Source organism: Myotis yumanensis, unplaced genomic scaffold (genome assembly GCF_028538775.1).
Source record: "Myotis yumanensis isolate MYYU_CA2020_CCGP unplaced genomic scaffold, mMyoYum1.0.hap1 SCAF_18, whole genome shotgun sequence".
In the NCBI taxonomy this organism is placed as follows: domain Eukaryota; kingdom Metazoa; phylum Chordata; class Mammalia; order Chiroptera; family Vespertilionidae; genus Myotis; species Myotis yumanensis.
Window position 1 is genome coordinate 15,102,432 of NW_027223769.1, and position 142,294 is coordinate 15,244,725.

Here is a 142,294-nt window from a genome sequence, read left to right on the forward strand (position 1 = left end):
TTTCTATGGTTATGACATTCTGATTTTTCTCTCTACCTTGGTCCCTCCTCCTTCTGCAGAGAATCCTGCCAGCAATAAGGCAAGATGGGGAGCAGCGGAAGCCGCCAGGGGCAGAGTGTGTGTTCGCAGTTTCTTCCTGAGGAGCAGGCGGAGGTGGACCGGTTGTTTGATGCCCTGTCGTCGGAGAAGAGCAGCTCAGCCTCGCCCAGATCCTTTTCTCTGAAGGCACTCGAGGCAAGAGTCACAGCCATCAATGGGGCTTAGTCCAGAGCAGAGTCTGCAAACCATGGCCCCCGAGCCAAAATCCGCTCTGTTTTTGTAAGACTGAACTTTAACAAGTTTCTTTCCTGTCAGGGTCAGGCAGTACACATGCTCAGCGTTGTAGACTCCTGTGGTCTCTGTCGCAGCTACTCTGCTCTGCCTTCGTCTCACCTTTCTAATGAGACTGAACAAAGGGGCCAGCCCCGCTTCCCATCTCCGGACCTGTCGGGTTCATCGGTCCAGTAACTGCTCAGGGTTCCTTTTGCCGTTAGGGTTTGCTAAGGGTTTGATGTTCTTTTTGCCCTTAGGCTTTGTTAGGTGTGTGAAGTCCTAGGGACCTTATGGTTCGCCTAAAAAATAACGATGTTTCAGAGTCAAGGTTCATCGGACAAGGGGTTAAAATGCCTGTTTCCCCACCTTTTTGCCTTGTTCCCTGGGGGCTTTCACTGCCTGTCTGAGTGCTCAGACTGAGGGGAGACACCGGCAGAGACGACATGGGCTCCTGTGCCTGGGCCGTGGGAGGGAAGGCCCTGTGTGAGGCGCTCTGACAGCCTTCTCTTGTAGCGCATGCAGAACGGGAGCCGATGGGCATCGGGGATCCCCCCGCATACTCCCCTCACAGATGAGCAAACTGGCCAGGGAGGTGATGTGGGTCACAGCCGTGTGGGGTACTAGTATGTGTGTGCATCTGTGTGCACACGTGTGTGCACAAGTGTCTCCACTGGACCCAAATCGCCCCCATCTGCCTGGTCACCCACCATGCTGAAGCAGACAGAACCAGACTAGACTGGATGGTACAGTGGGTGGCAACATTCCTAAGTGTTTGTTGAGAGAAATACGGCTCGAGTTGATCGGAAAGCCTTGGTGACTATATAGTTTCCGTTGGGAAGGAATTGGAGGTTGCTTTTCCAGCAGACATCCAGAAACAGACGGAAGGAGATACACTCCTTTTGAGAGTCAGGGTGGGGACCAGCTTTACAGGAACTGCAGAGCATCGCTGTGCCACAAACGGTGTGGTAGTGTGAGTGGTTCCAGAAGGATCCGGGTGCAGATCCCACCAGGGTGGGAGTTCGTGATTGGCTTTCTCTCACCATTTATTTTGAATCCCTGGACCAAATCTGATCTGATGTCGGTCAAAAGGAAAGCAGTATTTACAGAATGTTATTGGCAAGACATTAACTAAGAACTAGGTTTTAAATTGAAATAAACATTAATGTAAAATGCATGATCAGCACACAGAATTTAAATAAGAAGTGAAAGCCAGCTACCATGTTTGGAAGTCCCTAAGATAGAGGAGACCAGATTAGCTACAAATAGACATGTGCACCATATGATAATAAATTCAGATGTGCAAATGGCAGCTGCCCGTGTAGGAGGAAGGAGATGTTCTAAGCAGAGTGAAGAGCAGACGATGGCCAGACGTAGGAATGACATGGCCAGCCATGGGGAGACTGGGAAGTTTGGAGAGAGGGGAACAGATTGTGGAAGAACCTGAGGGCCACGACGAGCCACAAGCCGGGGCACGTTATGCATGTGGGACCTTGGTGACGTGAGGCCCTTCGGTGGGGGAGCGATGGTGCGTGTGAGGATCTGGGACGGCTACATGCTGGTAGAAGCATCATGGCCCGGCAGTGGTAGGTCGTGGTCCCCTTGTTACCGTGTTTAACTTGGACCCTGTCTGGCCCTTTCTCCTCCTCGCCCTTCACAGAGCCACATCGGGGAGGCGCTTCCCCCAGAGATGGTCGCCCGACTGTATGACGGCATGCGGAGGGTGGACCTGAGGAGACCGGCGAAGGGGCCCAGCGAGAGCGTCTCCCAGGAGCAGTTCACAGTGTCCATGTCCCACCTGCTGAAAGGGAGCTCCAGGGAGAAGAGTTTCATGATCCTGAAGATGATTTCTGCCACAGATGGTCCCGTGAAAGCACGGGAAGTCCAAAAGGTAGGGAGGCCCCAGGACCATTGCAGCCCTCAGGTGGCCTCGGTGTCCGTCAGAGGGGGACTCGGGGGGAAGCCACTGGTGGAAGCATCAGAGATACCCACCTTTGGGGAAGCCTAGGTCACATAACCGGTGGACAAAGGCCTTGGCAAAACCAGACGGGCCGAGAGATCATTAGGAAAGTGAATAACTACCCAGGTTACATGATTTTTCCCCAGTGTGGCCATTGCAGTTGGCATTAAAGAGATAAAACACCCCCCCTTGCTGATAGGACGTAGGTCACCGGTCCTGGTAGAAATGTCATTCATGGTGAAATTGTAACCTTCAAGTTTACAGAGGATCTCGTCGGCTCCCTGGTGCACGTGCTGAGCCACAGGCAGGAGCTGAGAGGCTGGGCGCAGAAGAGCGCTCCCGGAGCCCCGTCCAGGGTGCAGGCTCTGGCTGAGCAGCTGCTCTCCGAGGTGAAGTTTGCAGGCAAGTGCCCTGCCCGTGCCCGCACTCCGAGGCCTCGGTGGCGGACAGTGGTACCATCTGTCTCGATACTGTAGGCTTGCAGTCAAGTTTTGGAATCAGAAAGTGTGAGGCTTCCACCTTGGGAAGACTGTGTGGATCAGCGGTTCTCAACCTTCTGGCCCTTTAAATACAGTTCCTCATGTTGTGACCCAACCATAAAATTATTTTCGTGGCTACTTCATAACTGTCATGTTGCTACTGTTGTGAATCATAATGTGAATATCTGATATGCAGGATGGTCTTAGGCGACCCCTGTGAAAGGGTCATTCGACCGCCAAAGGGGTCGCGACCCACAGGTTGAGAACCGCTGGTGTGGATTGTCTGATTGATTGGTTGGCATATCACTGTTCATAGTATTTCCCTGTAATCCTTATGCTGCAGGTTGAGGTGAGTAGCTATAAGGACACGTGATCGCCCACTAATACTGTCTCTTCTTCCCTAGACGGCGAGAAGCTGCTGGGGCCTGAGCAGCTGGACTATGACTGTGACCCCGCTGTGATCGAGGACTGGGTGTTCCGGGCCCACCTGGTGGCCACGTTCCTGAGTGTGGTCATCCACAGGGGCTTTGGCCTGCACTGGCCCCTCGATCTGTCCACGCTGGTCCCCGAGCGTCAGGTTGACCGGGGGCAGGAGTTTGAGAGCGTCCTGGACCTCCTGTCGATCATCTACGTCAACTCCCACCTGCCCAGGGAGCAGCAGCACCGCTGGCACCTGCTCTTCTCGTCCGAGCTCCACGGGCACAGCTTCGCCCAGCTCTGTGGGCGCATCCCACACCGGGGGCCCTGCCTGCTGCTCCTCGAGGACCTCGACGGCCACGTGTTCGGTGGGTTTGCCTCCTGCTCCTGGGAAATCAAGCCTCAGTTTCAAGGTGAGACGTGGCCACCGAAACCCAGCGGCAACAGGGTGCGCGTCAGGAGTTCTGGTCCGACGGCTGCGGCCTGGGGGCCCCTGAGCACCGGCAAAGGGTGTGGGTGTTCAAAGGGTGAGCCTTTCTTCCGGCTGCTCCTCCACGTGTTTGCCCAGCTGTGTCTGGGAGGAGAGGGAACCATGGTGCTGCTCTATGGTGGGTGAATGACTCATGGGTTTCCTTTGGTTCCGATGGCAGGGTCAGGTAAGCAGGCCGCGTATCCTCACTTGGATTTTAGGTTTTTTTAAATGGTGCCAGGTCCAGGTCGTGGGAGAGGCTGGGCTGTGGATGCCTCATGAGGGACCGGGAGGAGCCGGTTCTTTCCGATGGGGCCGTCTCCCTTTCCCGGAACCCCTGTGTGTCTGCTTGCTGCCGCCGCCATGGGTTGTTGGTTTTGTGACTTTGCTGGAGTTTGGAAGCTCTTGTGGGAACTCGAATGCAGCGAGATCTAAGTGGCTCTAGGGAATCTCCCCCTTCCTCAAAGAAAAGTGCTCTGATAAACGTTGTTAAAGGCCATTTTGAAAATGCTCATCTGCTGGCCGGACTTGGGGGCGAAACTGCCTTCTGAGGGTTTGGTGTCGCCGTGTGTCCCCTGGTGTGGGGCCCGCCTGCCCGAGTCTGTGTTCTCAGCAGGGCTCCTCTGGGCCAGTGGCCGTGGAGGGCTTTTCCTCGTGGCTCTGAGCGCAGGCACATTCCCGCTCTCACTCCCACGGGCAAAGTGAATTCTGGGCAGGGTCCCTCCCCGTGAGGGGCGAGGTTAACACCCTCCCTGGCTGTGTTAGTGGAAGGGAGGTTCCAGGGACCTGAGACGCGGGAGACGGAGGAGAGAGGCCTCTTGAACGGAGACTGCACATCCGAACCAGACGGTCACCAGTTTCCCTCCATTCTGCTGCGTCCCTCCCGCCTCTTCGTCTTCCTCTCGCTTTCAGCAGCGTGGTAGCTGCCTTCTCACGGGCCCTCTGCTTTTAGTCTCGTCCTCCAATCCATTTGCCATATCCCAGCTCTTCTCCTGGAAACTCTAACAGACCCACTGCCCTCGGGGCGGTGCGCCTTTCAGCTCCACTCTCCCGGCCCGCTCCTGCCCCTTGCGATCCGCGCTCAGTCCCACTGAACCTCCTGGGTTTCCAGAACAGGCCGTGGCACATGCTGCTTCCTCCCGCTTCCACCTGTTCGGGACTTAGCCAGGTCACCTCCTCCAGGAGGCCTTCCCAGCCACACGAGGGCCGTGTGCTCCCTGCGGTCCTCAGCTGTGCCGCAGGCCTCTGGGATTGTTCCTGTCTTCCCCGCTAGGCGGAGCTCCTGCGGCTGGGGAGCCACATCCAGCTGCAGAGGTTTTAGCAGCGACGGCCGGGCCGCCCGGTGCCTGGGATGGGGTGGAAGGAATCATGAGATGAAGGCTGGGTACCTCTATCCCAGCGATCCTGTTATTTCTAGGACTTTATTTTCTCTCGGTTTTAGAATGTTCTGGATCTTCAGTCCAGGTGATCTCCCAGCTCTTCCCCACTGTCTGGGGTCCCCAAGACCACCCACGCCTCATGATCCACTGGCAGCACTCATGGACTAGGCGTAGAGCTGTGCTCACGGCCACGGTTTATTACCGTGAGAGGACGCAGAACGAGATCAGCACAGGGAACAGGTTGGGGTGAAGTCTGGGGCACCAGGCACCAGCTCCCAGCATCCCCTCCCAGTGGAGCACCCCAGGACATGCTGCCCTCCCCCAGCAATGGGCCCTGCCAGCACGTGTGAAGTGCTGCCCACCAGGGAAGCTCAGTAGGGGCTCAGCGCCCAGGGTTATATTGGGGGCCGGCCATGTGGGCTCCCTCTGCCAGGCATGAAGCAAAATCCCAGACTCCCAGGAGGAAAGCAGGGGGTCAGCCCCAATCACCCTGTGTGTGCAACAGTTCAGGCCCAGGGAGCCACTCCTCCGATCAGTTCTGGGAGTGGGGGGACCCTCCCGACATCCACGTTCCCAGACGTCAGCCCAGGGCCAGCCTTGGAAGCTCTTCTGGGGCCGCAGTCTCAGGCCTGCAGCGGCCCCATTCTGCACAGCCACCCTTCCCTGTCAGTGTCACAGGCAGTGGAACCCCTCCCCCCCAATCCCCGTCTCCAGGCTCTGGGGAATGACGAGGTGCTCTGTCCTGTGGGTGGAGGCTGTGCTTTAGGACATGGAAAAAACGCACCCTGAGAACCATTAGAAATGAAAGATACGCTTCTTCCAGCTCCTTTAATATTAACGCCAGGTTAGCGCTGCTGGGTCTAATGCAGTGGTTCTCAACCTGTGGGTCGCGACCCCTTTGGGGGCGAACAACCCTTTCACAGGGGTCGCCTAAGACCATCAGAAAACACATATAATTACATATTGTTTTTGTGATTAATCACTATGCTTTAATTATGTTCAGTTTGTAACAATGAAAATAACATCCTGCATATCAGATATTTACATGACGATTCATAACAGTAGCAAAATTACAGTTATGAAGTAGCAACGAAAATAATGTTATGGTTGGGGGTCACCACAAATGAGGAGTTGTATTAAAGGGTCGTGGCATTAGGAAGGTTGAGAACCACTGGTCTAATGTTTTATTAACAAGCAGCGTTAACCTTCCTGAAGAACAGAGGAAATGCAATTACCAAGTTCTCCAACTGAACTCATTCTGTTCCTGAAATATGAGGGTGGAATTCCAGCAGAGGGCAGCCTTGCTCCAGAGCCCCTTCACGTTCAGAGAGAGCGTTCTTGTCCATTTGCAGTTGAAAGGCCCGTGGCTTTGGACTGGGCACAGAGCCTCGAGTCCGGCCCTGGTCCTGGGCAGGGTGCTCGATTTCTCTGGGCCTCGGTCCCCCAGAGTGTGGGACGTGGCGCAGTGGGACAGCGGCTTGTAAGTTGTGTCACGTGGGTGGTTGTCAAGTGTCGTCATTGTGCGAGTTACTAGTAGGTGGGAGCCTCACTGTTGGTGTGGTTTTTGCGGGTGTTACTGACTCCCCGGGTCCTTACCGCCACGTTCTAGGAAGAACCCTCCCCACGTGGCCTCCCTGCTGAGGGCAGCCCCCGATGGACCAGAGTGGGGTGCATTGCAGCCGAGGGGCCTCTGCTTTGTGGCCCCGTCGCTTTGCCCAGCAGCATCAGGCTGAGTAAATGTTGGTTGAAAGACAGTCCTAGGATTGCGGAGCAGAGTGATGCTGTGACCAGCATGGGGGCAGCAGGGTGGGACCAGGCAGCTCATCGCTTCCAAAACTGCCCCAACCTGCTGGGGCCACCCAAGCCCATGGACTCAAGCCTAGAGTCGGGTCCGCTGTCATCTGGCTCCCGTGACTGCTCCAGGCTCGTCTCCCTTGTTGCCCGCCCCAGCGCTCACATACCCTTCAGACAGGAAAAGGCCCCTGCTTTACCCACAGTCTTGTCCCTGGGTGGGGCGGGGGTGGGGGGGCTCCTCCAGGGAGTGGCTCTCCCCGCAGCCGTCTCCATCTCAGGGTGTCCTTCGAGAAGCTCGGCCTCCAGAAACTCCCTGTCCATCCTGACCGCACCCCGTGGATCTGTCTGGATTGAGGCCTGAGCATCGCTTGCCCAACTCTGCCCTTCCTGCTCCTTGAGGCCCCTGGGCTCGAAGCCCCCTTCGTGTCTGCCCTCCACGTTTTGCCCCATTAACTTCCCGGGACCTTCCTTCTGTCTCATGAATTGCCTGACCCCCGAGTACCATGAACTGCCTCTTGTGTGGGCTTGTATGGCTCGTTTTGGCACCAGGTGCCCTTCACACCGTCACGGTGGAGGGGCAGGCTTTCAGGCCAATCACACAACTGGGGGGGGGCATCTCTGGTTTGGCTGCCCCTGGGCTTGGGCTTCCTGGGGGCAAGGGGCGGCCTCCACCCCTCCCCTGGAATGTGCTGAAGGTGCTTCTGGAATGAATGAATCAAGATAAGGAGGGTTCTGAGACTCAGGATGTGTTCACACCCACAGTTTTGACTGGCACCTGCTCTGAGGCAGCGTGCCCAGGCCCAGGCCCTGCCCATGGACAGTGGGAGCCGGTCACCTTTCCCTGCCTGCCCCGTCCTTCCTGCGGGGCAGCGGGGCTGAGCCCAGTGTCCAGTGCCGACTGGAGGAGGCTGTGCCCACACCAAGTCAGGGCCTGGAGTGACCACCGGGCTCCTTCTCCGAGGTGAAAGGACACCCGCCCCTTTTGACTTGGTCGCATTCTTCCGATGAGCAGCGGGCAGAGTCCCCATGGCTGCTTCCCTGTCTTCTGCGGGGCCTGCATGATGGCTGAGCCCCTGTGCGTGAGCTCAGGGCACATGTGAAGACCCATGTGATGGCCTCGCTGCTTTGCCTCCGAGCGGTGGCTTGTTTGTGACCCCTGCTTCTCTCCGCTGGCTCAGATCAGTGATGCTGCGTATGTGTGCTCTGGTCACTTGCAGGGGACAACAGATGCTTCCTGTTCTCCATCTCCCCCAGCATGGCCGTGCACACCAGCACGGGCTACAACAACCACTACATGTACCTGAACCACGGGCAGCAGACCATCCCAAATGGACTGGTGAGGACTGGGGAAGGGCTGGGGATGTCCCACCTGAGTGTCCATCCCGGTGGAGTCAGTCCTGATACGCTGGGAGCTGTGTGCATTCACTCACACCCGCGTGCCCTGTTCCGCTCATTCTGCTCGGTGCCAGGGCCGCAGTGAGTGACAGGGAGGACAGAATGTACCTGGTGGAAGGACGGAGCCTCGGCTGGGGTGTTTTGGTGGCTTGTGGGCGATGGTGGATTTGGCCAATTTTCCTGGTAATCAGATGGCCCGTGGCCTTCGTGACTGGACATGGTGTCGGTGTCAGACCTGTCACTGGCCTTGCTGCCCTGCCACGTGCCTGGGGGATGAGCCGAGGGAGGGGGCCCAGCCAGGGCTGGCCTCCCTGGAGCCATGGGGAATTGTCAACAGTAACTCACCAAGCAGTGTATGGGGCTCCAGCTGGGGTGACCGCACCTCCTGTCTGCTCTGTGCTCCAGCCTGGAGACTCGGCTACGGGAAGGGGAGAGTGAGGGTGAAGGCCAAGGGCTGGGGTGGGTGAGGGGGCAGGCGCCCATGCACACAGCAGCCCAGCACCTGCGGGCCAGCTAAATGTGGGTGAGAAATGTGCCTCTTACCAGCACTCCTGCCAATTTTTTTTTCTCTGCTTAACAAAAAGCTCGTATTGGGAAACTCCAGCCCTGGGTTTGCAAAGCCAGGGTCCCGGAAGGCTCGTCCCCCTGTCAGGATGGAGAGCACCCCCATGCTCTTTCCCAGGCTTGCTGCATGCCTGCCACGGGGCCAGACCCCCGACACCTCCCAGAAAGGGCAGTTTGGTGACCACAAGGGCAAAGGCTTTGGTCTCAGGAGCAGCACCCAGTAGGTCCCCAGGAATCGCCAATCATCAGTCCGAGGGAGAGAAGCCACTGAGAATCGACTGCACTTTCTTGCTTTGGTCTCTTGCTCAAAAGTAGTTCCAGGCCACCGGGGCCACGAGACGAGGTGGAGGTGGCACCCAGACATGTGATCAGGGAGGTGGAGCAGCCGTTCTGTCCTCATTGCCAGGAGCTTAGAGCCAGCACTGTGGGGAGGGGCGGGGGGCGGTGGCAGAACAGCTCTAAGTCACTCCCTGGGCCTGTGTCACCCCCGGGCCTGCTTCCTGGTTTCCCTCCTTGTAGGTGGCACACGGAGTGAGGCACTTACACCCTCAGCGCAGTGCCCTGGTCTGTGGGGCACGAGCGTCCCTGCTGCAGGTTTTCCATGAAGTTCTCTGTGCCCTGACGTTGTGTTTCTGTCAGCCAGTGTAGCCCCAAGAGAAAGCCATGCGGGTGGGAGTCCCGACACCTCAGGGATTGTCCCAGTAACTTGTGCTGGGATATGTAAATTGCACCAGTCAGTATATTTCACTTCTCATCCCGCGTCTCAGCCAGGTGGCCGAGGCTGATGTGGGCTCGGAGTCTGACATGCAGGCTGGGGAGATGCTGACGGCCTTCCCTTCACAGGGCATGGGAGGGCAGCATCACTACTTCGGGCTGTGGATCGACGTCGACTTCGGGAAAGGACACAGCAAGGCCAAGCCCACGTGCACCACGTACAACAGCCCTCAGCTGTCCGCCCAGGAGGACTTCCGGTTTGAGAAGATGGAGGTGTGGGCGGTTGGAGACGCCTCCCATTCCAAGCTGGTGAGTGTGGGGCATTTCTCCACTTCCTCAGCTTCACCCCTTTTGCTAGATGGGAGCATCTAGAGACAGTTTCTTCCACGTTTGTTTCCCAAATTTGCTGGCCAGAGGGATGCCAGTGGGGGAACAGCAGAATCCTGTCGGGGTCCCTTGGCGGGGGGGGGGGGGGATTAGCAGAATGAACCACCGTGAAAGTGAGGCCTGCCCAAGGTGGGAACTGGGCTGTGTGAGGGGCCCCCATCTGCAAGATGAGGTGGGTTGGGGTGCCTTCTAGTCTGTGGTTCTGCAATGAGTCATGGTTGGGCCCTCTGCCCCTTGTCACCTCCCAGCGATGGCATGCCAGGACAGGGAGACCACAGTGAGGGAGCCACAGCCCCCTCCACATTTCCTGTGGCAACAGTAGGCTGTTGGCCCCTCTAATAAGCTTGAAACATCACCTCCGGCTCTGGGCTGCACATCATTGGTCACTGAACACACCCATTTCCCTTTTTCCCAAGGCCAAAAGCCACAAGAGCATTCTGGATGCGGACCCTGAGGCCCGGGCCCTGCTGGAGATCAGTGGGCGGGGTCGCCACAGCGAAGGGTTCCGGCAAGCCCCTGACCAGGAGTGAGGAGGACCCTGGACCGAGGGTGGCCCTGGAGCCGAGCGTGACCCCCTGGACAGAGCGCTCAGCCTGCAGACCTTCTCCCCATCCTGCGGGTGCTTAGCTTTAACCTAGAGCTGCCTGTTCGTATCCTGGATGTGCTGACTCAGGACACCATCCCCCCTCCGATGCCACACATTGATCAGGGGGTGTGTCTCCCAGAAATCCTGTGTGTCAAATTAGCAACTTCAGTCTTGCACTTGGTAAATTTTGTCTCACTGAAGTGCAAAGACACTGAGACACTTGAGACCTCTGTGGGCATGTGGGTTCTGTGTGTAGGGGATTTGGCCCGCTCAGGGGGTCACTTGGTCTCTGACCAGGCTGTCACAGTTAAAGTGCCTTGACGTTCCATTTCGACTGGTAAAGGAGGCATTTGCATGGGAATCGGGATGCTTTTTTATGTATTAATGGGGGAAATGGCGGAGGATTTCGGAGATAGCAGCAGCCTGGGTCTTCAGTAGGTGTCTGTGAGGGTCCACTTCTGCCTTCTCAGCTGTTTTTAAATGAGTCTGTGCCATGAGCAAGTGGGAAATGAGCGCGACAGAGAAGTTACGTTCTGTTACTAACCCAACGTGGGGGCATTTGGAGGCCCTGTGGCCTGTTTTATACATTTGTGGTACCTTGGCAGCACTGGCCTGGGTTGTGGACCTCCTGACACGCACCTGTCAGTCTCACCTCCCTGCCCAGTGCTGCGCCCACAGGGGGCGGCTGGCTCCCTTCAGACAAACCCCAGTGACCCTGAAATGCTAACGACCGCTTAGCTTAGGTGGTCTGGGCTTCTGAGCAGAGCTGCCGTCTCCCAGGCCTGAAAAAACTATAAACACCCCATGCAAATCCCCGCCTTCCCGGAGCTGTGGGTGCCCCTCTCAGACATGTCACTGTGTCCTCGAGTCTTTTGCTCTGAACTCTGACCTTTTAGAACAGCATTTGCCCTGATTATAAGCCATAGCAAACTGAGCTGTTTGCGTTTTGTAGGTTCTTCATTTTCTACCAGGAGGCTCATCAAACTTTGAGCAGAAGGCCCTGCAAATTAGCCTCCCAAAGAAAAGCACCCGCTCGGACGGTGTGCGGAGGGGCAGCGGCGTGACACGCACAGATGCAGTCACGCTTGATGTTCCTTATAAAAAGCCAGTTTCTAATAGCTTCTCCGGTACCTTATGTGACTTCCTCACAGATGGATTAGCAGTTGCAGGACCCTGGGACCCTCAGACATCCTCACCGTAAATCTGAAGAATTCGGTCTCAAATCTTCAGTTTGTTGTGGAATGTTCTTTTCTCTTTATTTTTTATAAAATGCAATGAAATACCTCATTAATAAAAGGTCCATTGGTGTCCGTACCTGGAGTACCATTTCCTGCTGCCTCTGTTTGTGGCTGTCGGGAGGCGGAGGTTTTGTCTGCCTGCGTGCTTCCCGCCTTGCGCTTGCTCTGATGAGAGGGCATGCAGGTCAAAGGGGGTTGTGCTTCCCAAGCTGCACACTTCCAGGAGGGAGGGAGGGTGCCAGACCGGGTGCGTGGTTACCTGGGGGACGCTGCCCTCACGGTGGGCCTGCGGCTGTGAGCACACCCTGATACAGTATCAGTCGTGGCCGGGCCACTGGCCGGACGCACCATGCTCTACCTGGGACCAGGAAGCCTGTGATACTAGTCTTAACAAATGTTCTTTTATGATCGGGAATAACAATTCAGGTTGTAAGGACCAGTGGTCTCTGTAAGTGCAGACTGACCAGCACCCAAAAAGGTGCCAGAAGGAAGAGGTGAAAAATGCAGTACCTGATACCAACATGCCTACTATTTTTCCCAAAATTACATATTTTTTAATTTAAAAAATTACCACATGTGTACATGGTAAAAAAAAAAAAAAAAAAAAAAAGCCAAAATAGAAAGGGAAGTCTTCCTCCGGCTCCCTTCCCAGCATTTCCTTCCCAAGAGGCAAAAGCAAGGCAGCTCCTTGCACACTCAGCTTGGCTGTTTTCCACGCTGGTGTGCCCCTCGCTTTTTATTGGGTGGAGGTGGCTCCACATTCACCATCTGTCGTCTTTGTTTTCATTGACTGTGTCATGTCCCATTGGACGGATGCGGCGTCACTTCTAGGGTTCAGCCATCCCGGCTGCAGCGGAACGTTCGGCTTGTAGCTCACTGTGGCTGCAGCGACCATCCTATGTGTCTTGGTGTGATTTCAGTCTGGAGGATAAACTCTTAGAAGCTGAATTGTTGGATCAAAAGGTACATGAATTTTTATTTAGATATTAACCCATTAACCTTTCGAGCTCAATTTATATCTTTAACATATCGGAGTGCTTGTTTGCTGTATTTTCATCAACATGGTATTAAGATTTAGTTTTTGTTTACTTGATACACGAAAACTAACTTTATTTTCTGTTTCTTTCATGTGTGACAGTGAGCAGCTCAATTTTTTAAAGCCATCTGTACGATGTCCTTTATCTGGTTTTCCAGGCTGTGGGTCTTCTCTGATTGATTTGCAAGAGTGCTCTTTTGAATGAGGCAAATTAGCATTTGAGATGTATGGCAAATATTTTTTTCCAGTTTGTTCAACTTTATTTTTCTTTACATAATTTTTGCATTTTGTGCCATCATATTTGCCAGCACTTCCTCTTAAGGCTTCTGAGATTTGAAGTTTTTCTCCACTTTTAAATTAAAAAAAAAACACCTGTTTTCTACTACTACTTTTGTGCTTTCTATTTTCATGTCTACATCTTTGAACCATTCAAAATGTATTTTAAAATAGACTTCTATCTTACCCCAAAGTAAATTCCAGTGCCTTTTATATTAAATGGTGTGCCTCTTTCCTAGTGACTTAAAATGCTACTTTCTTCTTAACTGAATTAATGAATGAACTTAGATTTTTGTCTCATGTTTTAATTATTGGAGTTTTATGATAAAAAGATGTAAGAGCTATTCCACTATGACTACTGTTTTCTTGGAATTTTCCTCCATATGCTTGCCTGCTTATTTTCCGCCGCTCTTGGGAACACTTTATTTCTAAAAAATCTGATAGCACATTTTCGAGGTAGCATCAAATATAGATTGCTGTAGGCGGAACTGACACTTGGCTAAAAATTTATGATTCTTGCTCTCCAAGAACAGGAATATCTAAGTTTTCTATATAAAGTTTTGTTGTCGTTGCTGGTACTGCGAGGGGATTTATTTTTTCTAAGATGATTATTGGAACATGGGAAAGTTCTTAATTTTCCCACATAGTTTGTACCCAGTTACCGTGCTTTTATCCAGTGGTTCTCAGTCCTGAGCCTGCAGCAGAATCATGGGGGCTTCTCCAAATGCAGATGGTGGAGCTCCACCCCTAGCGTTTGACTCAGCGGGTCTGGGAAGGAGGGTCCCAACGAATTTATATTTCTAATAAGATTCCCAGGTGATGCTGATGCTTCTGTTTCTGGGGCCTCCCATTGAGAAGCACTGCTGTTCACTGTTGTTTTTTTATCCTCATCCGAGGATATGTTTATTGATTTTTAGAGAGAGTGGAAGAGAGAGGGAAAGACACAGAGAGAAACATTGATGTGAGAGAAACACATCAATTGGTTGCCTCCTGGGTGTGCACCGACCAGGGGCCCGGGCCAGGGAGGAGCCTGCAACTGAGGTAAGTGCTCTTGACGAGACTCGAACCTGGGACCCTTCAGTCCGTCCGCGGGTCGACACTCTGTCCACCGAGCCAAATGGGCTAGGCCAGTGGTCGGCAAACTCATTAGTCAACAGAGCCAAATATCAACAGTACAACGATTGAAATTTCTTTTGAGAGCCAAATTTTTTAAACTTAAAACTATATAGGTAGGTTATATACCTATTAACTTAATTAGGGTACTCCTAAGGCTTAGGAAGAGCCACACTCAAGGGGCCAAAGAGCCGCATGTGGCTCGCGAGCCGCAGTTTGCCAACCACGGGGCTAAGGCATAAAACTTCTATTTTTCCCCCCAGCTTTACTGGGATATAATTTACACAGAACATTGTGAAGGTTTAAGGTATACATGTGTGATTGCAGGCATTATGATTGCATACCTGGAAATAAGGATAATTTCCCTACTCTTCTGTAATCTAGACCTTTTATTCCTTTCTCTTGATTAAATGTATCAGCAAATATTTTGAGAACTTTAAATGTAATGATACATCCTTCTCATTTCTGATTTTAATGGAAATACATCTAGTCTTCTGTCATTAAGCATGATGCTGGCTTTTTTGAGACATTTCATATAAAGGAAGTAATTATTTGTATTTATATTAGAGTTTTTATCAACAGATATTGAATTTTTTTCAGTTTTTTTTTTTTTAGCACCCATGGTTTTCTTTTTCAGAGTTATTAAAGAATAGGGTTTGAAATCTTGAGCTATCTTTGTATTTTAATTCACTTTTCCAATGTGTTAATTCAGTTATAAATTCAGTATGTGTTTTGTACTTTTGTAGCCATGTGTATAAATGAGTTGGTCTATAGTTTTTTGTTTTGTTTTGGTCAGATTTTATGTAAACCATGCTTTAGTTTTAAAGTTATGCTGGCTTTACAAAAATAATTTAGAACCTTTCCCTTTTCCAGGTTCTAGAAAATGCAAATGAAAGGAGTTTCTTAAAGTTAGGGTAAAATTCATCTGGTACATTTGATTTGGTGGGTGAGGGAGGACAGGGTTAACTCTTGATGACCTTATCTATTTTTTATCATCTGGGTTGTTTTAAATCTCTACCAGGATCAATTTTGATAATTTTTATATTTTCATTTTATTTAAATCTTCAAATTAATTTATATAGAATTGACTAAAATATTTGAAATCTTTTGTGGGTTTTGTCTCTTGTTTTCCTTTCATTTTTCCTAGATTGTTCTACCAATTTAAAAAACTAATTTTGCTTTCATATTATTTCCTCCTACTTAAAGTTTATTTTTGTCAGTTTTTTAGAGTTGACTTAAAATTACTAAAGAAGAATGAAAGTAAATGAATATATAGAGCTATTACTCTTTCTTTGAGTTCTGCTTATTTGGCAGTATTGCATAAACACAATTTCTGTGGAATTTTAGTACATGTCTAGGTTTGTATAACAACCACTACAATCACTCCCCTCCCCCAAACTCCTTCAAGTTTCCCCTATTCTCCTAATCTTTTTTATTTTTTTGGTTAATCCTCACCCAAGAATATGAAATGTTCTATAATTATAGAATATAGACATTATAGAAATATAATTTTTTAAAATATTAATTTCAGAGAGAGGAAGGGAGAAGAGAGAGATAGAAACAGTGATGAGAGAGAATCACCGATTGGCTGCCTCCTGCACACCCCCCCAGGCATGTGCCCTTAAACCTGGGACCGTTCAGTCCGCAGTCTGACGCTCTATCCATTGAACCAAACCAGCTAGGGCTATAATTTTTTTTTTTTTAAGAGATACTGGAAGGGGAGGAGGGAGGAATGGAGGGAGGGGGAACGACAAACATCAGTGTGTGTGTGAGAGACACATGGATTGGTTGCCTCAACCAGTGCTGGAGAGCGAACCTGCAACCCAGGTTCATGCCCTTGACTGGGAATCGAACCTGAGACTCTCTGGTGCACCAGCCAACGCTCTAACTGCTGAGCCACACTGGCCAGTGTGCACCCCTCCTAATCTTAATCACTGGCAACCTCTAATCCATTCTCCATCACGATAAATGTCACCTTGAGAATGTTATGTACATGGAACCACATAGTACATAACCTTGTAAGACTGCTGTCACTCAGCATATCTATGAGATCCATCTAAATTGTGATGTTTATGTTCCTTCTCTTTGTTGGGTAATACTTCATTGTATGGATAGGTCACAGTTTTTTTTTTAATTCATTCGCCCACTTAAGGACATTTGGGTTGTTTGTAAGAGTTGGCTCTTGCAGATAAAGCTGCCATTAACAGTCATGTACAGATTTCTGTATGAACAGAACTCTTCTCTAGGATCAGTAACTAGGAGTAAGATTGCTGAGTCATTGTAGAAAGTTTACATTTAACTTGACAGGACTTTGCCAAACTGTTCTCTAGAGTGGCTGTAGCATTGTCATCCTCACCAGCAATATTTAAGCTTCTAGCTGTCCTGTCTCCTTGTCACCACTCAGTATTGTGTTTTTCAGTTTAGCCACTGTCACAGGTGTATAGTGTATCTCATTGTGTGTCAAGGTTGCATTTTCCTACTGGCTAATGATGTTGAGCATCTTTTCATGTACTTACCACCTGTATGTCCTCTTTGGTGAAGACTCAGTTAAGACTTTTGTAAATTTTCCCAAAATTTTTAAGTGTTAAAATTTTGAGTTTTTAAAAATACTCTAGATCTCGTCTGTTGTTGGATATGTGATTTGAACATATTTTTCTTCTAGTCTGTGTTATTTGCTTAATAGTAACTTTCATGAGTAAAACTTTTTAATTTTGGTGAAATTCAATTTATCAATTTTTTTCATGAATGGTACTTTTGGGGTCATGTCTAAGAACTCTTTGCTTAACCCTAGATCCCAAAGATTTTCTCTTATGTTTTTTACTGTTTTGGTTTATAGCTCATTTTGATTTAATTTTTGTAGAAGGTATGAGTTTTAAGCCAAGGAATGCCCAGTTTCAATACTATTTGTTGCCCTTATCTTTTCTCCATTGTATTCCTTTTGGATTTTGTCAGAAATCAATTGGTTTTACTTGTGTGGGGCTATTTCTGGACTCTGTTATGTTCCATTGATCTATGTGTTTATCACTTTGCCAATATTACAGTGTCTTAATTACTGTAGCTATATAGTAAATCTTAAAATCAGGAAACATGTTTCTTCCAACTTTCTTCCTCTTTTTCAAAATTATTTTAGCTATTTTAGTGGGGTTTTTTTGTCTTTTCATATGAATTTTAGAATACGATTGTCTGTTTACAAAAAAGACTCTGCTGAGATTTTAATAGGAATTGTGTTAAGTCTATGGATCAATTTAGGGAGAACTGTCATTTTTACTATATAGAATCTTTCAATCCATGAACACAGTATGTCTCTCCATTTTTAAAAAAGGTTTTCTTTATTTTGTGGTTTTCATCATACAGATTCTATACATATTTTATTTATACCTATTAAATTTTTTAAAATTATAAATGGTGTTATATTTTAAATTTTTAAAATATATTTTTATTGATTTCAGAATGAAAGGGAAAAATAGAAACATCAGTGATGAGAGAATCATTGATCAGCTGCCTCCTGCACACCCCCTACTGGGGATCGAGCCCGCAACCTGGCATGTGCCCTCAACGGGAATCAAACCTGGGACCCTTCAGTGCGCAGGCCGATGCTCTATCCACTGAGCCAAACCCGATAGGGCTAAATTTTAATTTTCGATTGTTCATTGCTAGTGTACAGAAAATACAAGTGACTTTTTTGTTCATTCTGTACTTTATGGCTTTACTAGACTCACTTATTCATACTGAAAAGGGTTTTGTTTTAGACTCCTTGGGATTTTCTGCAATGTCATCTGTAAATAGGATCAGTTTTCTTTCCAATCCCTTTTCCATGTCTTTTAACTTCCTCTTCTTGCCGTGTTGCAGGAGCTAGGAATTTCAGTCCTATGTTGAGTAGGAGTGGTGAGGCTGGACATCTTTGTTCCTAATCTCATGGGGGAAGCATTCAGTCTTTCAGCATTAAGTATGATGTTAGCTATAGGTGTTTTCTTTTCCTTCCTTTCTTCCTTCCTTCCTTCCTTCCTTCCTTCCTTCCTCCCTCCCTCCCTCCCTCCCTCCCTCCTTCCTTCCTTCTTCCCTCCCTCCCTCCTTCCTTCCTTCCTTCCTTCCTTCCTTCCTTCCTTCCTTCCTTCCTTCCTTCCTTTCTTCTTTTGTAGATGGTCTTTATCAGGTTGAGGAAGTTCCCTTCTATGCCTACTTTGCTGAGTTTTTAATCATGAATGGAGTTAAATTTTATCAAATGCTTTCTCTGCTTCAGTTGATAGGACCTTGTGGTTTTCCTCCCTTAGACCATGAATATGGTGGATTACATTAATTTTTGAATAGTGAACTAGCCTTCCATTCTTGGATTGACCCTACTTGGTCATGGTCTTGTACTCTTTACATATGGCTGGATCCAATTTGCTAATATTTCATTGAGGATTCTTGAGGTCGTGTTCATGAGACATGTTGGTCTGTAGAACTGTTTTTATCTGGTTTTGGTATCGGAGTGCTGGCCTCATAAATTGAGTTAAGTGTTCCCTCCTATTTTATTTTTTGGAAGACATTGTGTAGAATTGTTGTTTTTAAATGTTTAGTAAAAGCTACCAGTGAAACCAGATTTCTTTTTGGGGGAAGAGTTTTAGATACAACTTCAGTGTCTTTACTACTTTTAGGACTACTCAGATGATCTATTTCATCTTCAGTGAGTTCTGGTAGTTTGTGGTTTTCAAGGAATTTGTTTATTTCCTCTAACTTGTTGAATTTATGTGCATAAAGTTGTTCTTAGACCCTTATTGTTGGAATACCTTAAGGAGTTTATAATGATACTAGTGGCCCGGTGCATGAAATTCATGCACAATAAAAGGGAATTAATTAGAGGAAATATTTTAAAATTGCTACTTGCCCTTTCTCTATAATAGAAGTGTCAGAGATAAAAGAAAATTAGTTAAATGTATATGAAAATCTTCCTCCTGTCAGAGTCTGGGGCACGCCATGGGACCCATAGTCAAGCCCCTGCCCACCCACATGCACCTTGAAATCATGTGAGATCCAGACCCAGCCGGCCCCACCCCCATTGGGCGAGATCCAGGCTCAGCTGGCCCCACCTCCGTCAAGCCCCGCCAGGCTGAGGGTGTAGCCTCAGGTCACCCGGCCCAGCACCAGGCAGGCGGAGCAGCCTCAGGTCCCATTAAGCCCCGCCGGGTGGGGGGGCGCAGTCTCAGGGCCCCCGTCAAGCCCCACGGGGCCGGGAGCGTGGCCTGAGGTCCCCCGTCAAGTCCCACCGGGCAAGGGGTGCAGTCCTAGGTCCCCCACTCCAGCACCATGTAGCCTTAGGTCAATGTTGATTGCTTGTTGTGGCTTGTTACGGGAACCCCGCCTCTACTGTGGGTGCAGCCATCTTGTGATGGCGTGATGAAGTGAGGATCAATTTGCATATTACCACTTTATTATATAGGATACCACCTTTCATTGCTAATACTGGTCATTTCTATCTTCTTTTTGATAAGCCTTTAGCCAGACTAACACATTTATTGATATTTTCAAAGAATTCACTTTTGACTTTTTTTCCTGTTTTGTCTTCAACTACACTGATTTCTGTTCTTTACTTTTTTTATTTTGGTGAATTCCCTCTGCACTTGATGGGTGGAGTGCTTTATAGATGTAAATCAAGCTAAGTTGCTTAATGGTGTTCCAGTCTACTGTATCCTTGATGAAAAGGTTCCATTTGAGTGTAGTTTGATTTATCCATCATACTTCATGGCTTGCATTGTGTTTTATTTAGTAAAATTTTACCCATCTCTGTTTTCTTCCAAAAGCTTTATTGGTTTCTTTTCCATTTATAATCTACCTTGGGTATTTTTGTATGGTATTAATAAGGGTTAAGAGTAATTTTTGTTATTGCAAGTATCAATCAACTTGGGTTTGTTTTTTTTATTGTTTTTAAAGGGGAAGCATATTTCTTGGGTCACTCTGCTGAAGGATCCGGCAAAGGGAGAGGGGCAGCAGGAAGTGCCCTGGCCTCAGCGAAGCCCCGTAGGAGGCTGTATGTGAGAAGGAATTCAGCCTTGACTGCTTAGCCGTTGCCGGGCAGATATCACCTCTGCCCAAAGGTTTCTGCAGCCAGTCCCCTCAATCTTTTTTTTTTTTTTTTTTTTTTGCAGGGATGGTACATGTGTCTCTCTCATCATTGACTTCTGGTGTCTCTTGGGGTCTGGGCAGAGGACCACGGGGACCCCCACCTCCCCAGCTGTGAATATTACTTTGGCGGGATCTGGACTCTGGGGTCTGCAGGGGTTCACTCTGACCTCTACCCTGTACTGGCCCAGGTGTCACCATCCCGGGCAGTCTGTCTGACAGCTGCTGTGGCTGGTGTGATGGTTACTTTCACGTGTCACCTTGAGCTAGGCCATGGTGCCCAGTTGTTTGGTCAAACACCAATCTAGGTGTTTCTGTGAGATGTTTAGATGGGATTAACCTTTAAATCAGTCGCCTGTGAATGAATCAGATTCCCTTCATAATGTGGGTGGGCCTCATCCAATCAGGTGAAGGCTTAAGAGAAAAGACTGAGATCCTCAGACTTGAGCTGCGATATCAACGCTTTCCTGAGTCTCTCCCGCCTGCCAGCCTGCCCTAAAGATATCGAACTCGCCAGCCCCGACGATCAGGTGAGCCAGTTCCTTAAAACAGCGGTCGCCAACCTTTCGGACATCACAGACCAACGGTGGTCTGCGGACCACTGGTTGGCGACCGCTGCCTTAAAACAAATCTCTCTCCCTCTCCATCCTATTGGTTCAGTTTCTCTAGAAAACCCTGGCTAACACCTGGGAGTAAGAGCTGCGGCCTCGTTTCTGGTTCTCCATGGTGGTTTTGCCCACCGCAGACAGAGGCATGGGGCAGAGACCACTCTGCTCTGCCATCTGTCAACGGGAAGGACAGGCACGTGTTAAAAGTCTTTGGGGCAGTGGGTGATAAGGCTCGCTGTCAGCCAGGCGGGCCATGTTCCAGCTCCTGGTTCTGAAGGGAAGGGCTGCTTACCATTCGTTTTAAAAGCTGAGCCTTCATGTAGGCCACTCAGGCTGAGACTGCTGCTCACACATACGTGGTAATGCCCACAGGCTGGGGGCTTCCAGCCTGGCCCCTTGTAGGAAAAACACTAATTCAGTCCATCAAAGTAATAACCAGGCTCCTGGCCTAGCGCTTAACAAACACCAAAGCCCCATCTGCTGGAGGAGATGGGCCTGGAAGGGCCATCAGCCAGCAGGGCAAGGACCAGAAGCCTGTCCTGTCCCAGCCCGCCCCTCTCGTCCCCAGCCTCTGCTCCCGCCCCCCACCCGCCCCCCGCAGGCACCCATGCATTCTTCACGCGAGGGCTGCATGCATTGAGCTCTCGCACAAGGACACAGGCAGACATGGTTTATAAAAATCATCGTGATTTAATAAATAGCGAGGTGTTTCTGTGCAGCCTCCTCACAGTCCGTCCCAGAGCCCGAGGGGCACGTGTGGATGCACCTGGGCCGAGCTTCCTGCTGGCCTCCCGGGAGAACTCGGTGAGTGACCGCATGCTGCGTGTCCTAGAAACACCCCTTCTCTGAAGAGGGCCCGGGGGAGGGGCGCAGTCACATAAAAATATAGCTTATCTGGGGCTTCTACATGGTCGGGCTCCACTACACGTCCTCCTGGTGGACCTGGGCTTTCCTGGCCGCGGAGCAGAATTTCTCACAGAGTTTGAGGAGCTCTGACAAGATGAACACGGATGAGGCCAACCCGGTTAAGAGCAACAAGTCTGTGAAAAGGTGAGAGAAAAGGGTCAGCTCTGCCCCCAGGGTTGGGCAGTGCCCAGCACTGAGGTGGCTGCGGGCCTCCCATGCAGCTCTCAGGACCCCTCACTGCGGAGCTGCTCCCTACACCTCGTTCTAATTAGACAGGCAAGGGGGCCAGGAGCCAGGGACAAGCCCTTCCATGTCCCTGAGCAGCTCCATCAGGGCCAGTAGCCTTTCCAGGGGGTTCAGGGCGAGGGGCAGAGGGGCGGGCGGGGCAGGTCACCCAGGGCAGCTGCCCCTTAACCATCGCTTCTGGCCCAGCCCACCCTGGCTTGTTCTGTGGGTTAATTCTTAAAGACACCCCAGACCCCACTGTATGTAATTGCTCAGAACCATCCCTGCTCCCTGTTGTTAACGATTTAGGACAAATGGTGCCTAGTCACGGTGTTACATTCAGAGCTGGTGAGCTGGCTTCATTCCCAGTGGATGAAAACATCCATGAACATTTGGGGGGCGGGGCGAGTGCCTTGTCTGTCCACGGGCATTCACAGGAGACCCAGGAGGACACTGCTTTTTAGATTTGGGGAAGAAAGCTGATTTCCCCAGTCTTGCCTCAGACCCCGTGCTCTGCCTGGGGGCTGCCTCACTTGCCTGCCCTGGGGTGGGTTGGCCAACAGAAATCTTGGGCGAGAAGAAAGGGTGGAGGTGGGAAGGGGTGGTATTTGCCCTGCTCCCTCCAAGTCCCTGGGTCACGGTCTCTCTCTCTCTAGGGACTTCCTCCCCTTCAGGACCCAGCCCTCCTCCCACTTCTGCTCAGTCATCACAGCTGCAGGCAAAGGAGGCTAGGCCACCCCCGACAGCTCCCCAAGAGAGAATGAGGGTCTGGGGAGGCCTAGTGAGGATGGGGAGCCCTGGGGCTCCGCACAGGGAATGTGTGCGCCGCTGCAGAGAGCGGGTCATGAAGTCCCGTCCCCTTCAGCAGTGCTGTCCCTACTGGTGGCCACTCCCTGTCTTCAGGTAAGTGGGTGTCCAGGTCACTCCGCTGGGGCACACAGCATGTCACAGCTGAGCCCAGGCTGTCATTGCACCTGCTATCTGCTCTGAGCCTCCTTGCACAGGGAGGGGACGAGATGCCAGTCCCCTTCTGCCCTGGGCGGTCCTCCTGCCAGAGGCACCTGCTCGCTGCAGTTCCCTGGGTTGTCCCTGTCCCCAGCAGTGGCCCTCCTACCCAGTGCAGGTACCTGTCTGGTCCTTTGGGACCCCGCTCCCCAGTTATGAGTACGTGGTGGCCATGGTCTCTGGTGATCCCGTCCTGAGGTCCCCTCCTACTCACCGAGCGCCCCCAGGTTCTCCGTCTGGAAGACCTTCTGCAGCGGGGGCACGTAAATCACGGCCAGCTGCCCTAGGACGGACCCGAGCACCGAGTACAGGAACATGTGGTTCCGGAGGAGGCCGATCTCGAATATCAGCTTGGTCTGCGGGGAAGGCACATGTGCCCGTCTCAGACAGGGATGCCCGAGCCCTAGAGCCCCCGAGGGAACCGGGCAGGGACCCGTCTCGCGGAGGACACGATTCAGTTCCTCAGGGAGGAAGCCGAGAGGCAGCAGGTCTCACCTGAGAGCGACAAGTCAGGGCATTGAAGAGGTCAAAGAACACAAAACAGGTGAAGGTCATGGTCGTGGTGCGCGGGGTGCTGGCCTTGTCCTCAGGGATCTGGAACACAAGTGCACGGGGGAGGTGATGCAGCCCCCGCCCTGAACTCAGCGTCCATCGCGAGCTGGGCCAGAGCACCTGCAACCGCCTCACAGTCCAGGCCACTGCACGTGAGCTGGACTAGACATGGATCGAAACCTCCCTTATCCTGGGTCAATGGTGCGGCCCAGAAGCGTGTCTCGGAGCCACCCCAGGGCCTGGCCCCGCTGCAGCACCTGGGAGGGACCATGAGCCTTCGCTCCAGAATTGCATGCTGGGAGGGACCTCTCATAAGTAAATGAAATGTCCCTTCCTCCAGCAGGTGACACTGCCACAGGTACATCCACTTCGCAGGAGGTCGCTTCCCACAAGCAAGGCAGAAGGCCCCCGACCCCATGGAGATCCATGGCCTGGAGGCTGGGTGAACAAAGCCACAGTCCCCTCCCTCCTCTGGCGCCGCTGGGACCCATCTCAGGTCCCCCCGGCTGACAGGGTGGGGGGGTCCAGGGTGAGAGGAGCTGGCCGCGCTCCGGAGCGTCCCTCTGCCTGACTCAGGTGGCCACAAACCCTCTGGCGCAGGCGCCCATCACCATTCCTGCCTGAGACCCTCCGTGGGACCAGAGGTTCACCCGCCTCCCCTGGGGGGACACTGTCTAAACAGGCAACCCGGGGGCCTGAGAATCTGCATCCCCCCCCCCCGCCCCCCCCGCCCCAGTCCTGGGTGCTGATGCCACAGCGGCGCCCCTGCTGAGAACCGCTGTGTTCCAACAGGAAGGTTTGTGTCTCTCCCTCCACCAGGCTCAGGACAGGGCGGTGGCAGCCCAGTGTCCCATCCCGCTTCCCGCACACGGGTGACGGGGGTTAAGGGTCTGCGTGGGCCACCTGCCTAGCTCCATCTAGCTCACTGGATGCCTGGGGAGGGCCTCCTGAACCTGCAGGCCATGACGAGACCCTGCAACAGTGACCTCAGGGAATAAACAGATTTCAGACTGTTTCCTGGTGACAACAGAAGGTAGAGGCATGTGTCCTGCCTAGAAACAAAGTCTGCATTCTTTCTCTGCCCCTGAGGCCTCACATCCCTCCTGCCTCTTCCCACCTCCTAGTCCCCCACCCTCCACCCCCCACAGCAGGGACTGTCCACCTGCTTCCCACACGCCCAGCCCCGCATCAGCCGCCAGACACCCGTGAGCACTGTCCGCACCTCTTTCCAGAAGATGAAGAGGGTCCCGCTGATGATGACAGAGGCCGACAGGAGGATCTTCAGGATGAGGGCTCTGCTGAGGATCATGTCTTTGACCTTCCTCGGCGGCTGCCGGAGGGTGTCTTTGTCCACCGGCTCTACGCCCAAGCTGCTCGGGACAAAACGTTGGAATAAACCACTGAAAAAGGAGCCCGAAGCAGAGATGTGCTCAAGCCACCATCAAAGGCTCAGCCAGGATGGGGAGGTGGCAAAGGCCTCCACGTTGTCCTGTGTGAGCCAGGGGTGTTTCCGGTCTCATGGGGCCCTCCATGTCCTCACTGGAAGCCTGCCCTTCCCATCTTCTGACCCCCACCCCCTAACCACCCAGTCCCTTAGCTCCATCTGGGGAGACCCCCAGAGCCTGGACTCAGGGCAGCTTGCCCACCTCCATCTATAACCCCCGCACCCGCACGCACACACACCTTGATCTTGGACCCACACGTAGTCATTTTTCTGCTCAGTTTCCACCACAAGGGGACCCACCCAGAGCTGGGCCTGGCCCCATCCCAGCTGGCCAGAGATACAGGATGCAGGCCCTGCCCACCACAGACTCCCATCGACTAAGGGACACCTGCACAGCCCATTCTGAAACAGTGGTAGGTGGTGTGGGGGCACCGAGGAGGGAACAAGCTGGGTGAGGCCCCACTGTGTGCAGATATGGCTGAGGTCCCAGCCCTGTGCTCAGGAAGAGTGTGTAGAAGGGGGAGCCTCTACTTTGGGGATGTGAGGTGAGGATAAAGTACAACCCTCTTTCCTCAGCAGCTGTCACTGGTGATGATTACATTAATTATAGTAACAGGAAATCAGCTACATCTGAAACAACACCCACTATGTGCTCAAGCACAGTGAAGTGCCTTGTTTGCTTTGGTCATCCCGATTCCAAAGCTCGTTCTTCCTCCTGCACCATTCGCTAGCCTCTCTTTTCTCATTCATCCAGCCACTAATTTACCCAGCTCCTGCTCTATGCCAAGCACCATTGCAGGAGCTGGGGATACTGCAGGGAATAAAAAAAATCTTGCCTCCATGAAGCTGACATTCTGCTGGGGACATGGGTTCTATATAATCAGGTAAGCAAGGAAATACATTTTCCTGTCCAGGGAAAAATAAAGCAGGGTAAGGTGGCTGAGAGGAGGATGCTGTAGAGTAATCAGGGAGGACTTCTTGAGGTGGTGACCTGAAGGAAAGGGACTGGGCCATGCAGCTAGGCCAGGGACAGCATTCCAGGCAGAATGTCTATCAGCCCCCGCCCTTCCTGCCCAGGCACTTCCCCCTGTGCCCAGTGCACCACACTTAAGTTTTCCGGGGTTTCCTATGGCCAGTGATCGTGTTTGTCCCTCCCCGCCCCTCAGCCCCTGCACAGAGTAAGGATGCAGTCCGTGGAGGCTGGCAGAAGGGTGTGGTGGTCCCGGCCAGCCCAGCGCCTCACCTCTGTGCTGGCGGCCCGTCCATGATGATGTTGATCCACAGGATCTGCATGGCGTTGAGGGGGTTGGGCAGGTTGCACATGGTGGACAGAGCGATGAGGCTCAAGGCCGCGATGCTCCTGCGGGGCACAAGCGGCAGAACAGGGCACGGTCAACAGAGCTAGCCACGCGGATGCAGCACTGGACGGCCCTGGGAGAGGCCGGCCTCGACTTACGTGCTCAGCTGAAATCGGACAAAGTTTTTGATGTTATGGAAAATCCCCTTGCCTTCCTCCACAGCACTCCTGCAAGAGAGGAGGAAGCACTGATTCACAAGGAGGGCCTGGTGGCAAGGTTCAGCCATGCTGTCAGCTGCTAAATGAAGTGATGGTGTCAGCCAGTGCTTGGAACCCCCTTCCCGTGTCCCCTGGCTGGCACTGCTGGAGACACACTGGTAGAGACTGATGATGTCCCAACAGGTACCATCAGCGGCTGGGGACAGGTTCCTGAGCCACGACCTCCCTCCTGTCTGAAGACTAAGTTACTCTGTCATGTGACCCCGGGGACCTCAGCCCTCAGCCCGGACTCCCGAAGGGCCTACTGCACCTCTGACTCACCCTGGCAAGGGGCACAGCGAAACCAATTAGATCCAATAGTTAGGTCCGGGGCACAGCAGGAAGAGAGAGCTGGGTTCCTCACCTGCTGTGTGTTAGAGGAGCTCTTTGCATGTGAAAGTCCTGGTCACTAATGTAGTAGAAAACTGTCCAATCCCTCCCTTTGTTACTAAAAAATCTGCCAAGGAATGCAAGCTGCAGAGCTATATATTAACCACATTTTCTCACCAAGAGGAACTGTTTTATGAATTCCTAAGGCGATTCCTTTTGTCAAGTCGGCAATCACATCAAACTCCAATATTTGAGATCAGGTTTAAGAAGAGTGTTTTCCCATCCCCATCGGTGTTAATGATCGGGCATTTCTGTCCAATCTCTTTTCAGTTCATGACATGCATGTATCAATGCAAACACACAATAGACTCAACCTGAACGTACTCATTTCTCTCACCCTGATGCCATTCATTTCACACCACAGTGTGAGCATGTCTCTGTCGTTAAAATGTTCTCCAAAGTGAGTTTTCCAATGGCCGCGTCGTATTCCCGCCTCTTGCTGTTGGCACTGAGGGGGACCCAGGAATTCCCTGCACATGTGCTGCAGCTCCCCCACCTGCCCCAGGCTTCCCCATCCGCTGCACTGTCTGCAACATTCCCCGGGTGCTGCCTGCGCCACCCCAGGTGGCCCCCATGACCCCGCTTTAAGTGGTGTTGGGCCTGAGGACACCTTATATCTATAGCACAGCGGATCCTAGGGGGCTGCTGGTTAACCCACTCATTTTTGCCACTAAAACAACACCTAAAGAGCAGCTTACATGATGGCTGAGAAGTCATCGTCCACCAGGATCATGTTGGCAGCCTCCTTGCTGACATCGGTCCCCGTCTGGCCCATGGCGATTCCAATGTCCGCAGCCTTCAGGGCCACCGCGTCGTTCACCCCATCCCCCGTCATGGCCACAATCGCCCCCGACTCCTGCAAAGCCTTTGGAAAGAGGAGGCGAGTGGAGGCATGCAGCCTGAGGCCCTTCCTTCTAGATCCTTCCTTCCCTCCTGACGCTCTGTCTCTCGCACTGTGGCTGACAGCAGAGACCCCTCTGAAGGGCACCGACATCAGCTGGCCTGAGTCTGAATCCCAGCTCCATCTGCAAGCCTACTATGTGCCAGGGTGTTCCAAGCATGGAGTCACCTCTGGCTGACCCTGGGAAGTGGGCAAGCCTTGAACTTCTCAATCTCAGTTTCTCCATCTGCACAATGGGAGCAACAGCCCTTCCTTCCCAGGGCTGGAGTTAACAAGAATATGCCAGAGACCACTCGACTAACCAAGGCTGCTAGCCTCTTTTTATATTTCCCTTTGCATCACCCAACTCCCACTCCCTGATTTTGGTGCAGGAGGTGAAGGGCTCCCCATCAGTTCTTCCCTCCCCAGACGCTGGAAAAAGGCAACCGCTGATGCAGCTGCCCTGGACCCAAGGGAGGAAGCCAGGCTTGAGGATCGCCGAGGCTCCCGCCAGCTCAGGCCCTGCGCCATCCTGGGGAGCAGAGCCACCGTGGCTGCCCTGGGCTGTGCCCCAAAGGACAAGCGAGGCAGGACCTGCCTCCTCACAGCGTACCTTTATGATTTTGAGTTTGTGCTTCGGGCTGGTCCTGAAGAAGACAGACACCTGAATATAGAGGCGTGAAAGGGCAGAGTCCGTGAATGGGAAGCTGGAAACACAGCCCCCTCCACGCTCCCAGCGAGCCCCTGGGGGCACCCTACCTTCCCCACGTGGTCAGCCAGCTTGCTCGGCTCCAAACTTTCCACCTCCTCCCCGGACATGGCACTCAGCTTCCCGTTGCACAGGCCGATGTTCTGTCCTGCGTGGTGGGGGGAATCCGCGCTCAGGGCCTGCTCCAGGCCTGCAGCCGTGGTCCCTGACCTCACCCCTCACTCCACCTACCTGACATCACTCCCTGCCTTGGCCACAGAAGAGCAAGAATAAAACCCACAATGGCTACCATTAGCTGAGCACCTGCTATGTGACAATGTCTAATTCTACCCACAGAATTAGCCCACAACGAAGGCCATCTTATCCCAGGGTCACGGAGCTGGCGGGTGGTAACTGGAACCTGGCAGGGTTCCGTCTGGCTCCACGGTGCCAGGCTGCCTCGAGACGGAGGGGCAAGAAAACTGAGGTGTGGCAACCCTCCGAGCAATAAGAAGAAGAGTAGGGGAACGGGGTGGCTAGCCAGCCCTCTGCTGACGAAGAGCCTGAGGGTCAGAGTGGGTCAGTGACTTGCCAAGGGTTCACAGCTGAGGGCAGAAGCCAGACGGAAACTATGCACTGGGTGGGATCGACGCTGCCTGTGAAGGTGAAGATCATGGATGAAAAGCCCTGGCACAAAGTAGGCTTTCATTACACATGAGGGCTTTCCCCCTTTTGGAGAACCTGCCAACATTTCAGAGACGACAGCCTTTGAAGGTGGGATGCTGGGACGTGCACGCTGAAAGCTCAGAATCTCTTCTCAGTCCCGAGCAGGCGGGCTCTCCGGACCCGGCTTGTGGAGGAGTAACCGATGGCAGGACCCCACCGTGAAGGATGGCAGGTCCTGCTTCCTCCCCCGCCGCCCCCTTACCTATCGCCAAGGCCGTCTCCAGGGCATCCCCCGTGATCATTTTCACGGACACGCCGGACTCGGAGAGGACCTGCACGGCTTCCTTCACGCCCGCCCGCGGAGGGTCGATGATTCCCACGAGGCCCAAGAAGGTCAGCTGCCCCAGTTCGGGCCCAGAAGCCAAGGCCAGCACTGCGGAGAGAGCAGACCACAGAGCTGTCACCGGGGGACCGGGGACCGGTTTAAGCCGCAGTCAGCCCTGGCCCCACTATGTCGCAGCTCCTCCTGGCAGTTGAGGGTCTTGGGCACCGAGTTCCCGGACTCTGCAAGGGGAGGCAGAGATCTGTGGGGTGGCCACAAGCCTGCACAGGGCAGCGCGCCTCACCCCAAACAGAGATGCTAGAGACCGCTTCCCTGGCCCCAAATAACCTCTGGACAGGGGTGCTGTAACCCCACCCCCCCAAACAAGAGTGCCGCGAGGAGGTCTGCCAGACGGCCTGCAATTCTATGGGTTCTCCTGGTCTGCCCCCAGCAGCAAAGCTTAGGGAAAATGTGCGGGCGGGGAACACGGGGGAGAGGACTCCTGTTTCAGTGGCGCAGAAGCCAGGCCCAGCTCCCGGGCGAGCGCTCCAGGGGGGTGGCCCCTGACTGATAACGGAGGGGGCTGTGGTCCGAAGCCTCTGGCTGCGCCTCCCTAGGACAGCTGCCCTGTGCCCGACGCAGGTGCTGTTCCTCCCCTCGCACCTGTCTGCTAGCAACGTACAATGTGTTCCTAAGGGGGAAACCAGTGTGGTGAGCCCCGCTGCCCATCCCCCAGGGATACACGTGTTCCGTGGTGTTTTCCAATACTTTCCCCGAAAGCCGACAGGCTGATGACGCGACAGGAAACGGGTTTTCAACACCCAGCCCATAGGGGAGGCCCCGGCCCTGGTGCAGAACACTGGGGATGGCCAAGGAGTGAAGCGTCTGCCTTGACTAACAAGAGCTCTAGGCTTTCCTGACAGTAAGCGCTGAGCGAGACTCAGCAGGACAGTTGCTGCTTCCGGGGCACCCCATTCACCTTAGGAAACTCAGGGACAGGGGCCGCCTCTCCTCATCCTGAGCTGCACCCGCATTAATGGGTGTCTTTGGTGGGGGGGCTCCCTATCCATTCCACACTTGCTCGACTCTCACTGGCAACTGCCTGCTGCCACTCTGACCACCAGCTCACGGACCGAGGACCCTGCATCAAGGGGCCTGAAGTCAGCGTGACATGCAAACGCCAAGCCCGGGGCTGGCCGCAGGCACTGACCCCGCAGGCCGAGCGACCCCATCCTCTTCTCCGCCTGTTGGCACAGGGACCTCTGCTGGGGCGTCAGCGGCAGGGGGATGCCCCCGTTGTTGTACATGGTACAGTAGCGAACCACCTCTTCGAAGGCCCCCTTCATGAAGTAGATGTCTTCCTGCCCCTTGAAAAGGACAAAAGGGAAAAAAATCTGTCGCCAGGCGCTTCTTGGTGATGTCACCTCACCCACAGAGATGTGCATGGCAGGTGGCTTACAGGGGGCTGTCAGCTTCTCCAGTGTAGGAGGATTAGGTAAGTTACAGGAAACCCATGCCATGGAATACTGCACAGCCCAGAAAAGGCACGGGCTGATCTTGGACCCCCTCCGCCCACCCTGCATTAAGTCGCCGTGTTAATGTCACGCAGCATGTTCCATGAATGTTCATATCTCAGCCAGTGTTATCTGTTAGGTCTGTGATTGATTTTGCTAAATGTCTATTTCAGAACAAGACTGTTAAGGGGAGTTACCTCAGGTGGGGGATGGGCAGGGAGAGAAGTGGGGAAAATTATAAAGAGCTTCTACTTTTAAAGTCACACTTCCATATTTTTTTAATCCTCACCCAAGAACTTGTTTATTGATTTTAGAGAGAGGGGGAGAAGGAGGGAGGGAGGGAGAGAGGGAGGGAGGGAGGGAGGGAAAGAGAAAGAGATACATGGATGTGAGAGAGAAACATCAATCGCTTGCCTCCTATAGGTGCTCCAACTGGGGATCAAACCTACAACTTTTTGGTGCCCTGGATGATACTCCAACCAACTGAGCCACCAGCCAGGGCCCATATTTTTTTTATGAGACTATATTACAACCACCTTCAGGGGGTTGATTTGAAGGTATTAAGACATTTTTTTACAAATCCATAACACCTTTCAAGCACCCAGAATTGACATGCCCATCCAAGACCTGGAATGAGCTGGTGGAGCTGCCCCCTGGCCTGAACGAGATGAGAAATCTCAGCATGGGCATAGATTCCAGAAAGAATGCGGGAGAGGGGGATGGTTGGAGGAAAAGGCAGGAGGCAATAAATAGCAGTTTAAAAAAAAAAGATTTTTTGTGCTAGCTGGTTTGGCTCAGTGGATAGAGCATTGGCCTACGGACTGAAGGGTCCAGGTTTGATTTCAGTCAAGGGCATATGCCTGGGCTGTGGGCTTCATTCCCAGTAGGGGGCGTGCAGGAGGCAGCCAATCAATGATTCTCTCTCATCATTGATGTTTCTATCTCTCTCCCTCTCCCTTGCTCTCTGAAATCAATAAATCTATATATATAAAAGCCTAAGCGACCCTCTGACTGGTAGCTATGATGCGCACTGACCACCAGGGGGCAGACGCTCAATGCAGGAGCTGCAGAGCTGCCGTGACTTGGCAGCTGCAGTTCTCGGGTGACACACCTGGAACCAGACAGGAGGGAGCCCAATTCAGGGGTGTGTCACCTGAGAACCGCCCTCTCACAGTCTGGGACCCTTGGGGGGATGTCAGAGAGCTGGTTTCGGCCCGATCCCCACAGGCCAGGCTGAGGGACCCCACCTGCCAGAGGGACCCCGCTCACTCCACAGCCCTTCAAGCCCTGGTGCTTCCCCAGATGCGGCTGGCCCAGGAGGGACCGTGGGAGGTTGGCTCCAAGGTATGTCTGGCCCATCTCGCTCAGTCCTGCCCTGCCAGCTACCTTCTAATTAATTCCCTTTCAATGTGCATGAATCCGTGCACTGGGCCTCTAATATAAATATAAATATAAATATAAATATAAATATAAATATAAATATAAATATAAATATAAATATAAATATATATATATGAAGATTATTGTAGAAAATATGTAAAGCTACAGAAAATGTAAAAAGAAAAAGAAAACAGCTGAATCCCAACCCAGGATTAGCCATGAATAGTTTGGTATATAGTCCTTTAATCACTTATAACATGCACACATGTGTGTCTATGCATGTGTGTATACGTGAGCTCACTGTTCACATCATTTGTGGGGGACCCCCTTCAGGAATGAAGAATTGGTCCTTCATTGTGACAGTTAAATAAGCTCACGTGTGTAAAAAACTTAGCACGGGAGGCGAAGGAAGGACCCAAGTTAGCAATGGGGTCAATTTATCAGAAGCCTAGGGTTGCTCTAGTACAGTGATGACGAACCTTTTGAGCTCGGCGTGTCAGCATTTTGAAAAACCCTAACTTAACTCTGGTGCCGTGTCACATATAGAAATTTTTTGATATTTGCAACCATAGTAAAACAAAGATTTATATTTTTGATATTTATTTTATATATTTAAATGCCATTTAACAAAGAAAAAGCAACCAAAAAAATGAGTTTGCGTGTCACCTCTGACACGCGTGTCATAGGTTCGCCATCACTGCTCTAGTAGTAATTACTCAGCAACTATATTACAGGCCAGCGACTCTCGCCTTGAGCGTGCATCTGAATCCCCAGCAAATACAGATTACTGGGCTCTACCCCTGGGTTTCAGGAGTTCAGGTGGAACCTGAGACTCTGCATTTCTTTTTGTTTGTTTGTTTTTGTTAATCCTCACCCGAGAATATTTTTCCATTGATTTTTAGAGAGAGAGTGGAAGGGAGACAAGGAGAAGGAGAGGGAGAGGGGGAGGGAAACAGTGAGAGAGAGAGAGAGAGAGAGAGAGAGAGAGAGAGAGAAAGAGAGAGAGAGAGAGAGAAAGAGAGAGAGAGAGAGAGAGAGACATCAATGTGAGAGAGACACATCGATTGGTTGCCTCCCAGACATGCCCCATAGGCAACCGAGGTATATACCCTTGACCAGAACCGAGCCCATGACCCTTCAGTCTGAGGGCCAACACCCTATCCACTGAGCAAACGGGCCAGGGTGAGAACCTGCATTTCTAACAACTTCCCAGTTGGTGCAATGATGGGCTGGTACAGGAACCTCATGTGGAAGACCAGTGACTCAGTTAAAAATCTCAGAAGATCCAAGATAGTCAAAGATTTGATTGCTATCAACTGTACTGTCATGTATTTGGAACCTCACAGAAGCAATGGAAGCTAACCTCTCTCCCTGATGTCTGCATTTGCTTGATTTGGGGGGTGGGGGTGGGGGGATGTGGTGGAAAGGGGCCGAGAAGCAAACTCACCTCATTCTTGGGGCTGCACTTTACTGCCATCCACTTCTGCTCTGAACTGAACGGGATCTCTTGTTTCCTCACGTAGGAATCTTTAACATCGCTTAAGTCCATCTAGGATAATAAAACAGAGTTTTCAGCGAGGCATTCTAAAGCAATTTCTATGCAAAGCTCAGTCCATTTACTAAGCAAATGACTCCCTAATGAAACCATCTCGGGCAGATGAGAAATCCAAGCGTTTAGCTCACAGAGAAAGGCCATTTGCTTTCAAATGTCCCAACCAGGAAAAAAAGCCTGTTTATCTCGTCCCAGGGCAGAACCACGTGTCCCCGAAATAGCTCCAGCTGAAACTTGCTCAGAAACAGGAGCCTGTGGGGTTCTTGTCAGAAGGAACCTCAAACTTGAGGACGGAGCCATTTCCCCAAAACGGCCCTGGGTTAGAGGGTGGCCTGTCGTCACAGCCTGGGGTCCTTGCCAGACCTGACATTTGTTGGCTCTTTGATGGTTTGCGGGCCACTTAGTTGACAGCTTTGAGCCTCAGTTTCCCCAGCTGACCACCAGTCCTAACCTGCGCATCCCGTTGCCTCACAAGGGGTGAAAAGCGGTCCCTAGGAGGGCAAAATATCCACTTTCTAAGTATTTAACGCGCAGGCATGCATGCAGTACACCAACAGGCATACAACGTATCTGTGGTGTTAAAATTCCCTGGGAGGAGTGACTGGGGACAGATGTCTAAAAAGCCTCCTCAAGGAGGGTATTATGGCCGCACTGTGTCCTTCCCCAGACGTGGTGAAGTGCTAACCCCAGTACCTGTGAATGGGATCTTATTTGGAAATAGGATCTTTGGAGATGCAACCATGGTAACATGAGGTCTTTAGGGCAGGCCTAATCCAATATGACTGGTTCCTGGTAAGACAGCGGTTCTCAACCTGTGGGTCGAGACCCCTTTGGCGGTCGAACGACCCTTTCCCAGGGGTCGCCTAAGACCATCCTGCATATCAGATATTTACATTACGATTCATAACAGTAGCAACATTACAGTTATGAAGTAGCAACGAAAATAATTTTGTGGTTGGGTCACAACATGAGGAACTGTATTTAAAGGGCCAGAAGGTTGAGAACCACTGTGGTAAGAGGAGGACATAGCCACGTGAAGATGGACATACAGGGAGGACACCATGTGAAGACTAGAGGGGTGTGTCTGCAAACCAAGGAGCACCAGGGATCACTGGGAGCAGCAGGGAGAGGAGCAGGGGGATCACTGGGAGGGGAGCACGAGGAGAGGAGCACGGGGATCACTGGCAGCAGCCAGGTAGCTGGATCGCCAGGCCAGCCTCCCTTCCCTGCAGAGCAGCGGGAGTTGTTGAGTGGGGCCGCCCTCACTGTGTTAAAGGGGTAATAAGTTCCATTTGAATTACTGACATTCTGGAGAGCATTTTCCTCTGTGAGTGAAAGGAATGTCTTAAAGCGCCTTGTTTACCTTCACACGGACGTACTGAAAGGGTAATCCTTCTCCCCCTCATTCCCACCCTGCACTGGCTCCTGCAACATGGGGGAGAGGCAGAAATGTGGGTGCCCTGGCCTCATGCTGGGGGAGGGACAGGTGGGCAGATGGACACAGGACAGTGCGATGAGTGACAGCTCAGAGTGCCCGGGTGAGCAGAGGCGTCTACAGAGGTGGAAATGGCAGTGAACTTGAAGAGAACATCTGAGGTGGCCGTGAGTCAGGAGCAGAGTGGCTGGGAAGGAGTGGAGGGTCCACTCCACAGGACAGGCACCCATGGGTGGGCTCCTACCTCGACAGAGGGGTCTGATCGGACCTCTCCTGTCATTTGTCCCCTGAGCACAAAGCAGAGAGGCACACCCATCAACCCACCACCTATCCCTTCAACACTCGGGAGCAGCCGCTCTGCGCCGGGCACTGGGCAGAGTGGGGGCACTTCTTCCCAGTCTCAGAGCTCAGGGGCTAACCACTGAGCCCTGGGACAAGTGAATGTATGAAAAGGAAATAAAACATCCCCCACCTTCATTGCCAGGGCGATCAAGGCACCTTCCGTGGGCTGTCCCATCACGGCGTTTTTCCTGATGACAGCATTGTTGGCGACACAGCCTGCCTGCAAGGGGGCATTTCTGAATCTTTAGTTAATATTCGGAGCCGGCCTGTCCAGGTCCTGGGCCCACTTGGGCTGGAGAGAATCCCCACCAGCCCCATTTTAAATGCGTATTTCTCTCACGGTGCTGCTGACACCTACCTCCACCAATTTCCCCACGGAGACGTTGGAAAACTCCTTAACGACTTCCCTTGACGGTAAAAGACAGACTGTCCCTTGGCCATTATACCCAACTCCGCTGACCTGCAGGGCAAAGGGACAGAAAGGATGTCATCAAGAGTCAGAAATACACTCCCCTGGTTGAGCCATAATATCTTTTCTGGGGATTCATTCCAAGGACAAAATCCTGGCCACACCCGCGGCTTCAAGCATGGGGACAGATGCTCCCTGCAGGACTGCATGTTAGCGGAACCGCTCACTAACCACCACGAGTCGGTAAACGGCAATAATTTTGCTCTGCAGCCAGGAAAAATCTGGGTAAGAAAACCAAGTAACAGCACCGGAGAGTGCTTATGTTCTAGCAAGAGCTAGGCAAACCTTTCCTTCTAGCGCCAGATAGCAACTAGTCTAGCCTTTGTGGCCCATGCACATCTCTGTTGCGAGGACTCAGCTTTGCTGTTTGGCGTGAAAGGAGACACCGACTACCTATGAACAAAAGCGGTGGCAGCGTGCCCACAAACTTTATTTGCAAAAGTAGGCCCTGGCCCCGGGCTGTCACGGCTGACCCCTTGGTGTGGAAGGTTTTGTGAAAAAAGCAGCAAGATACAAAATTGCACATTCTGGGAGCCTACGACTGTGCTGACACACAGGAGAGACTCAAAGCCCAAAAGGACTAATCGTTATGCGTTTACCCTGGGAGCTTATGGGTAAGAGTCTTCTAGCCTTTAAATTTTATACTGTGCTTATTATTAAAGATAATAAAGATGAAGATGACTATCTTAATCAGCCATGTTCCTTGCAGCTGTTGGTAACAAGGACTTTGCCCTATTTGTTTTCTCCATGTTTCCTAGAAGTCTCCCTGTGCTTTCTCCAGGAAGAAAAGGGTCTGGCAGGGCACACCCTTGTCTTGAACCTTGTAATTCACACAGCACTCACCTCGGCGTGGAGCCCATCAGACGTTACAAGTTGGCTGACAGTCATTTCGTTGGCGGTCAGGGTCCCCGTCTTATCAGAACAGATAACATTGCAGCAACCTGCCAGGAGAAACAGCAGAGTTTATAGAAAAAAGCAGTTCATCGCCACCAACTCTCAGGCCTATGAAATACCCACGCTGAATGAACATGGCACCAAAACATCCATTCAATCCAATTTTTAAGGATTCAATTAGCTGGACTCCCTCACCTAAAGTCTCCACGATCGGCAGCTTCTTCACAATGACCTGCTTCTTGGCCATCCGCAGGACTCCCAGCACCAGCGTAACCATGACAACGATGGGCAGACCCTCTGGAATGGCAGCCACAGCCAGGCTGGATCGAAAGGCCAAATGGGTCACTTTTAACATGGACTTAAGAATGATATGAGTTCCCACTGGGATTGGCAACACTTTCCCCTGGTGAAGCTCCTCTCTAGTGTCCCCAAAGTTCCTGTTCTATTCTCTGTTCCCCATTCCATGATGCACCTGCCTCCTCCTTCAACATCCATTGCGCTGAGCCCCAATCCGCCCCCCCCAAACACACACACACACACGCACACACACACACACACACACAGTCCTGCTTTTGGCGAGGGATCAGACACCCACATTTTAGTGTGAATTAGTCTGCCAGCTGTTTTGCCTCTTTAAGTGCTTCTGCATCTAAATTGTTCTCATTTATTAAAGAGAAAAGTTTCTGGGCCCTGGGAAAGGAATTTCCAGAATCAGGCAATTAGTAGGAAGTGGAATTTTTTGCTTCAGTGGGTCCTCCCTTAAATTTCACTTTTCATCATTGCTCTAATGGTTTAGACACTTCTGGTAGGGAAGCCAGACAGAAAATTAAAATTGAGGGAGGCACGGTGAGGTTGAAACGGCCCCCGTGAGGTAGAGACGACCCTGGTCAGGTCGAAACGGCCCCGGTGTGGTAGGGATGACCCCGGTCAGGTTGAAACGGCCCCCGTGAGGTAGGGACGACCCTGGTCAGGTCGAAACGGCCCCGGTGTGGTAGGGACAACCCCGGTCAGGTTGAAACGGCCCCCGTGAGGTAGGGACGACCCCGGTGAGGTTGAAACGGCCCCCATGAGGTAGGGACGACCCCGGTCAGGTCGAAACGGCCCCGGTGTGGTAGGGACAACCCCGGTCAGGTTGAAACGGCCCCCGTGAGGTAGGGACGACCCTGGTCAGGTCGAAACAGCCCCGGTGTGGTTGGGACAACCCCGGTCAGGTTGAAACAGCCCCGGTGTGGTAGGGACAACCCCGGTGAGGTTGAAACGGCCCCCGTGAGGTAGGGACGACCCCGGTCAGGTCGAAACGGCCCCGGTGTGGCAGGGACGACCCCGGTGAGGTTGAAACGGCCCCCATGAGGTAGGGACGACCCTGGTCAGGTCGAAATGGCCCCGGTGTGGTAGGGACAACCCCAGTCAGGTTGAAACGGCCCCCGTGAGGTAGGGACGACCCCGGTGAGGTTGAAACGGCCCCCGTGAGGTAGGGACGACCCTGGTCAGGTCGAAACGGCCCTGATGTGGTAGGGACAACCCCGGTCAGGTCGAAACGGCCCCGGTGTGGTAGGGACAACCCCGGTGAAGTTGAAACGGCCCTGGTGAAGTCGGGACAGCCCCGGTGAGGCTGAAACGGCCCCCGTGAGGTAGGAACGATCCCGGTGAGGTTGAAACACCCCCCGTGAGGTAGGGACGACCCCGGTGTGGTAGGGACAACCCCGGTCAGGTCGAAACGGCCCCGGTGTGGTAGGGACAACCCCGGTGAGGTTGAAACGGCCCCCGTGAGGTAGGGACGACCCCGGTGAGGTTGAAACAGCCCCCGTGAGGTAGGGGCGACCCCGGTGAGGTTGAAACGGCCCTGGTGAGGCTCAGACGGCCCTGGTGAGGCTGAGACTACTCCAGTGAGGTTGGGACAAATAAAGGGGACCAGTATGGACTGATGAACAGGGGTAGATACAGAAGCAGAGCATCATTGAACAGAATGTTAAAGTACAGTGGGAAGCCTGGGGAGGGTTGGGGGGGGGGGGGGGATTAAGAGACCAACTGAAGGACTTATATGCATGCATATAAGATTAACCAATGGACACAAGACACGGGGGGGGGGGTGGCGGGGGGTAGGGGCCGGGGGAATGTCAAGGGGGGGAAAAAAGGAGACATATGTAATACTCTTTGTAATACTTTAAGAAATAAAAATTATTAAAATATTAAAAAAAAAATAAAAAATAAAATTGAGGGAGGCAAAGTGACACAGCTATGCCTTTAGCAGATCTGTTTGGGGTACCTGCTCACTTCTTTATCATCCCTACCCCTTCAACTCCTTATTGTGGGACCTCGCTCTCCCATAGCCACAGTTGACTGGATTAGAGGAGACCATGTGTTCCAAGCTGAACCAATGAGCTTCTAGTATTTGGGAATCTGAACTGGGATTGCGAACATGGATCCCCTTCCTGTGGGCAGGATGTCAACATGTGGTAGGCTGTTAAGAAGGGGATCTTTCTGCCTCGATTTGGCTCCAGAGCATCGGGGCTGACTGCTCCCCCATCCCACATTCCTGGGCTGGCCTGACCGAGGGCAGAGGGCCGGATAATGACCAGCTAACCTCAGGCCGATGGGGGAGGCTGGAGATGAGCGAGTAAGAGGGTCCTTTTGTGCAGATCTATGCAGTAAGCGTCACCACACCACACCCACCAGGGTCACCCTCTGCATGGGAACCTCCAGCAGAACCCTGCAGGCCTTCAGTAAATATTTGCTGAATGAACGAACTCACAAGTGAATATATGGCAGGAGTCTCGACCCGCCCTGGCCTAGCACATAGCGAGCGTTCTATGTGGCTGGTTAATAATCAGAAAGCCTAGCTGAGGAGGCCCATTCAACCAAAGTCACACACAGCTAACGTATTTCACCCAATTTTAAGACAAGGCTGCTTGTGAAAAACACCATTATCTTGTGTATACTAAGAAAAAATACCGCCAATTCATCAGCCAATTCACGGTGCTTTATCGCAAGTCTGACTTCAGAGAAGTTAAGATGTGAAAAGGGATGTGCATCTTAGAATTAAAGAAATACGGTAATGATGGTGGCCTTTTACCCGGAGACAATGGAGCATTCAGCTATAGAAACCAAGATGACTGACTTTGGTCGAGGGACTGTGCCTGGTTTCCATGGGGATGGCAAGAAGGCTTGCTTGGTTTTATGGCACAGGCTGACAAGGCTAACTAAGCAAACATCTGCTTGGGTTAGGAGGGGGACTTTCCCCCAGTATGGCATGGGGAGGCTGGTTTTTGTACCAGGAAGCTTTTATAATAACAAAAAACGAATCCACAAACTGATAAAGATAAGGATGGAAAAGCAAATATACCGTGGGTCAGCTTGAGTGTCTCTCGAGGCAGAGAACAGGATAAAGTGTTTAAAAGAATGCCTCCCATTTATGTATTTTGAAGAGTCTCTTCCTCACGGGCTATCTTGCCATTTCTACATTCTAACCTGGTGGTTCCGAGTGACTTCAATTCTGCTAAAAACCTCCTTTCAAAGTCACAAGGGAAATGAACAGTCAGTTTTCTCTTAACGGTAAGTTACCCCCGATGCAGTAAAATGAATGAGAGGAAAGGGAATGTTAAGACAGGAAATCAGGAATGACCTTGGGGAGATAGGGTGGGATGGGCATGGAAGGCTTTTTTGTTATTTTCCTGGAAAGAGTTAACCGTCTTTGGCTCACAGGACTTCCCATGGTCTATAAGATGGGAATGGAAAGCTTCATTATTTCGGGGAGGTCTTTGGCACCATGGCACCTGGGAGCTCAGGCGCCCCAGTCCCCCTGCCATCACCCGCCTCTGACGGCGGCGTAGTCACCTGAGCACTCCCTCCAGGGGCTGACTTCTTCCCTGGCCCTGCTTCTTGCCGGACCCTGCCTGGGGCAGCTCCTCGTCCCTGCCTCGCTGCTCCGAGTGCTTCCTGAACCGGGAGCATCAGCACCCATCCTGTCGCTAATGGTCAGGTAACCGTGTCCCTTCATTCACACGCAGATAAGCTTGAGCATGTACCAGAGCCGCACCCAGCCCTTACAGCAAGGCTCTCCTGGGAAGCAGCACCTATGGCCTCCGGGTCCCAGCACAGACGGTGCCGGTCACTGCGAGGTGCGTCGCTGTAATTTACTGTAATGACAGCTTGACTTGTTATATGTGAACCAGAGAGGCTCGGGGACCCGATGAATAACCACATTCCTAATGGTCTGCTCCATGCTGTCCTTTGTTGTCTTTTGTGAGATACAATTCACATGCCCTAAAATTCACCCTTTTAAGGTATATAACTCAGTGGTTTCCAGTAGAGTCAGAGTTGTGCAACCATCACCAAAATCAAGCTCAGAACATTCTTAGCACCTCCGAGAGAATCCCTGCAACTGTTAGCAGTCACTCCTCGGCCCGGCCTGCAGACCACGCGTCTGGTTTCCGCCTCTATGGCGTTGCCCAATTCAGACATTTCACATGAACGACGTTACACAGAATGTGGCCTCTGTGTCTGGTTTCCTTCACTAGCATCGTGTTTTCTAGGGCCACCGACGTGGCGGACGTCGGTCTTTTTTCCTTTTTGTGGGTGAATAATATTCCAGGGATGGTTTTTATCCGTTCATTAGCTGATGTGCATCTAAGCTTGTTTACACCATGGGTTTGGTGGCCTAAGTGTCACGTTTGCTCACAGACATTAAAAGAATTTCCCCTGTATCACCTAAAGCAGTTTGCAGACACCAACAGCAGGGGAGCCACATTCTGGAATCCACGGGGCTTAACGTGAGCCCAGAAACGTGTTGGCTTTTGTGTGCCCCAGAAGGCTCACCAGCTGCCCTTCTGCTGGGACATATCCAGTTAGAGACCATCCCTAGCACTCTGCCTCCCTGGCCGTGGCGAGCAGCCGTGGAAAAGCTGGGGCAACTTCAGCCACTGAGCCTGCTCCCGCTCATCTCTGCATCGTCCACCGGGCCCGGGGGTGTGACTGTCGCTTGTTAGAGTCACCATGTGGAGGGAAGGCAGGTTCCTCGGGCCTAAAGCCAAGGGCCCTGGTTCCCAGCCCTGCCATCAGCTGTGGGCCTCAGTGACATGACCTTTACCGTCTCCTATAGAATCCTCTGTAAAAGAAAGACCTAGACCAGTGGTTCTCAACCTTCCTAATGCCACGACCCTTTAATAGAGTTCCTCATGTTGTGGTGACCCCCAACCATAAAATTACCCCCAACTACTTCATAACTGTAATTTTGCTACTGTTATGAATCGTAATGTAAATATCTGATATGCAGGATGTATTTTCATTGTTACAAATTGAACATAATTAAAGCATAGTGATTAATCACAAAAACAATATGTAGTTATAGATGTGTTTTCTGATGGTCTTAGGCGACCCCTGTGAAAGGGTCATTTGACCCCCAAAGGGGTCTCGACCCATAGGTTGAGAACCGCTGACCTAGACGGTGCTTCAAAGGAATACTAGGAGCAAACACACACTGTGCGCTAGGATTGTTGCAGGAACCTTCATGGGCTCTCATCTCATCCTCGCCATGACCACAGGAGGGGCTATCTCATCACTCCCATTTTACCGAAGAGAAAACTGAGGCACAGAAAGTGCAAAAGTCTGCCTAAGGTCACACAGCCAGCAGTGGTAAAGCCAGAATGTAACGCTAGGCAGGCAGGCAGGCTCTGGAGTCCACACCGTTAGCCAGAAAGATCCAAACCCACGGGCAAAAAAGTGATGGGAACGGGGGGTCCAAATCATACGCTTTCATTTGTTTCCCAAGCTTTCCCTGGGCACCCCCACCGGCCAGATAATGTGCTCTTGGGGGCTGTGCTTGGGGTGGGGAGGACGCATCTTCCCCACACTGTTCCCGCGCCCCAATCTTCCTGCCTTGTCTTGCTGCACTGACGAGGGAGGGAGGGAGGGCTCAGAGCCCTTACCTGACCCCAATCGTGAACATGCTGAGAAGGTGCTTCCCTTGCAGCCAGCCAGTGAGAATGATGATGCCTGGAGAAGAAACCAAAACAAGACAAAACATGTGTGTGTGTACACACACACACTCCAACACTTAAAGACATGACAGCATTTCAAGTGTTTACAGGAGAAGAGACACAGGGCAGTGATTAATAACCCCAAGGACCTGTAACCACTTTTTCCTCTTTAAGAAACCCTTGTATCTACAAAGAAGAGTGTTTTACTTGCTCTGGAAAAGATCCAGCCAGTTCAAGTCAAGAAAGAAACAACCAGATTGTTCTGGGCGGTTGTAGACAGCTACAGATTATTCCAACAACCTCCATGTGCCACGTGGCTCCAGGACTCCCCCCGAGGCGGCTGAGGTGGCAGGCGATGCCTCTTCCGTGATGGGCAGATGGGCCACAGTTTCCCGAGTGTTTTTATCTTGCCATGTTCACGATTAAATACATTCCCCTTTCCATGTTCTCCTTCATCAATCATTTACCCAATATTTACTAACCACCAGGCCCTGTGTTAGGCTCAGGATATATGGAGACTGTCAGGGGTGGACCCTTGAGGGCGAGAGGTGGCATGAGCCATGCTGGGACCCGTGAACGTTCACAAGAGGTCTGGCAATGGGGGAAAGTTCTGGGGCCTCTGTGGTGGCTTCAGTTTACTCATCTGTAAAGTGGGGATAATGACCATGCCTTCCTCAAGGAGTTGTTTCAGGATTTAAGAGATGACAACACACCTGAAGTGCTTAGCTCAGCCCCTGGCCCACAGCGAATGCCCAGTCATTAACTGTTGCTGCAGCTGTATGGGAAGTGCTGGGAAGGTGAGTGGGAAGGTGAGTGGCCTTCCTGTTGACACTGAGGGATGTGCTAAAGATCATCAGCTCTGTTTCGCAGGAACAGGGAGCAGGGCAAGTTATGAGCTGTGTGATGGTGGTGGTACTAGTGTGTGTGTGTGTGTGTGTGTGTGTGTGAGATCACAAGTTCTGATTTGTTATGTGGTTGCTGTTTCATTCATACTATAATTAGCTACAGAACTCAGTAGTCAAATGAAATCTTAGCAGGAATCCAAATAAACCCAGATGCAAAAGGTTGGAGGGCAGAAGCTGTTAGAAATAGGGGTGGGGCAGTGAGTCTGGAGCCCTCCCCATTAGGATCAGAACCACCCCCTCCCCAGGCCTCCCTGCAGAAGGCTGCAGCTTGCTGACAGGGGCTCACACAAGCCTATGTGCACATCTCACAAGTCATGTTCAATTACTTCTCATTGGCAGCTTGAAGCTGGCCATGCTGAGAGTATTGACACCACAGAAATTGGCAAATGCTACTCTGCCTTTGAAAGTTGTTAAACATGTATCAGGGCACCACTGCTGCCCTGCATCTCCCACTTGGGTCCTTAGCGATCCATGGAACCCAGTTTCAAAACTCCAGCTCCTCTAGAACAATTCTCGAAATATTTATGATGAAGTAAAAGGTCTGAGTGGTAGTGTGGGCTGGCCACACACGTGCCAATTTAAGCTTTAATTTAACTTGAGGAATAGTGGCTTCATGCAAGGCAATGGCCTTGGAGGACCCCTGACTTGGAACTTTTTATTTTTTATAAACGATTTCATCTATATAATAAAGAGCTAATATGCTAATTAGACTGAACAGCAGAAAGCCCTGTGAATACTACCTATTTGACAACTTAAAGCACATCTACTTGCTATTTGTTCTCGAGGCTACTGGGGTAGAGAAGCAGCGCCCACTACAGCACTATGTCCTGCAGATCACTGCAATCATTCAGAGCACGTGTCAGAAAACTTCTTCTGTAACCAGCCAGCGGGTAAATAGTTTCGGCTTCATGGGCCACATGTCTCTGCTGCAACTCAGCTTGGCCACTGTAGATAGCAGGTGAATGGGCGTGGCTATGCTCTAATTAAATGTTATAAACACCGAAATCTGAATTTGAACTGAAACTTGAATTTCATATACTTCTCATGTTATGAAATACCAGAGGCCCAATGCACGAAATTCATGTAAGGGGCTCGGCCCTCGCAGCCCCTCACAGCCCCGGCTTCGTCCCTAGGGTCGTTGGGATGGTCTTTCTGCTGTTTGGTCTAATTAGCATATTAGCTCTGTATTATATAGGATTATTCTTCTTTTGATTTTTTCAATCACTTAAAAATATAAAAGATATTCGTTGCTTGTGGTCCATTACAAAACTAGATGGTGAATCCAGTTTGGCCTGAGAGCCACAGATTCCAACCCCTGCTTTGGAATGTGAAATGCCTCTGGGCATTCTAGTCTGCCCTGAAGCCTGGGCAGCATGCAACCCCAAGGATGGCCAATAAGTGGCGCTCACAGCCACTTTCCCTTGTGTCCCTCATCCTCCCAGTCCTCTTGGCCACCACAGTCCCACAGTCCCCTCACAGCACAGAGCCCCACTGGCTGTCATCAGACCTGGCAGATTAAAACCCATTTTTCATCACAGCTCCAGGACAAAGGAGGGCAGAGAGGAGGGAAGAGGGCATAGAGCTACTTAAAAACAGTAAACCGAGTGAGTTAGCAAACTCTGAGCAGTTAATCCAAAGCGTGAATTTGGAAAGAAGACTAGACTGGAATGTTGGGGGAGGGGTGGCCAGGGAGGGAAGGAGACAGCCAGGGCGCATCCTCTTAACCACTTTGCTAAGTTCACCACCTCCTACAGGCAGTAAAGGACTGGGGATACCTTCCGTACTTCTGAACTTGTTTTTTCCCTGCCTGGAATGCCCAATCCCCTCTTTTGTCACCTGGCAAACTGCTACTCATCCTGCAAGACCTGGTTTAACGTCACCTCCTCCTTGGAGTCTTCCCAACCCTTCCACATCCGATTAATGGCTACATTCACATTTCATATTTGTTCAGGCATCTCTCCCCTATTTGCCTGGGGCCCTCCAGAGGGAAGAAGCTGCATTTTACTCATCTTGGCGGCCCCAGAACCGATCGTAGGGTCTAGTGCCTCATAAAACACTCACGTAATGAAATCATGCATCTGGGCGACCAGAGGGGCAACCGCGCCACTGCCAGAAGGGATGGCGGATCCTCCCAAGAACTGCCCCTGGCTCCAGACTTACCAGGACGTCCTCTTATCACTGCTTGTGCCATGGGCAGTGGTTCTGGCTTGTTCCTTTATTAGCTCATTAACTCAACTAATGCTTATTGAGAATCTACTAGGGGCAAAGCACTGGGTGGCCCTGAAGGCTGGGACAAAGGACACAGCCTCAAAGCCAGAGCCGGAGACAGCAGGAGGGAGCAGGGGAGGGGGCCAGGGCAGCTGCACAGTGATGTTCAGGAGTAAGACCTGAATTCAGGTCCTCAGCACCATGTGGATGCTGGTTTTGGTGTGTTGCCAAAAGCCATGAGGCATAAGACCAGGCACAGCCTACTTAGTGGCACAGAAATATGGCTGGGCACACAGCTAAACCACATCTTCCAGTCTCCCTTGCAGATAGGCAGGCTATGTGACTCCATCTGACCAAGTGAACAGGGACAAAAGTGATGACTTCACTTCCTGGTCCATGCCTTAAAGTTTTCCCACACAAGCCTCTGTGCTCTCTGGCTAAATAGAATTATGACCAGCTCCAAGGACCCAGAGGAAGGGAGAGCAAAGATACAGTGGGGGCTTGGGCCCCTGCACTGGTATTTGAAGGTGAGCTGTCCAGAAAAGCCAAGCGGTCGCCAACCTTTCAGACCTCTGCGGACCACTGGTTGGCGACCGCTGCTCCAAAGGTTTCCTTAAACCAGTGGTCGCCAACCTTTCGGACTTCACGGACCACCAATGGTCCGTGGACCACCGGTTGGTGACCGCTACACTAGACCAAGAACATGCCCGTGGACTATGATATGGGCAGGAAATAAACTTTGGTCATGTTAAGTCACTACAAGGCAGGGGCTGCTTGTTACCTCGTCTGACTAATACAGAAGCCTTTTGTCACTGTCAGAGTCTCTGACCCCAAACCCCCATCTTCACCCAGGTGGGCAGTAAGCTATTTGAGCAACAGCTGGGCTATTTGGGGCGCCTTCCCCAGTCCCCAGGACCGAGTGCAAAAGCTTCACTCACCAATTATGAAGAACGAGAAAAGTGTCAATTGTTTCCCCAGCTTGTCCATGCTTCTTTGTAGAGGAGTTTTAGGTGTCTGCAAGGATCGGAACAAAGGGTTTCTTAGATTACATCCCACAGCTTCTGCCTGGCTCATTTCTATCCTGAGCTGAGTGATAATTCCACAGGGGTACACATATATAAAAACTCACTGACCTCTACATGTAATGTCTGTGCACCTGACTGTCTGTAAGTTATATCTTGACAAAAACCCCAACACGTCTTAAAAATTTTTTTAAATTATACTCACATTAACCACATGATCCTCATTCCTAACAGGTGGGCAGGACTGGCATCATTAGTCAAGAAGATCTCAAACCCCAGCTCACAAGAAAACCAAAGCCCCCACGCGCCCTTACCTCTTCAGCCCGCATCATCTTAAACACTTCTCCGAACTGAGACCTCTCCCCTGTTCCGATCACGACTCCCTGGGTTCAGGAGAGAGAAGTGTAAGTTCTGAGGCTGGCAGCCTGCTGGTGACAGAAGCCACGGCCCCCAGGGCGCCTCAGGGCTCACCTGCCCCTTCCCGTACTGAACCAGGGTCCCCATGAAGACGATGTTTCTCAGGGCGGTGAGGTCCCCCTCGCCGGTCAACGGGGTGTCCGTCTTGCTGCATGGCTCAGCTTCTCCCGTGAAACTGGACTCATCTACCAGGAGGTCTGTGACCTGGGGGAGCAAAGGGAAAGGCCGTGGAACCTGCCCGCTCGCCCTGTGCACTGGTTTTCACGGCACAGAACGATGTCTAACACCTTCGTGTCCATCGCCAACAGACAACATAGAATTCCTCGAAATCAGGGGACAACAAGCAGAACGTGACCTGAGAGGCCTCAAGAATCAGAAAGCTTTGAACGTGTGGCTCCTCTCAAAAAACAGGAAAGTCTTGTATCTTCTTTTACATTATTTTAAGTTTTAATATAACATCTAAACAACACATAGGCGATGGCTAATTTAGAATATACCTTTCAAAGCACCTGTGCCTTTCACCTAACATTCCACATGCTGCCTCCTCTCCCCCTTGAAGGAGGCCATGAAATCGGTGAGGTTTGAGCATCACCGAGTCAGGTTATTCAGTGACAGCCCAAGGTCATATCAACACCAGAAACATGGACACTGACACACTCATATTCATTCATTCTCTCTCTCTCTCTCTCTCGCAGGAAGGTGCCAGCATTTCTTTTAACATCTACTGTGTACCAAGCCCTGCACTGAGCATGTCACACAGCTTATCTCTTAACCCTCACACCCACCATGAAAGATGCTATCATTTCCTCCGTTTTTCCTATGGGGAAACTGAGGCACAGTGATAATGTGCTCAAGGTTAGACAGCTACTCAGTGGCAGAGCAGAGGTGGAGCCAAGGCTCTGCTTCCAAAACTGCCCTCCCAACCATCTTCCAAACTGACCACAGACCCAGTAGGCATCGCTCAAGAGGTGAGTCTGCTGTGGCCAGAACTGTTAACAGGCACTTTTGAGGACATTAGGGGCCTAGGATGGCCCAACCCCTCAGGACCCTGTTATCTGAGCATGTAAGACCCACTTAGAGAGAGGAGCCATCTTCCTGCAAACTCACAAGAGAACTGTTAGGTCATCATTTCTCAAATAGGAGCCGGGGAGTCCTCCGATTTTAAAATTTTAAAATTCAATAACAATCTTTTAAAAATATTCCCAATGCCATGGGATCCCAGTCCCCAAGAAGGCAGGGACTACCACTTGCTATGAAATGCCCATCTCCCGTTCCTCCGTAACAGAGCTCCCAGGGTGTTGGGAGCGGTGAAGTGCTCCACCACACAATCCTACTTCCCAGCCTCCCTTGCAGCTAGCTCAGTGTCTCCAGAATAAGACAACAAGACGTAAGAAGTCACCATAGTACTGGGGAAGATCTTTGAAGGTGGCGGAACTGATGGGCCCCTTTTGCCCTTCTTACCTTCCTCATTCTCCTGCCTAGTGTTGCTATCCTGGAGTTCCAGAAGCCACCTTACATGCATCAAGGGGATGGCCACACCAGGGAAGGCAGAGTGGAGACTGGAGAGCCCATGTCCTTCATTCCATAGACACTCCACTTCCGGACACTCCGTGATGTGAGAGAGAAATAAATGGCCCTTTGGAGCCAATGTACATATTTATCTTCATCTCAAGGCATGTTCTGATTTTTGTCCCGATTTCAAGTCAAACACAGCCACCAACTGATCTAGAGTTTGCATCTGTGTCTTTTAATCCCCAGGGCATACAGGGAAAGCCAAAGAATCTCATGGGGCAGCTCCTGACCCACAATAAAATAAAAAATGGGAGAACTGAGCCAACCAGCACCACAGGCTCCTAACCCAGAGGCCTGGGCAGCAGAAATTGGCACCACATCCCAGTGGCTCAGAGATCTCATTCCCAAACACTGTCTAGTGAGAACTGACAATAATTTGGATATGTTGTACTTGATTTGAAAACTTGGCTTAGGTTCACAGTTGTATATAAGTTTGAAGCACATGGAATTTGTACGTCAAACTTATATACTTGTTCACATTTAAGTAACACTGTAATAAAAACACATCAACACTGAGAAGGAACCCCTCCACCGGCTGTGAGAGATGTAACTGGAACCATCTGATGTTCTAATTCCGTGGTCGGCAAACTGCGGCTAGAGAGCCACATGTGGCTCTTTGGCCCCTTGAGTGTGGCTCTTCCTAAGCCTTAGGAGTACCCTAATTAAGTTAATAACAATGTTTAAGTTTAAAGTTTATATAGTTTAAGTTTAAAAAATTTGGCTCTCAAAAGAAATTTCAATCATTGTACTGTTGATATTTGGCTCTGTTGACTAATGAGTTTGCCGACCACTGTTCTAATCGATCTAATCTGCAGCAGAAAGTTGGGGTGGGAAGTGGAGGGTGGAGGGGCTGGTGTGGGATGTGGGGGGACGAGCTGGGAGAGAAGGGCTTCCTGGGGGTTCTGGGATTGGATCAGACCTGCAGGATGAGCAGGCATTTGGTGAGTGAATCGGGCAGGCTCTCCAGGGAGGGAAAACAAGGCAATTTGGGCAATTGATGGTGGGAGAACATGGTAATCACACACTTGATCAGAGCAACTGAGATGGGGGAGACAAAAGACTTCTCCCAGCACGCACCAGCACTAAAAGGACAGGAGCCAGGAGCATTGGCACCAGTCCACCTTTTGGGGTACAGGTTCTTGGGAGTGGGCAGAGGCGGACGCTGTCCCGGTGCTGAAGCCACAGTGGGAAGGAGAGCTGCCCCTGCCCTCAGGGAGCACTGAATGGAAGATAGGGCTCTACCAAGATGAGAGGGCAAAGGCGGGAAGTTTGGTCCACGTATGGGGACTAGTTTGACTACAGCAGAGCACTTGTGAAAACTGTGGTTGGGACCCAACTGCACTTGGCATTGATTAAGAAATTTGGATACTGCCTGGCCAATGTGGCTCAGTTGGTTGAGCATGGTCCTATGCACCAAGAGGTCACCGGTTTGATTCCTGGTCAGGGCACATGCCTGGGTTTCAGGCTCGAACTCCAGGAAGGGGCGTGCAGGAGGCAGCCGATCGATGTTTCTCTCTCATTGATTTTTAGAGAGAGGAAGGGTGAGGGAGAGAGAGATAGGAACACCAATGATGAGGATTGAGGCTGCAACCCAGGCATGTGCCCTGACCAGGAATCGAACAGTGACCTCCTGGTTCATGGGTCGACACTCAACCAGTGAGCCACACTAGCCGGGCTGAAGAACTTTCTTGAACTTGCTGTTTCCTGGCCCTAAGTGGCTTCAAAATATATATAAACTCTCCTGGATCTCAGAGCTTACGAGCTGATAGAACTATTAACTGTGTCACAACTCTGTTGGTATGTTGTCCAACGAGGTTGCAACATACCAAAAAGGAAATCTGTAGAGTGTTCACAGGTGGTAGCTTGGATTAAACCCTTATAGTGTCAACAACCAGGGACAATTTGATTTGTATAAGCAGGGCAGGAGGAAATCCAGTTAAGTTGTAAAGATGTTGTTTGGATTTTAAAAAATTATTTTAAAGAACTATTGCAGAGACTGGTAATGATAAACAATAAAACCAGCAGCTAATTCTCGGTGATTGCTAATCCACATCAGGCATTGTGCCAAGTAGGCTGCAGGTCTTAGCTTGTTTCTTCTTCCTGATAACCCTGCAAGGTGGGAATGAATATTATCCCCTTTGATAGATGAGAAACTGAGGCTCAGAGAGGCCAATCCCTCCCTCAGAGTCACATGCTGGCAGGTGCTGGGTGGGGTTTTGAAACCCAGGGCCCCCTGACATCCAACACGTGCCCATCACTCACCGGTGCCAGGCACCATTCTGAGCACTTTGCATCTATGAAGTCAGGTGATCCTTATAAGCACCTTTTGGGGCATTATCACCCTCCTCATTTTACAGATAAGGAAACTGAGGCTCAGAGAGGTTAAGTAACTTGCTGCAGGTCACACAGCTTGTGAATGATGGGCATCAGGTTCAAACTCAGGTTAACACCCAGCCTCCACACACTAACCACTGAGGAGCACTGCCTCTCCATAGCACCTATGGTGGAGATGCCCAGTATCAGGACCAACCCTGTTCCCCTGGAATCCCCAAGTTGGGAGGCAGTGCCCCCTCTTGGTGGGGAAGTGGACAATGTCAGACTGGCTTCCCAGGCTTTCCGGGGGACAATGGTTTCTCTAATGGGATCCCAGTGCCCCAGACCTGCGTGCTGAATGTCAGCACAGGGAGGAGCGGAGGGCGAGGAATCCATTCTGGTGTAGGAAGGGGCACCAGCATGAGGTTGAGAGAGAATGCCTACACACACACACACACACACACACACACAACCACACACACACCACACACACACACACACCACACACACACCACACACACACACACAAACACACCACACCACACACACACCACACACCACACACACCACATACACACACACACACCACACACACACCACACACACCACACACACACACCACACACACAGACACCACACACCACATACACACACACACACACACACCACACACTCACACACACACACACACACACAACCACACACACACCACACACACACACACCACACACACATACACAAACACACCACACCACACACACACCACACACCACATACACACACACCACACACTCACACACAAACACACACACACACCACACACACACACACACACCCATACACCACACACACACACCACACACACACACACAGACACCACACACACCATACACACACACCACACACTCACACACATACACACACACCACACATACACAGCACACACACACAGCACACACTCACACACACATACACACACACACACACCACACACTCACACACACATACACACACACACCACACACACACACACACACACACACACACAACACACCCCACACACACACCCCCGCCTGGTCCCTGCCCTGCCTGGAGATCTGAAAGTCAGAACAGAGAGGCAGAGAAGCCTGAGTGGCCCTCTGGCCCTGCCTCAACTTCAGAGCCTGGCCAGCATGTTGTAAACGCAGGGCCCAGGAGTTGGCTCCTGGCCTCCTCACCTATCTCCGTCCCCCGCCCTTCACACCACCTTTTAACAGCATGCTATTAACCCTCCAATTCCTGAGAAAATAAATAAATCGGGCAGATAACCTGTGCTTAATCCTCTATCACTAAACGCTTTGAACAATTCTTAGGCATTATTGGAAAGAGTCATAAAACAGATTACTCCCATCAACAGACCCCTCTGAACTTGATTTAACCTTTGCTCTCAGAGCCTCAGGTATTGTTCTGTGAAGCTGTGGGACCCTGGCACCCACAAAGGTTAGGGAAATAGCTTGCCTACACCCCATGTCCCCAAACGGAGCAACCGTAAAAAGCTTGTGCTACTTTTTATGTCTGCATCGGTCTGGTTCCCTTCTCGTTCCTCAGCAGTTGCTATCATTCTTTCTGACATCAGTGTGGCTGTTTCTGGAAGGAACTCTTGCCTCATTCCTCAACCCCACCTTGATTCAATTTGCTGCTGCCGTCTGTATAAACTAGAATCACGCAACCACAATGTGTTAGGCTTATAGCTAAAATGAGGTACTTGATTTGTGAAATATAATTTGAGGAGCTTTGTGCTTAAAATTAGCTTGTTTGCTAACTCCCTGGCTTTTTTGGTGCATGTGTGCACGTGTGCGCGTACACGTGTGTGTGCACCGGTATGTGTGAGAATGCCCACCTCCGAGAAGCTAAGCGTCTGCATATCCCACCGACCAGGGCCTGGGACCCTCACCTCAGTGAGACGGATGTCTGCCGGGATCCGGTCTCCGATGGAGAGAGACACGATGTCCCCGGGAACCAGGTCTCGCGCCAGCAGGTGCTGGAGCTTTCCTTCTCTTATGCTGCATTTGAAACAGTAAAAAGCCAAAGCACGCATGTTAACATCCCCGTTTTATGCACTTTGATAAATGTGAGCAAAGATGATGGAAACACACTTTCCCTTTCAGGTATGGACAAACCTTTGCGGTGTTGTTATTTTTTAAACTCATGTATCCTAGGAGATGTTTGGGGAGCGTGTGTGGCTGCTGGGAGACCCTGGTCCTTGTCTGAAGTGTGGCGCTTCCCGTTTACCCGCCTGGACACCAGGCTGGGCCACACGGCCTCCAGCCCCTGCAGCTCTAGGTCAGCGGTGCTAAAGCTTCCTTAATGGAGGCAGTAGCTTGTGTCCTCAGAGGAGACACCACCCGGGTGTGCAGAGCCCGTCTTGAGAACTCAGGGATGGCAGAGCCTCGTCAGAGCCTGGAGGAGCATCTGAAGTGTCCGAGCAGCCCAGGTCCACCCTCCCACAGGGCCAGGCCATTGCTCAGGGCCATTCACCTCTAGACAATGGATGTACTTCTGTGCACAGGTTGCAACTGCAATCCCACCACACACTGCCCTCCTCCAGTGGCCTCCCAGCTGGACTCCTGCCTCCCCTCTGGCTTCCTCAACTCATCCTGCACACAGCAGAGAGCTCTTAGAGCACAAAATCAAACCCTCCAGTGGCTCTCTGATGACCTTGCAATCAAACCCAAAAGCCCTGCTAAGGCCCTCTCGATCCAGATTCATCTCCTCCTCACACCGGCCAGCCCCTGAACACACCCAGCTCTTTCTAGTCTCAAGGTCATTGGTGACCTTGAATGTTGGAGCAGGCATTCTCCTCCTCCTTAATAATAGAATTCAACCTTGTTCCGGTGTCTACCCTTCCCCCCACAACTGTGTGCTCCAGGGATGGGTCTTGACGGGCTGAGATCACCGGAGTGATCCCACCCCCTGCCCAGGATTGGCTTAGGCACAGGCATGTTTTGTAACACTGGCCTTTGAGACATGAGTGGACATTCTGATGGGGCTCATGCACCTGTAAACACACACACACACACACACACATACACATACACACACACACACAGCCTCGTCTCCTGTTTGATCCTTCATGTCTGGCTGTGATGCTGGAGCTGTTGCAGCATCTAGGACAGTGATGGCGAACCTATGACACACGTGTCAGAGGTGACATGCGAACTCATTTTTTTGGTTGATTTTTCTTTGTTAAATGGCATTTAAATATATAAAATAAATATCAAAAATATAAGTCTTTGTTTTACTATGGTTGCAAAGATAAAAAAAAATTTCTATATGTGACACGGCACCAGAGTTAAGTTAGGGTTTTTCAAAATGCTGACATGCTGAGCTCAAAAGGTTCGCCATCACTGCTCTAGGACCATGAGGGGAACCAGCCAGAGAACAGTCAACAAGCTGAGGATGGCAGAGTAAAGACATTAAGATGACCAGATCCTTGGTGCCAGTATCTTCAATTAATTAACCCCACTGCTCGCCCCCCTCAGGTCCCTTGCCATGAGACAACACAGTTTCCTTGTGGTTTGTGCAGTTGAGTTTTCTGTTCCTTGTAGCCAAGAGCACCTATCAGATACACGGCGGCTGTTCCCTCAGCTCTTCCTAGGGCTGGCTCCTTATCTTTCTCGGGCCTCAAATGTCGGATCGGGGGGCCTGGCCTCCAGCTATTTGAAGTTGTCCCCACTCCTCCACCAGCCACCACTGTACCTCTGTAGGGACTTTTGTTTGTTTGTTTTGGTTTTTGTGGGGCTTTGGGTGTTGAGGGGTCTTGTTGGTTCTAATGCACCTAATCATGTTAACCGTTATAACCCAGCACTATTTTTCCCAGCACACAGTAGGTGCTCAATAAATATTTAATGGCTGCACAAAGGGTGGAGGTAATGTAGGAAGGGTCTGCATGGCAGGTGTTTCTCCTAATTTGTAAAACAGGCCTTGGAGACCCAGAGAGTGAGGCTGCATATCTGCGATGCTCTTTCAACTCTGCCAGGCTGCCTGCCACCGCTGTTCCTGAGAATAAAATGTCTTTTAGGAGCAAAACTTCTGAGGACATCAATAATGTATCTATTCACCTAAAAGGTCAAGACTTGATATTTAAACTTAATATCACATCAAACCACATCAATCATTTACGCTTCCCTTTGCTCACGGGATTAGGCCACACATCACACACCTGGATTTCTGACAGCCTTATTCATCCCTCATTAAGCCCAGACATTTTTACTGCCCCAGTGACCCTTCCAGCATTGATTCACCCTCCCTCGTGCCTCCACATAGCCTTTTTGTCTCTATTTCGTTATTCATTATTCTCTGCCTATGTTACACACACACACACTCCTGATTCCTTGAGAGGTGGAACTCTATTTCACAAGATCTTGCTATCCGCCAGCTCTGTGGCTCAATGGTGCCATATGCACTCAATATATGCTAAGGTTCTTTCCCCAGAATTATCCTTCAGAAAATAGGTACTGTATGCTGAAGTCCTTCCAAAATACCTCAGGTCATGTAATACCTGCCCCTGCCACATTTCAAATCCTCAGTAACCATATTTGACTGGACATGTACTAGACAGCACAGATTACAGAACATTCCAGAAAGTTCTACTGTACAACACTGTGCTAAGCAGAAATGCCCACGAGGCACTGCCAGATATTTTTGTCTTTTTCCTTTTTAAATATCGTTGGTAAGGGCTGCGTGATCACAAGCAGCAACGTGGAAATGCCTGGACAGGAGAGAGGCTGGTGGGCTGCTAACCAACTCCCTGGAATTCATTCCCATGTCGTCCCACCCTTCAACCCATGTCCTGATGCCTCGGCTTGTTAAAGCCCCACATCTCAGCCTCCTGAGTCCACCCTTTGAGAATCCAATGAAACCTCTGAACGCTCTCTCTTGGGAAAACGCAGTTTTGCACAGTGTACGACGGGTTTCAGGGGCACCCTCTTCCCGAAGCCATTTCCATCGGTGGCCCCCAGGCCAGGCACCCTGACTAGATGCTAATGACAGGCTGGAAGCCCAGAGAAGTCGAATGACACGCCCAAGGACTCAGGTAACCCACTGGCAGGATGACCAGCCCAGAACCCCAGTACAACATGGTTTCCCATGTCACCCTACAAGGGATACAAAGTGTGCCAATCTCACCAGCCCACTGGCTCCCCTGATGAACCAAAAAGTCCCAGGGGTCTCTGACTTACCAGTTACATTCGGGAGGTACCAGCTTGGTCAGCTCTTCCAGAGATTTCTCCGACCTGTACTCCTGGCAGGAAGCACATCAAACATGCTTTTCAAAGGTGGGGATTCCACAGAGCTCCCGCCACGCCCGGTCACCCCAACCGGGGCCTCGGGAAATAAATACACACCTGGATGAAGGCGACAGTGACCACGATCAGCACGGCCTAAGGAGCAAACGGGAGGGGCGTTAACACCGGCTGCACAGCGCGTGAGTCCAGGGAGTGAGGGGAGGTCATCATCTTTCAAAATATAGTTCTTTTTTGTTTGCAAAATAAGTGTACTGTGCAGAAACGTAGAAAAGAGATAAGCCAGAAGAGAGCAGCCAAATCACCCCAAGTCCTACCATGAGAGGTTCACGTTGTGGGGTACCCCTTTAGATTTTTCTGCATAGACACACTTATCACACAGGGTCCTATAGTGTAGACATATTCTTTGACAAACTGCCTTTTCACTCAACAGCATCCTGTAAACACCATTCCACGTCAGAAGGTGTGGCTCTAACCCCAGCCTTTTAAACCGAAGCAGCAGATTTCACGGTGTGGAGTGAGTCCGTGTTTGTATTTTGGGAGTGCTTGATGGATAGAGAAAGCCGGAATGACATCCATCAAAAGGGTTTGGCAGAAGCCAGACATGACGTCACATATTGCATGGCTACATTCCCATAAAATATTCAGGATTGGGGACTCCACAGAGACACAAAGCAGACTGGTGGTTGCCAGGGGCTGAGGAGGGGAGATGGGGGGCGACTATAATGGGTATGGGGTTCCCTTTGAGGGCAATGAAAATATTTTAGAACATTTAGATAGAGATGGTGGCCATACAACATTGCGCATGTACTACATGCACTGCATTGTTCACTTTAAGATGGTTGATTTTTTTATTATGTGACTTTTCACCTAAATTAAAAAAAAATTTTAAGGCGCTCAGTGGTTCTCTCTAGGTAATAGATTACAAATAATTGCTCTTTTAAAAAATATATATTTTTTTTATTGACTTCAGAGAAGGAGGAAGAGGGAGAGAGAGATAGAAACATCAACGATGAGAGAGAATCATTGATTGGCTGCCTCTTGCATGCTCCTTACTGGGGATCGAGCCCACAAGCTGGGCATGTGCCCTTGACCGGAATCAAACCCAGGACCCTTCAGTCCTCAGGCCGATGCTCTTTCCACTGAGCCAAACTGGCTACGGCTGCACACGCAGCCAGGATCGAGCAATTCCATCCGGGTCATGGGAGAGGAACTCCTTGCCACAGTGTTCCAAACGGCAAAGAACAGAAGCACCTGGGCATCCAACAACGGAGCGATGGCCACATAAACCCTGACACCCCCATGTGGGCAGAGAAGGACATGGATTTGCTTCTGTTTCTTTCTGCGGCATTCTCTTTTTTTTCTCTACAGCCAACTCTGTTTTCCTTGCACAGTAAGTAAGCAAACCCTGGCAAGCCCCTGGGCAGCGAGCGGGTCTGGGGGCTGGTGCTGCCCGGGCGCCGTGCACTCACCACAGTGATACTGATGGCGTCCTCATAGTTCTTCGTGAGGATGCTCACCAAGGCCGAGGCCAGCAGCAGCAGGATCAGCGGGTTCTTAAACTGAAAGATGAAAGCAGGGCGGGTGGGTTCTTCGCTGGGCTTCTCACTGTGCAGCAGCGTGTGCGACCCGGATCCTTACCCAGAGCCAGGCTTCCAAGCCAACAGCTACAGTGACCCAGGGCTGGGGGAGAGAGACCCCCGCCATCCAACGGTCCCCCTCCTGTCATGCTCCCACTGCACTTTCATTGGCATTGGCTTCCGGGGGTCACACAGCAAACAGGTGAGAGAGCCAATGGGAAGCACAGCCCACACGCCACCAGTGCTGCCCTGGCCGTGGGTGACCAGACTCTGCCTGGCTCCTGGAGCCCCTTCTAAGCCCACACGTTCAGGGAGAGGCAGCGAGGGGCTTGTTGGAACCTCACTGTGCAGGGGAGCTGGTTACACACTGGACAAACAGCAACAATAAAAACAACCACCATTTATTGGGCACACGTACCTGTTATTACTCCTGCTTGATAAGCGAGCAACCGAGGCTCTGAGAGAAACTGAATTTCCCCAGGATCCATTTAGGTCAGACTGACTCCTTAACCTGTGCGCTTAACTGCTACGCTCCAATCAGGGCCAACTTATAGATACAGGACAACCTTTATTGAGCAACTCAGTATGTGCTAAGCTTCTTCTTATGGAAAACTCGGAACAGTGTTTATTAGTCCCATTTTTGAGATGGGGAAAATTGAGGCTCAAGGAAGGTCAAGAACTTGCTTAAAGTCACAAGGCTGGAAAGTGGGATTTGAACCCCGAGAGCCTGACTCTAGTACACCTTCGCCTCATGCTTCCAGGGCGGCATGTCTTGGGTCATGCTCAGGTGGAATTCCACATGGCGAGTCTCCTGAGTTGGAGCAGCAGGGCTGCCTTGTGAAGTGGTGAGTTCCCCGTTACTGGAGGAGACGGACAGGAGAAGCACAGCGTCTGGCACACGGCAGGTGCTCAGCGAGTGTGAAGAGTTACTCAGTGAGGCAGATGGGCTTTCTGTACTCAGCAAGGGGGTGGGGTGGAACAGGGCCTCAGGTGGGGATTAGGGTTAGGAGAGGCAGGTGTCAGGGATGGGAGAAGGGGTGCAAAAGGAACTGCCTTCCAGGATTCCCACCGATGGACCAGGGACAGACAAGGTTGAGATGAATAAACATATTCCCACTCTTAGAAAGTGAAGAGATTTTATTTCTGGAAAGGCCCTGGCTGGAGGCTGGAGGAGAACCTTTGGTATGAGGTTGACAGGGCAGAGACAGGAAGGAGGGTGGCTGGGGAACTACGGGGGGCGGGGCGGGGTGTCCTAGTGGAAGGGGCAGGCAGGGCAGAACTGAGGAGGCCCGACTGTAGGAGGAAAATGTGCCCCACAGCCAGTGTGTCCGCCTCCTTCCCTGAACCCCAACTTCCAGGAACCTCCACTACCTCCTTCCAACACCGGGGTTCCAGGAAGCTTCTGGGCAGCCAGAGCCACCTGCTCGCAGAAGACCATTTTGCTGCCAACATGCATCAGTGAATGGCATCCCAGTGCCCTGAGAACCAACCAATGAGCGGGGTGGGGACTGGAGGAGAGTGTGAGGATGCTGCAAGGAGTGCTCTGATTGGTCCCTGAACCAACCAATCAAGAAAGCTTTAAATGCTGAGCCAATAGAACACAGCTGAAGCCTGGCTGGGGGTGGGGCGGGGATTAGGGTTAGGAGAGGCAGGTGTCAGGGATGGGAGAAGGGGTGCAAAAGGCCAGGGAGAAGAAACCAAGGCAGCCTGAATGCCTTCAGGTATCTGGGAAAATCTGCCTGCTAACTGGGGCTTTCTGAGCTGGTACCGGGTGGGCGATGGGGATCTTAACTTCTAAACTGGAATTTGCAGCCATGTCCATTTCCAGTTTTTCTTTCCTCTTCCCAGTGGTTTCCAGGCATTTGATTTGTGCGCCCTCCATTCAGCACCCTGCCTGCACCAATGGCAGCGGCTAAGGGGGCAGGGGCCCTGCAGCTAGGTGCCTGGCTCAGGGCCCAGCATTGCACTTACTGCTGAGTGACTTTAGGCTCCAGTTGCCAGGTACACAATAGGGCACCCAGTAAGATTGGAATTTCAGATAAACAAAAAACTTTTTTTTTTTGTAGATGTAGGTCCCATGCACCATTTGGGATCTACTTATACTAAAATATTGTTTTTTGTTCCTCTGTCTAAAATTCAAATTTAACACGACATTCTGTGTCTCTATTTACTAAATCTGGCACCCTTACACAGTCTGGAGATATCTCCATTTCTTTGTATTCACCCTCCTCATCTCAAAATGGAGATTAGGAGGAAGATAAAGTAAGTTAATGTTTACTCACTCAGCTAGCATGGTGCCTGGCAGGTGGAAAACCCTCTGTGAATGTAGCAACTGCTGTTCCTGATCATGGCTGCCTGGGGAGTTAGTGAAGCCTCGTGGCTGTCCCTCCTGCTGGCTGAGAGCAGCCTGAGTGCAGGAGAGCCTTTTTTATTTTTGTCGTACAGATGCCCCACGCCCTGGGACTGGTCCAAGGACACCCTCAGTGAATATTTAAAGAAAGACTGCCCAGCCAGTGTTGCTCAGTGGTTGAGCACTGACCTATGAACCAGGAGTTTACCGGTTCAATTCCTGGTCAGGGCACATGCCCGGGGTTGCGGGCTCCATCCCCAGCGGGGGGCGTGCAGGAGGCAGCTGATAGATGTCTCTCTCTCATCAATGTTTCTCTCCATCCCTCTCCCTTCCTCTCTCTCTAAAATCAATAAAAAACCTATTTTAAAATGTTTTGTTTTGGGTTTTTTTTTTTAAAAAAGAAAGACTGCCCGCCCTCCCCATTAGACATGCAGAGAATGACGCCTATGGTCCTACCTGATCGAGATATTTCTTCCACACGGGTTCAGTGTTGTCAGCGACAAACTCGTTCCAGCCGTGGACCAGCCTGCGCTGGGTCACCGAGAACTCTGACAGCCCGTTCTGTAAGTCCACCTGCAGGGAGACGGTCAAGCCCACGCTCACTGGCGGGCCAGTAAGTGCCGAGGAGCCCACGCCACAGAGTCCCCGCCCTGCACCCAGCCACTTGCACCGTCAAAGACTGTAAGCACCTAAGGGCAGAGAGAGAAGGAAGCCCACAGCCCGATTCTTTTTCAATCAGACGGCACTCCTGCCCTACAATTACAGCGGAAAACAACAACTCTCGGCCTAAATTTGTCACAGGGAAATGCAGACACACATTTTCTTCTTGGGGAAAAAAAAAAGGAATTGGGGATGTAAAATGGTACAGCCACTGTAACAAAACAATATGGAGCTTCCTCAAAATATCAAAATAGAATACCACACGATCCAACAATTTCACTTCTGGGTGTGGATATACAAAAAGAGTTGGAAGAGGATCCTGAAGAGATATTTATGACGTGTGTTCATAGCAGCATTGTTGTCAATAGCCAAAAAGCGGAAGCGGCAAAAACAGGGAAAGACTGTCCAATGGGTGCAGGGTGTGCAAGGTGAATGAGCTCTGGAGATTGGTCGCACAGCCATGTGAACGTACTCATCACCACTGAGCTGTGCACTTGCAAATTCTTGTGATGGGAAGGTTTATGTTGTGCACTCACCACCGTTAAAAATAAAGTAAAATAACAGAAAGAAGGCCTGTCCCTAGACACAATACTAGCTAAAATTATTGTACCGTGCACGCATTGTGCCAGGCACAGCTTCAAGCTCTTTACACAAACATTAAAATAGTTCACTTGAGTTGGTAATTGCGTAAGGAAATGGCACTGTTCTGGCTGAAGCAAAGCTACCCTTGTTTTTAAAAAGTTGACAAGACAGCTCTCCCAGGTGGTAGAGGTGGCAGGGAACGCTGAATTGATTTCTGGATTCCTTTCAGTAAAGAAAAGCAAGCTCACTTTCTAGGTGGTGTAAAAAGTCTAGGCAAGGAAAACATATTTCCTCCCTCTCTCCAAATACTAACCAGCAGGACTGGAATTTAAACAGACTTTTGAATTCTTCTCCAGGAAAGCCTGGCATGAAGCACGATCATCCAACTTCCCTGAAATTGTGGCCCGTGCCCTTTATTAGTAACGTGTGGTTGTTGTTGTTTTTACCAAGTGTGGTGGGCCATGAGTGAACACTCAAACACAACGTTATATTTGCTCAGTTTTCTAGGTAAAGAAAATTAAACACGTGAAGCAAGCAACGTCCTTCAGCCTCAGGGAAGAGTTTTATAGAGTGGGGTGTTCCCTCCCCTCTCCTCTCCTCTCCTTTTCTTTCCTTTTCATTTTGCACTGCCCAGAATGCAAGAATTTGGTTTCAGGAATTGGCATCATCATAGATGATGAAAGATGAAGGGTGTGAAGAGGAGGTGGTTAAGAATTTGAGCTTTGGCCCCAGCCGATTTGGCTCAGGAGATAGAGCATCGGCCTGTGGACTGAAGGGTCCTGGGTTCGATTCTGGTCAAGGGCATATGCCCAGGTTGTGGGCTCGATTCCCAGTAGGGGGCCTGCAGATTCTCTCTCATCATTGATGTTTCTATCCGTCCCTTCCTCTCTGAAATTAATAAATATTTTTTTAAAAGAATTTGAACTTTGATGTCAAAACACGTGGATTCACCACTGGCTGTGCTACTGTATAGCTGTGTGTGTTATGACTTGTCTATGTCTGATCCAGAGAAACAAGTAATTGAGCATCTGGGAGAGGGGAGCCAGTCCTCTGGTAAGGGCCTCACAGGAAATCAGAACAGTTCAACTTAGAGAGAGGGAGGGAGGGAGACGGAGACGGAGGGAGGGAAAGAGAAACATAGATGTAAGAGAGAAACATCAATGGGTTTCTCCCACATGTGCACTAACTGGAAATCAAACCAGAAACCTAGGTGTGTGCCCTGACCAGGAACTGAACCCGAAACCCTGCGGTGCACGGGATGACGCTCCAACCAACTGAGCCACCCGGCCAGGGCAACAGCATTGTTTAAACAATGATAACAAAAGTGTCAGCACAGAATTCTAAAACAGCTTTCAGGACACTGTGTTCCTTTCTGCTTCATCTAAAACCTTTCCCACAACTGGCATCAGGTGCAAATCCAATTCTTACGTAAAGTGCTTCGGCCAAATCCTCTCTGCGGCATTTGCTCGCCTCCTTGGGTGGCAGGGCTACCACCGTCTTCTCCTTCTCGATGGCTTTCAACTCACATTGTTCATCAAACTGTGAACAAAGCAGATTGCTGTGTTAAGCAAGTTTAGGTTTTGTGCTTATGCATCTTTTGTTTGTGTTTTTGTTAATCCTCACCCGAGGATATTTTCCGTGGACTTTTAGAGAGAGTGGAAGAGAGAGGGAAAGACGGGGAGAAACATCGATGTGAGAGAAACAGATTGAGTGGTTGCCTCCTGCATGCGCTCTGCAACCGAGGTACGTGCCCTTGACCGGAATCGAACCTCGGACCTTTTGGTCCGCAGGCCGATGCTCTACCCATGGAGTCAAACCAGCTAGGGCCGGATGTGTCCTTTTACAGTATGACATACAATTAGAAAGTGGGCGTATCTTCACTGCACAGATCAAAGTGTCACAGACTGATCCATATAACCAGCCTCCAAATCACGAAACGGACAAGCCGGCCCCAGGAGCTCCTGCAGGCGACCTGACTCCGGGGAGGGGAATGGCCGTCATGGTCTTGCCGCCGTAGATTAGTTTTCCTGGGGTTTGAAGTTGATATAAATGGTTACGTGTGACACATACTCTCTTCATCTGGTTCCCTTCTATTCAGTGTTAGTGAGAGTCACCAAGGCCGTCTCATGCAGCAATGGTTTGCTAAGTCTCATGGTTGTATAATATTCCCTTGAGTAACCATAGCAGCCCCCCTCCCCATCCATGGTTTCAGTTACCCATAGTCAACTGTGGTCCGAAAACACTAAACAGGGAAGTCTAGAAATAAAAAATGTACAAGCTTCAAACTGCTCTCTGTTCCGAGTAGTGTGATGAAATCCTGCCCCCACCTACTCCATCCTGCCTGAGATGTGAATCATCCCTTTGTCCGTGTTCCCACGCTGTGTCCGCTCCTCACTCTCAGTCACAGCTGCCTTGGTTATCTGATGCACTGTCACTGTATGGCCGTGCTGTATTCAAGTAACCTTTATTTACCTGGGAATGGCCCCACTGCACGAGAGTAGTGATGCTGGCAACTCAGATATGCAATAAAAATTAAAATAAAAATAAAAAGTCAGGCCGGTGTGGCTCAGCGGTTGAGCATCAACCTATGAACTAGGAGGTCATGGTTCAATTCCCGGTTGGGACATATGCCGAGGTTGTGGGCTCGATCCCCTGTGTGGGGTGTGCAGGAGGCAGCCGATCAATGATTCTCTCTCATCATTGATGTTTCTATTACTCTCTCCATCTCCCTTCTTCTCTGAAATCAGTAAAAATATATATATATTTTTAAAAGAGTCATAAAGCGCTTTCTTTAAGTGCAAGGGTATATACGTACAGAACAAAACCCCATAGTATATATAGGGCTCAGTACTATCTGAGGTTTCAGGCACCCACTGGTGGTCTTGGAACATGTGCCCAGCAGATAAGGGGGACTACTGTACACCACGATGTATTCATCTGTTCTGCTGTTGGACATTCGGGTTGTTTCCGGTCGTTGGCTAATACTGACACATCTGTTTTTAAAGCAACCTTACTTAATAGAATCGGAACTCACAAGGCTGACAGAGCAGGGCAACAGTTTACATAGTTTGAGCCCTGAACCTTGAACTCCTGGGATCCTCAATCAGCTTGCAGCATGTTGTAGAGTGTCCCTGATGGAGACAGGGGTGTCACAGCCTCTGAACTAGCCCAAGGAAGGGGAGCCCCGCTGAGCTCTGGGTGTCTGACAGGCCTGGGAAGAAGCATAGGAAGCACCTCGAGGGCATGGGAGGACATAACACAGAAAAAAAAACAAAAAACAAAACACCTCAGAATCCAGAAAACATGCAGTGTTTTTGCAGAATTATTCTGAGAATTCCTATGCCCAGGACACGATAACCATCTGTTCCTTTTCCACCAGGTTGTTGGGCTCGGGAAGGAGGAAGGGCTAATTTCTCCCCTCTTCCTGCCGCTGGAGCAGAGGCCGCAAAGTCCTCTTCTCCTTCTCGCCAGCCCCTGACAGCTCCCACATGCCTGACTCGCTTAGAAATGTTCTACTAACCACCTCTGTCCCTGGGGGTGCTGCCCGCTAAGGCAGGGGCCAGGAAGCACACAGGGATGGCACAGGCCATTTGTCAGGCTGCTCGGCCGGCGTGAGCTTTCCTTAGGCCACCGTCACGGTCGCTGTACGAGACTCACTAAGAAAACTGTGCCTCACAACATGACACAGAATGCTGCTTCTGTCCTCAGGAGCTGGTTCCACATACCAGGTAAAGGGCTCCATTCTCACTCACACCACAGACAGAGGCGTGCTCCCCTCAAGGACCTGCTCCCCCGGCCGGGCTCAGTCTTGCCATTTCTTTGAGGCATGACCATACCCGATTCACTTCTTGTTCAGCACCCCGAGTGACCCTGGAAATGTAAATCCAGGCCTCTCTCTCCCTCCCCCCACCTCTCTGGCCTTCTCTCTCATACACACACACCATGCTTGAAACATGTGGGGAGATTCCAGTTGCTCTGAGGAGGAAAACCCAGCAGCCTTCAGTGGGCTTCAGCAGGCCCCACTTGCCCACCCACCATGTTCGCCCACAAGCCTGGTACGTTTGGGCAGCAGTGCACTAGTTCACAGCTTGCTTCCGGGGCCCCTGAGACACATGCTGTCCATGGAGGAGCCCTGTGCCCCCCGGGAAGGGGCCTTGCTAGTGGCCCTAAAGGAGTCCCATGCACATTCCGTGGCCGCCACACCAGACTCTAAGGCAGGATTCTCAGCCAGGAGCGGTTTGCCCCCAGGAGACTTGGGCAACATCTGGAGGCACATTTGGTTATCATAACTGGGGGGCGAGGGTGCTGCTGCATCTGGTGGGTAGACGCATACATGCTTCCAAGCACCCCCCAAAGCACAGGACAGCCCACCCTCCCACGAGGAATGATCTGGAACAAAAAGGTCAGCAGTACTGAGGGTGAGACACTGCTTTGAGATAGATGGATTATTCTGTCTTGACATCTTCCCAGATCAGATCAGTCAACCTGCTCTACCCTCAGCATCCTGACTTCTTCGTGATGCCACCGACACAATCACCAGCGAGTGGTCGTCATTAAACGCCTTTATCCGCTCACAATGCAGCCACTCCAGAAGGCGGGACCAATGTCTGGTACCCCGGCTGCTCCCCAAGCATTTGTCAATCAGAGCTCAGGACACCACTGGAAATGTGCATGCAGTTATTTCTGCTGGCCATGTGGAACGAATACAGGCTCTCAGCCACAAGCCTCAGTTTACCCAATTGTCATTTCCTCATCTGCCAAATGGGGTCGATGATGTCTTCCTGGTCATGCTTTCGCAGAATCAAGCAAGTGCATACATATCAATGGCTTAATGCAGCCCAGACCCACTGGGAGCTCCCAGTAAATGCCGGCTCAGGACCTGCTGTGGGGACCAGGCCTCAGCACTTGGCTGGAAACACGGTGATGGTGACATTGCTTGGGTGGCTCAGCTACGTTTAGGAAACTCAAGAACAGGAAGGAGCAGAGTGCAACAAAAGGAGCACAGAGGTTGGAACGGCACAGACCAGGTTCAAATCCTGCTCTGTCACGGACCAGCCCGGTAGGGATGAAACCAATTCATAGAGACAGGAAGGAGAATGGTGGCTGCCAGGGGCTGGGGAGGGGAAGGGCAGTGAATATTTAATGGGGACAGAGTTTCAGTCAGGGACAATGAAAAAGTTCTGGATGCCGATAGTGGTGATAGTTGCGCAACAATGTGAATGTACTTAATGCTGCTGAACTGTACATTTAAGCCCAGCCAGTATGGCTCGGTGGTTGAGTGTTGACCTATGAACCAAGAGGTCAGGGTTCAATTCCTGGTCGGGGCACATACCTGGGTTGTGGGCTCGATCCCCAGTGTGGGGCGTGCAGGAGGAGACTAATCAATGATGCTTTCTCATCATTGATGTTCTATTTCTCTCTCCCTCTCCTTTCCTCTCTGAAATCAATATTTTAAAAATAGGTATATTTTTAAATGGTTAAGATAGTAAATGTTGCCCTGACCGGTTTGGCTCAGTGGATAGAGTGTCGTTCTGCGGACTGAAGGGTCCCGGGTTTGATTCTGGTCAAGGGCATCTACTTGGTTGCGGGCACATCCCCAGTGGGAGGTGTGCAGGAGGCAGCTGATTGATGTTTCTCTCTCATCGATGTTTCCAACTCTCTATCCCTCTCCCTTCCTCCCTATAAAAAATCAATAAAATATATTTTTTAAAAAGATAATAAATGTTATATATATTTTACCATAATAAAAAATATCCAGAAAATCAACAAAACAACTCCCCTGCCTTTGTGGGTCAAGGTTAGCAGGAGTCACCCTAGCCGGTGCTGCTCAATGATTGGAGCATTGGCCTGCAAACCAAGGGGCTCAGGTTTGATTTCTGGTCAAGGGCATGTACCTGGGTTGCAGGTTTGATCCCCCGCCCCAAGGAGTGCATGGGGGAGGCAACCAACTCTGGCATCAAAGTTTCTCTCTCTCTCTCTGCTCCCTCCCTCCCTTCCTTCCTTCCTCTCTTCCCCTCCAACCCTCCCTTCCATTCTCTCTAAAAATCAATAGAAAAATTATACTTGGGTGAGGATTAAAAAAAGGCTATCAGGAGTGCACACCCTTTCTCAGGAATTGGTGGGCTCTGACAGGTGCAGGGCAGGGCTGCCCGAGCTCTGGGAGCCAGCCAAGTGGCTGAAAGAGGCCTGTGGGGCTAAGGGGGGAGGGGCAGGGACAGGCAGCCTGGAGGGGAGGTCTGGCTGAGGACACGCCTGCCTACCATGTGGGCAGAGTCTGAGACCAAGTGGGAGGGCCCCTGGCCTCCAAAGTAAAAGCCATCTACACACTCCCAGGTATGTGACCACGAGAACTGAAAGCAGGGACTCACATAAATGCATGTTCATGGGTGATCACAGCAGCACCATCCACAACAGCTAGTGCCCAACCATGAGTGGTGGACAAACACCATATGCTCCAGCCACACAGCGGAACATTATTCAGCCACAAAAAGGAATGGGGTGCTGATACCTGCTATGCTATGGGTTGAATTGTTTCCCCTCCAAAAAACATACCGTGAAGTCCTGACCCCAGGGGAGGGGAGTGGGAGTGACTGCTAATGGGGTGAGGTTTCCTTTAGGGGTGACACAAATGTTCTGGAACCCTCTTTTGAGGTTCCGCTAGAAGTAGTGGTCTCACAGTGCTGTGAATGTCCTAGATGCCACTGAATTGTTCACTTTAAAATGGTTAATTTTATGTTATGTGAATTTCACCTCAATAAAATAAAAAAAGATGAAGCCATTATAGGTCACAGATAGGAACTCCCTCCACAATCTTGAACCACTGGGAGGTCTCAGACCTCCGCCCCACCCTGCCACCCCCTCCGCCCTTCATCTCCTCTGTCCCCTCTCTCTCCCCAGAAGCATTTCAATATTCTTTCAGGTTTTCCACCTGAATCAGAGCCTCCTGCCTGGGCTCACAATGGAGACGTTCACACTTCCTTCTCTCATTTGCCACAATCAAGCTCGGTAACAAAGTTGTCCACACTCACTGTCTCCAATTTTTCACCTCCCATCCACTTCTCAACCCATTAGGGGGGTCTCCCAGGTCCCTCCTGTGGTCCGAGGCTGCTAGGATGTGGCCCGGGACCCGAAACGTCACCCGCGAAGGCTCACTCCGTCTAATTCTCAGGGAGCAGAGCCCTTGGGCTGGGACTGAGCACGTGGCCTCTGGCCCCTGCCCACATGGGGGTGCCTTCTGCATAGGGTGCTCACGTGTGGCCTTCTCGCTCCCTTAGGGCACACACTTTGTAGGCGTCTGTCCGGCTTGTGTCACGACAGGTTCCATTGGTAACGAGAGTGGCACGTCCTGATGGAGGTCAGGCGCCCTGTGGGGCACCCCTGACTCTCGCTTCCTGTCAAACCTGAGTCAGGGGGAGCCCCCCTCCCTTCTCCTTTGTGTCTTCTTTTTTTTTAAAAGTTCTTTTTTATTAAGGTGAGAGCCACATAGCATAAAATTAACCATTTTAGAGAGTTCAGTGACATTTAGCACATTCCCAATGTTGTCCAACCACCACCTCTATCTAGTTCTGAGACATTTCCATCACCCCAAAAGGAGACCGCATCCCATAATCAGTCACTCCCCATTCTCTCCCACCTCCCCACCCCCCACCCCCAGCTCCTGGCAACCACCAATCTGCTGTCTGTCTCTACGGACCGGCCTACTCTGCCTATTTCGTACAAATGGGATCACACAGTACGTGACCTTTTGTGCCTGCTTTGTGACCCCCAAAGTATTGTTTGCCCACAGCAAACAGACCCACGCTGGCATCCCAGGGCAGGCGACGGTGAGTGGGGCCTCCCTGAGCCCCGAGGAAATAGTCTGGAACGAGGATGTCTTAGAGTGTTTTCCCCAAGCTGACAGCTCAGCGCCAATATTTAACCGAGCAGAGGCTTCCGGAGGGAACCGCACAGAGCAAACATGACATTGCTGAGAGGCGAGCTGGCTGAGAGAGCGAGCACATGGCACCTGGGGGCGGGCCAGCCTCCTGCGCCAGAACTGAGCTCTCTCTGCCCTTCCTCCGGGCTCAGAGTCAGCTCATTTCAAGCACTGACTGGCCTAGACCCCAAGGATTCTTCCCTGTTCAATGACTGATGTGAACACTTATTTCTTCAACGTATTTGTCCAAATCCACCCGTTGGCTGCCTTAGTTTCCCCTCCAGAAAGTGGGGGTTGTCACAGCAGTGACTTCAAAGTTGGATCTTGTAAAAATATACCTGCCATGGCCTATCCTGATGGCTAGGTCAACAGAGTGGGGCCTGCTTTTCAGGATTCCTAAAAGCCCAGGTGATTCTAATATGCAGCCAGAGCTAAGCTGAGGATACCTGGCTGGAGGTGCATTTAAAGACCAACCCCATAGAATCCTGTTCTTAAGAGGCCACCACGTTGGAGGACAGAAAAGCCCATGGCTCGCAGGCCCAACACCAGGCAGGAAGTGCCTGGGCCCTGGAGAGCCGTGGGAGTCTAAGCAGGTGCCCCCAAGTCTTTCTAGAAGTTGGACCGTCAAGGGGAGGAGCTAGACAATAAAGGCGTGTCCAACTAACAGGTTACAGCTAACAGGCATAATGATGATCGGACAAAACAGCCAATCTTAGGTGTGCACCTGGGTGCCGTTCTGCACGTGTGCACCTGAGTAACCCCACCAGGATGCAGCCTGGAACCTCTCCAGCTCCCAGAAGTTTCCCTCATGACCTTTTCACCCTGCGAAAGCTGACCAACGTTTGGATTTCTATCAACATGGATGTGTTCTGCCTGTTTTGGGACCCCACATACAAAAAATCACATTACGTACTCTTATGTCTGGTTTCTCTCAATCAATGTCATTTTACCGAGATTCATCTGTGTTGTTCCATGAACATGGTTTCATAGCTGTGATTCATTCTCTTTCATTGCTGTGTAGTATTTCAAGTGTCCCACTGCGTGGATATGTCATAATTTATGTAACTACTAGAGGCCCGATGCACGAAATTCGTGCAAGAGTAGGCCTTCCTTCCCCCGGCTGCCGGCACTGGCTTCCCTCTGGCCACTGGCAGGCACCCGGGACCAGGGCTTCCCTCACAGCCTCAGCTTCATCTGGAGGGTTGTCCGGAAGGACATCGGGTCTAATTAGCATATTACGCTTTTATTATTATAGATTTGCATGTGATTGGGCACTTAGTCTAGTGTGGCCTATCATACACGACACTGCTATGAACAGTCTTTGAGCAGATATAAGCCCTCATTTCTCCTGGGCACATCCCCAGAAGTGGAACCGCTGGGCCACAGGTATCCACCCCTTTGGTTATAGTAGACACTGCCAACCAGTTTTCCCAGGAGTGGTACCAGTAGCAATAGATTGGGAAGAAAAAGATGTACAATATTGTACCACATTAGCCGATGTAACACAAAAAGGAGACTGCGTATTTGCTTGTTTCTAAGGCACACCTCACACCAGGCTGGAAGACAGAGGCAGTGAGAGGCTCCTACTGGACACCCTTTGGTACCTTTTTGAATCCTGCACCACAGTCAGAATTGATGATACAACGAGGGAAAACCCAGTCCTGACCATGTGTGGGGGCAGAGCCCGTGCAGGAGGGGGCTTCCTAGTACAGGAATGCTCAGAAAAGGAAAGACAGAGCAGGTGAGCAGATTAACTCAGGAAGCTGGGGGAAGAAGAGCCCCAGGCAGGGCACGGTGTGGGCAAAGCGGTGCACAGAGGAGCCACGAGGAGGCCGGCTCTCTGCGGAGCACAGGAAACAGGAGGCGGGATCCTCGGGCAAGAGCATCACAAATGAACTCAAAAGGACCTGCCCAACACCTTTCAATGTTAGGGGGGACCCCTAAATGTAGCAAGCCAGGGGGAGGGAGCATCACTAGGCCCACATCTCACTCATCTTGGCTTTAATTCTAGTTCCCCTGGCTACCAGCTGTGTGACCCTCAGCAAGTCCCCGAACTTCTATTGAAGCATCCATCTTATATAAAAACTGCAGTTTGAAATTTTAACCCTGCTATTTTGGCTTCTGTAAATACTTGCTAGCTTAAATAACAAGGAAAATAAGACTACTCCCATTCCAGAGAGGCCATAAACCTTCCCCAGACGAAGTTATCAGCGCTGGCGCCAGGCCTTTGGTTGAGGTCTCAAAGCCCCAGCACACAGGTCTCTTTAAGAACTTGCAAAAGGGACAGGAAAAACCCTAATCTGGGAGACAAAGAACTGGAAAAAAGTATAAATAGGGAAAGCTTCCTCCATGTTGTTTGCCCAGAATTTGAAAGGCATTTTTCTCTGGGCCTGCACTTCATAATCATAATCATAATCATAATCATAAAGTGTAACTCCAGTTCTCTAAGCATTGCTTGGTTTTTCTCCGGTCTTCTGCAACACTATGAGCCTCAGTTTTCTCCTCTGTCAAATGGGAATAAGGTGATCCATAAGGAGGATTGCTGAGGCAGGGCTTCTTCAACTCCAGTCAAGATGGGTTCAGAAGTGTTTCCAAGTCCTTGAAATTATATCTAGTACTGTGTGTGTGTGTGTGTGTGTGTAGTGGTGGTGTGGCCCCAGCAGCAAAGAGCTACAATAGGATGAAATGTGACATCCAGAGCACATATCTTGTTTACAGGCAGGCAGTGCAGTCAAGGCCCAAGTGAGGAGGTGGCCAAGCTAGGTGGTGGCCAGTTCGACCCTGAGCCAACAATTGGTTGGCAAGGTGAGGAGACTTCTTATACACAGGGAGGTTGTGCAATAAGTAAATATACTGAGGATAATGGGAGCTGCCCTTCTCACTGTTGGTGAAGGGAGTTACACATACAGAGAGCTGGCACTGACCTTGCAGAATTGATTGATTGAAATCTATGGTTTCACACATTCACACACACACACACACACACACACCCTCCTCTGAGAGGGCCTAGAAGCAGTGACACCCACCAGCATGCGCACACCTCGCCCCAGATCCGGTTCTCCATGCCACTCTTCCAGTAAAAAGAGCCGAGAATCCTAGGAGAATTGGCTGATCCGGGGCTGGGGCAGGGAAGGTACCAAACGAGGCTGGAATTTCTTCCTGTGCCAGAAAGTAGGAATGTGCTCAAAGAATGAAGAAAAAAAAAATGTCCAAGATTCAAGATGCCACCATGGAGAGGCTCCTGTTGGCCAAACCTGAGACAATGTGAACATCAAAATGAGAGATGCTAACAAAATGTACACCCTTAATAAAACAGGAATCCATGACTTGACAATGATACATGAATGAGTAAATAAATGACCAAATACGTAGAAGGGGAAGCTCTTCCTCATGCCAAAATGCCAAGTAACCAAGGAGGGAGGAATGACAGAATTAGAAAACGCCGTTTCGCAGACACTGTAAGAGTAATTGATTCGAGCAAAGATCATCAACGGATGCTAAAACTAAAGGTCTGAGAAACAGGCTACCGACAGCCTCCACATGGCTCTCCACAAAATACTTACTAATGACGGTCGGGAAAACAGCAACTCACAGAGAGAAACCAGGCCAGGAGAGAGAAAAGTCCAGCACAGAATCCAGGCAGCCCTGCGTTCCAACCCTGGACAGGCCACTGCACCCTCGAAGCCTCAGATTTCTGCGGGGACGTTTGTAAGGATTCAAAATAATGTGGAGCCTCCACAGATGTCCATTGGAACACTGTTCTAATCATTAAAACAGGAAACCATCTGAATGCCCATCCATAGGGGTGGGTTAAATAAAAACGCCTACACAGCAAGAAACTGCTCCTGAACTGTACTAGTATATACTGCAGAAATGGGGAGGGTGCAGGTGCACAGAATTACCTTATGTATATTTTTAAAAACATAGGTTTAAAAAAAATAGGTTAGCTAAGTGGTTAGAGCATCGGCCTGGCTAAGGGCATGTTCTTCGGTTGCAAGTTTGATCCCCGGACCTGGTCAGGGTGCATGCAGAAGGCAATCAGTCAATGTGTCTCTCTCACATCAATGTTTCACTCTCTCTCTCTCTGTGTCTCCCTCCCTCCCTCCTCTCTCCCTTCCACTCTCTCTAAACATCAATGGTGAAAATATCCTTGGGTGAGAATTTAAAAAAAAAGAAGCATAGAGTTGGGTGTGAATAATAAATACTGTGGTCAGGTGCTGCCTTAAAAGCTTCCCGTGACCATTCCACTCCACAACAGGTCTCTGCTGTGTGTGCAGTCATGACCTCATGTACAGAAGGGAAACCAGGGCATGGCAGACTGAGGACTGTGCTCACGGTCTCACTGCTGGCAAGCGGCAGAACCAGAATGCGCATCTAGGTAGCCCTGCTGCTACCACGGCCTTTCAGGAACTGCAAGGAAAGGGGCCAGGACCGCCCAAGCAAACAGCCATCTGATTACTGCAGACTGATTAGATGCAAACAGTACCTACAGCCTCAACACACACCAAGGAGGAAAGTGAGAGCAACGTGGGGGAGTGAAGGAGAATTTCACATTGTGCAAGTTTTCCTTGTGGTTTATGAAAATAACCATGACACGTTTAGGAAGGAAAAAGAAAGGGAGGAAAAAAATATATATATAGTTCCTGGTTCATAAAAAATAGTAGATTAAAAAAAATCTAATAGGAGCATAATTCAATGAAGACAAAACTGTCACTCAAATGTCAATATGCTGGTATTGGGGGGAACAGTCACAGTTGCATGGGGGACGATCATCATGACATGCTGAAGGGGTGAGAGTTTCTCCGTGGCTCAGAGAGAAAACCAGTGGCACCATCGTGCAGCAGGTGCTCGAGGCATCCATGAGTTAACCCTCAAATGTCGCACCACGGAGAGGTGCCGTCCCATTGCCAGTGGGGCTTGGTGTGAATCCAGTCTTTGTACACAGCTGCCTGCCACCGTCAATGAGCAGCAAGATGGTCATCAAGCCCAAGTGAAGAAATGTTCTTTCCACAATGCCCACCGCTCACCTCCTCTCCCAGTGACCCAGCCAGTTCTAGTTACCCACTGACAGCCTTCCAAGTGGGCGTTCACAGGCTGCTGGTCCCAAACTAAACCAGCAAACACATTTTTGAGACACTTAGATGCCATTTTGTACATGTAAGTAGACATTCTCAGCCTGAGCATGATCAAAATCCAATTTAAAAGAGTCTAAATAAATAGAACTTAAGACTAACAAAAACACTAACAAAACTCGCTAACTCTGGGTCACACCATGCACTCGGTTCTTATGTGAATGATCTCGTTTAAGAAACGATTTCTTCCTACCACTGAGAAGAAAGCTTCTCTCTGCTAACCTGATGGTTGGGTAGCTTTCTTCCTAAAGAAAGCCTCTAAGACACCTCCCAATCACCCCAGCCTCCCCGAATTCACACCCTAGTAATCCTGCCCCCTTGAGAGTAGGCTAGACCATTCATCCTTGGGGAAGCATCCTTGAGGCAGCCCTGGGGAGAGGACTTTCTAGCCAGGCTCAGAGACCCACAAGCAACCACGGGAGTGAGCATGGAAGCCAATCCTCCCCCTGCCATTACACGAGTCTGCTGGAACCCAGCCTTCCCCCTGCAGAGTCCCAGGAGAATGAATCCGCTCACCAAACAGGAAGGCGGTGCAGGTGGAGTCACGCAGTCTCAGTTAAGAGGTGGGAGCCCTGAGGGTCCAAGACAACTTTCACCGAGTCATCCTGGAAGCAGGTATTTCTGGTCCAGCATTCTCCTTACCCAACCATCAGGTCAGCAGAGAGAAACTTTCTTCCCAGTAATAAAGGGGGTTTCTCTTACACTTTTCTTTTCATTACAATGGAAATACAGCCAGAGTGAGATGTCCTAGGAGCCATGAGAACTGTGCTTAGTTCCTGCCTCTGATGCTTCTAACTCTGGCTCCATACTAGTCCCGTCTCAACCACCTGTCCCCCACCCAGTCACTCTGTTCTTTATTCTCCGTCACACTGGGAAATTCCATTATTAATATAAACATCTCTTGGTTTCTCTGTTGGCTGTCAGCCTCCCCCATGAACTCTGTTTTGTAGAGAAGTACCCTTAGCGCCTGGCCCCCGCTGTGAGCCTTGACATCCCCATCTCTCACGGTTACAATAACACTTCTCTTGAACTGAAGAGACCCAGGAGGAAACGCAGCAAGTTCTCAACAGCAACCACTATTATAACTGGGTGACGGGGCAAAGTGGTTGGGAGGTTGAGACTGCCCAGCGCGCCGCGTACAACATGTACTCATAAAAGAGTGAGGACTATTGTGGAAACAATCACTGTAGCAAACTCTGCTTCTTTTTCCAGATTTCTTGAGTTCCAACTGGAGGGCATAAAAGTGAGAGCAAAGGAGGTGTTCGGGCTCTGAGCTGAGCTGGCAGTAAGCAGGTCGCCTCCCTGGAGTGGGCTGGCCTCCCTCCCTCATCACACTCCCCATTTGCCTTGACACTGTGTTTCTCCGCCGCCTTTGAGGCTGGCTGCCTGGGTCACGCTACACTGACAATCATCCCACACCCCCTTCAGGGTGCAGCGGAGAGCACAGGTCCACAGCCCAGAGGGGAGCCCCTGCTCCCCACACCTACAGGCAGGTTGAAGCCCTGTCCCACCTTTTGAGGCCCCTTTAAAAAACTGGGGGGAATGAAGTCCACTTTGGTGCAGAGATGAAGCTCACCCCAGCAGCTCTATTCCTGCTATTTCATCCCCATGCCTGGCACACCTGGATGATACCCGGGGCACCTGGACAGCTCATAAAATCTGATCATAACCAAGTACATACACAGCAGGAGTGTTTGAAAAGTACCAAGCGCGATGCAAAAATTAAACAGTGGAAAGAAAAACAACATAGAAAGGGCAACCGTGTTAGCAAACTAACTTCCAACTTCTTTAACAAAACACATCGCATGGCATATAAGGAGAGAAATGGATTTTGGCGAAATAATGGAACTCTTTACCCAACCCATGTTCAACACACAGTGCTTCAGAAAAATAAATTTGAGAACTGCTAGTTACACAGCCCTGTGGTCCACCACCCTAGTGCAGAATTCACCTGCTAATATCCTAATACAGTGGGGCCTTGACTTATGAGTTTAATTCGTTCCGAGACCGAGCTCGTTAAATAAAATTACTCTATCAACTCAATGCAAAAAATCTGCCGAGAGACAGCTGGTATCTCAAAAAACTCGTTAGTCAGGCCCCACTGTATGCAAATTGCCCCCTGAACTGGGAGTTCAAGGGGGAGTTCCAGGGGGGGGTGGCCTGCAGCCGCCTGCTCCTGATCACAGCCCCCTCCCCCCCCACATTGGGAGAGGGGCTGGCCAGCCAACTGCCCGCATCCCCTTCCCTTCCCTGCCCCACCAGCAGCCTGATCGCCCTGATGGGGGCAGCCGGACCCCACCCATGCATGAATTTGAGCACTGGGCCTCTAGTCCATTTATAAAATCCCACTTGAAAATGCACCAATATTTAGGAATCCTACAACCAAACTGTTTGACTGTTGTCATTCTTTGGGAGGAAATCAAATATTTTAAATCAAGTATTTCCAGCTGATCTGTTCATTAAAAAGTAAACTTTGAAGTTTCCCTTCACCAGTCGAAAGGCAGGGTTGTAGTCTCATGAGCGCCCCCACGGGACTATTTCAGGATTTTACTTTTCTGGTTAAGCTTAGAAATTCGGGGCCCTCTGCTCTGGTATCCCGCTGTGAGTTCTGATGACAAGCTAAGGAGAAAGTAGTAAAGTCACGGGTCGCCACTGTCACCTCTGGCTCCTCCAAGTGGCAGGGCTTTTTGGGGACAGCTTTGTCTCAGTGTGTCAGCTAGTAAGCACTCCCCTCCCTGCGAATCCTGTTGGTTTATTCTAGAGAGTCACCTGAAGGTTGCAGTCAACATACAAACCTGAGTGGTTTTTTAAAAGGGCGCTGGAGACACGGGGAGCGAAGCTGGGAGGCCTGGCTGCTGTTACCTTGACTTTCACCATTATTTCTATGATTGCTAAAACATGCGCGCAGTTTTCTGTTGCTGCTGGTTTTGCATCACTCCTCCCCCCGCCCCCCAATTCAAGCAGCTTTTGAAAATCCATATAGCAGCCTAGGTGTGGAGACCCGGGGATTTCATTTCTCCGGAGTCGGGAGTCGGAGAAACCTGGGTTAGGTTCCTAGCGAGGTCGTTTTCTAGCCCTTGGAGGGACGTCTTTAACGTGCCTCGCGCTCCGTTTCGCATCCGCCAAATGGGGTTAAGCGGCAAGAGCGCTGGGCCGGAGCAGAAACGCGAGCTGGCGTGGCTCTGAAGACGCTTTTCTCCAGAACCGGGCGGTGGAGGGCGGGCTGGAGGAGCGCACCACGCGGACGGGCTCGGGGCGTGGGGTGCGGAGGGTGGAGGGTCAGGTCCCAGGCTCCGCGCCCCGTCGTCCAAACTCACCAAGGTTTCCAACTCGCCCCTCTCCAGCCGCTCGTACTGATGGCCCGCGCCGGGGAAGCCGAGTTTCTGCAGGAACTTGGAGCAGCGTGTCTTGACCATGGTGAGCGGCCGGAGGCCCTCGCCCAGCCTCCTGTCCCGCCGCCGGCGGCCCCCGTGAGCTTGTCTGGATCCCCGGTGAGGCCGCGGCTGGCTGCGCGCGCCCAAGCCTCCGGGGCCAGGGCCCGGTTACCCGGGAGCCGCCTACCTGCGGCCGCAGGTGAGGCCCCGCCCCGGGGCGGAGCTGCGCACCGGGCGGCTCTGGGCGCACCTGCCCGACCCCGCCCCGCGAGCTCCCAGGGCCTCAGCACCCCGGCTGCTTCCCAAACTTGCCAGAGATGAGAGCCACCTGGAGCAGGGGACGGGGAGCCACAGAGCGAGCAAACGCTTGTTTAAAATGCGGGTTCTCTGACCCGAGTCCGTGGGTCTGGAGCGCCCGCAGCCGGACTTTCACAAGCCCAGGAGACTCGCCTGGGGGCAGTGGTTAACCCCAAGGTGCCGAGAGCACGTGGACAGGAGCCGAGAGAGACTCCTACCGCTGCTGTGACCCCTGGACCAGCCACGGGGCCTCTCTGAGCAGAGGCTCCCTGGTCTGGAGTGGAAAAAGGCCAAGACCTCACCTGGAGGGAGGGCCTTGAGGCCCCCACAGCCTTTGTGCTCTGTGTGGTCTTGGGGGGATCTCTGACCCTTTAGTCTCATCTGCAGAATGGCTTTCTGCACTTGCCGACGGAGGGATCTCGGGCAGTTTTCTTAAAATTTCAGAGCCTTAGTTTACTGACCTGTAAAATGGTCACCATGACAGTGCCTCCTTCATAGTAAAATGGAGAGGATTTCCTGGACAGTGTTGCATAGGGAGGGCTCAGGACAAAGGCAGGGCTTGGCACAGGGTATGCTGGTGGTCTCCTCATCACCAGGGAAGCCGCTGGGCTCAAATGCCCCCCAAAGTATGTGAGTGAATGTATAGTGTAGACCATGATGGCGAACCTTTTGAGCTCGGCGTGTCAGCATTTTGAAAAACCCTAACTTAATTCTGGTGCCGTGTCACATATAGAAATTTTTTGATATTTGCAACCATAGTAAGAAAAAGATTTATATTTTTGATATTTATTTTATATATTTAAATGCCATTTAACAAAGAAAAATCAACCAAAAAAATGAGTTCGCGTGTCACCTCTGACACGCGTGTCAGGTTCACCATCACTGGTATAGATGGTGCCCAGCCTCCAAAGAGATGTATTAACAAGTGTTAAGGGCTTTGGCTTCCTATGGGACTAGAATCCATAACAAGACCCACCACTTAGGGAGGTGGCTTTGGGGAAGGCTGTGCCACTCCTCTGTGCCTCAGTTTTCTGCTGTATAGAGTGGGATTACTTAAGGAATGTAGGACATGGCATGTGTATTTGTCCATTACATTGGGCTGCCCCTTTTGAGCAAATATTTGCCACCTACCTCAACTGCAGGGAGTGGCCACCTCAGCCCCATTCAGCCTGCTGGGAAGTTCTGGTGGCCCTGTGTGTTTATCCTGACTCGTCCCCCTTTACAGAAATAAAAGAGCCTGCCAGGACTGTACTGTCTGGCTCCACCAATTTCAACAAAGGCCCAAGGATAATGGAAAAAGCAGAACTCTGGTGTGAGTCCGTTCCGATTTGAATCCGAGGCCTGTTCCTTTCAGATGTGTGACCTTAAGCAAGTTTCTTCACCTCTCTCCACCTCAGTTTACTCATCCGCAAAATGGGGATGACACTACCTACCTGGTCACGATCCCAAGAGAAACAGATGGCACCCTCAAACTGAGTGTTCTGGGGAGAGTTTGATAAGCAGGATATTTACAAAGGTGTGGGCAGGGCGTAGAGAAACCAGAGGGATTCTGCAATTTCCCAAGGTTAGCAGCCGTGAAAAACTGCTACCATCCACGGCCTGGAAGGAAAGAGGAGAAAACAGTTACTTGGAGGAGGTATCTTACTATGGTTGCAAATATCAAAAAATTTCTATATGTGACACAGCTCCAGAGTTAAGTTAGGGTCCAGGGATGCATCCTCCTGGACCAAAAACCCAAAGAAAAAGGGAGGAGAGTGAGGAGTGGGTCTGCAGGAGCCACGGGGGATATCGGAACCTCCTTCACAGCCCTGTGTTTACGGGTCTGAGCCAACGTTTGCGTAGGTAGAGTAGCTAGTTGGGTCTGACATTAGTAGGTCCTCGGGAAATTCCATTATTAATATAAGAGATTCATGGGAACTTGACTTAGTTATTCCTCAGGTTCTTTCCAACTGAATTCGATTATTTTAAGATAGTGTTGGGTTCAGGGAAGAAAAATGTCTTGTTGGCATAGAACTTCATGCTTCCCCAAGAGAGCTATCAGGTATCCTTTCTTCAGGTGGTGCCACACCTCCGGGGAGTGACATGTTGGTCAAACGCTTTTCTCCTGAAAGCCCGGCCTCTTGGATCCCATCGCCATGGCCTCTGCTCCCACTCAGAGATGTCAGGCGGGAATTCATGGATCATGTTGGATAATGCCCAGGGTATTCAGGAGGAAAACTCTGGGTAGTGGATATTGTGAGACACCTGGACCTGTTGGGATGGAGAAAAATACGGAATAGACCAGCGGTCACCAACCGGTGGTCCGCAGACCACTGGTGGTCCGTGAGGTCGGAAAGGTTGGCGAGGGCTGGAGTAGACCACAGAGAAAACATTTAAAGAGATTCGTTCGCTATGTGACTGGAAGCAGCTGAATGGGTACCCTTAGGCTTAAGTTTATTTAAATTTTTTGTTCTTGTTGCATTGTGATCAGAAAAGGTAGCCTGCACACATGTCTACTAAATTTTCTTAATTTACTGAGACTTTGTGTCTGGTTTGTATGCACTATTTTATAAGTATTCAATGACACGAGAAAAGTTGGTATATTCTTCATAAGGGTATTGGTAAGCTGCACTCTTTTGTAAATTAGTTCTGTAGCTATTCATTCTTACTTTTTAGTTATATTGTATGTCCTTTTTTTGTGGGGGGGGGGGGGACTATTCGATCTGACACAGGAAGATAATGAAGAGTTTAACACTTCCCAGTCTAATTGCTTTCCTGTCCATTTTTTCTTTTGTCTGCCTGAATTTTTGCTTCTTGTATTGTGCTTCTTTGTTGGTTAGTGCATATGATTTACCTGTTTGTTATCCCTCTTGTAATTGTTTAATATCACCTGCAACCCATTAAAATATATTCCTTAAATTCTACTTTGTAGAGTTAAAATTGCCACTGTTTCTTCCCTGTGGCTTAAATTTGTGTGATCTATACTTGATCTTTTTTTGGCTGTCTCGTTTCATTTTCCACCAGACTGTAAGCTCTGTGAGAGCAGGGACTCTTCCTTACTGTGTGTCCACTCAGTGTCTGGTATGGTAGACAAAAATGTTTATTGACCACGTCTCTCATAAACAGCAGATTATTGAAATTTGTTTTTAATTTGAGATCATTTGCTTATAAAAGAGATATGTACTGTGTCTACCTTGCTATAGTTGTTACCATTAAATTGACTTCTATCATCCTCATTTACATTTTATTCCTATGCTTTTTAAGGCATATGATGCAATTTACTGTCATCTTTTACTTTGATTTCAGGATAAGCATGCCACTGAAAATTTTTACCGGGAACTATCTGAAAGCATTTCAGAAATGGAGGCAGATATTTATAGCCTCTCTTTTGATTTCCCCTTACAGATTTAAAGGAATTTTGTTTGTGATTTTCTTCTTTTTCTAACTTGTGTTTCTTTTTCTATTTTTAGTAATTTGATGTCACTACCCAAATTATTATTATTTGTTAGTCTTTTTGTTGTGTGTTCTCCACTTTCCCCCCAGAATTACACCTGCTATTTATATTTGTTTTCAACATCCCTTCTGAGCTCTGTCCCTTTGTTTAAATCCCGTGGTCATCACCACTGACTTCAAGATATTTTTCCTCCAAGAGTTTTTTTTTCCTGCATTCAAACTGCAGAATTGTAGAGTCTATGCTGAATGAATCAACTCAAACAAGAGAGTTTTCTGGGAAACTTCCTGAGGTTTGCAGCTCAGAGGGATCCTGATGTCTTAGCCAGCGCTGAGTCAAGGGCGGGACACAGCCAAAAGCAGTCTTTCTTGATTATCTGCTCTGGGCACCTTGAGCAATGAGGTCATGCTCTCCAACTCCCATTCACTCTCTACAGGAAAATGGTGTCATTTCCCTTCCCATAAATCATCTCCCAAAGTACACCTGTTGGGAAGCCCTGACGCAATCCCGACACACCTGAAATTTATAACAAACCTCACAAATTATAAGGTTGGCATTTGAAGGCATCCTTTTAAGAAGGGGTATAATACAAAGGGCATATTTTGTATGCATATATGTTTTTAATTTTAGGACTTAGTATGAAGTTATGTCTTTTTACATAAACCCTCAATTCTGTTTGTTTTTTTATTTTTTAATATATTTTTTATTGATTTCAGAGGGGAAGGGAGAGAGAGATGGAAACATCAATGATGAGAGAGAATCATTGATTGGCTGCCTTCTGCATGCCCCACACTGGGGATCGGACTCTGAAACCCAGGAATGTGCCCTGACCAGGAATTAAACTATGACCTCCTGGTTCATAAGTCGAGACTCAACCACTGAGCCACACCAGCCGGGCTCTGTTTGTTTTTAAATGGCACACAGGGAATAATATAATGATTTCATAGATAAAAATTTGCAGTTTAAGGAGGTAAGCCCCTTGCGTTCACTCAGCAAATATTCTTAAGCACCTGCCCTGTGGCATTGGAGACAGACCCCTGAACGCAACAGACTTTATTCTGCACTCTTGTATCTTATTTCCTAGTGGCTGCCACAGGCTGCAGACAAGTCAATGTGTAGTGCAATGCCGGGCAGTGAATGTAGTGGGTTGAGCAATGGCCCCCCAAAAGCATATGCTCACGTTCTCATCCTCAGAAACTGGGAATGCAACTTTATTTGGAAGGACAATCTTTGAAGATATGATTCCATTAAGGATCTTGAGATGATCATCTTAGATTAACTGGCTGGGCCCTAGGTGCCATGACTGGTGTCCTTATAAGAGATGGAAGAGGAGACACACCCACATAGGGAGAAGGCCGTGTGAAGATGGAGGCAGAAATTGGAGTGATGAGGCCACAAGCCAAGGACCCCTGAGGCCACCAGGAGCTGGGAGAGGTAAGGAAGGATCCTCCCCTGGAGTCTTCAGAGGGAGTGTGGCCCTGCTGACACCTTGATTTCAGACGTTTGGCCTCCAGAACTGGGAGAGAATAGATTTAAGCCAACCAGTGTGGTCACTGCTGCCCCCAGGACACTAGTAGAGTGAACAGTGCTATGAGGAAAGTCCAGACTCGAACAAGCCAGAGCCACCAAGCCCAGGCCCCGGCTCTCTCCCCACATGCCCACTCCAGCCATGCCAAACCCCTTCTCTTCCCAAAGGCCCCCCAGTGCAAGCGCTCTCCCCTCCCCCTTTGCTTGAGCTGTCCCCTCACCCAAACTCTTTTCCCTCATAAGTCCTGCTCACTCGTCAGGTTTTATCTGAATTGTCCCTTCTCCTGAGAGGCCCCTCCTGATCCTTGCACCGAGTGAGATGTCCTGCAAAGGGATCCCCACCATCCCTGTGGTTTCCACAAAGTCTTGGCCCTTTATTACACTCACAAGTTTAAACAAAGGTGCTGGAGACAAACAGCTCAGATGGCTATCAGCAGTGAATAAGCAGGGCGTGGCCCATCCACTTGGTGGGATAAAACTGAAGTGCTGATCATGCTGCAACATGGATGAACCTTGGAAGCATCATGCTAAGTAAAGACAGTAGATACAAAAGGCCACATATTGTATGATTCCATGCATAGGAAATGTCCAGACTAGACACATCCATAAAGACAGAAAGCAGCTTAGTGGTTGCCAGGGCCTGGGGGAGGGGGGAACTGGAGGTATGGATTTTTTTGGGGGGAAGAGGGGGGAGGTAATGACAATGTTCTGGAATTAGAGGGGATGGTGACAGGACCTCGTGAATATAGTAAAACTCTCTGAGTTGCACACTTCAAAAATGGCCAAACATGGTAAATTTTATCTCAACAGAGATATACTTTTAAAGGAGGCACTGAATACAGATTTGTTGAATGGAGAATGAATGAGTTACTACTTCAGTGAACCAGGAAGCTGAATGTACGATTTCTGCTGGCTTTTTAATATAATAAATACTAAAGTTCCTAGTTACCCTCTCTGAAAGCTGCTGGAGCCCAAAGGCTCCCAGGTTGGCTTGTGCCTGAAGGGGCGGGTTAGTTCTCAGGGAGGGAGCTGATGGATGGGGTGTGACTTTCTGTTCCCAGGTTTGGTGAAGCCATTTCCAGACTCCTCTCTCTGGGGCCGAGGTCTTCTGAAGGGGCTTGGAATCCCTTCAAGCCGAGGAAGAAAGAGGTGGGGGTCTCCCTCCAGCCTCCTGGCTCCCCCTGCCGTCAATCCTCCATGAAACATGAGCAAGCTCATAGCCCTCCGTGCTTCCCACAGCTGACGCCACTGGACACATCCCCTCCGTCCACACTCACCTCGAAGGGAAGGGTGCTTCCTGTGGCTTTTTGCTTGAAGGGTTTTATTTTGGCGCCAGGGGCCAGACATGGAGTTAATAGCCCGAGGCACTGTCTACACTGTGTCCCAGCACCCTCCCAAGGATCAGGATCCAGGCGCCCACAGAGGTGATCACTGGGAGAACACACCCTTTATTTCACCTGTCTCACCGCCCCCCTCCGCTACTTTTGTTTTCTAGGATTGCACCCTGGGAACTGGGAGCCCGTGCCATAAAGCCAGACTCCTCATACTGGCCCACCGGGTCCCTTGTTATCTGGCCCCATCTGTCAACTCCACTCCTCCCGCCCCAGCCCCACCCCACCAGTCTCTTGGCTGTTTGCCAAACAACTGAGCTCGGTCCAGCCCACCACCCCCCTCCCCTCCACCGGACTGTTCTCCCCCCAGCAACTGGCAGGGCCCAACCCCCATCCCTCCAGGCCTGGACGCCAGTGTCCCGCCCCAGGGCAGCCTTCCCTTCCCACGGATTAGAGCACAGCCGTGTGCCGCCCTGCTGGGCGCACACTCTGTACTAGTTCACTGAGTGGAACTTGTACTGGGTGTACTTTTCTGTAGGCAAATTTTGCTTCAGTAAAAAATTCTGTTAAATTTGTTTTTATAAAGCAGATGAAAGTTTATTAACATAGTCGTGTGTCCCACGAACTTATTAATTACAAAGGGAAAACGGTCGCTTTCCAGTGGAGAAGCGTGGCAGACCCCACATTAACCAAGGAGGCCCTTCCGTGACCAGTGAAGCGGCGAATGAGCCCGTGTGGCTCAGAGAGATGGGCCAAGAACAGTGTCACTGCTGGGTGTTCCTGGCAAAGGGCTTACAGATCTCATCACCAGGAAGCAGCACATCCACCCTGGGGGCTTCTGAGAACTAAACAGGCTGTGCGCTTCAAAAATGTCATCATTAGGGAAATCAAGGAATGTTCCAGGTTAAAAGAGACTAAAGAGTCATAACAATTAAATGCAACCTGTGATCCTGGGCCCAGAAAAAATATCTTTATCTTTTGCCCTAAAGAACATTAGTGGGACAACTGGTGAGTTTGGGTAAGGTCTGTAGATAATAGTATTATACAGGGGTGGGCAAAAGTAGATTTACAGTTGTTTGTATGGAAAACAATACAATAACTAATAAATAATCCTCCTATATAATAAAAGGCTAATATGCAAATTGTCCCCTTGGGAGTTCGACCAACCGGGAGTTCGACTGCTCACTATGACGTGCGCTGACCACCAGGGGGCGGCGCAGAATGAAGAAAGGTCCCGGCTGACAGCTGGGGGAAGGAAGGCCCCTATCGGTCCTGATTGCCAGCCAGGCCTAGGGGCCCTACCTGTGCATGAATTTCGTGCACCGGGCCTCTAGTACAAGAATAAACTGTTTTGCAGACTCCCAACTATAAACCTACTTTTGTCCCACCGTGTATTAATATGAATTCTCTGGTTTTGATCATGAGACTCTAGTTATGTAAGGGAATGTCCCTTTTTGAAAGCACACCCTAAAGTTTTGGGGAGTAAGAAAGGGAGGGGAGGAGAGAGAGTGTACACCTGTGCGGGGACTTTGAGAATCTGATGAAGAACACAAGCAAATCTGAAAAGGCCACACGTTGTATGATTCCCCTGTCTGACGTTCTTGACGTGACAACAGTATAGAGCCGGAGAGCAGACTATTGCTCGGCAGAGGTTAGGGGTGGTGTGGGGAGGAGGGCGGCTGTGCTGTGAAGGCAGCGAGGAGAGCTATCTATGGGTGATGGGACAGTTCTGTATCTTGGTGGAGGTGGTGCTTGCATGAATCTCTACAAGCAACCACATGCCAGAAACCACACCCACACTGTGCCCATCAGTCCCCCCGGCTTTGATAAGGCACCGAGAAATGCCAGACGGAGCCATGGGGGAACCTGAGCGAAGGCTGCACAGGGCCTCTCTGTACCATCTGTGCTGCTTTCTGTGAATCTATTAACTATTCAAAATAAAAAGTTTAAAAAGTAAAAGAAACAGTGTATCTCTGCCACCTTACATTCCCCTACCCTGATTAATTTTTCTCCTTAGCTTTCACTCACTGACTTCACCCTTTGTTTATGGGCACTGTCAGAGCCCCTACTGGACTGTCACCCCCCCCTCCCCCCTCCCGCTTTCCTGCTTTATCCCCAACACCTAGAAGAGTGCCTGGCACATAGTAGGCAAATTGATAAACGAATAAGAGAGCCATAGCTAGAGGCAACTGAGTGTCTTGGCCACAGTGAAACTGAAGGGAGGAACGCCCAGGGCAACGGCTATCTTAAAGTACATCAGGCTCCTCTGGGAAGATGGGGGCCTGGCGGGGGAAGGGGGGCAAGACTAGATGCTGCCGCTGTAATAGCTTCCTCCTGGCTGCGGGTCTCCTGCCATTTGTACCATGTAGCCTGGAAACAAAGAGACATCTGATAACCAGCTTGGGTGGGAACTGCGAACCCAGTTTAACCAGTAGGAAAGCTGGTCTATTCATTCAACAAATATTTATTGAGAGCCGGCAGAGAGGAGAGCGGTTGCTTGCCACAGGTGATAACAATACTAGCACACAATACTGCTGACTTGGCGGTGAGCGCTACCTTCCTTACATAACTAGATCTCTGCCCTCACTTCAGCCACGTGCCATGTTCACAGTCAGCGCCCCTGTTTCGCTGAAGAGGGAATGTATGTGGTCCTCCGCCCGGGTCCCCTGGGACCTCTTCTTGGGGGGGCTCCCCCTTCTAAAATCCAACACCTGTGGGTCTTTGGAGGCCAGATCTGGCAGTGCCCAAGACCAAAGTGCCTGGACATGTTCTCATCCCCAGGACTTCCCTTGACCATGACTGGCAAGCCCAAGGCAGAAGCCCAGTTCCTGGCCCCCAGGAGGCAAAACGCAGGTCAAGCTCACCCTCCAGAGCTCCCTGCTGGCCAGGCCGAGCTGGCACCTGACCTGCAACCACACCCCTGCCTCTCCTATTCCCTTCGCTGCCTTCTAGTTCAGTGGTTCTCAACCTTGGCTGCACATCAGAATCACCTGGGAATCTTTTAAAAATCCTGATTTCTGGGCCTCATCCTCTGGAAATTCTGTTTCTTTGTTACTAATGTTGTGGCCTCACCCCATAACAAAGAAACAATTTCCGGAGGATGAGGCCCAGAAATCAGGATTTTAAAAAGATTCCCAGGTGATTCTAATGTGCAACCAAGGTTGAGAACCACTGTTCTAGTTGCTGCTGGAAGGACATCCTTAACAAAGGACGCTTTTGCCCTTGAGTCAGGGTCAGCTTCTGGAGAACCCGGCCCAGGACAGAATTGGAGGCACAGAGTGGTTGAGTAACTGGACCCCAGCCACACAGCAAAGAGAAGAGGGAGAGCCAGAAGTTGTGTCCCTGGAGTCCGATTCCAGAACCTGCACCCCTACCCACCAGGCTGCACTGCCTCCCCAGAGGGACGCATTCATTCACTCTCGGTCCTGTTGTGACCACCCAGCTGCCAGGCTCAGAGCCGATGGGCCAAGGGGATTCTCAGGCCCCTGTGCAGAAGCTCTCGGCCTCTTTAGGAAGACCAACTCAACCCCATCCATTTGGTCATTCACCACTTCAATCATCCAGTGTCGGGGACCTACTATGTGCCTCACCACGCTAGATGTGAGAGGGAAAGGACTTGGACGTGGTCCCTGCCCTGCAAGAACTCTAGGTCCAGTGGAGAAGGAGCAAACACGTGTCTGTCAAGTATCGCAATGTTTCTGCCTGCAGGACCTGGCGGGGGTGCAACAAAGCACGTGTAGTTTGCAGGGAGCTGATACACATCGGGATCTAAACAGAACAGAGAGAGCGGCGGGGAGACGGGTAGAGGCGCACTGTCTAGGGGAGGAGCAGTTGCATAACATCTGAGGCCCTTGGCTGGGCTGAAAGGAGGACGTGTGCTGTTGCCTGGGCTCTGGAGGAAATACCCCAGAGGTGGCCCAGGCATCACGCCCTCATGTGGCCCAGGCACCCAGGCTCCACTTCTTTGGGACCTTGAACCACGTATCTCACCCCCGCAGCCTGGGCCTCTCTTATCTCTCTGAAAGGAGAACACTTACACACAGCTTGCAGGTGGTCACGAAGGTTACCTGACGATGACCTCGCCCTGATGGAGCCCTGGATGGAGCCCACAGGGCTGCTAGGTGGGCTTGGGCAGGGGTCTAGGGGCACCAATCACATACCTGCAGGTGCTCATGGCAGAGGATGGGCACCCTTTTGGAAACCCTACAAAGCCTGCAGATGGACTGGCAGCTGTGCTGCCTATGGGAGCTGTCATTGCTGGGACCTGCCGGGGGTGGGTCTTTGGTACCCACATGTGAGCCCCAGACCTGAGCACTGTTCGTCGGAGTCTGGAGCTTCACCGGCTTCCATGGCTCTTTGGGCCAAGCCAGGCAGCGAAGAGGACCTGGGGGCACTGGGAAGGATTTCAGTAGACAGGACTGGCATAGACACTGGGGCGGGGGGGGGATCCACTCTGGGCCGGCTCTCACTCTACCACTGACTTCCGGGCGTCCTCCACAAACCACCCACTGTCTGAGCCTCTCTTCTCACAAGCGAGAACAGAAGAATGGCTGTTAAGGATGGACTGACACGAGCTTAAATGAGGTGAAGCTAAATTACTCAGCCAGTTCGTTCAGCGAGCTGCCTCAGTTTCCCCATCCTACTTGTCAAGGAATTTCCCTAGCTTCTTACTGTCCTGCCTCAGCAGGACATCAGGTTCGCCAAGACTAAGCCAGGGGAGGGAGGGAGAAGATCTGTCCTTCTCAGCTTCCCTCAGGGGAGTGGGACATGGTCCCCTGCCACCCACCTATCCATACAACACCATTATCAAGTGCCTTTTATGTGCCAGAGATTATGTGAGGAGCTGGGGGGTGGGCGAGGGGAGTGGTAGCAGCTGCAGGTAAACTAGCACAGGTACTCTCTCCAACCCACGTTTAGACGAACCATTGGCTCCCGCCTCATTACACGTTTTCTTAGTGTCTTGCTTAGGGGTCCCCCAGAAGCAAACTCTGAAAAGATTTGAATGCAAGTGGTTTTCATGGGCGACTACAGGAAACTGGCAGCGGGTGGGGGGATGGGGGGGAGGAATGAAGCCAGGAAGGGAGGGAACCCATAAAGGGGCATGGAGCCCGTTACCAGGATGGACACCCAGAGCTGTCTTGCTGAGGAGAGAGGCAGCTGGAGTGTTGACCCACCGGCCTCCATCCCTCCCCAGGCGTCAGCTCTGCAGCGCTTCCACTTGGCCCACCCTGTCTGGGCTGAGACGGCTCCTGCAGCCAGAAAGATGCTCCAGCGGGGGGCCAGGTGGACTCAGGAAGCAGCTTTTTGCGGGAGCGAAGGCTGAGGTCAGGGGCCGGGACACCGAGCGTTTACCACACTGAGGCTGATGTTGCACTTTCACATCCATATTCCGGTTGTTGGTAAGTCTGCTCTGCCCGCTCCTTTGCATAAGTTAGGAACTCTGCAGACCTGTCTTTCTGTCCTCCCTGTGCCATTTCCTGTGCTGCTGGCGAAACACACCTCAGCAAGATCAGGAGAAAAATATTCCATCTTCTACAGCTGCCAGGAATGAGGCCCTGTTCTACACCATCAACTGTCCTTGCAATTGTTATTGCTCTCACCTTGTTAAATGCAAAATAAATCAGCCTCAGAGAACCACACAAAACAAAGTACAGCTTGGTGAACCATTATCAGGTGTGAACCCCTTGAAACCACCAGCTGGAACGAAGATGGAACGGCCACCTTCCCCTGGTGCCCCCCTCCCCCTCCCTCCAATGCGCCCCTTCTCCTGAGGTTTACGATCCATGCTCATCGCTTGCTCACAGGCCTGCCGCTCTGATCCTGCCTTGCCTGCTTTGTTACTTTGATGTGTCCTTAAAGTTCTCTAGACTACAGGTTTCCCATCTATATTATTTCCCTAGGGCTGCTGTAACAGATGACCATAAACTTGCTCACTTCACAGTGCCCCTGTCTGGGCAGCTCAGTTGGTTGGAGCATCGTCCCCATACACCCAGGTTTCAGGTTCGATCCCTGGTCAGGACACATGTAAGAATCAACCAATGAGCCCTAACCGGTTTGGCTCAGTGGATAGAGCGTTGGCCTGCGGACTGGAGGGTCCCAGGTTCGATTCCGGTCAAGGGCATGTACCTTTGTTGCGAGCACATCCCCAGTGGGAGGTGTGCAGGAGGCAGCTGATCGATGTTTCTATAACTCTCTATCCCTCTCTCATCCTCTCTGTAAAAAATCAATAAAATATGTTTTTAAAAAAAGAATCAACCAATGAATTCATAAATAAATTGATGCCTCTCTTCCTCCCCCCCGTCTAAAATCAATACTTTTTTCAAAAAATTAAAAAACCTCATGATTCTCTTACAATTCTGGGGGCCAGATGTCTGAAACAGTCTTACTGGACTCAAGCCAAGGTGTCCGCAGGGCTGCATCCTTTGGAGGCTCCAGGGAGAACCCGTTCCCCTCTCTTTTCCAGCTCTTAGAAACCGCCCGCATTCCTGGGGTCAGGACTCTTCATCCAGCTTCAAAACCCACCTGCCTCCAGCCCACCTGTCTCCCTCTTACAAGGACCTTGTGATGACACTGGGCTCACCTGGATAATCCAGGGTCATCTCCCACCTCCAGGTCCTTACCTCAGTCATATCTACCGAGTCCCTTTTGCCATGTCAGGGCACACAGTCACAGATCCCGGGGATTAGGACGTGGATAGTTTGGGGGCCATTCTTCTGCTGACACACCATCCATCTATGTCCTCCCTTACACTTTATCTGTTGAGAAACCCCGCCCTCTGACCTGCAGCATTCCCTGCGGCCTGGATTTTGCTGATTCAGGCGCCAAGTGCACTTCTGCATGTTTCTCTGTCCTTGGAATTCCCTGTAATCCCGCAGTGGGCCCCGAGGCTGGGTGGGGCTCAGGCCCATTTCCACCCCCCAACCCTGTGTCCTTCCGTCAGAGGCTGCTAATGTCTGCTGGTCTCTCTTTGTGATGTTAGTGGCCCGTGGCCACTCAGTGTCCAGAGCGACTGATTCACTAGGGATGGCATATTGCGATTTCTAATTCTATCATTTCCTTTTCACTTATTAGTTGGAATACAGAGATGGCTTTTCCTCATCTAAAATTTGTTACCAGTTGGTCCAGGAAAGGGGGAATCGCTGCTCGATCCTTCCCTTTACCAGTTTTCAAGATAACTAACTGCTTCCTTGTCATCCTCTGAAAGAGACCCACTACTTTAAAACCATTTTTGTAAACGCGTGAATTTAAACATAGATGGGTTTCAATTTCTCACAATGCCATCCTTACTGACGCTCTGCTGTCACGTCTTTGGCCGGTGGAGTCTCCTCCAGCTGCTCTGAGCCCTTTGGACAACATCCTAGGAGTCTTCCTTAGACAGCGCCCTGGCCATTAAGGAAAATAAAATATTCCGGCCTCATCTTGTACAGTTCCATCCTGGAATTGTGAACGGAGGGGAGCGTGCCTCATGGGAGACCCCCAAGGAAGGACGAGATATAGTCGAAAGCTTTATTTCCAAGGAATTACACCCCTGGGTTTCCAAAGCCTCATTTGCCTTCGTCCACTCATAGGAGAATGTAGCTGTGGTTCGAGGAGAGCGAAAAGCAGAGTCAGTGTCCAGAGCTTCCGTTCCATGTTGGAGCAGGGTCCAGCCAGCACCAGGCTCGTTGACTCTATCAGTCCATCGTGTAAGGGGTCTGCTTGGCCGTGGGCCATAGGGGTGAGTGCAAGAGAACCAAGAGAGCATGCCCCACGCAACAGAGTCCCAAGAGTCCCAAGAACACAAGAGCAAGAGAGTGAACTTCTCTGTTTTGGGAGTTTTGCGCCCTTGCAGTGGCCACGCCCATTCTGGCCAACCATCTCTGTCCCTGGGTGTGATTGACAGGCAAGTGTCTTCCCTATGTCACCCCAAGTTTACTGAGCAGGCATCTATCTTTCCTATGTGGTTCCCTCCCCCCTCCCCCTCCCCCCTGTTTTGCAGGGAACATGCCTATAATGTCTGGCCTTCCCTTTGCTTCTTTCCTGTTATTTTTTTTAAATATATGTTATGATTTTTTACAGAGAGGAAGGGAGAGGGATAGAGAGTTAGAAACATCGATGAGAGAGAAACATCGATCAGCTGCCTCCTGCACACCTCCCACTGGGGATGTGCCTGCAACCAAGGTACATGCCCTTGACCGGAATTGAACCCGGGACCCCTCAGTCCACAGGCCAACACTCTATCCACTGAGCCAAACCAGTTAGGCCTCTTTCCTGTTATTAATAACTAGTTAATTACAACGGCATCAGAATCAGCTATTTCTCCAAGAAACCTTGCTTTTAAATTTTTAAAAAGGGGAAATGGCATTTTAAGACCACACCTGTGTATTAGGCTCCAAAAGTGACCTCTTTGTCTAGGCCAGCGGTTCTCAACCTGTGGGTCGTGACCCCTTTGGCAGTCGAACGACCCTTTCACAGGGGTCGCCTAAGACCATCCTGCATATCAGATATTTACATTACGATCCATAACAGTAGCAACATTACAGTTATGAAATAGCAACAAAAATAATTTTATGGTTGGGTCACAACATGAGGACCTGTATTTAAAGGGCCAGAAGGTTGAGAACCGCTGGTCTAGGCCTTTATAGGGGGTAGCGCTAGCTAATGTGAGTGGTTTTTTTTAAATGAAATTCATGGTGAGTTCACACCACAAACCTCCACAATGTCTACACGTGGATGGCTGGTCATCCACTTCAAAGCTTGCTCCTGATCTGCTATTTGATTGGCATCTCTGTCCTTTCAAAGGTGTAAATCCAATGAGCTTCTCTCACATGCTCGGAGGTAAATGAAACAAGATTTCTATCTCCCTGTGAGAGTTCTCGTGTTTCCCCCGCCTTGGCGACAAGCAAACCTGGGGCAAGTCACATCGATGTTAGCTCAGAGCTCAGCCCCAGCCTCCTGGCCTTCCAGTGTCCAGCTCCTCCACCCCTTGTTCTCCCTGTGGGCCCCAGGGAACAAGGACTTTCTTTTTTTATTTTTAATATGTTTTTATTGACTTCAGAGAGGAAGGGAGAGGGAGAGAGAGATAGAAACATCCATGATGAGAGAGAATAATTGATCGGCTGCCTCCTGCATGCCCCACACGAGGGATAGCGCCTGCAACCCGGGCAGGTACCCTGACGGGGAATCGAACTGTGACCTCCTGGTTCATAGGTCAATGCTCAACCACTGAGCCACGCCGGCTGGGAAAAAACTTCCTTGAGGCTCCCTGAGGCACCACAGCTCTTGCAGCTCAGAGGCCCCCTTGTCCCCTTTCTGGGACTTGGGGAGCCCTGGGCTACCACAAGCTCCTCCCTCACCATCTCTTGCTAGGTCACTGCCTTGCAGCCTCCCCACCTGGTCTGGGTCGGGGGCTCCCTGCTCTTCCCAGCAGCCCCCAAACCTCCTTCCCTCTCTCCCTCAGGAGGCCCACCCCTCAGAATCAGGCCTCTGGTGACATCCTGGAGCTTACTCTCAGGAGTCCTGTGGATTAAGCCACTAGCTTGGCCCTGCCATCCCTGCTTTGGTAAGAAGAGCTGGTTCTTTCATAACACTTGATATGTACCAGGAAGCATTCTAAGCGCTTTGTATACCTTAGCCAGTTTCCACCTTAAGGCCAGCGTCGGAGGCAGGTGCTATCACCTGCACATGTCATGGGTGAGGAGCCTTTGGTTCAGGGTCACCTAGGACATGAGAGAAGGAGCCAGTTCCCATCCACTGACCGTGGGGCTCCAGACTAGGCGCTTCTAGCCAGGAGACAATGCAGTACCACTTAAGACCAGTCCTCCACATCCTTTGGGGAAGGAGCCAGAACCTGCATAAATAAACCGACTTAATGTAGGGAATGGAACCACTCCTGGGCCAACTGTCTTTCTCTAGGATAGCAGTCCCTGAGTTTGAGCGAGCAGCAGAATCCCTGGGGGTGAGGGGTGTTAAAACACAGAGCGCTGGGCCCAACCTCAGAGTTTCTGATTCAGTAGAGCTGGGGTGGGCCAGGGAACCTGCATTTCTAACAAGTGTTAACAGTGGTGCTGATACTGATGCTGCTGGTCCGGGGACCCCACTTTGGGAACCACTGCCCACCCTGGAAGAATAGGACTTGGCTCTTGGCTCCCTCCCAGGACACAGTGTGGCGGTTCCAACGTGATTCTTCTCATCCAGGTGGTCCTGTGATAACTTACCATCGCGTTAAAAAACATATTAATCCTCCTCTGGCAGAGATGCATTCTGAAGCAATCACAGGTGATGTATGTCATGTCTGGGACTTACTTTAAAGTATGCCAGCCTCTCCCCTTGCAACAAGTTGAGGGTATAAATGAAACAACGGTCGCTGGCTAATGAGTCCAAAAAGGTTATACCACTTCCTATACCTAGTTTATATTTGCAAGTGTTAGTATCAACCTTGTTTATTTTGTGTAGATAAGAAAGCTCTGGCTCCCTCACCTAGTAACTACATGAACATGAGCCAGAAGTTGCACTATTTGAGCCTCAGTTCTTTCTGCTATTGAGCAGATGATGGTGTCTTTCCATTGTTGAGGGGACAGTGGTGTTAGACCTGTAGCACCCATCCTGGCACATAACTCATGAACTTGTAATTGCTGCCATTTATTCTGCTCTCCGCATTCTCCAGCCCAGGCCTGGCCAGGACAGCGTCTAATGGGCAGGCGACTCACTCATCTCAAGGCACCTGCCCAACGGGTTCCTGGGTTGAGAGTGGAACCAGCCAGGAGCCTGCCTGTCTGGCAGCAGGAGGGGGTGTGGAATGTGGAGCAGATAGGTCATGCGTGTGCCCTGAGCGTGAGGCCTCCGGGCAGTCATGGGCAGGATGGCGGCTGAGGAGCTCCGCTGGACGCCACGCACTGTGGCTTGGACCTGTTGGGCGTCTGTTTACCTGGTAATCAAGTCTGGGGCAGGAACCCTGGCATCCAGTTCAAAGGTGGTTGCCAAACTGTCCCAATCAAGGTGTTTTTTGCTTGGTTTTGATTACAGCTAACAGAAACTCATTTGTGTTTGCCTAAGCCGAAGTCAGGGGCGCTGGCGACTGGGGACCATGAAGTTGTTTCCTTGAACTTCAGTATAAGGAGGGCAGCCAAGTCTCTTATCAATTGGAAGCAAGTCCTAGAAGGCTTTCAAGAGCCCCAGTGGCTTCTCTCTCTATCTCTCTCTCTCTCTCTCTCTCTCTCTCCCCCCACCCTCTCTCTCTCTCTTCCTCTCATTCTTTCTCCTCCTCTCCTCCTCCTCCTTCCCCTCCTCCTCCTCCTTCTTCAGATACACAGCAGGAAGTAGCCTCCACACAGTTTGAGTCCATCACTTCTGTTCATTCAACCCGCAGAGCCTGCTAATGTCTGCCCAGCACTTCCTGTGTGCCAGGCCTTACCAGGCGTGGGGAACCGTTTTCCTGCCAGGGGCCATTTGGATGTTTATAACATCATTCACGGGCCATACAAAATTACCAATTTAAAAATTAGCCTGCTATCTTTGGTCAAACATTTAATTAACTCACCCCAGACCAAATGATTTTTCGGGCCTTATACGGCCCTCGGGCCGAACGTTCCCCACCCTTGCAGCTTAGGCACAAGGCTTCACCACCAGGATTTCATGTCATCCCACGGTAGCTATGGTAGCTGTTTTCATCATTCCAAACTCCAGAGAAGGAAACCGAAGCATTGAGGTTTCAAGAAACTGCCTGAAACCACACATTTGACATAAGAGTCAGAGCGGGATTTGAAGGGTGTCCTAGTCCCCTATCACATTAATTTCTCAAGTCAAAAAGACTCGGTAGCACATTCCTGGGGGAGCGGGGATTCTGATTGGCCTAGCTTGAGGCAGGTGTCTGTTTCTGGACCAATCAACTTTGGAGGTGGTTCTCAGAGCACCAACTGGGACTCCCAGGCCCAGCATTAGGGAGCCATACTCAGATGGGGCAGTGAGCTGGCACATGGTCTCAGCAAGATTCCAAGAATGTCCCCTCCCTCCTTCCTAGATATACCATTGCCTATCTTCCTCAGGCACACAAAACCCTGCTGCATTCATCTGTCCACTAAGAAGTTAGAAGTGGCCTGAGTTCAAATCCTGCCTCTGCCATTTTCCTAACGGTCTGCTCTTGGGCAAAGAGTTACCTCTCTGAGCCTGAGAGTCTTGATCTGGATCACAATACTGGCCTCTCAGGGATGTGGGGAGAACCAGTGTTTCCATATTGGTTTTAGGGTCAAGTTCAAACTCAGGATGTGAGTTGGCTGGCACCTGCTTAACTTTCTACGCTTTATGTCCCTACTCCCAGAGTGGCCCCTTCGCCCAGCCATGCTCAACTACTTGCATGTAGTTCCTTGAACTTCTCTGGTCTGTGCCTTTGCACATACTGTGCCCTCTGCCTGGGATGCCCTTCTTCTTCTCACACCATCTAACTTAGCTAACTGGCTCCCTGTTGTGGATTGATTTGTGTCTCCCAAAGGGTATGTCCACATCCTAAATCTCAGAGCCCAGAACCTGTGAGTGTGACCTTATTTGGAAGTTGGGTCTGTGCAGATGTGTCTCAGTTAAGGATCTTGAGGTGGGATCATCCTGGACTTAGGGTGGGCCCTAAATCCAACAATAAGTGTCCTTATAAAAGCAAGGAGAGGGGGATTTGGAACACAGACACAGAGGGAAAGGCCGTGGGAAGATGGTGGTGGACATTGGAGCGATGCATCTACAAACCAAGCAATGCCATGGGTTGCTGGTAGCCACCCGGGAGCTGGGACAGAGGCACGGACAGATTCTCCCCCAGAGCCCTCAGAAGGAGCTAACCCTGGTGACACTTTGATTTTGGACCTCTGGCCTCCAGAGCTGTGGGACAGTAAGTTCGTTCCTGTTGTTTTAAACCACCCAGGTTATGGTCATTTGTATGGCAGCCACTGGGAAACCCATGCTCAGAAGCTTAGCTCAGGCAGCGCCTCCCCTGAGAAGCCCTCCCTGACTTCTCACCCTGACTAGGTGCCCAGGGCCCATGAATGGCTTTACCCTAGCACTTCCCAGGGTGCCTGTGTTGGCCCACACACCGTGTGTCTCCTCTGAAAAGCAGGTATCTTTGTCTCCAGTGGCTTAGACGACAACAGTGCTTCCAGGGGAAAAGAGTCCACAGTGCAGCAGCCTCAACACTCAGCCCAGCTGACACAGGAGGGTGGAACTTCAGGCAGACAGGTGCCTGCAGGGAGGAGTCTGTTTGGGGGCTGGGCACCTCCCACCCAGGGCCTATTTACCTCCTCCCCGGTGGAAGCAAGGGACCTTCCCTGGGGTTATAAGATAGGATTTATCCTGCACTTTCATCTTCGCCCTTTCCCTTTAGACTACCTTGCTGACCTGTGTGGGAATGTTCTAGAAAAAGACTTGGGACCAGGCAGTTCATCCTGGCAGCTCAGATGAAAATGGCCCCAGGAAAGACTGTAATTGTCCCTTTACCCAAGGAACAGAGAGGCTGTGTCATTGTTCCTTCCTATAGAAAAGCTGCTTCCGTGGGGGAGGCCCCAGGCAGGCCCTGCCTTTAGCCAAGAGCCTGGGGGGCCAGTCACTTTTCAGTGGCCTCAGAGAAGCCCTTTGTCTCCGAGGCAGGGCCAAAGCAGCCCAGGGGCCTGTCCACTATTTCCCGTCTTCCTGGTGTCCCTGCTCCTGGGCCCTGTTAGGGGGGACTACGCCCTCTCAAAAGCTGGGCCCCTGTCCACTACGGCTGGGACACAGTCCTCAGACAGCCTCAGAGGTGGTGGCCGTGGCTTCTTTTGTCTTTTCAATATGGGAGGTCTTGTGTGGCAAGAAAGAAAACTCTAGACTGGGGATTGGGAGCAGTGGGACGGCCTCCTGCTGTTCACGAGACAATGGGAGATGGGGCCCTGGCGTGCCAGTGGCCTGCTCTGCCAGCTCCACGCTGGTGGCCTTGGAGAATTGCTTCACCCCTCAGCTCCCTCTGCGGAACCGAGGAAACCGAACACGCTCTGTGACAGTACCGGTGCCAGCTTCCGGGTGTGATACTGTCCTGTGGTTGCACAAGGTGTCACCTTGGGGGATGGACTCCCTGTTTGCTTCCTTGCCTGTCTCATCAATGTTCCATTGTTTCAAATAAAATGTTTTTAAAAATTAGTTTTTAAAAAGAAAAGAATACAGGTGGCTGATCCAAGTATGAGACATCATCTGACTTTGACAATTAATGGCTCCCCAAAAAAGTGTTTTTTCTTCCTGTAATTTGCGCCAAGATAATAATAATAAGGAATTATAACCATGCCCATCGAGCACTTACCATCCATCCATCATCTCACACAATCCTCCCCAGCAGCTCTGAAAGGCAGCCACTCTGGTCACACCCATTTCACAGAGGAGGAAACCGAGGGTCAGAGAAGGTAAGCAGCTGGCTCAGGATTGGAACCCAGACTGACCAGTCTGTGCTCGCTCCGCCCCACCTGATGGGCAGCCCCTAAGTGGGGAGGAGCTCAGCCCTGTTCCCAGCGCCCTGTGTGGGACCACACACGAGCAGCCCCCCTCTGGGCCTCGGGAGGCTGGAGGGATGCGCTCAATAGGCCAGAACTAGCAGAGCAGCTGGGCTCTGGAGTCTGAGCTGTGGGTAGGACAGGCCCGGATTCCAGGCCCCGGCACTTACTGCCTGTGTGACTTTGGGCGAGTCCTTTCAGATTTCTGACACTCAGGTCTCTGCTGGCTGTAATTGTTTGCTTCCACCACGTGTGGCTAGCCCTGAGCGGACAGTCCCTTAGACCCGCGGTGCTCAGCCCTGGTGAGCCCTGCTCCTGTAGACCCCTCTCTCTGCCAGGAGCTACAGCCACCCCTGCCCCAGGTCCCTTCCAGACCAGTGAGATCCCCCCTCAGGACATGTGGGAGACTGGGCATTTCATGGGTCACCCAAGTGGTGGCCCCTGGCTTGCCCCCAGGAAGTGTGTGAATACGTTCCACTCTGAGGCTTGTGCCCGGAGTGAACAGACATAACCTCGTTCTCTGAAATGTCTCCTGACCGGACATTCTTGGGCAAAGTTGTCCTTCTTTTCCATCAACGTGAAGGTCCAGGCCTCCCAGGCAGTGTGACGGATGCCCACTGCATGCACCGTTTACACGAGTCACTCGGCTGTTTCTCACTCGTGTTCTACACACGAAAACAGTAAGAATTCTTTAAATGCACGCATGCTCAGAAATGACACACACCAAGGCCATCGATCTCCACTTTAAGCGGGACCTGGACTATTTTCTAAGAGAATGTGTATTGTGTGCGTGGGTGGGGACGTGCAGGGGGGCAGGGGACAGGATAGTGGCTTGTTTTTAAAATATGGGTACTCAGGTGTTGCCTCCACATTTGGAATTAAAAAGTTGAAGCCTGCCAAACAATTCATTAATACCAATCTCCACAATCTGTTTTTGAAGCAGGTTATGGGCTGAATTGAATCAGTTCCCCCACAAACCTATGAGCATATGTGTCCATTTTTCTGTGCAGACACCGTCGAGATTTGAATTGTGTAACAGATGCCCTCCGGGCTCTGCCCATGCCCCTGTGGGCCCCTGTGTGCACAGGAGGGGGGCTGCCCCTGGAATTGACAGCCCTGCCCCATCATGGAGGTGCTGAGAGCCTGATACATACTCGGCACCCCTTTCCCCGAGGGGCAGATTCCACGGCTAGCTTGCAGAATGAACATGTAGGCCTCTGGCTCAACAATTGCTAAGAATTCGTTATACCAAGCGCAGGGCCTCTGAGTGACCACATGGGTTCCTGCCCAGAGCTGGCCTGGTGGGACTCGGGCTGCCTCTAGGACCCCCAGGGTTGGCACCAGAGTTACCCCCTGCAGCACCTTGACACCTCACCTCCTCTGACCTTCTTCCCTCCTGTCCCACTTCTCCACCTGCCGCCTGTTTTGCCCAGAAACTTCCATAATATGTCACTTTCACCAAATCCTCCTCCCAGGATCCAATTCAGAGGGATCTTAAGTAAAACAGCCCACATGTGGCCGGAAAGCAGGGCTGAGCTGACTCCCCAGCAACACCCATCCTCCCCCTCACCCTCCAGAGCCAGTGGCTTCAGCCCTGGTCCGATTTAAGACCATCCGGTGGGTAAGCTATGAATCACACATGAATATGTAAGTTCATCTTCATTTTATGATGAGCGAATGTATTTGGAGAACGGGGCTATATTCTGAGTCTCTGGAGGGCTGCGTGCGTGCCACCAGAGTCAGACCTGGGCTAAGGCTATAAATTACACGACACGGAACTCTGACTTAGGAAGGAGCTTCGCACGTGCTCACAAGGCAGTGCCTGCTTCCCCGGTAGCATCTGTGGAGCTGCATTTCCAAGATGACTGAACAGGACGCGGCGCTGGTCAGCGGCTCCCACTGTCACCCAGCCAGGGAGGGCACTGGGGGTGAGAGCCGGGTGTCCTGTCTCTCGGTATCTCTGGGGTTGTGCTCTGCTGAGCTGGGCATGACCTCTGAGGGTCAAAGCATTCTTATACTACTGTGTCCAAGGCTTAGCAGAAAGTGAGGAATGTTCTTTCAATTCAGCTGAAAGGGAAGCCAAGAAGAAAGGAATATGAGCCATTGCTTAGGCAATACATGGGTCAAAAATCTGTGTCATCCTCTCCCTCCTTCCCCACCGGACACCAGGCAGGTGCCAGTCTCTGCTGAGACTAAATTCTTAACTCACTGTGATGTCCCTGCAGGTGCCACCTTACTTAGTTCCTAACACCTCCCTCCCATCATTCCCATTTTATAGATGAGGAAACTGATGCTGGAGAGTTCAAGTCATTGCCTAGGTCATGAGGTAGCAGAGCAAGAACGTAAAGCCACGTCTGTTGGCTCCTAAAAGCCATCCAAGCTGCCTCTCACGGTCTGTTGTTCTCCCCGGGCCCCCGGCAGGTGCACGTTTAAGGCTCACAGTCCGAGGTGGGTCAGACCTGCTGCAAGGACTGTTCCTATCATCAGCAGGTAATAGACCTGCTGCGTCAGTCCCCACTGGCTCCAGATGTCCCAGGAGGTATCACACCTGAACGTTCTGGAATCTGAAACCTGATGCCGTTCAAGGACATCCTGGGGAACCGCCCGCTTCCAAGGGCTTTTGTTGGCCATGTGTCGACATTGAGCTTTCACAGGGGAGGGCGGGTATTTAGGTTTTACCCGCTAAGACCCCTCTAGTTGCTGAAATCCCATAACCCTTGTTCACCTGTACCTGAGAGCAGAGCCTGTGCCTAACCATAACCTCCTCCGGGGCCGGCCTCCCCAGCACCATTCTGTTCCCACCTGGTGCTTCCCTGTGGCTCCTCTAAGCCAGCGATTTCTAACCACTGTGCTGTGGCACTCTGGGGGCCAGAAGGATTTTTAAAACATGCAATACCTAACTGTTTAGGCTCAGGCCCTGACCACTTTTCCCTTAGATTGTCAAATAAAAAAATGACTACAGCCCAGCCGGTGTGGCTCAGTGGTTGAGCACTGACCTATGAACCAAGAGGTCGCCAGTTCGATTCCTGATCAGGGCACATGCCAGGGTTGTGGGCTCGATCCCCAGTGGGGGCTGTGCAGGAGGCAGCCCATCAGGTGTGAATGAATCAAAATTATATCTGGTGTGTTTTTCTTTGTCAGATCGGCAAAAATATAACATATTTTTGGTGTGCCACGGAATTTTAGTGATTAGTGTGTGTGTGCCCTGAGATGAAAAAGGTTGTAAATCGCTGCTCTAAGCCAAGATCTTTTCCCCATCAGGACGTTTCTTCTTCCGGGTCTTTTTGCCTGGGTGCCCGTTCTCCAGGTCTTCCTCATCTCAAGTCTTGGCTCAGCTCCTCCCCCAGCTTTCCGTGACCCCTGACCCCGTCTGAAGCAGCTCCCAGCCCAGGCTCGGCTACTCTGCACCACATCGCCTGTCCGCTTCCTTCACACTACTCATTGCAGCCTGTCGCTTTCTTGCTGACTTGCTTGTTGCCTTGTTTAGTCTCCTACTAAAGGACATAGGAGATGTACACCCCATGACAGCAGGAACTCTGTTCTCTTCACTGCGTCACCCCCACAGCTCCCAGCCCACTGCAGGTGCCGTGCGTGACTGTTGAGCGCCTGAGTGCCTGGTACCTGCCTATCAGAGAGCTGGCCCTCGAAAGAATCGTGTGACAGAGGGAGGGACAGATATCATGGGACAATGGAGGACTTGTCTGCCTGTTCATGGATGCATTAAGGCAAAGGACTGGAAAGGGGGTGGAAAGGTAAGTTACAACCTAGTTGAGTCTTTGGATGTAGGTCTAGAGCAGTGGTTCTCAACCTTCCTAATGCCGCGACCCTTTAATACAGTTCCTCATGTTGTCGTGACCCCCCCAACCATAAAATTATTTTCGTTGCACTTCATAACTGTAATTTTGCTACTGTTATGAATCATAATGTAAATATCTCTGATATGCAGGATGTATTTTCATTGTTACAAATTAAACATAATTAAAGAATAGTGATTAATCACAAAAACAATATGTAATTATATATGTGTTTTCCGATGGTCTTAGGCGACCCCTGTGAAAGGGTCGTTCGACCCCCAAAGGGGTAGCGACCCACAGGTTGAGAACCGCTGCACTAGAGGGTATAGAAATGCTCACTCTAACAACATGAAAAGTTCTCATCTGTTCACTTTGAAATTATAAGGGGGTTTACAATTCTACCCGCAGGGGAAGCCCCACTCTCACCCTCCCACCGGTCCGCTTTGTGGTGGAAGCCACCTCGGATACCTGGCTGCACACCCCCCTTCCTGCCGTCGACCCCTACTCACCCCGTCACTGCTTTATTGAACGTGCCTCTGCCGTCCTTTCCCATGTTCCGCCACGTTCTTGGTGTCACCCTCTGCAAGGAGAACAGGGCTCTGTCGGAACAGGCATGTCAACTCCTGCTCAAAGGCTCACCACTCACTGCTAAGTTAAGTCCAAGTACATCAGCCTGGCCCTGTCTCCCCTTTTCCCACAAACGAGGTACACAGTCCCCCCCTGCAGTCTCTCCCCTTTCCTCGCCAGGCCCCACTACCTGTGGGTCCTGGCCCTGCCCACGATTCTGGCCTCATCTGCTGCCACTCTCCCCCTCACTTAGACACTCCAGCTGCACTGATGGCTTAGTTGCTTCCAACCTCAAGATTTTCACACCTGCTGTTACTAAAAACCCACTTGGCTTATTGTTTGAATTTCCTGTTTGACATTAGCTGCATGATGGCAGGGACTGACTGGCCTGCCATGTTCACAGATGTAACCCAACTTCCAGCACAAAACGAAGAATAGAATAAAGAATGAATAAGCAGAGAATGCTTGATAAATGCTTAATCATGGTATGATAGATGCGTGGAATGATTAAATCAATTATTGGATGAAAAGATGGGTGGATGGATAAAGATAGATGGGTGCATGATTGAATAAATTATTAAATGAATGATGAATGGATAGATGATTGAATTATTGGATGGGTGGAGCAATGGATAATTGAATGGAATGATGGTGTCAGCCACATTTTCCAATTCTGTGAATGAAAGTCTCTCCAATCCCAGGTTCTGATGTTTGATGTTTACCATGAAACCACATTTGTTATGAATGCCTCTCAACTCATACCTCCTCCGTACCTCGCCCCGCCTCCCCTCCCCCCCCCCCCCCCCCACATCAGACAACAGGTCTTTTAAGTTGTTTACCAATCCTAGCTTCTATTTTGTCTCCTATGAGACATCCCTGAGCTGCTGCCCCAGTCCCTCTCAGTCACCAGTCTAGCGGCTCCTCCACCTCCAGCCTGCAGCCTGAAGTGGCTCCCGTCCATGTCAGATGCCACCTGGAGGACTGCCCAGGTTGGAGAGACTTTCAGAACAGACATATCTTGGCATCCCACCCCCTCAACCCCAGAGTGTCATCTGATGGCATAAAAGCACCTGGGGAGGGTCTGGCCACTTCCCTTCTCAGCAGCTTCACACTATAGTTCTCCTGAGAGTCCCTGGGCCTTTATTTTTCTTCTCCACCCAAGAATGATCATTGTCCTTTTTAGGACTCTGTAAAGCAAAATGGTTTCTTCTCTTACCTGGATATTTTTTGTGAGCTGTCTGTCTTCCGAGTGGCTCTTCTGGAAAACAAGTGAGAGGATTAAACGCCTTTCAGGAATTTTATCCGGCCCAAACTACTTTCATGCGAATTCTAAAGAATTGCTTGTGTTTTTCATTCTCATTCTACCGAGAGTGCACAGTAGACTCAGCCAGAGGCTACATGGCTTTGGTGTTGCAGCTGATCCAATGCAGAAGCAGATGTGAGAATCCAGCCCTCTTCATTCATATACAGAATTGTAAAAATATAGAACCATACCATTCCTCTCACTGGTGTTTTTTTCTGTTGAAAAAATGTTATTTTTTAAAAATGTTACTTCTGTTTACTACATAATGAATTTATCATTGTTATTTTAATGAATTAATACATAAATATTTTTAGTGTCCCAGCTTTAGTTTCTAATATGGGAAATATCACAGTCACACAGAGAAGTGCTCTGGGGATCCTCATTATTTTTTAGTATAAAGGGGTCCTGAACCCAATGATGAACTGGAAGCAAAATTTCAGCATATTGTTTAGCAAGTGTCATTACAAAATATGTTCACATGGGGAGTAAATGGTATTGTTTTAGTCCTTTCAAAAGAGATTCAAATGTCATTACTGCAAATGACAAAGTAACTCGAGAATGAATCTTCACTTAACTGCTTCACCAATCCTCTCTGAGCCTCAGTTTTCTCACCTGGAAATGGGCATAAAATCACTACCTCTTCAGTTATTGTGAGGATGAAAAGAAATAATTTCATTTACAACACATATATGCAAATATTAGGAGGAACCATATGAAATTGCCATTTTTGTGTGTTAAAAAGTGGTCAACTTTTGGCAATTTCCTATGTCTCAAATGGCTTCTTCCTGTTGAGTGCCATTAACCCCACCTCTTCCCTCAGCCCCCACAGCAGGAAAACATTTGGGGGAGAGTGGACATCTGGTCAGAACACAATATTTTACATGCCAATGCCAATATTGGGCAGCTCACGTCTCCCCTGCAGCAGCTCAGCCATGTCTGACAGCTGCAACACTAACAGATCACATTTATGCACCTGAAACTCTACCATGTTATATGTCAACTAGAGGCCCGGTGCATGAAATTTGTGCATGCGGGGGGGCGGGAGGGAGGGCCCTTCAGCCCAGCCTGCACTCTCTCCAATCCGGGACCCCTCAGGAAATATCCAACTGCTGGTTTAAGCCCAATCCTGGGCCTAAACCAGCAGTCAGACATCCCTCTCACAATCCAGGACCACTGGCTCCTAACTGCTCACCTGCCTGCCTGCCTGGTCACCTCCAACTGCCCCCCCTGCCAACCTGGTCACCCCAAACTGCCCCCCACCGGCCTGGTTGCCCCTAACTGCCACCCCCGCCAACATGGTCACCCCTTACTGGCCCCCCGCCCACTGGCCTGGTTGCCCCCAACTGCCCCCCATGCCAGCCTGGTCACCCCTCACTGGCCCCCCTGCAGGCCTAGTCACCCCCAAATGCCCCCCTGCCAGCCTAGTCACCCCCAAATGCCCCCCTGCTGGCCTGGTCACACCACACAGCCTGGTGCTCAGTTGTTTGGTCGTCCCTCACTAACCCCCCTGCCGGCCTTGTCACCCCACTCAGCCTGTTCGGTTGTTTTGGATGTGACTGCCCCTGGCTCTTTATATATATATGTATATATATATATATATATATATATATATATATATATAATCTCAATTAAAATATCACCTTATGCCTAGCTGGACATTTTGTTTCCTTTTGTGCTATGGTCACCATCTGGGTGTTTGGGACCAACACTGACAGCTATTGTACAGGCAACAGGGGCCAAGGGGGGCAACCCGAACACTGGGGTGGAGAGCTTATTTGCAATAAGCCAGGTTCTAGGGCCTTTTCCAGGCCCGAGGCTCTCTGAAACATTCCTGCTCCTCCCTCTCCTTGGGATGAGTTCTGGCTGGTCATGCCTGCTCATCACACAGTCGGCCAATCACTGTCAAGGGGTCCAAGGTACTATTCTTCTCACTTTCTGTTAGTCTAAAATATGTAGTTTTAAAAAAATAAAATAAAAGGCTTCTTCCTTGATCCATCTGCTTCAACAGTGCCCCTCTCCCCTCTGAGACCTTTGCTTCAAGGAAAGTTGTTAGAATTCAGGGTGGTTTCAAACTCCCAAGAAGTACCAACAATTCTGGCTAAGTGACAATCCCCCTGGGGCCAACGGTAGAAATTTCATTTGCATTCCTATCTGCAAGGCTCAGATCTTCCTGTGGAGGGGAGGACACACACACACACACACACACACACACACACACACACACCACGGGCTTTGGAGCAGGTGAACAGGCTCCAAATTCCCACTCTGCTCCTTGTTAGCTGTATGCACTGTCTGGGAAAGGTCTTGAACTTGTCCTCCCTTTTCCGTAAGACGGGGAGCTAGCGGCATACATTCCTTGAAGACCTACTATGTGTCAGGCGCTGCTCTAAGGGCCTTTCAGGTGCTCTCTCGTTCTAGCCTGTCACTACCCCATGAAGCAATTACCATCATGACCATCACTAGCTCCTTTTACAGATGGAAAAACTGAGGCCAGGAAATGTTAGGTTACCTGCCCAAGGTCACCAGGGAAGAAAGCTGTAGGGTTCGAACCCATTTCAGTGGCTCTGAGCCTGCACTCTAAGCATACCTGACCCTGCCTTCTGGTTATACTCCTCCTGCAGGCTGGCGATAAAGCGTAAAGGCAGTGTCTCTGAGGCACTCCAGCAACAGCAGGCATCATTTCATCCGTCTCTCTCCTTATCTGTGGCCCTGAAGTGGCTTTCACATAACTAAATGAGCAAGATCAGGGGATGATAGAGGTGGAGTAGTTCCAGGCCTTTCCAGTTATGAAAAATGACATTACAGTCCAAAGGACTCCTGGCTCACCCCGCAGCTCCTCTTGATAAAGGTTGCTTCTCTCATACTCCAGCGTGTTCCTGCAGGCTGGCCTGCCCTCGGGGTTTTGTGTTTGGTGGGCCAATGCCCCATCTTCCTAAGGTTTGATTTTGGCGTCTACAGATTCTGTTCTGTGCTTTGAAGCAAGAGGCATAGCTGCTTAACTCTTAAAGCCCATTTTACAGATAGGGCAAATGGGGCCTGGGAAGGTTCTACTATTTGGGACACACAGCAGTGCGGGGCCGGTGGCCACTGGAATCCCAGGCTGTCTGGCTGCAGAACCTGCCAGTAACCCAAAAAGCAAGTGGAATGTTGGAGAAATCACAATTATGCCTCATCGGTTCAATTGGTCTCAAAGCTCAGAATTCCAGTGATCAGGATTCTCAAAACAGTTCCAATGTCTCATAATTTTCTTATTTGCCATTATAATGATGATAAATGTGCAATTGATTGAATGTGTATGTCTTTCTTGAAACACTTGAGAGAAATAAATTTCTCAAATGGCAGGGGGGAAAGCTTTGGCTGACCAAGTACTCTGATGTGTTTTTTTGGCCAGTAGGGTCACTGTAATTATCCTTGATCTTGACTCAGAGGGCAGAAGTGGGGACGTGGGCCTGGAGTATGTGGACTTGAAGCTCCAATGAGCTCACCTTTGATAAGCTGCCCTACATCTCCCTGAAGTTCCAGACTCTTCGCTTGCCACACATTCCTTGCAAATCCACACCAAACCTCTCAACCTTACGTCTTGCGTGAGGCACACGTGGGTTTTGGGTACCACCATCCAGTCCTTCCACTCTTGGGAAAATTGTGCAAACTAAAGCGATGCTATTCACACTCCTCACCGCTTTACTTACTGCCTTCCTCCCCAAAGACAGACTCATTAAGCCACATTGAATGGTACTTGCAGAAATTAAGGGTTCTCAGATAATTCAAAACATAGATACACGGATGGATATAAAATATCAGATGTTTACTGAGGCTTTTATGTAGGATTTAAATGAACCCTCAGAATAGCATGAAGTGGCCCCATTTTACAGACAAGGAACTCGAGGCTCAGAGACTGAAGCACTTGACCCCAAGGTCACCCAGCTAGGAGGCGGCAGGGCTGGCGCGGGGCAAAGGATGGAAGATTTGAAAGGAGGATCAGGGTGGTAGGACAGAAAGAGCCCTTAGCCAGGCTCTGACAAGTGGGGGTTATAGGAGGGTGAGGTGGGGGCGGGGCTTGGGCACCCACACTCACCTGCTGGACCCTGCTTGACGCACTGCCCACGGTTGGGGATGCCCTTGGCCATGTCCCCCGGGCTCAGGATGTGGCACTCGTAGCCTGAGGGACAGAGGAGTGGCTCCGCCCCGTCCTCTGTGGTGCTGCAGGTCTCTGCTGTGGGAAGGACACATGTCAGGGTCTCAGGGGCGGCCCCTCCATGGAGGCAGTGAGCGCAGTGAACATGTTATCCAGAGGGGCCACCTCTCGACTGTGCCCCCAGGTTCCAGGCTGAACCTTGGGTCTCACTCACAGTGTCATGTGTGCACGTGTACACATATGCACACATACACACACAGGGAGCAGTTCAAAGTCACGTGATCCCAAACATGCCCTCAGATGCATAGTGCTGTGCAAACACATGTTCACTCACACACTCTGAAACACATATGCTCATGCTTATAGTCACACGTGTACACACATATTCACACACAAAAATCCTGAAACATACACACACACTCACACATCACACACACATTTTCACCACCCCCACAAGTCCTAACACACATATATACATGACACATACAGCCACCCACACACATGTTCACATGCATACAAATCCTGTGCGCACACACACATTCACACTTATAGTTACACACATTTACATAAACACAGATGCACAAATATTCAGACATACACACCCAGTTTTTTTCACAGCTGTATACTCTCATGGACACAGTGACACACACAGAAGTGTGCAGAACCACACACACATGATATACATGAAGGTACACCCTTGAACCCTACAGTTCTCTAGGCCCTGGGCCTGCACGTGGTTCCTTTTGGAAACTGCTCTCCACCCATCATCAGGAGGCAGCAAGCCCCTTATTGGGATTTTCGGGATCTGTAAACCAGCCCCAAGCACCCTCCCTCTCAATTCTCCACCAGGAAGGAGGCCCCATTCCCAGGGAGAGTCAAACACTATGCTGTCCTGGGGATGTGGGAGCCTGGCCAGGCCCCACCCGCCCCCTGGTGTTGGGGTGGGGGAGGCTCCAAGAGGTCTGAGTATTTGGGGGCCAGCAGCCCCTGTTATCAGTATTCTGGTGACTTGAGAAGGGGGATCCTGGCTATGACGTCAGGTGTGGGCTTGATCCTGTCGGTACCTTGTAACACCTCCTCAGGGCCATCCAGGAGCCAGCCGTTGCCACCAAGCCATCGAGGTTTCGGCTCGACCAGCCAATCTACAACTAACAAAGTAATACATGGTTAAATTGAGGCCCTCCTCAGGCAGCTGAGAAATGCCCCCGCCTCTGGGGGAGAAACAATGGTGGTTCTCCAGCATACACTTGCCCTTTCCTTTGAGTAACAGAACTTTGAGTTTTGGCTGGCTACTGTGTGGCCAAGCTGGAGAATACATTTCCCAGCCTCTCTTGCAACTAGGTGTGGCCGTGTGACTGGGTTCTGGCCAATGGAAGGTGAGCAGAAGTGATGATGTAACTTCTGGTCTTGCTCTTGCATCAATGCCTGTTTTCTCCCCTTTGTCTCCCTCTCCCTCTTCCCACAGGCTGGGAGCCACTTTGATCTTGTGGAGCAACAAGATGGAGGGAACCTGGGTCCTTGGATGACTGTGGATCAGAGCCACCTGGCTGCCATGAACCATCTGTCTACCTCTGGCCTATGAACTGAGGGAGAAGTAAAGGCCTCATAGGTTGGGCCCCTGAGTTTATGGGTCTTTTTGTTACAGCAGCACAGCTTGTTCTATAACCAGTACATTTTTAACCAGAAGAGTGACCCGCTTAGTAGACTGGAAGGTCTTCAAAAATCCAAAGCAGGGGTTGAAAGCCCAAATACCTCCCGGAGGCAGATAGGTAATATAAAGGAGAAAATCAGGCTCGCTCAGACAAACAGATATGGCAAACTAGAGAGTGTTTCTGCCTCAGTGGGTCAGCTGTTGGTCAGCTTCGGCCAGCCATTCCCAGTGTTTCCAGAGCTGATTTTTTGTTTTAAGCTGTAAATCTAACTAATATAAACCTTCTGGTTTTTAAATGTTTGGCAACTAGTAATTAAAAAATTTTAAAGCACTTTGGAGATCAAATGAAATTGGTCTGAGATTACACTTGCTTTTGACCTCTGCTTTAGTCTGAGTCAGAAATATGACAAAATTAAAGAGGTTCATGTGCTGTCTAGCGCCTTTGAAAGTACATAGATGGGTATTGGTAAAAATGCTGGATCACCTCACTGGGTGGAAATTGAAACAGCAGGGGGAACAAACCAATAATTTGCAATTTCCAAACAAGAGGGGTGGCATGACGATGTTCCACAGCCACTATTTCTAATCTTCTGGTTTTTCCCTTCTGCTTCCCACCATACAACAGAAAATGTTTTCAATGCCATCTTTTACCAATAGGAAATATATCAATACTTACTATGTGTATGCTCCTCTGCATTGGTCAAAGGTTTCTGAGGAGCAGGGAAGTGTACACATTTTGCTATACTTTTTGGAAAACTGAAACTTGGTTAAGGCCTGCCATCCATTTGCAGACTCCTAAAGGCCTGGAGGCCCACAGGCTCACCTCTCTGCTCCTTCACTGGAACTCCCTGGGGTCACCTGCTACATAAACTCCCTGTACCCCAGCCCTTATCTCAAGATTCCCTTTTGAAAATAGTCCCTCCACCCCCGGGGAATGCAATGAAGTGTGTAAGCTGCTTAGAATAGGGCCTGGTGCACTGCAAGTCATCTGCTCCTGTTAGATCATGGTTCTCAGTTCGAAGCAATTTTGTTCTCCACGGAACATTTAGCAAAGTCTGGAGATATTTTTGGTTGTCACAATGTGGAGTGGGGGTAGTATTGGCATCTAATGGATAGAGGCCAGGAATGGTGCTCAATATCCTACAATGCCCAGGTCAGCCTCCCCCTCCCCCGCCCAACACAACCTTGAGTAGAATTATCTAACCCCCAAGAGTGCCAAGGGTGAGAAACCTTGTGTTAAATAGCATTCCCATTGTTATTATGACTAACTAATGTCTCTTTCCGCTGGCCAGTGAAAACTAGACATTTTATTATTTTATGAATCATTGATTCATTGAATAACTTTTCGAGGCCCAGATGGTAGGGATATAGCAGTGAATAAAATAGACCAAATTCTCCTTGTGGGGCTGATCTTCAAGTGGGGGAAACAGGCAATGAACACACAAACAAAACACAATATTTGGGGTGGACTAAAAAGAAAACTGAAGCGGGTAAAGAGGGTAAGGGATGGCTGGAGGAGGGATTGCCATGTAGAGAGGGGAATCTCCCCGAGAAAGTGGCCACCTCTGGACAAGGAGAGGAGGAAGTGAGCCGTGTGGGTGTCTGGGATTGGGATGTTTCAGGCAGTGAGGGGCCCTGTATATGGGCCCAGGTACTGAAGCAGGGGCCCCACAACCCTGCCCTCGGGGCCTAAGGCAGTGGACACCTCACAGAAGACTGGCTGAAACTCTAGCTCTGTCTGCTGTATGACCTCTGCAGGTGGCTCGGCTTCTCTGAGCTTCAGTGTCTTCAACTGTAAAAGAGGGCTGACTACAGTCTCTGCACCTCCTGGGACTGTGTGAGCATAAAACGAGATGATGTATGTGAAGGCCGCCAGGAATGTCAGGGACAGCTGTACGGCTTTGCACTGCTAGAAGCAGCTGGCCTGGACGGCAGTGAGGCTGGAATCCCTGTGCCCTGTCGCCATCCAAGGGAAAGGGCACCTTTTTTTACTTGCACACCTGGAGGGAAGCACCTTATGTGCTTCTTCCACCAGGAGGGGGCGCCAGGTCATCTTTCCTATAAAGGGCCTTGTAGGAGCCTCCTGGTCCAGAATCAGGCTGGTCCTGGAGCCTGCCCAGTCTCTGAACAGGAGGCAGTGCTCAAACGCTCCGGAGACTGTAATTATGAGCATCTTTAAGGGCTGTGATCTCACTCCAAAGGGAAAAAAAAAAACTGCGGTCGCTCTTGCTTTGGCCTTGGGAGGAGAGGTTGGGGCTAACTCTGAGCCACTTTCAGTTATTAAAGCCCATGGCACCCTCAGGTGCAGTCCAAGCAGAACTGAGAGTGGAGACTTTACTGCTTCCGTAACTAATTAGGGACACTTTTTCTCCACCCAGAGGGAGGTAGCTGTCCACCCCCACCCCACCCCCCCTCACTCAGTGTTCCCCACAGGCTCCCTCCCATCCTGTCCTAAACCTTCTCCCCAGAAGGAATCTGAAACTCCTTCCTTTCAAAGATGAATCTCTGAGAACTGTTTCTCCCAAAGGGATTCTTCTTAAGATTATACATGTTATGGACGACCTGCTCCTAGCCCTGCTGGGGCCCAAGTGCTTCCCAATGATCAGGCTTGTGCCATAAGCTGCACTTTCTCATTTCAGTCCCGTTCTACGTGTGTTTGGGGGAGAGGGGAGGTCTAAGGAGGCCCCCAGCTAACCCGTGAATCCCGGGAGTCTGCATCCCCTGCCTCTGTGGGCACACCCCGCCTGGACGGCTGAAGTCCCAGATCTCCGTCTCAAATCCCCCAGGGCCAGGCATCGTGAGTGAAAGGACCTGGTGGGTCCGTGGAGAACTGGAGGCCCCCTTGCCACCTATGGGCACATGAGGCTCCGGCAGGCGGTGGCCCAGGGACTGTGGTCCAGTATCCTAATGAGAAATCTCCCCCATCCTCACAGGAGGGGTCATTTCCCTTGGAGCGCAGGTTTCCTGGGCTGGAGCTCCCTGAGGGCAGCTTGGAGCTGGCTCCCCGAGCCGCAATCTTCCCGTTTCACAGATGGGCCCGCCCACCTGCGTTCCTCCCAGCCCAGACCTCTGCGCAGGGCAGGGCAGGACAGTTCACCTGGGTCCCCCTCCTCCTCCCTTGCCCACCCGCCGCCTCCCCGTTTCCCCAGCCCGGGAGCGCCTACCGGGAGGGGGCCGCATGGCCTCCAGGCAGGCGTAGGCGCAGCCGTTGTAGCAGCAGCGCTGGCGCTGCGGGCACTCGGAGTCCGCTTGGCAGGGCTCCACCTCGCAGGCTCCAGGGGGCAGCGAGCGCGGGGGCGGCGGGCAGCGGTCCACGCCGGGCTGCCAGGGGCCGTCCGCCTCCTCGGCCTGCGGGGAGAGGGCAGTGTCAATGGTGCCCAGGGCTGCTTGGAGCTGTGCCCCGTGGGCAAGTCGCTGGGCCTCTCTGAGCTTGAGTCTTTGTGTAAACACAGCAGAAGCAGCCTGGGCGGGTTGCTCTGAGGATTAACAGATGTTTCTCTTTGTAAGAGCCCCCAACTGAGATGAGGGCAAGCCCAACAGCAGCCAAAAGGACAAACGAATGTGAGCAGTTTGTATGTTAAGCATAGATCCTAATATTTATATACACATATACATCACATACCCTTTATACATCTATAACAATAAAAGCGTAATATGCTAATTAGACCGGACAACCGAACGACCTTACCAACGTCCTTCTGGATGAAGCTGGAGCTGTGAGGTCTGAGGCAAGCCACCGCAGCTGCGAGGGCCGAGCCCCAAGCACGAATTTCATGCATTGGGCCTCTAGTCTATATATAACAGGGTATATATGTGTGTCTATATGTATATACAAAAACATGCATATGTATGTACATACACATATATTTCTATATATTCATATATACCTTATAATCCACATGGGGCTTTAAGAATTTACAATTCATACATAGAATGGATAAATTCATACAACTTGAGTAAATCTCACAAACATAATATTAATTTTTTAAAAAGCCAGCTCACAAGAGAACACAAATCTGCTTATATTTTAGTTCAAAAAGAGGCAAAACTATTGTCTGGTGAGAGAAGTTAGGACAGTGGCCACTCGCGATTGGTGACTAGGAGAGCACTAGGGTCCCTGGAGGCTGGCCCTTGCTTCGTGCTGGTTCGCTTGGTGCAGATTTGTGGAGTAGGCCACACGATTCTTTGGCCTTTTGGTATTATATTTCAATAAAAGTCAATGAGACACAGTACCTAACATATAGGACATGCAGGCACGTGACTAATAAAAGAAGTATGCTAGAGGGGAGGTTGGGGGAGTTTGTCACACCAGACAATTCACCCTGGGCCTCTCTGACCCCATCCATACCAGGAACACTGTCCTGCTTCTGGATTTGAAAGTGGGGTGTGTGGAGGACAGATCTTATACATCCCTAAACACACACACACACACACAGTTAGATATAGAACAGGTTCATTGAGAAGAAACACGCTGGCTTGCCCTGCCCCCTGGCCTATCCAAAACTGCTCCTGTCATCTCAATTCCTATTTATAAATCCACTCGTTCCCCTGCACACATATTTCAAAATCCCACCCCCTGTACTGTCCAAGTAAATAATGCCTGTCTGCAGACTGGAGTAGTATGTAGCTGTCAAAACCTACCCCTAACCTACTTATGAAAGATCACCAAGCCCTAACCGGTTTGGCTCAGTGGATAGAGCGTCGGCCTGAGGACTAAAAGGTCCCAGGTTCGATTCCGGTCAAGGGCATGTACCTTGGTTGTGGGCACATCCCCAGTAGGAGATGTGCAGGAGGCAGCTGATCGATGTTTCTCTCTCATGGATGTTTCTAACTCTCTATCCCTCTCCCTTCCTCTCTTGAAAAATCAATAAAATATATTTAAAAAAAAAAAAAAAGATCACCAAGACATTATGGTTCGTGAAGAAATTAAGGTAAAGAACAGTTTGTTTACTATGCACCTAACTATGTTTTCAAATATACATATGCACCGGCCTCCTTCCGAGGGTGATGGGAATGCCCATGCCTGGTCTGGAGGAGCTGGTTGGTTTTTCCACGTAGCCTGTTTTTATATCAAGCCCCATTTATGAAATACATGTAATATGTATATATTTGTACTAGAGGCCCGTTGCACGAAATTTGTGCACAGGTAGGGTTCCTAGGCCTGGCCTGAGATCAGGGTTGATCGGGGCCTTCCAGCTGCCGGCCAAAGCCTTCCTTGGTTCCGTGCCGCCCCCTGGTGGTCAGCACACATCATAGAGAGCAAACAAACTCCCGGTCTCCCAGTCGAACTCCCGAGGGGACACTTTGCATATTAGCTTTTTATATATATATAGATAGGCCTGGATTTTTTTTTTTTTTTGAAGGATATACAAGAATACACAAGAAACTGTTAGCAAGGATTGCCTTTGGAGAGAAGAATTAGGTTCTGAAGCCAAGAGAGATTTCTCCTCATTGCTCACTATTTTATTATGTATATAGCTAGTGCAAAAGAGTTTTGCCATGCCCGTTATATTTTTCAATTTAAAGAAGACAATTAAACATTTAGAAGTACATACGAAGAATGTTTAATGACAGGAAAAACACTTATGATATGTTATTAAAGAGAGAGAGAGAGAGAGAGAGAGCGAGAGAGAGAGCAGGCAAGATACAAAATGGCATATGTCATCTGATCTCAACTAAAAAGACAGAAGGTCAAGGATACCTAAACATCCTTCCCACACAGCTGTTGCGGTGGCGGCAAAGTACATGCGCTACTCCTAATGTCCTGTAGAGGGCGTCAGGCCACCGAGAATAGGTCCCCAGCAGGCTCATTTTGGAATGGGTGTAAATACAAGGTCTAGTGTTTTTCAAACTTCCTCCCAGGACCCCTCACCGCCCCCGCGCCCCCCTCACCTCCTTCCACTCTCCGAAGAGCCTGGACAGGGTGGGTCTCTGGTCCCCACCCCAGCTTCACCCAGAGAATTCATCTTTTCTTCCTAATATTGGTTATCAAATTTGTGAAAAGTAAAAATGAGCACAAAGCCAACATGTACAGGTAAGGAATGGAAGGCTTCAGGAGATTGGTGGTTCTTCCCCCAAACAAAGGGAAGATGGGAGCATGGAACTTCTGTCTCCGGGTTCAGCCTTTTCACTGTGCCCTGCTCAGCCCAGGCCCCCGAATTCCCAGTGCCATTGTGAATAATTTCCAAGCTGCAAGCAGCGGGCATAATCCTACACCATTAGCTCTTAATTCATTTTCTTCAGAATTAACGACATTGGACTCATGTCGGGGTCCCGCCTTTTAAATCCTAATCGAATGTGACAACTGCCCTGGCCTCCTTCCGAGGGTGATGGGAATGCCCATGCCTGGTCTGGAGGAGCCGGTTGGTTTTTCCACGTAGCCTGTTTTTATATCAAGCCCCATTTATGAAATTTAACGGAAACTGGACATAAGAAATGAAATATTTTTCACCCACCTTCGACGCCTCCCAGGCAAGTACTCCCCTAGTGGCACCCCCAACAGAAGGGGTGTGGAGAGATCAATTTTAGATGTGCCACTGCTCTCAGAGGAAAGTTCAAACGTTTCACAGAATTTGAAGAGAACAAAAGAGATAAGCGCCTTAGAAGTCAAATCTCCCTGAGTTATTTAGATGGTGCCTTGGAGACAACAGATGGCGGTGGGCGATAAAGGACTGATTTCCCCAAGGGGCCCAGATTAAAGGATGAGATGCTTGGGAAAATATTTCATGTTCTGCAAGGTGATATTCAAAGAAGGTCCTAAACAAAGGATGTCCCCTGGAGTTCTGAGAAAGAATGGAGTTTTATCAAAGAAATAAATAGATCACCCTTCAATGGCTTCCCAGCCCACAGGGGAGGATGGGTGTCGAAGGGCTAAAGGCCAAAGTCCTTGGGCTAAAGATCAGACCTGAGCTGCCCCCAACCCTTCCACGTCTCTGTCCTCCCTCCCACCACTCTGCCCTTGCTCATTTCTGTCCAGTGCCCTGGCCTCCGTGAGGCCCCTGGCACACGATAAGCCCAGTCCACAGCTGGGCCTTTGCCTGGGCCGGGCCTCTCACCCAAGATGCCCACCTGGCTCTGGCCTTTAAACAGCTCCAAACCCCTGGTCACCATGGGAGCACTGTGTTTGACAGACTCCTCAGTTTCTTGTTTTGCTCCCCTTATACAGGACTTGGATTTGTTCCCACCTGTGTCCCAGGTACCTACACTCTCTGCCGCCCCAGCCCGCCCACCCCTCCACTGCCACTGAGTCTGAATAAAATAATGGCAGGTCGAACCCCTCCAGTCAAATGGCTGACAACATCCTTCATGAAAACCCCAGAGGAACCTGGGATCTTGATCTGTTATTTCCATTCCCGCTAAGGGGCTGGACAGCAGGTCTATTATCAAGCAGCTGCGACACACATTTCCAGTGGGCGCTTCCAGTACTGCCTGCCTTCCTCGGATAGGAATGACTCTAATAAGGCCAAGGGCCTAGTGGCCACTTTCCCCTCCCTGGGGAGATAGCCTTGGAGGCCTCTGTAGATGTGCGAAGCCATTCTGCTGCTATTAGGCAAGTAGGTTTGGGAAATGTCAGTTCTGGTTGCGTTGGTAGGAAGCCCAATTCTGCTAGTCTAAGTCTGATTCCCGGATGTCCAGCAAAGGAGGCCGGATAAATAGAAAATGGCACATCTGGACCTCGGAATACCATAGAAGCCTTTGAAAAGGGGACACAGATCTAACATATTAACACACGCACCATCTATGTTCAATGACAAACACAAGGTACAAAACAGTAAGAATAAGCCAGACACAATTCCATGCACTACATGATTCCCTTTATATGAAGTGTCTCAGACAGACAAATGCAGAGAGATGGAAAGTGCGGAGAGCGGCTACAGTGTTTGGACAGGTTCAAGCCTTGGACTAATGAGAGGGCACAGTCCTCTCATTGCCACGTGCAAGTCCCAGCTTGGAAGGCAGGGCCCTCCCAACACAATTATAGCCAACAGCTCTAGTTGTAAGCTTGAACCTATGGTCCGAACACGTGGCCCCACGTGCCTGAGTGATGTGGGCTTGATAGAGTTCAGGTACATGCAGTTGAGTAGGATTGAAACCCACGAGAATGTTGTAAACATCTTGACCACGCCCTTACTTTGCCTCGTGGAATCTGTCTATAAAATAAAGATATGGCTCATAATCCATGGCACTGTCTCTCCATCCCGGATCAGTGTCCTACCCAGACACAGCTTTCTTCTCTTGTCTGTCTTTTCTTAATTCTTCTCCGCCCCCTCTCAGGGTCACTGAACCAGGCTGAGCTGGCGCAGCACATGAGGCGCCCAGGGGCTGAGTATGCCATGGCTGTGCCGGCTCGCCACAAGAAAGCAGATACAGTGGGGCCTTGACTTACGAGTTTAATTCATTCTGAGACTGAGCTCATTAAGGAGCTTGTTAACTCAAATTACTCTATCAACTCAATGCAAAAAATCGGCCGAGAGACAGCTGGTATCTCAAAGAACTCGTTAGTCGGGACACTCATAAGTCAAGGCCCCACTGTAGGTGGTTGCCAGGGGCGTGGGGAGTGACGGCTTAATGGGCCTGGGGTCTCCTTTTGGGGTGATGGAAATGTCTTGGCTCTAGATAGAGGTGGTGGCTGCACAATATCATGAATGTCCTCAATGCCAGTGAATTATTCATTTTAAAATGGTTATGTGGCCGAGACCGGTTTGGCTCAGTGGATAGAGCGTCGGCCTGCGGACTGAAAGGTCCCAGGTTCGATTCCGGTCAAGGGCATGTACCTGGGTTGCAGGCACATCCCCAGTAGGAGATGTGCAAGAAGCAGCTGATCGATGTTTCTCTCTCATCGATGTTTCTAACTATCTCTCTCTCTCCCTTCCTCTCTGTAAAAAATCAATAAAATATATTAAAAAAAATAAAAATAAAATGGTTATGTGAATCTTATCCTAATGAAAATCTCTAAAAGACAATACGAGTAAAATCCTATTAAGAAAAAAAATGTGTGTGTGGAGTATAACGGCTTCATTAAAGTCTAGGCAAACACACCCTAAAATGTCAACAGAGCTTATGTCAGAGGAAGAGTTTAAATTATTTTTACTTATTTAGGACAGTCTGTCTGTATTTCTTTACAATAAACATCATTTTTGTAATCAGGAAAAAATTTGATGCCATTTCCATTTAAGGAGAAAGAATCCAATCTCCAGACCCCTCCCAATTTACCCGAGTCCCCACCCCATTCATTCCACTCGCAAGAGCTTTCCCTTTCTTTGGAATGTTCCAGCAACTTAACGGTCCGGGCCAATAAAAGTGCACCCCAGGACTCGTTTGTGTGGTACAGGAAGAAAGCCAATGTTCCTCTAAGCATTATTCACTCTTCCTTAGGAATTTGGACGTCAAAGATCTAAAAATATGTCTCTCCCTAGAACAGAGGACATAGGGTTCCGTGTGCACTGGCGAATGCCATTTCCCGATGCCCTGGGACCTCAGCACTGGGCTCAGAGCAGGGTTTGGTGCACGGCTACAGGGACTTCCTGGGAGAGGTGCCCCAAAACTAGGACCTCACACCGGGGACAAGCCCAGCACATGCAGCTGAGAGCAAGGCTGCAACCTCGACCAATCCCTTTGGTGTCCGCTGAGCCCTGCTGTGCATGCACCTGGACGTCTTTTAGAACTTTCCATTCCTTCTATCCTGTTCTGGAAGGTTTTCACGTAATTGATTCATTCCTTTAATGGTAACATCATAGTTCCCAGGCCAACGACGTGCCAGGCCTGGGGCTGGGAACAGAGAGAGCTGAGCTGAACCCGATGATTCTGTTCTTGCCTTCATGTGCCCCGGCTCCAGGACAAGTGACAAACACCAAGCAAAACATCACAGATGAAGCAAACTAATTGCTTTTCTTGGTCATCTGCCAAAGCGGTGCATGAAAACTAAACCGAGTCACAAGGGAGAGAAGGACCAGCTCGGGGAGCCTGAGGGACACGCGCAGGCTGCCAGGTCCTGCAGGGCTTTTGTGCTCATCACCAAAGGCAGTTATTGTGGATGCAAAAAGGCAATAGACAGGCCCCATGCAGGTAAAGATGGACCTCTATCAGGGAAGACGCCCGCCTAGGACGTGACCACCCACCCTACACCGCTTTACAGCTCCGGGTGGACAAGCGCAAAGGGCACCCTGGGAGCAGGATGCGTGACAAAGGGGTCCCCCTTGCTCCTGGCTGCTGCAGCCCCTCGCGATCCCCTCCACTGGGCAGCGTGCACACTGCACAGCCACTAGCCACTGCCCTGGATGGGAGCTTAGGGGCAAAACAGACCCACAGCACAGCCACATGCTGGGATCATCGGGCCAGCGGGTCCGCAGGCTGACATGGCAGGGGCAATGGGCCCCACCTGGTAGACGCATTGAGAGAATCCTGCAAGTTAATGCATGGCCAGCGCTTGGCCTGACGCATAGGAAATGGTCAGGAAAGAACTGTTCTTATGAGGTTCATTAAATGCCAGGAAAGAAGCCCCAAACACCAGCTCCCCACCACTGACCCTGAGCTCCCAGAAAAGGCCACTAGGCTACTTACAAACATTCCACTGTCTTATCTAGCCTCATAAACATTTGGTTCTGCGTTTTGTTTTGTTTTGAATAGTGCAGATGTGGAGAGGGTGGCTCTTTGCCAGGCACGGAGCTCAAGGCTCTCCGTCGTCTTCTCGTTGTTCTGCACAGCAGGCGCTCCAGCGCTGCAGAGGAGGGAACTGAGGCCCAGCGAGGAGAAGCCTCCTCCTGACAGGCCTCCAGAGGGGTCCTGTGGGAATAGAAGGCATGCCGTCCCTTCTGGCACTGAGTCCCGGGCTGTAACGTACACAGTGTTCAGGAAATTCCTCGGGCCCGTTGCCCACTCTGCCGAGGGACAGGGCTTGGAGAAGGTGAGAGAGGGTGCCTGCGGCAGGGGGCAGACGGCCGACGGTCGGTCAGCGTCAACAACCAGCTCTCAGGTGCAGCCTTTGCTGGTGGTGTCCATGGGCTGAGACTCCAGCGAGGCAGGTTTCTAGCCACCTGCGGAGGGTGCTGAATGAGGAGAAGCAATAGTTCCTCAATATCTACTGTTTCCACCATACGGATACCGTCGACATAAGCAATCTTGAGAGCAGAGGGAGCAGTGAGAGGGAGTGGAATACGTAGGAAGTGATCCATTTCTGATGAGGGCTTCCTTCCTTTTTACAATTTAAATCGCATGATTTAATCTTTAGTAAGGGCTCTGTTTAACTCTCCAAGTGGGTCCAACCTGGCTTCAGCGTGCTACTGGACCCTGGCCTTGCCCCACCTTGACTTGCCCTCGGGGCTGAAGGTCTGACTGAGCTTGGGGTGGGAGCAGCGGGGGCCACATGGGCAAGTCCTGTCTCTGAGTGTGTGGGGTCTGCTTCCTAGGACCTTTAACTTCCTTATTGAACATTTGCTTGGGAGTTAGAATCAGAATGAAAAGGGGCCTGGAAGCCATCTGGTCCTCTGCCTTCATTTCCCAGGGAACAGCCTGAGGCTCAGAGAGGGGCAGTGAGTAGCCCAAGGCTGCACAGCTTGTTAGAGATGCTGCTGAGATGAATTCCTGGGCCTGGACCCTTTCCAGCCTCCCTATCCTCTGAGCCACAAGTCAACAGGCTGTCGTTCCCCAGGGGCTTGCTCTGAGGCAGCTCTTGTTCTAACCTCTCCTGCCTCAGCACTGGGCGCCAGGGAGGGTGCTGGTGCTGGTGCTGGTGCTGGTGCTCACCAGGGATCCTTCCAGCCCAGCGAGGGGCACACTTCAGTGCTTGCTCCTGACAAATGATGACTAGAAGCAACTGACTCAGTTTCTGAGGCCCACCCAGGCCTGTGGGGGGAGGGGGGAGGTTAAATTGATTTTTAGAGAGACAGAAAGGGAGGGGGAGAGAGAGAGAGAGAGAATCGATGTAAGAGAGAAACATCAATTGGTTGCCTCTCGTATACACCCCAACCAGGGATCAAACCCGCAGCCTAGGTGCCCTGATTGGGAATCGAACTCGCAACCTTTTGGTGTACAGGATGATACTCCAGCCAACTGAACCATCTGGCCAGGGCCAGGCCTGTGTTTTTAAAGAGGCTACCCCATCCCCTGAGTACATCATCCTCAACACCCCCAGACTTGCCATTCCTCCCCGTGAGATGTCTGCTCCTAGGACACCCCTCAACTAGGTGGAGATAAGACCAGGTGATGCATCAGAAATCTCTCTGTGGTACCAAGTGCTAGTACCTAGGAGGATGCAATCATCCTTTAGGCCAGCAAAGAGCATGGAGCAGTGACACCCGAGAGGGTCCCTCTCCCTCCTTCCACACACAGCCCTCTCCCATAGGAAGGGCTCCCCCTCAGGGCTCTGAGACACCAGTTCTGCCCCCAACCCTCAGCCCACATTGACTCTTCTTCCAGGAATGGCCTTTCTCAACTTTTTTGTTTTTCCTTTCTCCAAATTCTTTTTTAAAGAAATATATTTTTATTGATTTCAGAGAGGACTGGAGAAAGGGAGAGATAGAAACATCATTGATGAGAGAGAATCATTGATTGGCTGCCTCCTGCATGCTCCACATTGGGAATTGAGCTGGCAACTTGGGCACGTGCCTGACCAGGAATCAAATCATGACCTCCTGGTTCATAGGTCAATGCTCAACCATTGAGCCACAGCAGCCAGGCTCTTCAAATTCTTAATAATTCTTCAAGATGTGGCCAGGGTCTCACCTCCTCCAGGAAGCCTTCTGTGACTATACCATCTCACACTAGCTTTTCTTCTTCCAAACACCTACCATCATTTCAGCCACTACTACTTTTTTTCACTCCCAGTGACCTCCTGCATGGCCTATAGAATGTAAGCCCTGGAGGCTGAGATTAGCCTCAATATAGTTTAGTACACCCCATAGTACCTAGGTTCATTAAACAGCCTTTCTCCCATGTCTCTACCTGGCAAACTCCTATTCATCCTTCAAAGCCCCAGATTGAATGCCCTCAACCCTGGAAAATTCTCCCTGACTCTCCTGAGGCAGAGCTGCGTAAGTTCTCCTGTGCTTCCGTTGCATTTGCCCATAATCTCCCACAAGAATGTATTGGGCACCAACTTAATGACAGCCACCTGGCAAGGCATCAGGAACTATACTAAATGAGACAGAATTAGACTGTACCCCGAGGAGCCTATATTCCACCTGGGAAGGCAAGCATCAACTGATTTCACCATTATTTAATTAAATGTCACCCACATGCACTGACCACTTGCGATGTGCTACGTAAGCACTTTATACATATTGAGTTATTTGATGTCACACATATGCTGGTGTTATCTCCTTGACGCTTCTATGCTTCTGTGCTTCAGGGTGGGGAGGATCTAAAACTGCACCTTCCTCCCCACTCCCCCCGCCCTCTCCTAGTCCCCCTCCTGCTTTGTATCTCCCCTCGGCACTTGTCACCAAACTCACTATGTTTCCCTTTTATTTCTCACTTATTCTCTGCCTCTCCTAACGTGGATTCCTGAAGACAGGGATCTGATGTCTGTATCCCCACAGCCCAGGACAGTGCCTGGTAAACAGTGGTGAGCAAACAGGTTTGTTGAAAGAAACGTATCATTCTGTCTTCTTCAAATGAGCAGATGAGATCATTGGTGCTCAGAGAGGCCAAACAATTTGCCTGACGTCACACAGCTGGTGCGCAGCAGAGCCTGAGTTCAAACCCAGACACCTGGCCCCAGGGCACATGCTTCTTGTCACTTGTTATGCCATGCCATCCCTTTGTTCTGCCATCATCTGTCACCTGACTGCCTCCCCCACTTGCCTATGCTGCCCTGAAGGGTGGGAGCTGGTATTGCTGTCTTGTACCCACTGGACCCCCCACAGTGCCTGGCCCAGAGCAGTTTCCAGTAAACGTTTACTGAATGAGTGAATAACTGCATGAACGCATGTGTACATTGCATACAACTTTGGTTATTGATTGCTGAGAGACAGCGCTCAGCTTTAAGTCCTTGGACCCCGGTGCTGCTTATCAGGAGAAAGTATACTCATTAGGCAAAAGCACATCACAGGCCCCTTGCACACTTTTGATGTTCTCTTTGCATCTTTGCTGCCAGGCAAGGAGCCTTTTGAAGACGTGAGTTCCATCTGCCCACCTCCCCACTTTGATGAAGAAAGACACCTGCCCTGCCTGTGTTTGGGGGAGCGCTTACAGAACCAACAGCGTCTGGGGATGGCCCATCTCCTCCCGGTCTCCCCATCCAGGCACTTACGTGGGGTTTCTCAGCCAGCCTCGCATGCAATGCCCGTTTCCAAATGTTCTTGGCAGAACTGGCTTCAAGGAGCAGCAGCAACGAGCACAGGACCCAGATGACCTTCCTTCTGCTGCTGCCCATCCTGCAGCTGGTGGAGGGGTTTCTTCCCAGATGTTCAGAGAAGAGGGCCCCCTTGCCAGGTGGGTCCGTTGAATGGGGAGCAGAAGTGTGCATGGTCTGCCAGACTCTCTTAGCTCCCCCTCCGATCATTTGTCCACGCCCAGCACATGCCCCCACCCCCAGCCCCACCCCCCAGGGGTGGCCTGCCGCCTGGTTATTTTTAGCTTGCCCTATAACATCTGGCCCCAGAGACTCCAACCAGGCAGTTCAGATGGCAGTGGTCAGCTAGCCAGCAGCAGGAGGAGGCACATTCCCCCCTCCCCCCGACTCCCCCCCTCCCCGCCCTCCGACTTGCTTGGAGACGTGGCTGGGAGTGGCGCTGTCACTCTGGAATATGAGCACTTCCTTGCCGTCTGGGGCGGTCTTTCCCAGAGGTGGTGTGCTGGCTCTGAGGCCAGAGGCTGGGGCGGGTGGGGGCGGGCACACAGAGAAAGCAGCCCAGTAGGACGGGTGGGGATTCCACTGCTACCTCATCCAAATTTTGAGCTGGGCTGACAAACTCTGTCTGCCCAGAAAAGCTTCTTTGGAAGACATTGCTGAACGGGGGCTGGCTGATGACTCATGCCCTTGAACCCGGGTGTCCTCCTCTCCGATGTGGGCATGTGAACAGTGACCGTGTGTTTCTTGGGAGAATTCAGTGAAACTGCGTGTGAAGCGTTCCACATACATCCTCAGTGTGCCGTCATGTCAGCGCGTGTGTGTTCTATACAGGGATCAATATCTCACAAGCCTTGTCTTCCATCCCCTGTTCACAGCAACCCCAAGACAGGTACGGTTTTGATGCCCGAGTCACAGATGGGAGGCAGCGGTCTAATACTTGCCTGAGGTCAGGCAGATAGCAGAGTTGGGGCTCAACCCCAGCCCCGTCTGACCACCACAACACACCACCTGGGAAAGTGGAAGGGACCCAAGCTCCAGACTTAGATGCACCTGGGCCAAGTCCCCGCTCAGCTTCTGTCTGCGATGCTGGGACATCCTCTTTGGCCGCTGCCTCTCAGTTCTTTCACTGGGACACTAGTGTGTGGTCATGTGTTACAGTGGCAGTAGGAAGCTCGTGCACCCCGGAGTGGGGGGTTGGCTCTACAAGGTCAAGTATCTGTGCCTTATTGCCTGCACCCCTGTGCCTTCCACAGGGCCTGGCCCGCATCAGCACTCAGTAATTACTGACTAGATGCACTGGCTTTCCTCAGTGCATGGCACAGGGCGTGGAATACAGTAGGTGCCCAATAAATGTTCTTCAATTGAGATGTCAGTTCTGCAGCAGTATTTGGACCACACGGACCCAGGCGCCAAGCAGTGACCCATCAGTTAATTTCTTGCAAACATTAACTTATAAAAATGAGCCTTCCAAGTTCTGAGGTCAGCAAGGGTGACTTCTCCAGCAGCCCTACAGGTTTTATGTGGAAAATGAAAAAGCTCTGAGAGGAGACATTAACACTCCAGGACTCCCCGGAACAAATTTACCAATTTACCGGGAAACGCAGCCACTTTCCTCTGATCAGGGACCAGTGGGATCGGGTCAGACAGCCAGCCTGGGGTTCCCAGCAGGGGCCGAGTGGGCAGCCCCGGCCTGGGGCCCAGCACGATTTCAGGGCCAGCAGCTCCGCCCAGGTTCCTGCCAGGCCTCAGAACTACATGTTCCCAGTAGCAGAGGTCCCATTTTATCTGAGCTCTGGTGACCTGGGCTTGATCCCAAGCTTAGTGGGCTGGCCTCCTGTGAATGTGGCTTCCTGCAGATCTGTGGGCGAGGTTTCCTCTGGGAAAGCCTTGGGCTGGCGAGGCCTTTCATCTCCTCTGCTCTGGGGGGCCTGCTGGTGAGGCCTGCCTGCTGGGTCTGACAGCTGCTGCCTGCCCAAGGGTCTCGCCCTCTGAATTGGGGAGGAAATGTCTCCTTGAAAAACGTAAAGGGCACAATGCTTAGGGCTTCACTCCATGGAGCAGAGGACGTGGCTCAGTTACAGGCCCTGAGAATAAAGCCTGCCCCTCCACTCCTGATAAAACTCCCCACCTGATCACTAAGGCTTTATGCTCCTTCCCCAGGAAGGCGAATCATTTTCTCCCATGGTGCTCTAGGAAAGGGGCCGGGTGGCATCGATTCATACTTCACACTAAGGTGTGAATGACTTCCGGCAGAAAGAAACATACAGACAAAAGAAGGAGGACCAGCGTACACTCATTTATTCGTTCATTTCAACATTTGAATGCCTACTGTGTGCAAGGCTTGGAGATACCAGAGAGCAAAACCAGGCCCAGCCTCTGCACTGATGGGGCTTCAAATGTGTTTAATAAATATTTAGATGGCACTTTTTCGGTGCCAGGCAGAGTTTTGAGTGCTTGAAAAATATTCACTTATCTAACCTATCACAACTCTGTTAGGTAGATACTCTTATTCCCCTATTTCAGGGAAACTGAGGGTCAGAGAGATGAACAACCTGCCCAACTGCAGAGCTGATAATTGGCAGAGCTGGGATTCAAACCCAGACCTCCGCTTTCAGAACCTGTGCTCAGAGTCATCACACCATGAGTCCTCAGGGCAGCTGAGTTCCAACAAGGACATATAAGGGGGGAGTGGACCTAGTCAGGAGGGCCAACAAAGGTCTCCCTGGGGAGGTGCAGACCTGAAAACTGAAGGGCCAGGCTGAAAAGAGAATGGGTTTTAGATTCCGACAGACCAGGGTGGAACACCCGCTGTGGGGGAGTGTGAGGGAGGCAGGCCCGCTAACCCTAGATATGGGTCTTACTCAAGTGGCTCGGTAGCACCACCATCCAAACCGAGCCACTTCTTTTTACAGGCCCTCGGCACTTCTGCCGGCCTGGACTCCTTCCTCTATTACAAAATATTACACAATGTTTTTAAATGATTGATTATAGTTCATTGATAAAAAGACAAAATTAAGCCTGGCCAGTGTGGTTCAGTGGTTGAGCATCTATTACTGAACCAGGAGGTCACAGTTCGATTCCTGGTCAGGGACATGCCCTGGTTGTGGGATTGATCCCTAATAGGGGGTGTGCAGGAGGCAGCCAATCAACGATTCTTTCTCATCATTGATGTTTCTCTCTCTCCCTCTCCCTTCCTCTCTGAAAACAATTTTTTAAAAAGTAAGACTGAGGCAGAATAGTAAGAAGCCAGGAAAATTCCTCGGCAAGTGGAATGAGGAAACTGAGACAGACGGCTGAACAATTTACAGCCACATACAGAGGGAAGCCCCGGTGCCTAGCAATGGGCAAAACTGGTGCTGGACCTGCCCCGCAGGGTGGCCTTTCCTCCCCTGGCATATCGCTGCTCATGAGGCTTGGACCTCCTGACCTTTCCTCCCTAGACATGTCATCGAGGCCTCAGTTGTATTTCAGCTCCAGGCTCAGAAAAGCAGCAAAACCAAATGGCAGCTTACTAGCATGACCCCTGCCCTGGCACGGACAGTCAGTGGAGCCCAGGACCCTGAAAGAACACACCCAGGACACCTGAGGAATATTCTACTGAAATTTCCCCCAAGTTCCCAGCCTTTAAAACCCCTCGCCAAAAGGAAACAAAGGACCTGTGCTCCATCTCCCTGCAGGGAGCAGCCTGAGCCTTTCCCGCCCCCTCCTCTGCCCCCACAGGCATGCATCTCCCAAACTCCGAGGGCCCCCCATGACTTGCAACCAGGGGAGCGCTGGGCAGCAGGCTCACCCCTGACCCTGTCTCCAAGGCCCCCTTTTCTCTGACTTTCCTCCTCCTTGGCTCACTTCTGTTACTGTACTTTTATTTCTCAGTGAGCCCAAGCAGCCCTGCCCAGGCTCTCTCCTGTTGCTTCCCAGTGGTAGGCAAACTGCGGCTCGCGAGCCACATGCGGCTCTTTGGCCCCTTGAGTGTGGCTCTTCCACAAAATACCACGTACAGTGTGATTGAAACTTCGTGGCCCATGCGCAGAAGTCGGTATTTTGTGGAAGAGCCACACTCAAGGGGCCAAAGAGCCGTATGTGGCTCGCGAGCCGCAGTTTGCTGACCACTGTTCTATCCTAAGCCCTTCCTTGTTCCACTGTCCACTTCCTTGTTACGCTCTAATAACCGTACTCTCCAATCACCCCGACTTGCATTGTGAAATTTTTCCTGCATGAAGTTAAGAACCCACCCACCACCACAGGCCCTAGGCCAGCTGTGGGCAAACTATGGCCCTCTGGCCTGGAACCAGCCCGTTTGAAATGAATAAAACTAAAAAAAAAAAAGACCGTACCCTTTTATGTAATGATGTTTACTTTGAATTTATATTAGTTCACACAAACACTCCATCCATGCTTTTGTTCCGGCCCTCCGGTCCAGTTTAAGAACCCATTGTGGCCCTCGAGTCAAAAAGTTTGCCCACCCCTGCCCTAGGCAGACCTGCTAACGGCCAAGTCTCCTTTCTGGTGATAAAACAAGCTGAATTATGTTTTTTCTTCTTATTTTAAGAGAAATGAAAACACTTTCCGGAGCCCCTACAAGTCTTGTGGGCCCTGGGCACTGTGCCTGCTGTGCCTGTGGGAGAAGACAGCTCTGGGACCAGTACTGCTGTGTGACTTCAGGCAAGCCTTTGCACTCTCTGAGCCAATAAGCTGGGCGGGAGGTACTGACTAAATGGACAGATAAGCCTTCTGGGCACATGGGAGGTGCCATTCTCGGCAGTTCCCTCCTCCCTGTGTCCTCTGGAGGAGCAGGGAAGGCTGGTGGGAAAGGCCCTCGCGTTGCACAATCAGCCTTAAGAACCGCAGCCCAGCTCTGCTCCAGGCCGTGAATGAAAACAGATGTCCCCGGGTTGCCTTGTTCTTGGAAAGCCAGACTCTGACCTCGATTCACCCCGCCATCCAATCACTGACCTCCCTCCACACAGCGTCCGGCTCTCCCTTAACGCATAGTTGATGTCCTCCCAGCCAGGGAACTCCCAGCTTCTCTCTCTGATTCCCAGTTACAACCCCAGTGAGCCTGCAGGCCTGCTCCTGCCCTGACCAGTCCAGGCCAAATGCCTGGGAAACTGACATCTCAGCTCTGACCAATGTGACTGACCTCCAGGTTGGAAAGGTCAGGTTTGAAGGTTATGTGGCTCTTCTCCCAGCTGAGGCCCCACCCTGTCAGCAGACAGCAGCTGGGCCAGGACTTGAATGGGCTTCTCTTGTTTTTTCTCTCCAGGATTCAGACCCACCTCCAAAGTAGGGTTTGCAACTAGGCCACTCATTTTTGTCTTTTCTCCCACAGCAAATCTGATTGTGAAACCCCCTCCCGGTTCCACCTCCGAAGCTGATAACCTTACTTAGTCCTGTTGAGACAAAGGTAAAAATGTGCAACCTACAGGCCTTGCAGGTCGGCCCAGCGTTAGTCAACTGGGCTGCACTGTTAGCCCTGCCTGCAGGACTTTCAGCAACACCTGTGCCAGGACCGATGCTCAGATGAAATGAATCAGAAGTCAGATCAATGACGTTACCCTGTGGTTGTGGCCAAAGTTCCCCAGCTGATTCTAACGAGCCCTGACAAATTTGGCCTCTCTCCTGACCCCTTCCCCCACAACTCCTCTCCTGGCCTCACATCCCTCCAGCTCCCTCTCGCTCTCCCTGGGGCAGCATGCTGGACCCGCCTGCCCGTGTACATACTCACCATGCACCCTTCTCCATGGGGCCTTTGCATATGCTGTTCCCTCTCCCAGACACTCTTCCCTGTTTTCTGAGTGAACCTGTTAAGGCTTCCTCACATCTTAACTCTCAGCAAAACAGTCAGCCCCTGTATGGTAAATGGGAACATGGGCCCCTTCCCACGCTCCAACCGCCCCGCCCCCCCCCCCCCCCCCCCCCCACCATGTGGGAGATATACTGAAGGCCATCACTAAGCAGGCCGTGAGGCCTTGGGAGGCTGGCCAGCTCCTCAGTCAAGAAAACAGCATTTTGACCTCACAGAGCTTCCCCACGTCCCCCTCCCCTGCACGCCCTGTTTATCTGTTTTCTGTTCTCTATAAAACCTTGTGTTTGGAACGTCTGGGTGGCAGCGAAACAATAGCACCAGCCAGCCGCCCTGGTGCGGCCGTCCGCAGGCCGGATGGGACTTAGCGGTTCAACGTCACCGGTTGGCCCCCACCGGTGCGCGTGTAAGTCCTAAAAACCCATGGCGTTCTCAGCCAGTCCTCTCGGTTATTTCTTTGGGAATCCAAGGACAGTACACTGAGGTTTTCTGGGACCTCAGCACTTTGCATAGCAGCCTCTCCCTCCCAGGAATGTTCCCTGTCCTCCAGACCAACTCCGTGCCCTGAGGTCAGGTCTTCATGGCCCCAGGGACTCCACTTATAGGACACACGCAACCTGCAACCTACGGTGGGAGCGACATTCCTTTCTTACAGTGCCTGACTCTCCCAATGAGGAAAGCATTCTAAGGGCAGGACTGTGTCTGTTGATTCTGTTTTTTTCTTTCTCACCTACCAGGCACCTGAAACATAGCAGGAGCTCAGCGACATTCGTTGTGTGGCTAACTGGCTGCTCCCGCACCCCCACCACAGCTCCTGCCCCGATGACTTTGCTAGACCTTCTTAATGCCAGCTAGTGGTCCTTGAGTCACCCGCTGCCTGGCACCAAGTCCCCTGACCTGGTTGAACCGATGGGAGCACCTGCAGCAGCACCTGCCCCTGTGCTGTTGTCATCCCACGGCCACACCTGTGCTAGACAGCGTCCTAGGCGCTGGGGTCGCCCCCCCCCCCCACCCGCCCCGGGTCCTTTCTGCCAGCATGCTGTACCCAAGTCTTCCCTCCAGCCCCTGGATATCTGGGGCTGGATCACCCTCTGTCATGGGGCTGCCCTGTGAACGGGAGGACGTTTAGCAGCATCCGTAGTGTCTACCCAATCGATGCCCAAAGTATTATCCCACACTCCTACCTCACCAGACATCTCCAAATGTCCGCTCGTGAGGGGGCCAAACCGCCCCCTGCCGTTGAGAGTCCTGCACTGAGGTCAGGAAGCTGGGCTCCCACAGTAAAACAGGGAGGAGTCGGGATGTTGGCTGACAGTTATTGTTAAACTGTCCGTCTCTGTCCCATGCCCTTTTCTGACTGTTTGACGTCACAAAAAACACACCAGACTGTAATAAACTCTTCCAGGAAGCGTGAACCCGAGGTCAGGGGCTCGGCAGTCCCAGGTCCACTCCCCTTTACCCTGTCTTCCCACGGCCTCTGCTGCTCCTTGGCAAAGCGGAGACCACAGCCGCCCCTTGTTCGCAGGGTTACTGCGCTCACACTGGGGCAAGTGTGACTTCTCCTCAGTGTCGCCAACGTCACCCGAGCAACCCAGTGCTGCACGTGTTGTAATTGGAGAGACTGTCGTTCAAACAGAGCAGGCGATAAGCAGATGGGGCAAATGTAACCATGAGTAGTACCAACTTGGGTACAGAGCAGCTCAGAGTTTCTTGCCACATTTTCAGTTTGCTTTATAGCAACACAGAGCAGCGGTTCTCAACCTGTGGGTCGCGACCCCTTTGGCGGTCGAACGACCCTTTCACAGGGGTCGCCTAAGACCATTCTGCATATCAGGTATTTACATTACGATTCATAACAGTAGCAACATTACAGTTATGAAGTAGCAACGAAAATAATTTTATGGTTGGGTCACAACATGAGGACCTGTATTTGAAGGGCCAGAAGGTTGAGAACCACTGACATAGAGGCATGAAGAGTAAAGAGCAGAATATATAGAGAATTCCTGCACCTCAATAGCAAAAAGACCAAGAACCCATTTTAAAAATGGGACTTGAGTAGGCATTTCTCCCAGGACGACATACAGAAGCCAATAACGTGAGACGACGCTCCACATCATGGTTGTTAGGGAAATGCAGATTAAAACCACAGTGAGAGCGCACCTTCTACACACTCACATGGCTAGAATTTTTAAAAAGAAAGAAAATGAAGAAACAGAGCATAAAATTAACCATTTTAATTGCGAGGATGTGGAAAAATGAAGCCGCAGATTCTTATAGAGCCGTGTCATAGAATTAGCTATAAAAGGGAATGAAAACTACTTCACCCCACAGCACAGATGAACCTCAAAAACATAATCATGTTCTCAGACTTTGGTGACAGCATTTAGCACAATTTACCTTTTTTCTTTTGGTCTGTCTACCCACCCCCAGCCCCCAACCATCCCCTTTGTGACAGGGAATCTCTCTCCCATGTTGTCCAGGTCCCACTGTGTATGGAACCTGTGCCAGGCCCAGGACCCCGTCACCCCCACCCCACCATCACAGGGCCTTCTGTGATCCCGGTGTTCCAGGAAAACACGCGACGAGGAGGCGAGGAGTGTGGGAAACGCTTACTCCCCTGCAACGTGAAGACATTCCTCTGGGGAAAGATTGTGAAATCGCCAGCTCACCTCCCAGGCAGACATCAGAGGAGGGGAATGTTCTCACACCCAGCTTTTCTGGAATCAGAGGTTTGTTTTGTTTGTGTGCTTTTTATTTTTATTTATTTACTTGTTTTAAAAATATGTTTTTATTGATTTCAGAGAGGAAGGAAGAGGGAGAAAGAGAAACATCAATGATGAGAGAGAATCATTGATCAGCTGCCTCCTGCACATCCCCCACTGGGGGTCGAGCCCGCAACCCGGGCACGTGCCCTGACTGGGAATCCAACCGTGACTTCCTGGTTCATAGGTCGACGCTCAACCACTGAGCCACGCCAGCCGGGCTGTTTGTGTGTTTTTTAAATGACATTCTAGGCAAATGACGTCTTGGATGGTTTTCCCCGTGAGACTTTGTGGAGCCCTCGTCAGCATCTCCCTCCATTGCCTGACATTGTCCCCCGTGAGGTTGACCCTGAGGCATCATCTGGACATCAGAGGCAGGGAGGAATGACGGAGAGGTCTGAGGGCCCAGCATCTGCCAAAAGAAGCAGCTAAGCAGGCGTCTTGGCGGTCAAAACTCAAGTCTGTTTCTCCTCACCTTTAATTTTTTTCTACTTTATTTTTATTGAGCTAAAATTCACATAAAATTAACCATTTGAAAATGTCCAGTTCAGTGGCATTTAGTACATTCACAGTGCTGTGCGGGCACCAACTCTGTCCAGTTCCAGAACATTTTCATCATCCCCAAAGGAAACCCCATACTCACTGTCAATCCCTCTCCATTCCCTCCTCCCCTTGTGCCCCCGACACCTCGCCTCTACTTTTTGTCCCTATGGATTTGCCCATCCTGGCATTTCACGTGTGTCTGAGTTCTTTCACTTCTTTCATTTTCTTTTCTTTTCTTTTTTTATTCATGTTGGAAGAGAACACCTTTTAGAGAGAGTGTGACCAGGGGGTGACAACTAAACTCAGAGATGAGAAGAAGCCCAACAAGCCAGGGGGAGGGGTGGTGGGCAGAACTTTCTGGGCAGGGCCACTGACTGCCCCCAATCCCTGCTGGATAGAGTCTGGAGGGGGAGAAGGAAGGCTCTCGCTGCATCCAGAGGAGAGGGGAGGATTGGAGCAAAGGGTGGTGGGAACAGGATTTCAAAGAGCCATCAGAGTGATGAGGGTGGCTGATTCCCCCACAGCTCTAGCCACCCAGTGATTGACAAGCCAATCATGTATTCCCCCCGCCCCCACTCAGTGGTGATTGGTTCAAAAATAGATCTGTCATCTGATCTGAACCAGTGAAGTGTGAGGGGAGGTCAGGTGAGGTGCTTATGGGAAAGTGGTCCCCTCACTCCTGAGAGATAGGCTGAGAAGTGATGGTTCCTCTGAGCATCAGGATGGGATGCCAGGGTCGGCAGCAGCCATTTGCCACCGTGAAAAGAGTCAGCAGGGGAGTGAGGCCACCAGTGAAATGGCAGCGTGGGAAATAAAGCCCGAGTCCTTGGTGACATTGCTGAGTGAGCGCCATCCGATCTCTGGGCTTCTCGACACACAGGACAACGCATCTCCCTTAGGGTTAAGCCACAAGCTGGAGCTTTTTGTTACGGACCTCCAACCACATCCTGCCTACACACCACAAGCTCGTCCAGCCTGGCTAGCGAACGTCTATGAAAGCAGAGGCCAAAGGGGAAAGATGGTGGGGAGACTCACATTTCCTGAGCACCCGCTAGACCCACACTTTGCACAGGCATTTTACAGAGTCTCTCCTGAACCCTCAGACCAGCCCTTTGAGGCAGACACTGCAATGACTCCACTTAACAGAAGAGCAAACGGAGGCCGAGAGGTGAAGACACTGGCTTGATCCCAATTGGCCGGACCAGGATGTGAACCCAGGTCTGCGGTGGCACTTGGCCAGCCTGCTTCCCGGCATGTGGAGGGGGGGCGGGCCGGGAGGGTAGGGTATGATGGTGCTGCCTGGCAGGGGGGTTGCCTCAGCTGAGCTGAGCCACCATTCTCTGCAAACATCTGTCATCGCCTAAGAGCAGGCAGCCCCCAGGCTCAAGAGCCCACCCTAGTGAGACGGGGAGCCTGCCTGGGTTCCACTGGACGGTGGGGAAAGCCTTGCCAACCCGCAGGATAATCCCACTGGAGCCCTTCCTTCTTCCTTCCTGGCGGACAGCGATGCCAGCAGCCACTGTGGTCCACGGGGACAGCAGGGCACTCTGAGCTCCCGGCTGCCCTTCCCGGCAGGTCCTCCAAGAACACTTTCCCTTGGCAAGAGTTGACAAAAGAGGGAGAGAGAGAGTCCTTGGCCTCCCTGTGCAGTGCCCGGTGCACAGAAACCCATCACTTGGCAAACACAAGCTGTCCCGCCGTAAATCACAGGGTGCGGGCACACAAAGGCAGAGAGTGATCTCTGCCTGCTGGGCACGCAGGCCACAGCCCTGGTGGGCGGGTCAGGAAGGCGACAGCCCGCTGCCCAGGCCCCTGGCCTACTCTCCTCTTCATCTATCCCTCAAGCATCAGCCCCCAAATACTTCTCTAACGTTTATTTATGTTTCTTATTACAAAGGCACAGGATTTATATCAGAAGGGACCATGGAAACAATGATGGATATTTAAAACAGAGGGGATTAAAGCAGGGATCTGGTGAGACAGGCTACAGAAAGGCTGTGAAACCCGGCAAGGGACCATGAGGTGACCCAGAGGCTCATAACAGCAAGAAGCAGCTGCCCCAGCCCCAAGGTGGTGGAGACACAGAGAGAGGCTGCTGTTTTTCAGGTCCAGGATCCGGGGTCACCAAGAGCTGGGAACATGTTGTCTGCGGGAGTCAGTCCCTTGGTAATGTCTTGCAGAATGGGAGAGGAGGTGATCTAGGGGCAGACAGGCCCAGGACCAGACAGGTAGTCATCGCAAAACAACCCAACTTTCCCCCCCAACCCCCCCCCCCCCCCCCCGCCACACACACACACACACAGGAGCAGGCGCAAGGTAACTTCTGCATGTTCTCCCTTCCCTTCCTCCTCTTTCCCTCCTCTAACCAGATCAAAAGCTGGTAGAACCAAAGTGATGGCAGAAAGTCTTCTATTCATTTTCGAGCAGATATCTATCTACCGAGCACCTACTACTGCATGCCGGGCATTAACCTAGGCCCGTAATGTGGAGAGCTTGCATTCTCATGGGGGAGAGGGGAATGCCCCACCACAAACAAGAAATGAATGAATGAACAAGACAATCCCAAAGGAGTGGTGTATGAAGAAAGTAAAACGGTGGTGAGCAGTGAGGATGAGTGGTGTAGGGTGGTGGACAGGGAAGTCCTCTCTGACTACATGACACCCTAGTCAAGCCTGGAGTGATGAAAAGGAATCACTTGTGCAGAGAGAGAAGGTCAGGCATATTCTAGGCAGGGGGCATAGCAGGTGCAAAGGCCCTGGGGTGAGCACCATCTTGACTGGTTGCAAGAATCACATAAGAAACGAGAAACAGTTTCTTAATACACTGTGTGCAATATCCACCAGGACACTCTGTTACGAAACTTAGTCCAGTGCTGTGCAAACTCCACGCTCTTATCTAATTCAGGGTTCTCTTAGAGAGGAAGCTAGATTTGAGGCTCAAAGGGACCACACACCAGGCTTGTCCCTCCCTTCCCCCCAGGCAACTCAGGCCTTTGTCCTCTGAGAATGACTCTTCCTCCCAGAGACTCGTGTCCCTTTTCTTTCCACCAAAATAGCAAAGCCCTGGAAAGCATATTAATTAAATGCAAACAGATAGAGGGTGGGCTGGAGAGTTGTGGTGTTAGGGGGCACCCAGCTACACCAGACAGGACAACCGGTGACACACTCAATGGGCAGGAAGCAGGCTCCAAGATCGGATGACTAACAGACCACATTTAAATCCTTGGATCTCCCATCACAAATGTCCATGGTTGCTTTCTTTGGATGGTAGAATTAGGGTGAATTTCATGTTTACTCACCTATAGTTTCTAGTTTGTCTATTGGATCACATATTACTCAGAACATGTCCCTGGGTTCAAATCCCAGAAATGTCCCCCGGGGCACAAGTGTTTAAACTCTCTGAGCCTCACTTCCCACCATATCAAAGGGCAGGTAAAGAAAGAGAGGAGGAGGGTGGGAAGAAGGGAGGAAAGGGGGGAGATTTATCTGAATTGAAGTTGCCAACGGACACCCGGAACACTAGGGCCCCGGGGAATATCCAGTGGGGACTGGAAGGACCATTCATTGTGAAGGCAGTGCCCGGTGCCAAGGGCGGATGTAGGGCTGGCTCATGAGGCCCCCTGCTGGAACTTGCCAGCTGCTGCTGAGGAAAGAAGTTCATTAACTCAAGGAAGAGTAACTGTCTACTTTCAAGCTAGATGGCTTTGCTCATTTGCTACTTTATTAAAATGAAATTTGTCCTAATTTGATTACAACTGGTCTGGCTTTAATCTGATTTGATTTGTTAAGCAAAGTAACAACAAAGACGACTCCAGGGAAAGATGAACTGCCAAGGAGGCCCATCCCCCCATCGCGTATAACAAGACACAGGGGAGGGGGGCACATGTCCAAGTGCAAGGAATTGATTGAAGAGTCAGATAGACGTGGGCACCAGCATAACCTGCCCCTATTGAAACGGTGTATAACTCTACTGCCTTGGAGCAAATGTTCGTAACATATTGCTAAGAAATAAAGTCTACAGCCAAATGTGTAGCATATTTCGATTTTTGCAAAAAATGTGTATTTTATGTCTATGTGCATAGAAAAGTGTGGAAGAATACACACTAATATATCAATATTGATTTTCTCTGGGAGCAGCATCATGAATTCCCCCCCCCCTTTTCTCTCCTAGGGGTTCCATTTTTATACAAATGACATACGTTATGTATATGAAATAATAAAGCAACTCTTTGGTATTGAAAAGGGATTGCAGTAGAACTGCTTAACCTACAAAAACTGTTTTCTAAGATTTTGCAAAATTCTTTGTTCTGAGGCAGTTCGGTTATTCACATTTATTCAGCTCTAGGTAGGTCAAGGTCTAGAATCAGATCCCCTTGTGGGCTGGCCATCTTACCCAGTCTCCTGCCTCATACACACTCAGCTGCCCCTGACATGGCAGAAAGCAAGAACGAGTGGGGGGAGGCCAGCATGACTCCTGGTCCTGGGAGAGCAACGTCACCTACCCACACACATGCACACATATGTACACCTGCACGCACACCTGAACAGGTGGGCCAGGTGCCACCTTCTGCTCTAAATGCCAAGGATGCAACCCCACAACAACCCAGTTTGAGGACCAGTGCCTGGCACACCACCAGCAAACAGTAAGAGCTGAAAATAATTCAATAAGAAGATGGGCTGGAATAAACATCTGAACAAGTGCAATACAGGGAGCGAATGAGATGACACGGAATGGGATGAATAAGTAAAGCAAAGTGGACTGGTATGAATGAATAAATGAACGAGACGATAGAATAGAATGCATTAACTAGAATGAGCAAATGGAATGGAACGGAATGAGCGAATGAGATATAACAGATGAATGGGAGGAGGTGGGATAGAATGAAATAATAAACTAATGAATGAATACAAGAAGACATGGTTGCTGACCATGAGGCAATTCTGGTCTGGGGTGGGAGGGGGGCTGGGCAGGAGCAAGTCAAGAACTACAGGAGCATTTACCTGGCACTCTGCTATTCACAGACCACTGATGGAGTAAAGGGTGTTTAACCTTATAGTGTCTCGTTTAACCCTCACAGCCGATGACTCTGTGAGGCCAGCTCCTGCATTAGTTCCATTTTTAAAAATATATATTTCATTGATTTTTTACAGAGAGGAAGGGAGAGGGATAGAGAGTTAGAAACATCGATGAGAGAGAAACATCGATCAGCTGCCTCCTGCACACTCCCTACTGGGTATGTGCCCTTGACCGGAATCGAACCTGGGACCCTTGAGTTCACAGGCCGACGCTCTATCCACTGAGCCAAACCAGTTAGGGCCATTAGTTACATTTTGCAAATGAAGAAACAGAGACTGGGGAAGCCCCCTAGAAAGAAGCAGTTCAGCCGAAACCGGTTTGGCTCAGTGGATAGAGCGTCGGCCTGCGGACTGAAAGGTCCCAGGTTCGATTCCGATCAAGGGCATGTACCTGGGTTGCGGGCACATCCCCAGTAGGAGATGTGCAGAAGGCAGCTGATCCATGTTTCTCTCTCATCGATGTTTCTAACTCTCTATCGCTCTCCCTTCCTCTCTGTAAAAAAATCAATAAAATATATTTGAAAAAAAAAAAAAGAAAGAAGCAGTTCTGGGTCAGGCTCTGGGAAGCCGAGGCTGATGGAGCTCTGCAGCCCGAGGTGTGTCAGTAGGAACTGCTCCCGTGGAAGGGGGAGGTAGAAGGCAGGGCTGGTGGAGCGGGTGTTGGCAGGGACGCAGTCTCTACCAAGGCCTCAGCCAACCCCAAGGAGCTCAGGATGTGTCCTGGGTTAGGGCAAGGGGATGCCCTCCCCATTGACCAGCCATGGGCTACAGGCTATTTTCTTCTCTCATAGTTTTGGAGGCCAGAATTCTGTAATCAAGGTGCCAGCGGGGTGGGTTCCTTCTGAGGATTCTGAGGGAGAGTTGGCTCCATGCCTCTCTCAGTCTCCGGTAATAAATGGCCATCCTTGGTGTTCGTAGGCTCATGGACACATCACTCCAGTCTCTGGCTCTGTCTTCACGTGGCCTTCTCCCTGTGGGTCTCTCTTCCCTTCAAGGACACTAATTATATTGGATTAGGGGCCCAACCAACTCCAGGATGACCTCATCTTAACTAATTACACCTGCAACAACCCAATTTTCAAGTAAGGCCACATTCACAGGTGCTGTGAGTCAGAACTTCAACATGTTTTTTTGCCGAGGGGGGGAGGGGGGGAGGGGCGGAGGACACAATTTAACTCATAACCTCAGTCAAAGTTTCCCAGAGGGCTGGTGGCTCAGCGCCGTGTGCTGCCAGCAGCACTCCCAGTAGCTGAGACTAAGTCCTTTAAGTGGAGGGGGTCTGGGTGGCAGAGCACCTATTAGAGAAACCAAGGCTCAAGGGTTTCCATCGCTTTTCCTGGACTTGACCTTTGGGCTCAGGCATGTGCTAAAGAGCTGGGACTTGATCCGGGGATCAAGAGGAAGCTCTTGGAGGAATTTAAGCCAGGAGTTGATCAATTCTACTTCCCAGAAAAGCAATCCTGATAACTCCGTGAAGAATGAATGGACCAGAACCTGGTGGCAGAAGGCAGGGAGGACCGGGATGGGAGTCCAACTGTGGTCAGCAGAATAATGGCCCCCAAAGTTGTCCACACCCTGATCCCCGGAACCTGTGGATATGTCCCTTACATGGCAAAAGGGACTTTGCAGGTGCGATTCAGTTAAAGATCTTGAGATAAGAAGGTTATTCTGGATTACCCAATGTCATCATAAGTGTCCTTATAAGAGAAAGGCAGGAGGGTCAGCATTAGGAGATGTGACAGTAAAAGGAGAGAGAGAGAGAGAGAGAGAGAGAGAGGAAAGATCGAGTCTACTGCTGGCTTTGAAGGTGGAGGAAGGGGCACGAACCAAAGAATGTGGGTGACCGCTAGAAACCCAAAAAGACAAACAGATTCTCCACTAGAGCCTCCGAAAGGAACCCAGCCCAGCTGACACCCTGATTTTAGCCCAGTGAGACCCTTCTCAGGTGTATGACCTCCAGAACTGTAAGATAATAAATTCATGTTGTTTTAAGCTGCTACATTTGTGTGATTTGTTACAGCAACAATAGGAAAATAATACACCACTGAGGAAGAAAAGATGGGGCTGGGGACGAGGTGGGCTTGGAGACACTCATATAGTCAGAGCACGTCACTTTCCCCCACTGGTCCTCACTCTGTGTATTTCCTACCTGGCCTTACAAGGCCCTCAGTCCTGGCCCCACCCTCCCCCAGCTCATTACCCACTGCTCTCTGCCTCCCTCTTCCCAGCCCTACTGGTCTTGCTGCCCCTCAAACACACCAAACTCATTTCTGTACAAAACCTTTTTCACTTGTTATTCCCTCTGCCTAGAATGCTCTTCTTTCAATGCAAAAAAACAACAAAAAATGTTTGCATGTCTGTCCCCTTATCATTTATGTTTCAGCTCAAAATGTCACTTCCTCAGAGAGAGAGGTGTTCCAATTACTCTAGCTAAAGCAGCCACCCGGCCACTCCCATGGCCCTATTTTAATTCTCTCTGAGGCACCTATCACTCATATTTTCTTATTTACCTTATTGCCTGTCTCCTGCTCAAGAAGGTCACCTGCACGAGAGAAGAGAACTTTCCTATCTTATGCAATGATGTCTCCCCAAGTGCTAAGACAGAACCTGCAATACAGCAGGTATTCAAATGTTTACGGTTGGATGGAAGGATGGATGGATGGAAGAATAGATGGATGGAAGGAGGATGGATGGAAGGATGGGTGGATGGGAGGAGGGTGGATGGGAGGATGGAGATGGAAGGAAAGACAGAAGATGAATGGGTGGGTGAGTGGAGAATGAGTAGATGGAAGGGAGGAAGGGCAGATGTAAGAATGCTCAAGAGGTGGCTCCCAGGTTAAGCTGGATAGACATTGCTGTTGTTAAACCCTTCCCATCTTTGTTTGAAGGGGCCTGGTTGCTCTACATCTTTCTGATGAGGACTTTTGTTGCCAAGTGACAGAAATCAACAGGCTGTTTGTGCCTCTAATCCTGGGAACCAGACCCCATA

At 50.7% G+C, this 142,294-nt stretch overlaps 3 protein-coding genes across 7 annotated transcripts in view; 1 reads left to right on the forward strand and 2 right to left on the reverse strand.

The window, feature by feature from the left end:
• The window catches only part of MEAK7 (MTOR associated protein, eak-7 homolog), an 18,895-nt gene extending 7,122 nt beyond the window's left edge, over window positions 1-11,773 (forward strand). For 3 of the 4 annotated variants that reach the window (XM_070398331.1, XM_070398333.1, XM_070398332.1), the window contains exons 2-8: window positions 60-234; window positions 1,970-2,200; window positions 2,527-2,671; window positions 3,153-3,578; window positions 8,025-8,143; window positions 9,610-9,789; window positions 10,284-11,773. In XM_070398331.1, coding sequence (XP_070254432.1) covers window positions 85-234; window positions 1,970-2,200; window positions 2,527-2,671; window positions 3,153-3,578; window positions 8,025-8,143; window positions 9,610-9,789; window positions 10,284-10,397 — 1,365 coding nt within the window. In that variant the 5' untranslated portion in view covers window positions 60-84 and the 3' untranslated portion in view covers window positions 10,398-11,773. Of the gene's footprint in view, window positions 1-59; window positions 319-1,969; window positions 2,201-2,526; window positions 2,672-3,152; window positions 3,579-8,024; window positions 8,144-9,609; window positions 9,790-10,283 lie in introns of those variants that run through there. The other variant, XM_070398334.1, reaches the window with a different exon arrangement.
• A 9,720-nt stretch (window positions 11,774-21,493) lies between these two features.
• Window positions 21,494-78,491, reverse strand: ATP2C2 (ATPase secretory pathway Ca2+ transporting 2). Its single transcript, XM_070399115.1, has 27 exons — window positions 78,273-78,491; window positions 63,337-63,447; window positions 61,123-61,239; window positions 58,209-58,298; window positions 56,839-56,874; window positions 56,674-56,735; window positions 53,388-53,496; window positions 47,624-47,773; window positions 47,467-47,535; window positions 47,069-47,144; window positions 42,967-43,033; window positions 37,238-37,362; window positions 36,992-37,089; window positions 36,038-36,139; window positions 35,810-35,899; window positions 33,798-33,899; window positions 30,667-30,823; window positions 29,397-29,567; window positions 28,540-28,637; window positions 28,394-28,444; window positions 27,599-27,765; window positions 26,412-26,480; window positions 26,199-26,315; window positions 24,734-24,881; window positions 23,455-23,553; window positions 23,174-23,315; window positions 21,494-21,863 (listed from the first exon to the last, which is right to left on the reverse strand). Exons 1-27 carry the CDS (start codon window positions 78,369-78,371, stop codon window positions 21,745-21,747), a joined length of 2,841 nt encoding a protein of 946 aa, XP_070255216.1. The 5' UTR covers window positions 78,372-78,491; the 3' UTR covers window positions 21,494-21,744.
• Window positions 78,492-101,030: 22,539 nt separating this feature from the next.
• Window positions 101,031-125,360, reverse strand: WFDC1 (WAP four-disulfide core domain 1). Of its 2 annotated transcripts, none has more exons than XM_070399106.1 (7): window positions 125,081-125,360; window positions 113,997-114,180; window positions 110,246-110,329; window positions 109,122-109,256; window positions 104,960-105,001; window positions 103,686-103,756; window positions 101,031-101,449 (listed from the first exon to the last, which is right to left on the reverse strand). In XM_070399106.1, the coding sequence occupies exons 1-6, from the start codon at window positions 125,330-125,332 to the stop codon at window positions 103,698-103,700; spliced, it is 756 nt and encodes a 251-aa protein (XP_070255207.1). In that variant the 5' UTR covers window positions 125,333-125,360; the 3' UTR covers window positions 101,031-101,449; window positions 103,686-103,697. The 2 variants fall into 2 exon arrangements, with proteins under 2 accessions (XP_070255207.1, XP_070255208.1); XM_070399107.1 differs by having other exon boundaries at window positions 109,122-109,259; window positions 125,081-125,348.
• Window positions 125,361-142,294: the final 16,934 nt, after the last annotated feature.

Coding starts and splice junctions, on each gene's coding strand:
- ATP2C2 (XM_070399115.1), bottom strand. CDS start 78,371: ATGGTCAAGACACGCTGCTCCAAGTTCCTGCAGAAACTCGGCTTCCCC. Junction 61,240..63,336: donor ATTTGGCCGAAGCACTTTAC/GTAAGAATTGGA, acceptor GTCTCCCTGCAG/GTGGACTTACAGAACGGGCT. Junction 47,145..47,466: donor AGATGATGCGGGCTGAAGAG/GTAAGGGCGCGT, acceptor CGATCCTTGCAG/ACACCTAAAACTCCTCTACA.
- WFDC1 (XM_070399107.1), bottom strand. CDS start 125,332: ATGATCGGAGGGGGAGCTAAGAGAGTCTGGCAGACCATGCACACTTCT. Junction 110,330..113,996: donor GGCCATGCGGCCCCCTCCCG/GTAGGCGCTCCC, acceptor TTACTTTGTTAG/TTGTAGATTGGCTGGTCGAG. Junction 103,757..104,959: donor AGCTCACAAAAAATATCCAG/GTAAGAGAAGAA, acceptor TTCTCCTTGCAG/AGGGTGACACCAAGAACGTG.